Below are 144,179 nucleotides of genomic sequence, written 5' to 3'. Positions count from 1 at the left end.
CAGTATCCAACTTAGCACTTACATACATCGACCTAGGCTTATCTCTAGGACCAATTTTTATTTCTTTTAACTCGTCAGATGACATAAAGCCATGTCCTAGTTTACCATTTGTACCACCTATTAGATTATCTATTAAAACAAACTTTCAAAGCCGAATGCTTGGATTGGCTATTGGCCTTCATCATTGATCCTAATGAAGCCTCCTTTCCATTGCTTGCCAGAAAAACACTCAAAATCTTCTAGTTCCCAATACATTGGATCAGTTGTTGCTATACTCATAGAATCATCAGCATGAACTAGCTCAGCATTGTCTCCATGCCACTGAATCAAACATTGATGCATAGTCAATGGTACACAATAATTGGCATGAATCCAATCATGACCAAGGAGTAAACTGTATGAACCCTTTCCATCAATGACAAAGAATGTAGTGAGCAAAGTCTTGCTTCCAATTGATAATTCAATATTTATTGCCCCCCTAGTCTTGGACGTATTACCCTCAAAATCCTTAAGCATCATGTCAGTCTCAATTAGATCTTCTAGTCCTTTACTAAGCTTGCGAAAAGTAGTATAAGGCATTAGATTAATAGAAGCACCTTCATCAACCAACATTTTACTCATCGACTTCCCATCGACAAAACATTTCACGTATAAAGCCTTCAAATGTCGATGCTTAATTGGTTTATCAAATATAGCTTGCTATATCAATGTCAACTGGGTTGCCATCTCTTCATACTCTGATTCATCAAAAATCCAAATAAACTTCTTGATCTGCTGGAGCTTTAAATTCAGATGGTAAAAGAAAAACCATTTGAATATTAGACGATGGTTGACCCTTATCGGCTGTTTGTTTAGCCGATCATGAATGCTTCTATTTTTTAAGCATCGATCCACATCATTACATTGATATTCAATTCGATCATGGATATACTGGCGATTGACTTGAGATTGCCTAAACTCCTAATACTGTTCATTATATTCTGGATAATTATTTCTAGTAGGCAATCTCAAACCTTTGTTCCAACAATGTCTGAAGAAAGGACAATTCCAATGTGACTCAGCTTGTTCTCTTTCATATATCTCTTCTTCTTGTTGACATTGATATTCCTTCTCTTCTAACCAGCGTTGATAATCTTTCTCCTTCTGTCGTTGCCATTTATTCAATAGAATTTGAGATGTAACACGTGGCCTCATCGCACCATCTCTCAACGTTTCTCCCTGCTCATATCAGCTCTTTTGTTGGTCACAACACCTTTTGATTTCTCTATATTCATCAGCCGATATTTGCATCTTTGGATCAACTGTTCCAGTTTCTCTTGCCCTGGCTGATGTTAAAACTTTAGCCTTCCCTTTGAACAACTTAGCACCAACCATATTCTAATCCTTTGGGAAAGGATAATCATCAACTTTTATTTTCTGAGTTGTATCAAATTTAAGCTTCTCTTGTTGAATAGCCCTCTGAATATGATGCCAAAAAATTATGCAATTATTAGTAGTATGAGAAGTAGAGTTATGGTACTTGCAGAATTTCTTATTCTTCAACTAATCAGGAGGTAATATAACATGATTGGCAGGCAGTTTCATATGTCCCTTCTCAAGCAAGAAATCAAAAGGTTTGTTTGCTTTTATAATATCAAAATCATAATTCTCTTCAACTTCTTTTCCCCAAGAATTTGGAACTATTACTATCTTTTTACCCTAATTCCATTTGGATGCAACAATTTCCTCTTCTTCATCATCCTCATCGACTAAATATGGATTATAAGCTTCAGCGATTGCAGCATTATTCTGGAATCGGGTATCTCTGCGCATACTCTAGAATTGGCTATTAAGTGTTGCCACCCGTTGAGCCAATTGACCTAAATTATCAAATTCTTGCCCAAGCAACTTTTCTCTCCATGTCGGTAACATTCCTTAAACAGCCAACGCAGCTAGCTGATCATCAGTCAAATTCAACAAAAAACATAAGTTTTTTATTTCTCGGAACCTATGAAGGAACTCAGCACCTAATTCATTAGCTCTCTGCTTTATAGTTGTTAGATCTATGATCTTTATTTCCCCTGTCCCAGTGTAGAAATATGTATAAAATTTCTTTTCAAGGTCACTCCAATTGATAATAGAATTAACCGCTAGTGATAAAAACCAAGTGAAGGCTGGTCCTGACAGGGACAAAGAGAAAAAACGAACTCGATGCGCTTCCTCAATAGAGGCTTCATTCAACTGAGTAAGATATTGACTGATATGTTCTTTTGTACTTTTGCTATCTTGACCTGTGAACTTAGCAAATTCTAGAAGCCTGTAACTCGCAGGAAGGGTCACTAAATCATATCACTCTGGATATAGACGTTTCTACAAAAAGATCTGCCCTTTTGGTTTTAAACCAAACTGATTTTTTATCATTTTGGTTACTCTGAGCAACAATTCATCAGCATTTGAGTTTAAATTTCTTGGCAACTGCTGACCTAGCTGCAGATTGAAATTCAGAGTGCCCTGATATCCTAGATTTGGAATCATATTGAGAGTATTATAATCTAAACCATAATGATATCCTTGTGGGATCTCTATCTGTCGAGCCCCTTGCTAATTTACTGCTTGAAATCTCTGATTGAAAATATTATAATCTATATTTATACAAATCCTTTGAACTGATGGTGCTATTTTTTGAGCCGACGGTAGTATTTATCCTGATGTACCAAAATTAACCATCTAATTCTGAACTTGCTCTGTCGACTATTGCACATGCTGCACTGATGATCCAGGATTATATTGCATTTGATTAGTAGTAACACCCATAATTTGCTTAGACAAATTTAGAATTGCCTGGGCATCATCACTCTTAGCTAGTCCTGCTTCTTGATGGCTAGTACCGGCTTGATTAGTCCCCTGAGTCGACGGATGTGGAATATTATAATAAGCCGGTCCAACCTAATCAAGTGGAAATCCATGAAACACCTCCTTTGTAGTATTGTGGAATGTATTCAAGAAAGCTGTATTATGATTCAGCATTGCATCATGAACAGATTTGTTGACAGCTTCTATAAAGAAACGCCTATCATCAACTTCGTCTGTATCTGATTGTCCATGCATCAAAACTCTCCGAAGTGGATATTTCTAAATAACTTTATTGTTACGTATTTTGGTGTATGACAACAAACACTTGTTCTGAAATTCCTCTATAGCTTTACCAATGATATCTTTATCCTCAGCAGGCAAGTCTTCATAAGGTACCATAAGAATGTCCTTGTTGTTGTGAACCGCTATGACGATTGTTGTTCCACCGGACGTGCCAAAAAGTATGTTGACACAAAAATATGACGATGTGATCAACACACAGCAAGCCAGAAGATCTGAGTGGAATAAGACCAGAGATCTGCTTAGCTTAAACACAAAAACAGTCGATTCTGAAAATCCAACGACGTGCCAGTCAATTTGACTTGCAATTGATAAGGAGAGAAAATCTTATTAGTAATTTAAGGTGGAACATATCGGTGTTGCACCAAACAGTTCCAAATGTACGGCTAGATAGCCAATTTAATGAGGCTATTGACTAAATAGTCGATATCCGGCGTATTCATAAGAAGCGATATAAGAAAATATAATCGGCTAAATGGAGAATAATCGATATAAAGCGTTGAGCCAATACGTTTGATGAAAAGAGTATAACATGCGAACAAATCGACTGTCTAATATGAATGAATCTACAAGCAATTTTGAGTCTAATCTGTTATGATCAACAGTGAGGTTCGATCGGATCGATGCAGCTATGATAATGATGACAAACTAAAGTCAAAGAATCTATAAAACTATTTATATGTTGACAGATTCATGAAAATATGCTATATGTGTGAGGGTATAGGCAAATCGGCTAAAATAGCCGATGCAGTTATAGCAAACAAATAAAGTAATATCTTGATCATGAATAAAACCACTAATCGATAATTTCTAATCTAAAGTCTTACCAGTGAGGTTCGACCAGATCGATGCTGCTATGGTAGTGTCATTAGATTAGATCTCATTAACTAATGAGTTTATTCAAGATTGAAATATGTCTTTGGATGCATTCTATATTTCACTGGAATAGAGATAAAACAGCCGATCTAGCGGAATTAAGTCATTAATTATAAGATTTGAGGCGTGGCCAGATCAAAAGACGACCAATTGAGATGATATGATACCGACCTGTCTCTATCTCAATCGAGTGATTTTGTTATAATTAATAAAACATTAATTATAGCAAGATCGATAATTGGTGAATTAACCAAGAACAGCAACAAAAATCTTACTAATCTTAGCAGATTCGATAACCGATGATATTGTATTAAACAACAAGTTATTTAACACAAGATCGATAACTTTAATCTATATTATAATTTGTAAGAGATCAATCAGCCGATGTAGCTTTACAAACTACGATACAGATCGATAACTAACTTATATTATGGCTCATAAAAGATCAATCAGCTGATGCAGCTTTACAACCATAATACAAATCGTGACGGTACTCATAAGCAAGCTAGAGGTCGATCAGTCGATGCAGCCCTGTTTACCGAAGAATTCGTCGAGATCTACAGTACTCCTACTCCTAATGCGATGGCGAAAGCCAAAAAGATTGTATTGATCGAATGTTCGTTCCCTTTTATAATAACCAGGGTCTAATATTTATAACCAAAATCTAAACATGAATCATACTCAAACACGACCCACTACAATTCTTGAATAAAAGAAAACTTTCTAACTTAATAATAACCTAGACCTCAATTTTCCTTATTCGTAGAGTCCGACACATCTCCCTGACGTCACTCAAGTATAGCCCATTAATGTCGTCTGCTGACGTCATCCATAAAATAGCTGATTCTGACATTACATCTAAATCAGCTGATATCGATTTTCAACCAATCGATTTCTTGATGACACAATCTTAAAAGGTTCAAGTTCCCACACTCTTCTTCTTAAATGTTGGTGTAAACAATAATTAGCTAAGAATCTAGATATCTATATTAATATTTTAGCGAATACAGACATGGAATAATTCCGCTGGTCACATCCGAATCCATCCGTAGCCGCATGCCGCATCCCTCCTCAACTCTTCAACCCTCTTCTATTTCTAGCAGCCGTAGTAACCTCAAGGAACACTAGAGCTCATAGCAGGATAGCAGTGGCTTCTGTTGTCTCCGGTCTCCACTCGTTTGGTCGTACTAGCTCTGTCCAAAAAAATAACGCAACTATGAGTTACGCATCATGAAAAATAGTTCGCGTTTGATCAAACTTTTATTGAATTAATATTTATAGTTATATCTTTAAATTAATTTATTATAAAAATATATTTCATAATTAATCTATAATATTTATTTTATATCATAAATATGATACTTTTTATCTATAATTAATCAAATTTAAGGTACTAAAACATGACTGTGCTAGAATTGCATTATTTTGGAGATAGAGACAGTACTACCTATCGATCTATAGTCATCTAATGCTATTATCTCCGGTTCACAACCCTCTTGTTTTTTTCTCCCTCCGTCTCTAAATAATTGTCGTTGTTGGTGTACGTGCCATAAGTTTGACTTGATTTATAGAAAATACGTGCAATATTTATATCTTCAAATAAATTTATTTAAAACTAGATTCAAAGATCTTTCCAATGATACTAATTATATACCATAAATATTAATATTTTATATATTTAGTCAAAGTTGTTTCTCGGGAAGCAAAAATGACATATACTTAGAGACAGAGGGAGTACTCCTTTATTTACTGTCTCCAGCATGTTTTACTCGGAGTAATTTAGAATGAAGGGAGTAGTATAAGAGAGTATATGTTTTCGCAAAAAAAAAAGGTGTATGTGTGTATTTTACGTAATATAATGCACATTTTAAAAGGTTACGTTGACAATCAAAAGTGTCTCAGGATGGACCTTGGGCATCGCCAACATGTTATAAACATCATATACCCATTGAAGGTCAATTGGTGCAACAAAAATAACGAAAGAAACACGTGGAAAAGATGGCGAGCCACTCGGCTTAGCCGACTCCGGCAATCGGCTTAGCTGACTTAGCCCTTCCGGTCGGCTTAGTCAACTGCCAAAGTCGGCAAAGCCAACTCCCCCTCCTCTGCTGGTTGAGGCAACTGCCCAAGCCCGTGAAAGGCTTAGCCAACTCCCCTGGATTTCGAACCGGTTTAGTTTTCAAATCGGTTTTTGGCATGTTTCCATGTGGGAAACTTTTTTTATCGGATGTCTCCGAAGAGACTCGACGTGGGAAACTTGGAGGACGTGTTTTCTACTTGAACAAGACCACCTCATCTATATATACAAGAGGGTCACGGTCGATTGAGTATCCCAACTTTCAATCATAAAAAATCAATCTACTATACCCTTTTACACCTTTTCTTCTCTACCTTGCTGTTCGTTGCGTCTCTCGATGAGATTCAGTGGCGTTCTAGGCAGCCTTGCTGGTCCTTGAACACTCTCCACGTGCTCCTCCCCAACGGGTCTTCTTGGGAGAAGTTGAAGAGCTTATCAAGCGAAGAACGGGCTCAGCATCGACCTAACCGGCCTCTAGATCGATCAAAACCCACGAGGCGTGCTAGGCCTTGCTACTGTGTGATCCAGAACCTGTCCAGTATCAATATGTTAGAATAGAACATTCTATCTAGTTTCAAAAAATTTGACGTTTACGAGGGGATAACTAGTTTTGGAATAGGGCCTTTGAATAACTTAATTGCTTTTTCTAAACATCATTAGTTCTTGTGCAAAATAACGAGTATGGTGAGCTGGAGCCAGCAGGGAGTATCATTAGCAGTGGTCACACCTCAGGAGTAGTCAGTTGACAAGAGAACAGCGTATCCAAGAATCCGTAGTGCTAGTACCGTTGGTAACTCGGCATAATCCGTAGTGCTAGCACCGTTGGTAACTCGGCATTCCCGTTGGTTTCTGGCATTTCGGGCCGGGCTAACATCTTTTCTTCTTTTGGCGGTGCTGGATTGGTGGTACCAGCACGACTCAAGACAACACCACGTGCCGCCTGAGCTGGAGACGAGACCATCTCGGCATGCAGTGACAGACAGGGTCGCAGAGACGACGCGCAGTACCAGACGTGGCCCAAACCGCGAGACGCGCCGTGCGCCCTGCGTCCGCCACGCGTTTCAGCAATCAGCGCTCCGGTTTGGCTTGGCGGTGGCGGTACCGTGCGGCGAACACCTATGGCTCCGACGCCTGAAAAGACGAGCTGAAAGCGAGCGCACACGGACACGGGCATGGGCAAGGGTGCCGAGCCACCACGGCCGCCTGCCACGAGTACGTGCTGCGAGCTTCGGATGCTTTCGCTTCTCCTGTTAGCCCTGGTTTAGTGGCCCGATTTTAGGCAACCAAAATCACTGTGCCTGTAGCGCACGGTAGTGTTACGTTTGTATCTAGTAATAATTGTTCAATAGTTGACTAATTAAGTTTAAAATGTTCGTCTCGTAAAGTACGACCAAACTATGCAATTAGTTTTTTATTTCATCAACATTTAGTACTACATACATGTATCACAAGTTTGATGTGACGGAAAATCTTCTATTTATATAGTGTCCAAGTTTGGATTCGGTGGGAACTAAACGCCCCCTTATTATCCAGCGGGTGTCCCGGTGACGTCTGAATTCCCGGCCCGGGGGACAGCGCTGCCTGCGTCGTCCGTGATTTGCTCGAGGGATAAGAGCAACGGCAACAAAGGCCTCAGAGATACGCGTAGGGTTTTGTCTTAGCCAAACCTGGCATTTGTTTTCATATGGGCATGTCATCTTTTAAGTTTTACGGTCTGTTCGCTTGTTGGTTTCAGCCAGCCCAAATCAGCCAGCCAATAGTGTTTTTCTTTCACAATAAACCAGCACCAGCCAGCCCAAACCAGTCCCGAAACCAACCAGCGAACAAGCCGTTAACTTGTACACACTAAAATCTTCAGAAGCCTAGGCCAATTGACTGACGCCGCGGCTTAAGCGATCGATTTACGTTCATCTTTTCCTCGTGGCCTAGCACTCTGGCCAGCGAGATTGTGACGCCGAGTGCCGTATCATGGAAGAGAGTACGTTTCGAGTAAACATCAACGAGTAAATTTTTATTATTACACGTCTAGCTCGGATGGTATGCTAAAAAGACACAAGGTTTATACTGGTTCGGGTAGAATGTCCCTACGTCCAGTTCGTGGCTACTGCTCGTGTTATTAGCATTGAAAAGTTTGTAGTAGGGGTTACAAACGGACGAGAGAGGGACATGTCCTAAGTCTCTGATGGAAAGATCGAATGGGTGCCGAGAGCTTGGTCGCTGCTCAGCTACGTGTTTGAGGTTCGATGCTGGTGGTTCTGCTGTGATGCGGTGTGATGTGCGATGTGGTGAACCGATGTCTTTAGAGGGGTGCCCTGCTTTTTCTTTTATAGGCCAAGGGAGAGTACGGTTTACAGATGGGAGAAAAAATAAAAACGAGAGGCAAAGGAAGTACTTCAGGGTCGTCGGGCCTTCCTTTTCCTCCGTGCGGGCCCCGCTGACATGGCAGGCGGTGACAGGGACAACTCCACGTCGGGCGCATGTCCGCTAACCATGATAGGGCCACGTCAGGTGCCTGTCCGCTAACGATGCCATGTCCTGGCATTGTCAGCGGGTTATCATGTCTCATTCCGCCCCGACGGGTGGCGCGGCGAACCAGCGTGCTGGTCAGCGGCCGTACAGGGAGTAGTCAGCACAGTGACCACGCGTCCGTTACTGTGGGCGATGCGAGTTCCCTGGAAAGACATGTCACGGGGACGGGTCGTGTTGAGATGTGACCGCTTGAAAGCTTTAGTTTGGTTTTAGTTAATTGATGAAACCCTAAGTGCTAACCTAGTTTATCAAAGTGATTATGAGATAGGTAGCACTACTCCAAGTGATGAAGCAATGGCGAAGATCATGACGATGGTGATGGCATGGTGATGATCAAATGCTTAAACTTGGAAAATAAGAAAGAAAAAAACAAAAGGCTCAAGGCAAAGGTAAAATTGTAGGAGCCATTTTGTTTTGGTGATCAAGATACTTAGCGAGTATGATCACATTTAGGTTAGATAGCCGTACTATTAAGAGGGGTGAAACTCGTATTAAAATACGGTTATCAAAGTACCACTAAATGCTCTAACTCATTGCATATGTATTTAGGATCTAGTGGAGTGCTAACACCCTTGAAAATGTTTGTGAAAATATGCTAACACATGTGCACAAGGTGATACACTTGGTGGTTGGCACATTTGAGCAAGGGTTAGAAACTTTACCGGCAGAGTGTCCGCCCGTAGAGTGCGGACAGTCCGACGGTGCCACCGGTGCCCTAGACAGAAAAGACAAGGGGTTCACAGAGTGACCGGACACTGGTGGTGTAGTGACCGGACGCTGGGTTCAGAGTCCGGTCAGTAGCAGCAGTGAGCACGCGTCTCGGTCTTGTGACCGGACGCTGGCAAGGTGCGTCCGGTCAATGCTGACGTATGCTGACGTGTTGTGCACAGTGGAGACATTGAGTGACCGGACACTGGGTGTGTCCGGTCGAGCATGACTGGACGTGTCCGGTCGTGAAAATTCGCGTTTGGAACCTTACTGGAAATGACCGAACGCTGAGGTCCAGCGTTCGGTCACTTTCTAACTGACGCGTCCGGTCATCACTTGACCGTTGTAATCGGGCGATCGGCATTTGAAGCCGATGACACGCGGCGCACATCGCACGACCGGACGCTGAGGTCCAGCGTCCGATCAATCTGACCGGAGCATCCGGTCAGCCCGTGTTCAGTGCAGTGAGGAGCCCAACGGCTCTATTTTGTGGGGGCTTCTATTTAAGCCCCATGGCTAGCTCAAGCTCAATCTCTTGGACATTTACATTGACATAGCAACCTTGTGAGCTTAGCCAAAGCCTTCCCACATATCTTCATCATTGATTCATCATCTTTGTGATGAGATTGGGAGAGGATCCAAGTGCATTGCTTGAGTGATTGCATCTAGAGGCACTTGGTATTCATGTTTTGCTACGGATTTCACTTGTTGCTCTTGGTGGTTGCCACCACCTAGACGGCTTGGTGCAGCGGAGGAGGATTGGCATGAGTTGGTGATTATTCGTGGCCATCTCCGGTGATTGTGAGGGGATTTGTACCTTCCCCGGTGGAGTGCCGAAAGGTAACTCTAGTGGATTGCTCATGTCATTGAGTTACCACACTTGTGGGTAGGTTCTTGCGGTGTCCAATCGTGTGGACAAGGTTTGTGCAACACCACTTAGCCGTTGAACCACCAAGTATTGATCGACACAACGGGGACGTAGCGTGTTGGCAAGCACGTGAACCTCGGGAGAAAATCGGTTGTCTCTTGCCATTTGGTATTTTCCCGATGATTGATTTAATATTCACCTTGTGATTGGTTCACTCCTCTACACGGCGATATAATTATCCTACTCACTCATTTATATTCTTGCAAACTAGTTGTGGCAAGCTCTTTAGTGTAATTAGATTGAGAGCTTGCTTTATTATTTTAAGTTCATCTAGTGGAGCTCTTTAGAGTAGCAAGATTGAGAGCTCTTAGTGAGTAGTAACTTTACAAGTTGTGTGCCTAGGAATCATTGCAACTAGAATTGTTGGATAGGTGGCTTGCAACCCTTGTAGACCTAGAGCAAGTTTGCTTTTCGTTATTTGTCATACTAATCAAATTACTCTAGTTGATTTGTAGAATTTTAAATAGGCTATTCACCCCCCCCTCTAGCCATATTAGGACCTTTCACTGCTCCCTGCACGATGCCAAAAGTTTGACCTTGGATCACACCTTCTAGACCATAGTGGTTGTCGTGAGCTCCCATAAAGATCCATGCCCAAGAGATCGAGCGAGGTGGAGCTAGCCTTCAAACGTCGGGCGAGGCGGAGCCAGCCCTCGGACATCCGGCGAGGCAGAGCCAACCCTCGGGGGTCGGCCGAAGCGAAGCCTGCTCTCGAACGTCGGGCGAGGCGGAGCCAACCCTCGAGAGTCAATCGAGGCAGAGCCGACCCTCAAGGGTCAGGCGAGGCAGAGCCCGTAGTCGCAGCGTCTACTAAGGCGGAGTCAACCCTCGGGGCTCAAACGAGGCAAAGCCCCTGTCCTCGGTGGCCGAACAAGGCGGAGCCCAGCAAGAGATATAGTCGCGCTGTTGATCGCACGGATGACTCAATATTGATGGTCATTAGCTCCTCCTCTTAGGGTACCCTAGTATTGGTCCCTGAAAGTAGCCCCCGAGCCCCCAGGCGATTCGAGTAGAATCGCCTGGGGGATTTTTCAACTTGCCAGTGGGTACGCGCGAGCGTACCCGGTGGGTGTAGCCCCCGAGCCAGCAGACGAGTAGAATACTCCTTCGGAGATTTTTCCAAAAGGGAGGACTCTGAGCGCCCTACCCTTCTACTATTGCCCATGGCATGTCCTGAGGACGGTGATTCCTTCTTACCGAGGTCAGACCTTTCGCGGGTATGGTCATGAGATTTGGTGGTTCGTTAGCTGGATAGTTTGATTGGGGTCCCGGCATCCCATTCGCAGGAATTCGACCAGGGTCAGCCTGGCTGAGACTCGATCGTGGGTCAAAATGCCCATGGCGCTCGTTCGCCCGGGTACCGACTGCTTGCGGGCCCATCCCTTATCCTAAGGGTGCCGAGAGCGGTTGTCGAACCTATTGATGAGCCTGGCCTTTGAACTCCTAGGCCTAGACGGGCTATAGAGGTGTCTTTCGATCTGTATTCCCTTTACTCATGATGAGTCATGGACTGCCTGGGGAGGGGAAACATCCGCTGAGTCTTCCAAGGAAAAGGATAGGGATTGCATGCGCATATCCTGCGGCATGATGTTGTGACAGATCCTAGCAGGCACAGAGATCTAGGCAGACGGTTGGTTTTCTCGCATTCGTCGCCCCTATAAAAGCAAAGGGTTCGCCCCTAGGGTTTCATACCTCGTCTCCTTGCCTTCGCATATGCAACATCCGCCGCCAATCGCCTAGGCTCCCCGCATCCACATCTCAGTCCCCATTGAGCTCACATCCACCCACCCCCATCTTCCAATGGATCCGTGGTGCCGCTCTGACATCACCTTCTAGCGCATGGAGGGCCTTGTCCGTCGTGGTCTTCTCTACGTGCGGACCGTGGCCGAGGAGTGGCTGCTGCTCGGCGAGGAGGACATGTTGTCGCCACCCGACGGCTACATGGTGTCATTCATGCACTTCCATGAGCACGGGTTCGCCACCCCTGCCCATAGATTCCTTTGAGGGCTATTGCACTACTACAAGATAGAGCTGCAGCACCTCAATCCCAATGGAATCCAACACATGGCGATGTTTGTCGCCCTATGTGAGGGATTCCTGGGGATCAGCCCCCACTTTGATCTGTGGTGGCACTTCTTCGTCGTCACCCTCCAGAAGAAGAGGGAGAAGAAGCAGGAGCTGAATACATCGATGGGATGTGCCGGAAACCACCTCTGAAATAATCGGGTCGGCGAATACCCGTCAATGTGGCTATCGACCTCCAACAAGGGGTGGCATTCATATTGGTTTTATCTCAAGAACGACACCACCGCCCCCTTGCCGGAGTTCACCGGGCACCTAATCGAAGAGGCCCCGGATTCATGGAGGAAGTGGGGTGTCCTAGAGAAGGACAAGAAGAAAATCCGGGACCACCTCGCTGCCATCTGCATCCTGAAGGAGAAGGGGCTAAATGGGTTGGGCATCATCAGCACCTACCACATGAGGAGTGTGGCGCCACTAATGAGGCGCACGCATCCCCTATACGCGATGGCACCCAAGGCATCATTCGACGAGACGACGCTTGTCGAGGGGGGGGCTCTTCCCCTCCGATGTCATGCAGCACATCAAGGAGGCGATGGAGCCTTCTTGGGATGATGCGGGTGTCCCCTTGATTTTGTGTACCTAGTGCCGGGGCATCCCCTAATGCGGCCAGAATCAGGATACATCGTCTTTGTAAGTTTTCCCTTCCACATGCCTCCTCTTCAATTGAATGCATGACCCCTTGATACTAACATTGAGATTGGGGGACTAGCCGAGGGACATCATTCTCATGGATCACCCGGGTCCATTGCCAAGGGATTCGTCCATGAGGGCGGAAAATCGCACCGAGGGTGAGCGGCTCAGGAAGGCGAAGGAGGATAAGAGGAACAAGAGGTAGCGGAAGCTACTGGCATGGGAGTGAGGGGAGGACACTGACAGTGACGGCAACGATGATGAGGAGGACAACGATGAGGTAGTTGTCGACACCAAGTGGGATGACCTGAAGAGTGAGGATATGCTGACGGGTATCCGCTCATCCTTGTAGGGGTCGAGACCCTTCCCGTTTCATGGAGGGGAAGGCGCGTCCATGAGGCCAGCGGAGATGGGCCGAACCATCGGCCTACCCTAGGAGCCAACAGGGGCGGGTGGATCTACCGTTGTGCCCAAGGTGCCAGTAGAGGAGGGTGGCTCCGCCGTCGAGCCCCTTGATGCAAGGGGAGTGAGCCCCTCTGCCTGAGAGCAGGGGGTGGAGCATGGGTCTAGGGGTTTGCCCCTAAACGTGTTTATCGCCCAACAGCACCGATGTAAGTCACCAGCTCCTCTGTTTTTCTCTATTTTTATCATGACTTATGCTTTTCTTTCTTACAACATCTTGAGGCGGTGTAATCTTTTGGCGCTGGCACCAAAGAAGAGCGTCGCCCTCTAATTAGGGCGGCAACTGTCGGTTGGCATTGCGCCCATTTCGGGCGGCTGTGACATCGGTGTGACTACCCCGTCGGCTGGTCATGCGTCACCCATGGTGGCGCATGTGCCCTCGGCGGGACAAGCGGGTGCTGGGGATCGAGGGACGCCCTCAGAGGTCATTGAGCATCCGACGATAGAGGAGATACCATTGCCAATGATGGGGCGGATGGAGCTACCGACCGCGCTTATGGCATCGACCGTGGTGGGCGTGACGCCGCCGGTCGAGGCCCTACCGACACAGGCGGATGTAGCCATGGCGGTGCCTGAGGCAGCGGCATGACCCACGCCACTGGCTGCCCAAGTGACGACGCTCGACGTGGGCCAGACAGAGGGGGACGTAGCCGAGGGGTCCCTAGACATCTTGGTGGTGGCAGAGAGGACCGGCGAGGAATCGTCCCTGGCCCTGACGTCTAGGGGCAAGCACTCGCCCACGTAGTACAAGCCCCTACTCCGGTGGACAAATTCGTAGGACCCGATGTCAACACTCTTCGCCCTCGATGATGCCGCTGAGAGCATGGAGCGGGAGAGTCTCAACGAGGGGATTGTGGCCACGCTGGAAGCCTTGGACCATGCCAGGGGAACCCTGCACGAAGTCATCGTTCCCACTGGCTGGGTATTCACTTGATCTTGCCTCTCATCCTCTTCTTTCTTCGTGTATTTTTGTGTTCTGACCATCATCTTTTTTCAGTCCCTTATCGCTCGTAGCAGGGAGAATCCTAGTTTCTTCACAAGTAGAAGGAAAACTAGGACCGCCTCGTCGAAGAGATGTGGCTACGTGGGGATGTGACTGCCCAGCTCGTTGCCACCCAACAGAGGATGGCCGAGCTGACTCCCCTTACCGAGGAGGTGGACAATCTCTGACTGTGGGAGGCCGAGGCCCATCGACATGTGGACGAGGCCGAGAGGGAGTTCGAGGCCCTATCGGCGAGGTCACGGCAGGATGATGAGGAGGCCACCAAAGTTTGGAGGGAGCGAGACGAGCTGCTCCAGAAGGACGCCGAGACCCACCGACGGATCCTCGACCTTCTGGCCGAGGCTGAGAGGGAGCGGGAGCTGAGGCTAGGAGCCGTGGAGAAGCTTGTGGCCCTAGAGCAGAGGGTGAGTTAGAATGCCAAGGCGGTTGTCCGGCTACACAAGGAGCAGGACAAGCTACTCAAAACTATGGAGAGGCTCTGCTCGGAGCGTGGCGTGGCCCACAAGGAGCGCGACCAGGTAGTCTGAGAGCGTGACGATGTGCAGCAGAAGATCGGCACCCTCTAGGCCGAGCTTGGAACCGCGATGTCGATGAAATATGGTCGGCAGTCTACCTAGGGGTATGCCCAAGGTAGTAGATTATCGGCAGACAGATGCGCAAGCCCCAAACAAGACGGTGACGCAAGATAGACACGAGGTTTTATCCAGGTTTGGCCGCCAAGAAGGCGTAATACCTACGTCCTATGTCTGGTTTGTATTGTTGTATGTCAATGAGAGATGTTTTTTAGAGGGGTCCCCTGCCCGCCTTATATAGTCCGGGGGGCAGGGTTACAGATCTGGAAACTAATCCTAGTTAGTTACAATTGCCATATGTGGCCGGATAAGGATTCCTATTCTAACCGACCAGGATCCTGCTTGGTCGCCAAATCCGTCTTGATTCCTTGTGCGGGACTCCGATCAGGTTAATTGGGCCGCACGTCGCCTTTCGGGTGGACTGAACCCATCGATCCGGGCTAGCCCAAGCTTAGCCGTAAGGGTATAGGGGTTAATACCCCCACAGCTAGTCCCCGAGCATCATGTATTATGCTGCGACACGCCATTTTAACCTTCTCCAACAAACGAGGCTTGAATCCTTGACGCCTCCGACCACCGTCATCACCGGAGAAGTAGGTTGTCCGAAGAATGTATGATGCTCTTTAAGAAAAAAGAAAAAGATTTCTGTCCTGAGAAGTGTGCCCACTTGTATTTCTGATAAGAAATGTAAGTGGTCTTGAAGCATAACGTCCTTGAACATCAGAAGCGTAGGGGTCGAAAAACAAACACATTCACCGCAAGGTGAAGTGTGCCCACTTAGTCCCCGAGCCTGGTAGTAGGTGACTTAGGCACGTGGTGCCAGGGTCTAAAAAGAATTCCCAGTTAAATTGAGAACCCAATCGTCGTACAGGCGATACGAGATGCACCGACAGGTGCATCGTACCGATGTAGTCCCCGAGCTTGCTGGAAGGCGAGGTATGAGCCTTGTAGCAAGGTCTAAAGAAATGTCTCTTAACTATATGTGAGTATAAATCACATGTAGCCAAGGAGAACCATTATTCAAGCAGTGGTCGGGGCAGTCCCCGAGCATATTAATAATCCTTATAATAATTCAGAGCACAGGGGTCGATTTAAACAAACACATTCACCGCAAGGTGAAGTGTGCCCACTTAGTCCCCGAGCTTGCTGGAAGGCGAAATATAAGCCTTGTGGCAAGGTCTAAATAAATGTCTCTCAACTGTATGTGAGTACAAATCACATGTAGCTGAGGAGAGCAAAACTATAAGAAGTGGTCGGGAGAGTCCCCGAGCACGGCGGTGGTCATAGTAGTTCCCGGGCACGGCCGTGGTCGGAGCAGTCCCCGAGCACAAAAGTGGTCTGGGAAGTATCCAAGCACAGTAGTGGTCTGGCAAATCCACGATCACTTGCGCTGCTTGTACTATTATTTGGTGTACTTATTTTTCTATTCTTTGCCAAGTCCAGTCTGACACGTCTGGTCAAAAAAGTAAATAGGTATAGTACGTCATTCTGTCCTTTTTTTTTGCAAACAGTCGGTGGACACCTGTATTGAGGTGTGTCAGTGTGGGCCCTCTTACACCATCAACGAAGAGGCGCGTACACTGTTAACGAAGGAGCGCGTTTATTGGCGCAAATTTCGAGGTTGTGTGAACAACCGTCTGCGGCGCGTGCGCACGACTCCCAATATTCTCAGGCGGACAAAACGACGGTGCTCTTTGTTTTATATAATGTAGATCTGGTAAGTTACTCACACCGTTCCCCATTGCCATCCGCCGCCACAACCTTCTTCTTCCTCCTGCCGAAACCCTATTCCCCCAAAAATCATCGCCAATCCCCTCGGTCTCCCGCATCCACCCACCTAGTAAGGACAAACTAATGGCGAAGAGAGATGCCCAGAAGAAAGGCGGGGTCATGGCGAAGGAATGGTGGAAATCGTGGAGCAACGAGCAGACCATCGAGGACCTCGTCGCCATGGGAGTGCTCCATAACAAGGCACTTGCAGGATGGCGTGTGACGGGGTTTTGGGATTCCAGTGCACCATTTCCTTCAGGGTCTCTGCTTGTACTACGAGATTGGGATTTGCAATCTGCATCCCAACTCAATTCTTCTTGTCTCTACCTTCATCCATCTCTGCGAGGCTTATGGTGGCTTCCAGCCCCATTTCGACCTCTTTCGCCACCTGTTCTGTCTTCGGAAGAAAGGAAGCGGTGGCTCGAAGATCGCCGGAGGCGTCTACCTGAACCTGCGCGACGGCATGAAGGCTCAATACCTGCACTGCCCCTGGAACACCTCATTGGACGAGTGGTACAAGAAGTGGTTCTACATCCGTGAAGAGCCAAACACCATTACTCTGTGCGATGTGGGGCTGATTCTAGAGAAGAAAAGTAGCTGGTCGGAGAAGCCCGAAAACTTGGAGCAGATCGCCGAACTGCTCGGGATGATCCCGTGGGGAAGGCTTGATGGCCCGAGCGTGGTCGGCAACTTCATCAGCCGAAGAATTCAACCCTGCTAGAAAAGGATTCATCCTGGCTTCGAGTACCAAGGAGGCGCTGATCCAACGAGGACCAGGAAGGAGCCGCTCAACAAGATGGAGATCAAGGCCAGGATTAGAGAGCTATTCAACCTGGCCGATCCCAATTATGTTGCGCTGAACGCCATCGAGCATGCCTTCAAGCTGGCTCGTCCTCCCCCAAAGGTAAATGACGCCTCCTTTTAACTGTAGAGTCGTGTTGTATCAAGAAAATAATTGTCTTTTCCTTCATTTTGTGTCTCAGTGTAATGGCCGTGACCGAGTAGAAGTGTTCGTGTCGCCTCTCCCCGATGTAGAATGGCCGCAAGCTACCGGCCCAGCCACCCAGACCAGCGCCAGGACCGACGACGTTCACTGGGCGGTTCTCGAGACCGTAGAAGACGCCTCGACCAGAGCCGCTGGCAAGCGTCCGGCTGCCAGCAAACGACGTCAAGCCATCTTCCCCCTGTCGGATGACGAAGCAGAGGATGTGGACATCTTTCGGCTCGTCCCCCGAAAGAGGAGAAGACAGGTGGGACCATCAGAGCAGGGTGGCTCCTCTGGGCCAGTAGTGGTCACAGCACCGACCACTGCGACACAGAGGATAGATGAAGGAAACATGCCACATCATACTCCGACGCCCGTACCGGAGGTTGAACAAGTCCCGGTGGAAACTGCCGAGCAAGCGGAGCAAGGGCGGTCGAGGAGACGTTCCTTCACCACATCCTTCCACAAGTCGAAACTGTAAGTATCTATATTTTTTATGTAAGCTTTGCATTTTGCATTGGATGCTATTATCTTCTGAATTTGTCTCTGAATTCATCAGATCGGCTTCCACCGAAAGCCCTGACCAGCTAACTGGGTGCGGAACGTCCTCACCAACAACAGCGGGACGAACTGCTCAGCAACCAGCCGTGGAGGAGCCCATGGCAGGGACTCCGCCTGAGCCTCAGCAGGTGGACGACCAGACGCCAGTCCCCGAGCAGCTGGTCGGGAAGACAACCGAGCAGAATACAAGTACTCCAAGCACGAAACTTGCTGAGGCGGATACCACGGCGCCAAGGAAGCTGGATCTAGCCAAGGGGCAGCAGCCAAAAGTTGCCCAGAACATAGTTGCCGACGCGACAGCCCGTGGGAAAGCCCTGGTGGTCGTGGAGTCTGAGAACTCCAGACCAGTGCCGCCTCCCGAACAGGAGGCTGAAGAGGAAGAAGTGGAAGAAGTCCTGGGCTGTCCCCAAGATAGGCGACAACATATATATGTGTCGCGCTATCGGAACGACGAATGGGTCATGCACGAGGAAATCCCAGAGGTCGAAGAGACCTTAAGAGTCGAACGGGCGGCCAAGCGTCTGGTGACGGAAGTCCAGGTATATTTGGCTTGAGTCCTTTGACCCTGTTGTGTAGTCAAACTGTCTGACGTAGCTTGTCTGAATGCAGGACTTGATGAAAACTGCCAGATACCGAAAAAGGTGCTTCGACCAGATAGAAGGAATCACGACGACCAATAAGGAGCTGACGGCTGAAGTGGAACGCCTACGGCACCAACTTGAAGCCGCCGACCAGGAGAGGACAGTCCGAGAAGCACAGAACCAAGACCTGGTCGGCCAGCTCAAAAACAAAGAGCAGGAGAAAACAGGTAAGTGTTCACCGTATCATAACAAGTGTAGGACTTGTGTTATTTTGTTCTTGACAGTAATAGCTATAATGCAGGTTTAGAAGCTGAAGTGACCCGCCTCCAGGGGGAGAACAGCCGTGCGCTTGCGGAATGTGGTCGCCTGAAGGAGGACAATGATAAACTGGCATGCCGCCAGTCGGAACTCCAAGACCACACTAACAGAATGAAGGACGACCTGAAAAGTAAGCACTCCAGACCACCTTTCTCATTCAATTGCCCACATTGCCTTGTCATGTCATCACGTTTATTGTCTTGTACTGTTTTCAGTTTTGAAAGTCAATGCCAAGAGGCACCTTGAGGCCGTGATCAAGGAGCGTGACGACTGGAAAGCACAATGCCTTAAGGCCACCGAGGAGCGGGACACGTGGAGCAAGCGATGCCAAGAAATGGCAACTGGCATTGTGCCCGTCCTCGACCTTATCGACCCGGCGCTCACAGAGGAAGAGCTAAGGACGCCTCAGCTCGGACTGGTCGAGAGATGCAAGCAAGCATGGGGATGGTTCCAAGACTTCATGAAGGAGGCGAGTGAGTACACGGGTGCCCATGTGCTAAGCATGGTGCGTGCTCACTACCCCCTGATCGATCTCAAACGCTTGGAGGCTGGGTACCCAAAGGAGATAGACCCAGACAAGGCCAAAGAGCTTCGGACGGCCCAGCTGGACTTGTCGTCAAAGATAATTGGCGATATTAACCTGTGCGGAGGTGGGACAGCACCTGTGCAGGGTATGCCATCGACAAGCCAGCTGGAAATGCCACCAGCTGCAAGCCAACCAACGAAGCCTGTGGTCTCGACCAGCCAGGCACCGGCGGGGCCATCCCCTTCAGCTTGACTAGTTCTAGAGTCCCCGAGACTCGAGTAGGGTATCAGAGGCGGCGAGCAGTAAATGCCATGCGCCCTGACCAGCCAATGTAATAGGCTTAGAGCTGTAGAAGGAGGACATAGTTGTGTTATTGTAAACTTGAGCCTTTTTAGGCAAGCTTGTAATAACGTAACTGTATATCATTATAAGCTTGTTTGTTTTATACAAAACGCACTTTAAGCTTGAAATTTTTTGTTGGTGTAACTAAGTGGGAACGTGTTAACGTTCTGTTTAGTTGTACCGTTTTGCTCGACACATCATCCTGAAAAGTTTGTGTGGCCCTAGTCTGGCATGTGGTCGGAGTGTGAGGTACTATGACCTGTGCACACGTGGACACAAACAAGTCAAACCAGGGGGGACCTGCCGATCACCCGCAACATAGAGAGCGGATCCCGTGCACGTGTTGGGAGGAACCGGAGACAGGGCCTGCTCCGAAAACCGTAGAAGGAGTGGTGGTCGGCTTGTACTGGCTTAAGTTAGAATAACCATAAAATTCGGAGTGACACATTAGAGTGGTCGGAGAAATCATAATTCTTTAGTAAAGTAAATCGAAAATACAAGTAGAGTACATATCTCAGTAGTTAAGCATAGAAACATCTAAGCTTGTCGATGTGCCATGAGTTCGGTACGTCCGTGCCGTCCAGATGAGCTAACCTATAAGACGTTGGACGTGTGACTTCCTTGATCATGAAGGGTCCCTCCCATGGGGTTGCGAGTTTGTGGACACCAGCCTGGTTCGTCTTCCACTTTAGGACTAAGTCCCCGACCACGAAGAAACGCTCTTTAACGTTCTTGTTGTAGTACCTGCGCAAAACAGCAAGGTATTTGGCCGTGCGTACGCAAGAATCAAGCCTTTTCTCTTCTACGCTGTTAACTTCCAGCTCCCGTACTTCGTTGACCTTGCCTTCGTCAAAGTTCTCTACCCGTGCTGATCTGAAAGCTATATCTGGTGGGAGGACTGCCTCAGCGCCGTAAACCATAAAGTATGGTGAGACGCCGGTGTTACGACTGGGCTGAGTTCGGAGGCCCTAGACAACGGCTGGTAACTCCTTGAGCCATCTTCCAGGAGCTTTATCGTTTTCTCTGTACATCCTCTTCTTCAATGCATCCAAGATCATGCCATTTGCCCGCTCGACTTGTCCGTTAGCTCTAGGATGCGCCACCGAGACATATTTTACAACTATGCTCCTTTCATCGCAGAAGTCCCAAAAAGCGTTCCCGGTGAACTGAGTTCTCAGATCAGTAATGATGCTGTTGGGCACACCGAAACGGTGGATGACCTGGTCGAGGAATGTGACAGCTTTCTCTGAAGATGCCTGTACCAGAGGCATGTATTCTATCCACTTAGAAAACTTATCAATTAACACGAAGACGCATGTAAATTTCCCAAGAGCTGGTTTGAAAGGCCCGATCATGTCCAGTCCCCAGCATGCGAAGGGCCAAGAGGCTGGAATCATCTGGATCTCATGTGCTGGTACATGGATTCTCTTGGAGAAGAACTGACAACCCTCACAGCGGCGGACTAGCTTCTCTGCGTCGGCCACTGCTGACGGCCAATAGAAACCTGCTCGGAAAGCCTTACCGACCAGTGTTCTTGAGGCCGCGTGGTTGCCGCAGGAGCCAGAGTGGATTTGGTCTAGGAGATGCTCGCCCTCCTCCTGGGTTATACACTTCATCAAGATTTCCTCCTTAGCGTTTTTGCGCCATAACTTGCCATCGATGAGCAGATACTGCTTACTACGACGCATCAGGCGCTCATTTTCTGTTCGATCGACATAACCACTACCATCTGTCAAGTACTTGATGAAAGGCGTTCTCCAGTCCAGCTCGTGAGTGGTCGGAAACGGCTCGGTTGTGGTCGGCGCCGGAACCGTAGCCACTAATTGCTGGTCTGAAACTTTGTCGGTCGTTGAATCTTCGTCTTCAATGGAAGGCGTGAGCAGGTCTTGGACGAATACGCCATGTGGGATTTTGGCTCGGGATGATCCTAACTTTGACAGCGCATCCGCTGCCTGGTTCTTGTCCCGGACCACATGTATGTACTCGATGCCATAGAACCTGCCTTCCAGCTTTCTTATCGATTTGCAATATGCGTCCATCTTTTCACTGGTCGTGTCCCAGTCCTTGTTGAGTTGGTTGATTACCAGAGCCGAATCTCCGTAAACATAGAGACGTTTAACTCCAAGCCCAACCGCAATGCGCAGACCATGCATGCATGCTTCATACTCGGCGGCATTATTAGATGCTGGGAAATAAATCCTGAGGACGTACCGGAGCTGCTCCTTGGATGGTGATATGAAAAGAACTCCTGCTCCCGCACCGTCAATGTTGAGAGAACCGTCGAAGTACATCGTCCAATATTCGTCGGATCCCGGAGAGGCAGGCGTGCTTAAGTCTGTCCACTCAACGATGAAATCGACGAGTGCCTGAGACTTGATTGTAGTACGGCTTGCAAATTCCAAGGAAAAGGGGCATAGCTCCATTGCCCATTTGACGATGCGCCCGTTCGCATCCTTATTGCGAATGATGTCCCCCAAAGGATACTCGGTCATGACCACCACACGATATCCGTCGAAGTAATGTCTCAACTTTCGGGATGTTATCAGTATGGCGTAGAGCAGTTTCTGAATCTGTGGGTACCTGGTCTTGGATTCATTGAGTACCTCACTAATGAAATAAATTGGCCGCTGTACCTTGTAGGCGTGGCCCGGCTCGTCGCGCTCGACCACCATTGTAGTGGAAACCACCCGATCGGTTGCCGCAATGTAAAGTAGGAGAGTTTCGTCTTCTCTGGGAGCAGTAAGTACCGGAGGTGACGTGAGGTATTGTTTCAGCTGCGTGAAGGCAGCGTCTGCTTCCTCCGACCACTCAAACTTCTCGGACGATTTGAGCAGTTTGAAGAACGGTAGTCCTTTTTCTCCTAATCTTGATATGAAACGGCTTAGAGCAGCCATGCAGCCGGTGAGCTTCTGGACATCCTTCACCTTTTTTGGGGGTTTCATGTCTAAGACAACTTTGACTTTCTCCGGGTTAGGGCGTATGCCGTCGTAACTGACGACGTTGCCGAGCAATATGCCAGAAGGGACACCAAAGATGCACTTCTTTGGGTTTAATTTCCATTGGAACGTATTAAGAGCTGCGAAGGTGCATTCCAGATTGTCAACAAGGGTATGTGCTTCCTTGGTTTTGACAACTACATCGTCGACGTAAGCCTCGACGAGGCTGTCTTTTATCTCGTCGTTGAGGCAGGCCTGTATAGCGCGTTGGTAGGTAGCACCGGCGTTTTTGAGCCCGAACGACATAGTCGTGTAGCAGTAGGCGCCAAAAGGCGTGATGAAAGATGTCTTGATCTGGTCGTCCTTTTTGAGAGCGATCTGGTGATAACCAGAGTAGCAATCGAGAAAGGAAAGCAGCTCGCAACCAGCGGTTGAATCTACGACCTCGTCTATGCGAGGTAAGCCAAAGGGGTCCTTAGGGCAGTGTTTGTTGAGATCAGTGTAATCAACGCACATTCTCCATTCATTATTCTTTTTGCGTACAAGAACCGGGTTGGCTAACCATTCCGGATGATACACTTCTTTGATAAATCCGGCTGCCAAAAGCCGTGTAACTTCTACCCTAATCGCCTCCTTTTTATTGCGAGCGAACCGTCGTAGCTTCTGCTTGATTGGTTTGGCTTTGCTGTTGACATTTAAGGAGTGCTCAATCAAGTCCCGAGGTACACCGGGCATGTTGGAAGGTTTCCATGCAAACACATCCACGTTGCCCCTCAAGAACCTGACGAGCGCGTCTTCCTATTTGGGATCCAGGTCGGCCCTGATGAGGGCCGTTTTGCTAGGATCGCCCTCGACCAGCTGGATCGTCTTGTGCTCCTTGGATCTGATGTTCTTGCGCGGAGCCTCGAGCTCTGGGATCTCCAAGTGGTCGGCCGGGGTCTTCTTAGCATCGAGCATGGTCTCGGCCATGCGAATAGAGAGGTCGTGGGCCTCTACTATTTTGAAGCTGTCGTCCTCGCAGGTATAAGCTGCGTATACGTTGCCCCTGAGGGTTAAAACTCCTTTCTTAGTAGGCATCTTAAGCACCAGATACCTGTAATGAGGTATGGCCATGAACTTGGTGAGCGACGGTCGACCAAGAATAGCATGGTAGGTGCCATCGAAATCAGCGACCACGAAGTTGACGTAGTCGGTGCGGAAGTGGTCCGGAGTCCCAAACTGCACAGGTAGCGTGATCTGCCCGAGAGGTGTGGAGCTCTGTCCGGGGAGAATGCCCTAGAACTATGCCTCGTACGGCTTCAGATCCGCCTGGGCTATTTTCAGAGTGGGCAGGCTGTTCTTAAACAGTATATCAATGGAGCTGCCGCCATCGATCAGTACCCTATCGAATTGAACCTTATTGATACAAGGATCGAGGACTAGGGGAAAATGCCCTGGCTCGAGTATGGCGGCCCATTGGTCCTTCCTGCTGAAGCAGATTTCACGGTGAGACCACGGAGGAAGCCGCGGATCGGTGAGAAGGTTGTCGGTCTTTGCCACATTCAAGCAAGCGCGGGCGAGCAGCTTGCGTTCTCATTTGGTCTCAATGGACACCTTGCCGCCGATGATGGTGTGCACGCGATCAGTCGGCTTGACGTATTTATGACGAGGATCTGCATCGTCGTCGTCGTTGTCCTTGTTGCGCTGTTCCCCCGTGTCGTTAGGCTTATCGGACGTATCCGGAGCCTGTTGACGCGTGTAGATAGTCTTGAGGACGCGGCAATTCTCCATGGTGTGGTTCGACTTGGGATGGAGCTGGTAGGGTCCCTTCAATGCTTTGGCGTAGTCGTCCTCGTAGTTTCGACGTCTGCTGCCCTTTTTCACAGTATTGACCTCGCCGTCGTCTTCCCGAGCGCGCTTGCTTCTGTAATCGTCACGGCGGTTGCGCCGCTGATTACGTTGATCACGGTGGTCGCGGGGGTCGTTGCGCTGGTTGCGGCGGTCAAAATTATCGTTCCGACCACGATTGCCGCGGTAATCGTCGCGGTGTGGAGGGTGGTCGAAGCGTGGAACCCTTGCTGCTTCTTCAACGATTATCTTTTTAGCGTCGTCAGCGTCTGCGTATTTCTTAGCGGTGGCCAAAAGTGCTGTGACTGATTCGGGTCTCTTCCGGAGGAGCTTGTCTCTTAGGGCGTCGTGGAAGCGGAGGCCGGTGACGAAAGCCTCGATTGCTTCGTTGTCGGAGATTGATGGGACCTTGATGCGCATCTCCGAGAAACGCCGAACGTACTCGCGCAGTGGTTCATCCTTCCGATCTCGGATCCGCTGCAGATCGTACTTGTTGCCGGGTTGTTCACAAGTAGCGATGAAATTGTCGATGAAGGCCTGCCTGAGCTCCTGCCAAGAGTCAAAATAGTTCACTGGCAAGCTAACCAGCCATTGGTGACCTGCATGACCAACAGCGACTGGGAAGTAGTTAGACATGACATGCTCGTCAGCCATGGCTGAGCGGCACGCAGTTTCGTAGAGCATGACCCATAATTCGGGGTTTTCCTTGCCGTCGTACTTCTGAAGCTTCTCGAGCTTGAAATTCTTGGGCCATATGACTTGGCGCAGGTGTGGAGTGAACTGCTTCAGACCCGGCGGACCGTGGGCGGTGTCATACTCCATACGGCGATAGCTTTCATGGGATGCACGATCGTCGGCTCTCTGGTTGATGCGAGCACGCAGATCACGTCCGCCGAGGTAATGGCGGAGATCGTTATTGCCATCGCGGTGATCTCGATTGCCATCTGGATTAGCCCTGCGACCGTGGTTATCGCGGCGATTGTCGCGGTTATCTCGGCGGTTGTCGCCTCGAACGTCGTGGCGGTTATCCTCCCGGCGGCGGTTGTCGTCCCGACCACCATCATGACCACCGTTTCCGCCTTGACGGTTGTCTGATGGGTCGTTATTGCGCGAGCCACGTTGGTTGAGTGGCTGTGAGCGACTCGAGTATTGGCGGCTGTGGCTTGATTCGACAGAAATGGATGGAGCCCGGGCTTGATTCATCTCTACGGTCTGAGCCATAGCAGCTGTCAGATAAGCTTGTATGTCATCACGGACTGCTTGGGTCTCGAGAGTGTTGGGCAACCGCTGCATTGTCACCACGGCGATGGCTACGTTGGCGCTTGGGGTCCTAAAGACTTGTTTGTCTCCCACCCTGTCGAAAGCATTGTTGAGGTCACGAGGTCGGAGCCTTATGCGTCGTGCCTCCTGGTCAGCTTCAGCTTCGATTTGCCGGTGATTAAACTGGTCAATATTGCGTGCTTCGCGTGCAGTCCTTTCTTGTTCTGTTTCGCCAACTGCTGGCGGCTCGTCGTTGCTGACAACATGGATCAAATCCCCTCGTCTTAGCGGGAAAGACGGAAATTGGGGGAAACCCGGGGCGTGGTCTGGTAGATCCAGATCGTATTTGGCGCCTTCATCTTCGTGACGCTGAAGCTCGGTGTGGACAGATGCGTTGGATGCGACGCCAGATGAGGAGCTGGAGTCACCCTCTCAGACTGTGTGGATGGATCCTTCTTGATAATCTTCAATCCAGACCATGTTGACGATGTTGCATGGCTTTGGCCGAGATCGGTGGATAGGACATAGGTCCGAGCGGCGTCGTAGGTTGTACGCGTAGCTGGAAGCAGCGTTTCGCAGGCCGTAGGGCTGGACCTGGTGGTTCTCCGTCGGGACTTCGTACTCGCAGAGTCGGAGACCCATCGCGAAGGCTGGCTAGCGACGAGCGGAGCGCCCCTCAGGAGTAGATACGACCACAAGATCTGTTCCAAACCGTGCAGGACGACTGGCCTGAGCTGGTCGGATAGATCTGTTGTGGGGAGCTGTTACCTGCTCATTAGGTTGGCTTTGAATCGTACTTACCAGAGCTAGGGTTTCAGCGAGTTTGATGCCGACCCGATCGATGGAGTCGTGCAGGTTGGTGTCGTCGATCTACTTTCCTCTGTAGCGGGGAAGCGGACGATGGGTCATCGGCATGGCTGTGGGCGTGGTCGGAGCCAGATGTACCGTGGTCAGAGCCAGATCCATCGTGGTCGGAGCCGTGTTCGTCGTGGTCGGAGCCGTGTTCACCGTGGTCGGAGTCGTGTTCACCGTGGTCGGAGCCGTGTTCACCGTGGTCGGAGCTGTAGCCGATGCAGGTGAAGTAGTCGTCGGCACAGGTTGAATCCACGCCTCCTCCGCGGTCATGGCGATGGAGACGCCAGGGCCGATGGTCCAAGTGATCTGGCCAACGGTGAACGTGAGGCCGTTGGGCGTAGCCATGGAGCCGGAGATGATGACCATCTTGTTTGCTTGGAGAGCAGTACGCACACCCCCTACCTGGCGCGCCACTGTCGACGAAATATGGTCGGCAGTCTACCTAGGGGTATGCCCAAGGTAGTAGATTATCGGCAGACAGATGTGCAAGCCCCAAACAAGACGGTGACGCAAGACAGACACGAGGTTTTATCCAGGTTCGGCCGCCAAGAAGGCGTAATACCTATGTCCTGCGTCTGGTTTGTATTGCTGTATGTCAATGAGAGATGTTTTTTAGAGGGGTCCCCTGCCTGCCTTATATAGTCTGGGGGGCAGGGTTACAGATCTGGAAACTAATCCTAGTCAGTTACAATTGCCATATGTGGCCGGATAAGGATTCCTATTCTAACCGACCAGGATCCTGCTTGGTCGCCAAATCCGTCTTGATTCCTTGTGCGGGACTCCGATCAGGTTAACTGGGCCGCACGTCGCCTTTCGGGTGGACTGAACCCATCGATCCGGGCCAGCCCAAGCTTAGCCGTAAGGGTATAGGGGTTAATACCCCCACACGCGACAACCCAGAGGCTGGAGGCTAAGGGCGTCTCTGCCGGGCTGGCCGCAGAGCTCGCCGAGGTGAGGAGGAACCTTCAGGCGGAGAGCGACGAGCTCGGTATCCTGAGCACCACCCTCGGAGTGGTCTACGATGACCTGGAGGTGGTGCGGTCAGAGGGGACCAGTTCACTCGCTGAAAGGTCCTTGTTTGGTTTTGGTAATTGAGTGACAACTTAGGTGGACTAATTGTGTTTATGTGAGATACATAGGTGATTAGTCCACAGGTACATGTGTGTGAGCAACATATGCCATGAAGGTGAAAATAGCTTGGAGATGTTGCAAAGCTCACACATGTGATGATGAAGGAGCTTATTGCACATGAGACATGACATTGAGTCATGTGATCAAGGTGGAGAAGATCAAGACAAGACTTGGCTTGATGGACCGGTTGCAAGCGTGAAGGGCAAGTCGAAGGCTTTGGAGTGATGGACCGCGTGGCGGTGAAGCTTGAGCAAGACTTGGCGCCGATGGACGATGGCAACGGTGAAGAGCAAGTAGAGTCAAGATCGATGAACCAATATGATCATATGATGATATGAAGTGGATCATATCATTGTTGATCGTGTTGGTGCATGTGTTGCATCGACATTGAAGGAGATGGAATGGAATGCGCAAGGCAAAGGTATAACCTAGGGCATTTCATTTCACCGGTCATAGGTGTGTAGAGAAGTTTATGATCGGGTTTAGGATAGATGGCCGTACTATCAAGAGGGGCAAACTTGTTTGCATATCGGTCATCTAGTGCCACTCGAGTGATCTAACTTTGCATTGTCGCTAGGATCGAGTGGCGTGGCAAGTTGAGTGGCTAACATCCTTTGGGAAATGATTGTGAAAATGCTAACACACATACACATGGTGGTGTATACTTGGTGGTGTTGGCACATTTACAAAGGAGGTGGTGTTTGCATGGGTGAGATGGGTTCGGCGCTTTCGGGAAAATGGAATGCCTATTTTCTATTGCGCCGGATGCAAATTCTTGTGGTTAGCACACTTGAGCAAGGGTGAAGAGAATGGAGAAGATGCTGGCGTCGGTCAACTAACCGGACGCTGGATCTGAATGCACCGGACACTGGCAGGCTGTGTCCGGTCACGCTGACATGGAGTGTAGCGGTAGCTGGAGAGTGACCGGACGCTGGCTGCGTCCGATCGCATTCGACCGGACGCGTCCGGTCATGCTCGGGAGCTTACTGGAAACGACCGGACGCTGAGGGTCCAGCGTCCGGTCAGTTGAAGCTGGAGCGTCCGGTCAGGTCAAGTGACCGTTGGAATCGGGACACGTGGTCGTCTGCGAGCGACCGGACGCTGAGGTCCAGCGTCCGGTCAACACGACCGGAGCGTCCGGTCAGCCCGACCGTTGCCTAGTGAAGGGGTAACGGCTAGTTTAGCCCTTGGGGCTATAAATAGAAGTGGCCCTCGGCCATGGCTGGTGTGGAGCACCTCAAGGGACTTAGTGTCCATGCTTGTGAGTGCTTGGGAGCCCTCCATCACACACATACTTGATAGTGATCATTTGATTGTGTGAGTGAGTGATTCTAGTGCGATTGCATCGTGAGGTTGCATCGAGTGGCACTAGGTGATCGAGTTGCAAGCCGGTGGTGCTTGTTACTCTTGGAGGTTGCCACCTCCTAGACGGTTTGGTGGTGGTCTCCGTCGAAGCCCGCAAGAAGCTTGTGCGGTGCTCCGGAGAAGTGCTTGTGAGGGGTACTTGTGCTCGCCCCGCGGGAGTCGCGAAGAGCAACTTTAGTAAAGCGTGTCATTGAGCTACCCTCACTCAAGGGGTAGGTTCTTGCGGCGCCCAACGTGCGGGCTTAGCGGGTGATGCTAATTAGCCGCCGAACCACCAAGTGAGCGGTCGACACAACGGGGACTAGCGTGTTGGCAAACACGTGAACCTCGGGAGAAAAATCATCGTGTCAACCTTATTCTTCCTGTTGGTTTGCATCCCCGTTACACAAGCTTGCAATTACTTTTATACATATTAAGCTTGTGTAGTTGCTCTTGTAATTAGATAGCTTGTATAGCTTGCTAATTACCTTCTTGCTTGTGTAGCATAGAAGTAGCTCCCTTGCGTGGCTAATTTGGTTTTAGTAACCTTGTTAGTCACATTGCTTAGTTTGTGTAGCTAAGTATTTGAGCTCTCTAATTAGGCATTGGTTGCCTTGTTATTGAGCATTGCTAGTGAGCATCGTTAGCTTTGTGCTTTTGCTTACTAGCATGTGTAGGAGCTTCCTTGTTGCTTAAAGTACTAGTGGCATAGGTTTGTGTAACCTTGCTCCTAGAATTATTTAGGAGAGCTCTAACTAGCCCGGCACCTTTGTTGCATAATTATTATCTTTGCAAGGTGCTAGTGAATATATATAGTGGGGTATAGTCTTGGCTAGACCGATAGTTTTAATTCCGCATTTGTATCGGTTAGCCGACGCGATTAATTTTAGAAAAGACTATTCACCCCCCTCTAGTCGCCATCTCGATCCTTCACTCGCGGCCCGTGCCATCGAGATCAAGGCATGGGTGCTCCAGCTCAAAAGGAACGCCCTTCATGCTGGGGGTCAACCAAGCCTTTGCAATTGCTCGTTCTCATTACGCAGACAACATCGACATGGAGACGATGAGCCTCGACTTTGAGACTGGCTATGAAGCCCATGAGCTGGATGAGATAGAGACGACGGTGGCTCCTCTTGTGCGGGACCTGGTGGACAAAATTGAAGACATAGTTTTCCCCGGATGGGCTAGTTAGTCAAAAAGGTCGGATGATCATTATTGTAATCAGTGGACAAGTGTCGACCCTTATGTATCACAAAAAACAAACTCGTCATTTTGTTTCATTTGATTGAACTTGTTTTTCCTCCCTTTTTATGTGCGAAAAGGGGCTTACGCATTCCGAACCTTCCGTACGTTAAGAGCGTAGGGCCCAAGGTGTAGGAGGAAAACTCTGTTTAGACTGGTGAGCAAAGATACCGTAGCCGTCGAGGTGTAGGTTTCTTGCAGTCCGACTAGGCCAGTTCAGTTGTTCGTTTCCACAGTCCTTGCCACTAGGTTTAACGTGAGGAAGGGGCCGGGCGCGGCGACTGTTTCAAAAAAATGGTGTATTTATACCCTTATCAGCCCCCAAGTGAGATTCAACCCCTTGGTTGTTGCTAGGGTCGGATGCCACTGAAGATCGAGGAGAGGATAGCAAAACTAGTGGGAGAAAGCATCTCTTACACTCGCACATACCCCCTCCCTAGGATGTGAGCTATCGTTCTACGACCGCGCGTCCGGTCTCCTTGCAAGTCCAACTTTCCTCGAGCCCTCGCGCGTAGTAGGGGTTCGGTCAAGGGTTGGTTCGTCTTTGTGATTGTCGCCCCGTACGCGGTTTCCGCAACCGAAGGGGTTGAGCTAACGTCACTTGTCCCGATGGCTCGAGTGATGCGTTCGGTGAGCTCGCTAACAGGCATGTTCGAGTGGAATCTGGGTCCGTCGTTCGTGACAGGGTCGGCAAAGCCCTCATGTGGCATTCCACTGTTCCTTAACCTGCCTTCCAACAGATGCCCCCTCAATGGGGATTCTATGGGCTCGGCTGGAGGTTAGGATCGAATGAGAAGGTTGAGATGACCCTGTCCGCTTTTAGGCGGGGCAGGCGAAGGCCGCTGGGGTTCATCTGCGTTTTGTCCCCTAGCTCTTGTTCGACGCGAGGCGGCCTCGGGCCCTCCGCGGGCCAGCCTTCGAGCCCCGGTCTCCCGATTTAGGGTCGGGCGGCCCGAGCCCCATAGGTTTTGGTAGGGGTCGGTCATGTTCCATGCGTCACCCCGTCCTCGGTTTTCGCAACCGGAGGGGCTGAGCTAACGACACTTGCCTCGATGGCTCGAGTGTCGCGCTCGGTGAGCTCACTAACGGGCATATTCGAGTGGAGTCCGGGTCCGTCATCCGCAGACGGGGTCGGCAGAGCCCTCATGTGGCACTCCATCCGATACTAATTATGTACTACAAATATTAATATTTTATATATATATATATATATATATATATATATATATTTGGTCAAAGTTGAAAAAGTTTGACTCATCGGAAGCAAGAACGACATGCGTTGCCCGAGGATCCTTGGTCCATCTCAAGCAATTATGATCAACTGTGTACTCCTCTCCTCCTAAAATACAAGATATCCAAGTAATTTAGAAAGCAAATATAAAATCTTGTAAAAATTACATGAGCGATTTTGGGCAAGATGGTATTTAATTACTTGCCCTCGCTAATTAGTTCCATTGTTAAGTTATTTAATTTTCAAGTTTAGTGAAAAGGTATCTAGGCATGTTATAGATTTCAGTTACCAATTACATGAGCGGTTTTAGGTAAGATGGTATTTAAAATGCATGCATGGATATGGTTTAAAAGACAAAAAATATGAATAGAGCTAAACAATCTAGAATATCCTATAATTCTGGGTAAATTTTGAATCTTGAATAGCTTATATTTCACGACGAAGGGAGCCCATGACATGAGCCCTGCATTACAAAGTGCCAAAGCCCCATAGTAATATGCAATAATAACATGTAGGTTTCCCTATGTTAAATCATAGGGTTAATGTCCTGGAGATTATTGATCAACATCGCCCTGCTAGATTGTCTCCACCACAGAGAAATATAAACCCTTGTGTGAGTGTGACACAATCAATCACGGACACAAACCAGCTGTTACGTCCCTGTTATTCATGTGATTCTTCAACTATCTTCGCAGCTCATCCCCCCAACAATTCCCCGTATCGTCCAATCAGGAGTTAATCCAACACTTTCATGCAACTTTGATTCCGTGGCCTGTCTTCTTGCAAGGCTAGAAGGAAGCTCAAGAAGGCAGGCATTCCTCGGCAAGCAAGCACAAGCAGCAGCTCCGTCACTCAGTCTCAGCGTGTGTTTAGCTTTCACCCTAAATTCCAAAAAAGTGCTAAAGTAGCTATTATTTTGAATTTTTCGATATATGCATGGAGCATTAAATGTAGATAAAAAAAACTAATTGCACAGTTTGGTTGGAAATTACGAGACGAACGTTTTGAGCCTAATTAGTCCATGATTGAACACTATTTATTAAATAAAAACGAAAGTGCTCCGGTAGCTAAATTTCCAACTTTCACCCAACTAAACACGCGCTGAGATCGCCGTTAACAGTAGCAGAGTAATGATTTGTTTTCACGAACCCTAGAAACCGTCTCCGGTGACGAATCAATGCGATTTACCCCGTAAGCGCCATGTGCCGTTCGGATCCACCGCTTCAATGTTTTTTTTTTCTTTGCTCGAATCTAACCTTGCAGCTTGCAGGCAGGAGAAGCAGAAGAACACAGGTCCATGGCCCACTTAAAAATATCTCCATGAAGGCAAGCGTGTTTAGTTCCCACCCAAAATCCAGAAAAGTGTTACAGTATCCATCACATCAAATCTTACGATACATGCATGGAGCATTAAATGTAGATGAAAAAAAAAACTAATTACACAGTTTGGTTGGAAATTGCGAGACGAACATTTTGAGCCTAATTAGTCCATGATTAAATACTATTTGTCAAATAAAAACGAAAATATTACAGTAGTCTAAATTCCAAAATTTTAGCAACCCAACACGCTCGCTCGTAATGGCGGAATGTCATGAGCGCACCAAACAACGGCTCTCGCAATTTACAGCCCCACCGCACAACCGAGTGAATGAATTCATAAATGAGGACACCGGCAACCACCACCTTCCCGACTGGCGCCTGCAGCCTGCTCTTCACTCCCCATTCCCCTGCTTGGCTCCCCACCACACACCGGACACCGCAGCTCACTCGACTCCACTCGAGGCATGCAGTGCAAGCTAGCTAGGACACTGCTCGAGCAGCAGCAGCGTACATAAAGGCACGGCAGCTGGCTTCTCCACGTTGCTGTCCTGAAGTTTCTCACCATCCATCTCAGCTTCGACTCGTCCTCCATGGATTTCGGCGGCATCAGATGGAGGAAGGCTCTGCCGCTGTGCCTAGCTCTTGTGGCTCTGCAAGCATGCCTCCCTGCTCACGCGGCGGCTCCGAAGACTTACATCGTTCAGATGGCCGCGTCTGAGATGCCGAGCTCGTTCGATTTCCGCCACGAATGGTACGCATCCACTGTGAAAACCGTGAGCTCTGTGCAGCTGGAAGGAGACGCGGACGACCCGTACGCGAGGATCGTCTACAACTACGAGACGGCGTTCCATGGCTTCGCGGCGAAGCTGGACGAGGACGAGGCCGAGCGGATGGCCGAGGCGGACGGCGTGCTGACCGTGCTCCCGGAGACTTTCTTGCAGCTGCACACCACCAGGAGCCCGGACTTCCTGGGCATCAGCCCGGAGATCAGCAACAGCATATGGTCCGCCGGCCTGGTCGACCACGACGTCGTCGTCGGCGTGCTCGATACCGGCATCTGGCCCGAGAGCCCCAGCTTTAGCGACAAGGGCCTCGGCCCTGTGCCGGCCAAGTGGAAGGGCCTGTGCCAGACCGGCCGCGGTTTCACCGTAGCCGACTGCAACCCCAAGATCATCGGCGCGCGCATCTTCTACAACGGCTACGAGGCCTCGTCGGGCCCCATCAACGAGACGGCCGAGCTCAAGTCTCCGCGGGACCAGGACGGCCACGGCACGCACACCGCGGCCACCGCCGCGGGCGCGCCCGTGCCGGACGCCAGCCTCTTCGGCTACGCCAGCGGTGTCGCCCGGGGCATGGCGCCCCGCGCCCGCGTCGCGGCGTACAAGGTGTGCTGGGCGGGGGGCTGCTTCAGCTCCGACATCCTGGCGGCCGTCGACCGCGCCGTGGCGGACGGCGTCGACGTGCTCTCCATCTCCCTAGGCGGCGGCTCGTCCCCCTACTTCCGCGACAGCTTGGCAATCGCGTCGTTCGGTGCCATGCAGATGGGCGTGTTCGTCGCCTGCTCAGGCGGCAACGCCGGCCCGGACCCCATAAGCCTCACCAACCTGTCGCCGTGGATAACCACGGTGGGCGCGAGCACCATGGACCGGGACTTCCCGGCCACGGTGACGCTCGGCAACGGCGCAAACATCACCGGCGTTTCACTCTACAAAGGCCGGCGAAATCTTTCAACCAAGGAGCAGTATCCGTTAGTCTACATGGGCGGCAACTCGAGCATCCCTGACCCCAGGTCCCTCTGCCTGGAGGGTACACTCCAGCCCCACGAAGTCGCTGGAAAGATTGTGATTTGCGACCGCGGCATTAGTCCTCGGGTGCAGAAGGGTCAGGTTGTCAAGAACGCCGGTGGCATGGGCATGATACTCGCCAACACACCGGCAAACGGCGAGGAGCTTGTCGCCGACAGCCACCTCCTGCCTGCGGTGGCCGTTGGGCAGTCTGAAGGCATTGCCGCCAAGAAGTACAGCAAAACCGCCCCAAAACCAACCGCGACGCTCAGCTTCGACGGGACGAAGCTCGGGATCCGCCCATCGCCAGTCGTCGCCGCGTTCTCGTCCCGGGGACCGAACTTCCTGACCCTCGAGATCCTCAAGCCGGATGTCATCGCGCCCGGCGTGAACATCTTGGCAGCATGGAGCGGCGACGCCAGCCCGTCGAGCTTGTCCAGCGACCGACGGCGGGTCGGGTTCAACATCCTGTCGGGGACGTCCATGTCGTGCCCGCACGTCGCCGGCGTGGCTGCGCTGATCAAGGCCAGCCACCCGGACTGGAGCCCCGCGAAGATCAAATCCGCGCTGATGACCACCGCGTACGTCCACGACAACACGTACCGGTCGCTGAAGGACGCAGCCACCGGCAAAGCGTCCACGCCGTTCGATCACGGAGCTGGGCACATACACCCGCTGCGTGCTCTGAACCCTGGCCTGGTCTACGACATCGGCCAGGACGACTACCTGGAGTTCCTCTGCGTGGAGAACCTGACGCCGTTGCAGCTTAGGTCCTTCACCAAGAACTCGAACAAGACATGCAAGCACACCTTCAGCTCGCCGGGTGACTTGAATTATCCGGCCATCTCCGCGGTCTTCGCGGAGCAGCCATCTGCTGCGCTGACGGTGCGTCGCACCGTGACGAACGTCGGTCCGCCATCTTCGACTTACCATGTCAAGGTTACAGAGTTCAAAGGCGCAGACATTGTCGTCGAACCAAGCACCCTGCATTTCACAAGCTCGAATCAGAAGCTGACCTACAAGGTGACGATGACAACCAAGGCTGCCCAGAAGACACCGGAGTTTGGAGCGCTGTCCTGGAGCGACGGCGTCCACATCGTCCGGAGCCCCCTCGTCCTCACATGGCTGCCACCAATGTGACTTCGTTTGTGTACTGTGCGTTTAGTCAAGCAAGCAATGGAGCAGGAACCTCTGGGCCTGGGTAATCAAGCCAGAGATCTGTTGTGTCGCAGCGGCCGCAGCAGAACAGGTCCACTAACCGACGCAAAAATACTGTCAAAGCTCCACATGAGAACAGCCTTTATTCCTCAATGTATTCATGCTTATTATTCCAAATGTTCAGTTGCCAGTTTGATTGTTTCTACATTAATGTGTGTACAACATACTGAAGCAAATAGTATGGAAAGTTCGCTGGTATCAGGTTTAGCTTGATTCCCAAATGGTGACACCATCACAAGTGCAGAGCTTCTTGTAGTTCTCTCCTACGCCGGCACTTCTTGCAATCACGGCTGCAGCAATGCCAGGGTCTGATCTGTCCTCGGTTGCATACAGAGCAATAGAGCCGATCAACCTGACCGAAAATCATTTCCTAAAACATGTCATGAGCATCATATTTATGGGTTAATGCACGTAATAAAGTGTGTATATCAATTTCTATAACTCGAAACGATCGACAAAAATACGAAATAAAAGTTGATTCAATAGTCATGTTATATTACTTAGGGTTTTAAAACTAATTTTTATTGAACAAAAATACTATAGAACATGTATGTGACACCTTAATAAAGTTTGAAATGTGAGATTTGTAGATGACAATGAAATACTTGGTATTGAGAGATAACGTTGTTAAGTACTATATTCAATAGCTTAAATGTGCAAATAGAAATAGAAATTCATTTAACATTTAGAAATTTTCATGAACTTTTGAAAGGTTAGGCATTGTGATGTTAAGCAATTTTTATAGAGAAATTGGGTTAAGGAGTAGGGTAGTATTATGGCTTGTTTTAGTAGTCTAATATATCGCGTGTCCTTAAACCCGGCTTGATCCGCTTCTTTTTTCATCCGGAACAGTGTTTTACTCTCACAAATTCCTCCAGAATTCCTCCAAACCATCCAAATTCATCCAGAACCATACCATTCAAATAGGGCCTATGGTATAGCAAAAGTGGTTTGGGATTGGATCAATGGTTTAAACGTTTTGAATGCTTTAAAATTCGTGCACGACACTTGCTTCGGTTGCCTGGCCGAGTGTGCGTGGTCACCATCGCGCGGAGCCTCGGTGTCGTTGGGCTCGGATGCGCGCTCTTGCACTGTCGCGTGTGGTCGGCCGCAACTGCCCCGTCCTGGCCAGCCATAGGTGACCGTCTGGGCTTGCCGTGCGGTGCTGCTGCCACCGTCGACCCGGTGCCTTGGCCGCCTTGCCGCGCAGACATCCCGTCCCACTGTCGCGCTGTGTCGTTGTCACTCGCCGCGTTGTGCTGCGGGCCGCTAGCCACTGCTGCTCCGCTGTCCCTACCGCTCTGTTGTGATGCCGCCATTGCTGATACTGCGCCGTGATGTGCTCGTCCCCTTGCTATGCGCACGAGGGCTTGCCCCTCCTCTGCTGCCCGCACCATCGCTTTGCCATTCATGGTGCAGCAGCCCCGCAGGCAGTGCCGGTCAGTGGCGTGCGTGTGTTGTCCGTAGTGGCGACGTGCAGGTCGGCCGGATCGCGACGGATGCATCCTGCCAAGGCCGGTCACGTCGAGCTCCTGTTCTCTCTCTGCTCACCCCGCCATGGCCGACTGAGCTGCGTGAGTTAATACGGCTGGGAGGAGTCATCTCGGGTCATGGCGTCGTGTCTCTAGCGCCGCCATCAAGTCCTCTAGTCGATCGTCCCCACCCCGCCTTGAATGGCGCCTGACCGAGCTCTAATTTTGGAGTTTTGGCCCCGCCACAGCACCATTAAGACCTAGCCCGCCACCACCGTAGGCAGCCACCAGCTCATCGCCTCAAGCCAAACTAGTTGCACCACCCGACCCGCCTTGCACCCCTTCTCGCTATGCGCACCTAAGCCGTACCCCTACAGCTGCCCTCGCGGCGCTGACGCGGCCGTGCAACCGCAGCCCCCTGTCACGCTTGCCGCGCGCACACGAACAAGCTTGCTCGGGGCGTCTCCGGCCAAGCCATCACCACGGGTAGGTGCGTGGTGAGTCGCTGATTCTCACCCACTATTTCTATCACCTCTTTTATGCCAAGGCTCATCAGAACATGGTTGCCGCCGCCGCAGGGTGCCCGTCGTCATGGAAAGGCCATCCTACTGCATCTCGACTTGTCCTACCGCTGCCCGGAGTTGTGCGTCAGCCCGTAGGTAAGGGTCGACCCCCTAGCTAGGTCTACGCGGGTCCTAGTTGGCCAACGTAGCAGCTCAGTACCGGCCAGTGTCGCACCGACGAGCACGGAGGCATCGGGGACCTCTCCGATGCGAAGACGAGAGAATGCGAGGGCTTCCTTGCAAAGTCATTGTCTATAAGAATAGTACGCATAGTGCTCGCGCTAATGACTGGTAACACGAGGATGTTTTTGCAAGAGTGCCAACGCGCACGGGCTGCCCCTATCGTGGGCCGGCTCGTGTGGGCCGCGTCCGCGCGGTGGGCCGCACTGGGCTCGTCGCCTTTTCTTTATAAGCAAATTAGTTAAATGGTTTTCTAATTATATTTCTGTGCTGATTTTTAGTAAATCATATAAAATCATGTAGGTGTCCAAAAATTATGAAACCAATTTTATTAGGTTTCTAAAATCATGACCTATCTGCTAATGTATTTTGTTCACTTAGTTTCATAGAATTTTCAAGAGTAGACTAATTAATTTGAAGCACTTAAAATGGGTAAAACTTGAACTTGTAGGAATTATTGTGATGAATTGGTAGTAGTACTGGTCCTAAAATTTTTACAGTAGATTTCTAGCTTTATTAGGTGATCACTGTAATTTTTGTAGCTCCATAATAATTAGTTTGCTAAGGTAGCTAAATGAGACCTAGTTCAGAAATATATGTTTAAATCAATAAAAGGTCGAAACACCTAGGGATTTTATAACTAGAACATTGTGGGAAATTAGCGCCTAGTTCGACAACTTGGATACGTGGTCTAGTATGTTAGTCGTCAGAGCTAGCTCGTTAGCTTGCGAGACGTAATTATATTTTAGAGTTGCGGATGTCGTTGATTATTTACGTCCCTGCGTTGCATCCACGTATTTCATGATAGGAGCGATGTTGGATCGTGGATTCATCGGGAGTAGCGGAAGCAGATGGTAACTTGATGATCATGCCACCAAGATGAAAGCTAACTTGGTTATATCTTACCCAGACAAGCTCCGGTGCATAACCTCTATTATTCTATACTTTATTTTATGCTTGTGCATTAAGTTTAAGGAGTTGAATGAAACCCACTTGTATATATATATCCTTATCCTATAAGTTTTACTAGTATGACAGGTTCGTGTAGATTATTATGCTACAGCACTCCGGTAGAAGTCGAGTGATTGCCTGTCACTCACGAGAGATAGGAAATATATTATTGTTACTATTATCATGTTACTATCACATGGAATATATGTGGATAATAATTGGAGACTGGGAGGGACCATACTTTGATTTGGATTTGGACTTGGTTAGGTAACCGAGTGAGGCTCTGGTTGCATTTGTCCCGCCTGTGTCGATTAAGGATCGGTCGTTGCATTGGATTCTATCCAGGTCACAGACTTATTATCCTGAGCACATATTTGCTTATGGGAGCGGAAAGACTCATTGCTCTCTTATCGTGGGTTTCGGCTCTTTCTGGACCGACTGATTGGAGGAGGGATGGTAGAGGTCTAAGCACCGCACTGAGTCCGAGACTTAGGAGTGGGGGTTTGTAGTCTAAGTTTGGATGGGAACCTGGACTCCTTGACAGGAGAGTGGTGGGTTGGTCCTGCTTATGCCTGGGATACAAGCGGGGAGTGTGTTTCGGGGTACCCAGCTAGGATACATTGGTCCACGAATCACCGTGTAATACAGTACGACTTGTCTACGATCTAACACCATAGTAAGAACTGAAATATGAAAGATGATAAAATAGTTCTGATTGCTTACCACCTGCTTGAAAATAGCATGGGTGCTTACATAGAATGGTTAGTTAATGAACTAATGATGACTGCTAATAAAATTGAATATAAGGACACACGTTTAGTAATGCTCCTGCAGATACAATAAATCCACGAGCCAGATAGCCTTACATATCCTTGGAGTCTTTTCTTTCCTCCTGACGGGTAAGTCTTGCGGAGTATAATTGAGTACTTAGGGTTTGTTCTATCCTGATACAGGTGACAGGAACATGTGGAGCGAACACTTGTGTGTGGAAACCTCTTGATGGGCTTAGCGAGGATTTCCTTAACGTTGCGGACATAGAGTTTATTTGAAAATTCCACCCAAAATGTTTTACAATGGAAAAACTTATAACCTGTTATGATGTATATAACGGATCATCATGTTAATGTTTAACTTGTCATTAAATGATTTTGCTTCCGCTGAAACTCTAATAACATGGTTATATTCGGCGGTTATAAACAATAAATATTATACTCTGATGTTGCATGGAAAGTGATGTAAGAAATGACTTAAGAATGTTATAAGCTTTATTCTCTCATTTATGATCCTGATGGAAAAATATGGATTTTCGGGTTCTTTCTTAGGGTGTGCTCGACGGAACTGCATAATTTAGTGTCCTTCCTTGAGTACTTAGTGTCTAATGAAAGACAAGTACTCCTAGAAGGTATTAGATTAGACGGTTCTACCACATCAACTCAATGACTCTCAGTTTCTCCTTCGGTCGTGAGAAATGGGCTACCCCGTTCTCTCCAGCTTCTAGTGTTCCCAGGTCACCAAGCGGCTGTTTTAGAGAGGGTATAAATATTAGTTCCCAATTTTGATTTGAAAGGGTTATACTTTCGTTGTAAAACTTGAAACTGGTATTTTCCTTCAAAATGAAATTGATTTCTCAAAGCAGAAGTACACTTGAATACAATGTTAAGCTCATGGTTCAAAAGGTTGGGCTTTGCATGTTGAAACTATGTTCTCTCAGTTACAACACCATTTTATTTCTCAAGACTGATCACTCAGCTAAATACAACACATTCTCTGAAAACTTTTATAAAACATAAAAACCTTTATAAAACTAATCAGCCAATGCATAGGGAACTGTTCCCTTATCTTTCCCAAAGAAGTGCACTTGTAAAAAGTAGGCTAAAGAGATTCAAACGGTAAAAGATGGCCCACCCGACCAGGCCCACCGGTGAGTAAACTACAGCTGCTCAATTCCAAATCTGCTATGTTCTGACAACACATGTGATGTAGCATATGCAAAACAGAAACAGGCCAGCATGCCAGTGCCTCGCTGATATTTGCAGGAACTATTTGGTTTAGATTTGGTCACGGTATTTAAGGCACAATGAATGCTTTATAGTAAATGTAGATCGGTAGATCACGGAGCAACCGCAGAGGAAACATGAATAACAAATCTAGTAGAAACCTCTATGATTGGTTATAGGTAGGAGAATACCAGGGCGTTGCTGCGGAGCAACTCCAGAGAAAATATGAATAAAAAAATCTAGTAGAAACCTCTGTGATTGTTTACAGGTAGGAGAATATCAGGCGTTGCTGTGGGTATTTCAGATAATTTAAAAAGAAATTAGATTATTTATATTTATAGTTATATGAATAAAACTATCTTAAATTAATTTTGGTGAATGGTTTGACACATCGATGTGGACAGCTAAATGCATGTTAGTGAATGAAGAGATAACTATCATAATTACATGTGCTAGTTGGCTATAATTGCAAGTTCTATTGGATTATTGATATAGATAGCTTGCAATTTGAGAGAAAACTCTAGTGGAGTTTAGCTTTATAAGAGTATAGGATATGAAATGATGGAATAATAAGGACGTCTAATTACTAGCTAGCTAAAAATTAGCCAATATTAGCCCTAGCGCATCAAAACAGAAGGGCAAATATGTGGGCTGATTGTTTACTAAAGCCTTCAACTAGTTAATTTGCTTAAGTCTCTATATTAATTTAGTTATATGCTTGGAACATGCTTCAAAGCTCAAGCCATTCATGCTGCAACAGTGTTTTTCTCTCATAATATTCTAGCATAAACGGTGTTTTCCATCATAAACAGTAAATAATTCAGCTCAGCCAAACACTCCCATATAATTTGGCAGAACTTTGTTTTTGCATTTTTTTAGAGAGAGTTTTGCATTTATTTTTTGCTAGAATGAGCAGTCTCTCTTGGTCTCAAGGGACCGTAAATGAACCGAGTTTGTGTGAGATATAGTATAGGCATACAGTACCACGTCACTATACCAAGTTGCCAACTGTGACTTGCTATGACATGCACTGGATGCAATGCAACTCTGAAAGAGCAAGTAATATGGGTGCAAAGAAGTCTAAAGATAAACCGTCAGCTCTGAAGTTGCTTGTCTTGGAAAGTTTGAAACTGTAATTTTATATCATAATTGAAAGCAATAAGGATTGCGTGAAATAATAGATTATTTGATTAGAGAGACCTATGTACATATATACAGGGGAGAGAAGATCTCGTAGTTTATAGAAATAGGACCCAACCGAGATCTCCTCATATCTCTCTAACCAAATAGAGGACCGGCCGGCTATACCAAGGTCTAGGCCCATATACACACGCATATATACATTTACAGTCTAACACCCTACCACAATCACAGCGCCGTGTTTGCGAACGTTGAGACTGGACCGAAACTCCGTGAAGACAAAAGAAGGCAAGCCTTTGGTGAAGATGTTGGCGAACTGGGACGTCGTTGGGACGTGAAGAACGCGGACAGCACCAAGAGCCACTCGTTCTCGGACGAAGTGAAGATCGATCTCAATATGCTTGGTACGCTGATGCTGAACGGGGTTGGAAGACATGCAAATTGTACTGATGTTGTCACAATACACCAACATTGCTTGACGCAGAGGTGTATGTAGCTCAGACAATAGCTGGCGCAACCAGGAAGCTTTTGCAACCGCATTAGCTATAGCACGATACTCAGCTTCAGCACTAGAGCGGGAGACATTGTTCTGGCGCTTGGAGGACCAGGAGACCAAGTTGTCACCGAGGAACACAGCGTAGCCTGAGGTGGACTTACGAGTGTCAGGACAACCAGTCCAATCTACATCTGAGTAGACCACAAGATCAGACTGACTGGAGGCACGGATATGAAGGCCCAAGTCCAAAGTACCATGAACATAGCGAAGAATCCGCTTCAGAGCTGCAAGATGAGGTTCCCGTGGGTCGTGCATGTGTAGACACACCTACTGTACTGCATAAGCAATATCAGGCCATGTGAAGGACAAATACTGCAATGCGTCGGCAACACTGCGGTAATCTATAGCATCAGAAATAGGATCACCATGGGTAGAGAGCTTCGGGTTGATATCAACTGGAGTGGCACACGGCTTGCAATCAGCCATACCAGCATGTTCCAAGATGTCCAACATGTACTGGTGTTGTGACAAGAATAACCCAGAAGCAGTGCGCTGAACTTGCATGCCCAAAAAATGATGAAGTTCGCCTAAATCCTTCATAGAAAACTCACGCTGTAGGGCTGTAATAATGCAATGACCCAAGTCTAGAGAAGAAGTTGTCAGCACAATATCATCCACATACAGCAGAAGATAAGCAGTCTTTGAGCCACGACCGTATACAAAGAGTGATGTATCTGTCTTGGCTTCCACAAAACCCAACTGAAGAAGGAAACTGGCAAAACAACTATACCATGCACGTGGCGCCTGTTTGAGTCCATACAGAGAGCGATTCAGATGACACACATAATCTAGGTGAGAGGAGTCCTCAAAACCTGAAGGCTGAGCGCAATACACTATCTCTGAGAGATGCCCATGAAGAAAAGCATTCTTCACATTGAGCTAGTGTACCGGTCACTTGTGTGAAATAGCTAGAGACAGAACTATCCGGACGGTAGCGGGCTTCACAACAAGGCTAAGTTTCATCATAGTCAATGCTAGGGCGCTGAGTAAAGCCACGAAGAACCCAGCGCGCCTTGTAGCGCTCGAGAGAACCATCTGCCTTGAATTTGTGCTTGAAGACCCACTTGCCAGTCACCACATTGGATCTAGATGGGCATGGTACAAGATCCCAAGTGTGGTTGGAAAGCAGTGCTGAAAACTCGTCCTGCATAGCAGCACACCATTTTGGATCAGCAAGTGCGGCGCGATAAGTCCGCAGAAGAGGCGATAGGGAAACCGCCTGAAGAGTGATCGGTTGTCGGAAACCGGCCTTCCCATGTGTCCTCATGGCATGCTGGTTAACCACAGGGACAATGGGAACCACCTCGACCGGGAGGCGGACAGGAGGAACTAGTGGTGATGGTGGTGCAGCGACCGGAGATGCAGTAGCTGGAGCGACTGGCGGCGTAGAAGTAGATCACGGACATTGACTGTACGTCAGCTGAACCGGTGGGACCGACGCCAAGATAGCAAAATTGGGGGGAGGAGGCTGTGGGCGTCGGTGGTAGATGAGGCTAGCCTAGCGCTAAAAGCCAGGCGATGGTCCGACCAGGGTGGGTGCTGTCGGCCAGCCAACGGGCACCCTGGGGAGGTGCTGTCGGCCGCTGGTTGCCGCGATGGGGAGCTGCTGCCAGTCGTCGAGGGAGCAGCCAGGTCGGCTGCTAGTGACGAGAAGGCAGTTGCAGGCAAGACCTAGCCAGCTAGCAGGCCACTGTAGTCCAAGGGAGCAGCAATGACCCAAGGGGCGCTGCTCCCTGGAAGAAGGGCCACATGTGGATGTGCGGAGTCACCGAGAGTGCCTGCAGGTAAAAAAATGATGGCGCTGGGGGAGCCATCACAGGGTCAGTGGAGCTCAAAAACTCAAAATCCTAGGGTGGGTGAGGGACGACCAGGATCCTCAGAGAACGGGAAGGACGCCTCATCAAAGACCACATGCTGGGAGATGATGATCTGGTTGGATGAGCGATCGAGGCAGCAGTAGCCTTTGTGATGAGGGGAATACCTGAGAAAAACACACAAGGAAGAGCAAGGGGCGAGTTTGTGGGGAGTAGTGGTAGAGAGATTGGGGTAGCAGCGACACCTAAAGACACGGAGGTGGTCATAAGAGGGTGGAGACCCATAGAGCACCATGTGTGGGGTGGAGAAGTTGAGTGGCTTGGTGGAAAGAAAGTTAAGGAGGAGGGTTGTGGTGGAAAGAGCCTCAACCCAATAGGCTGGGGGACACTGGCCACAAACAGGAGGGAGCGAACAACATTATTGATGGTACGAATAATGCGTTCAGCTTTACCATTTTGAGGCGAGGTATAAGGACAGGACATCCAGAGCTAGACGCCGTGGGAGAGAAAGAAGGCGCAGGAAGTATGATTGTCGAACTCACGTCCATTATCGCATTGAATACCCTGAATGGGGACACCAAACTATGTAGCCACATAGGCAAAGAAATTAGACAGGGTTGGAAAAGTGTTAGACTTTAGCCGAAGCGAAAAGGTCTAGAGATAACGCGAAAAATCTTCAAGTATGACAAGATAATACTTGCAACCAGAAACATTAGGTATAGGTGACGTCCACAAATCATAATGTATTAACTAAAAATTATGAGTGGTTCTGGAAGAGGATGCATGAAAGGGTAAACGAGTATGACGACCCAACTGGCAAGCATGACACAATGTTTGGCTAGCACTATTATTACATGGAATAGCGGATGACTGTGCTAGCTTAGACAAAACTTCATGGCCAGGATGACCAAGATGCTGGTGCTAAAGTGAAGGTTTGGTAGTGGCGAGGAGAGCAGATGCAGACTCTAGGAACTACAGCGGATAGAGAGGACCGGAGCTGTCACACCTGACGATCTCTCTCCGAGAGGGAAGATCCTTCATAGAACAGCCAAAAGGGTTAAACTCCATAGAACAATTATTGTCAGCGGTAAACTGGCATACTAAAACAAGGTTCTTAATAAGGCTAGGTGAAACAAGGACATTATTAAGACGAAGATTATGTGGAAAAGATGTCACGCCAGTGGAGGTAACAGGAAGAAGGTTCCCATTACCGACAACAATATGGGATGGAGATGAAGTATATGGAGGGGAAGGCACGGTGATTATACCAGCGTCTGAAGTCATGTGGTTGGAGGCTCCAGAGTCGAAGTACTAGTTGCTCGATGTAGGCTGTTGGAGCAACATGGTCTGAAAGTTCACGGCGAGGCTAGAAGCATCCCAGCCGGGTGGAGTGATGGCTGGGTTGTATAGACCAGCCGGAGGAAGCGCCCACTGTTGGACGCTAGGATTGACACCCCAGCCTTGCTGAGCGCCAGTCAGAAGCGCCTGAGGGAGCTGCTGCAATCCACTGGGCCCCTGCTGTACACCAGCAAGAAGTGCATGTGGGTGTGGCAGCATCGAGGGTCGAGGTCTAGGCCACATGTTGATGGATCTAGTCCATGGTTGATGAAGATTGGGCCACTCCTGCTGCTGCTGGGTGCCACTGCCATTGGGGAAGGCGCTGTTGGAGTTGCTGCGCCCGCCTCACCACGCTTGCCTCACCGTGCGCACTTGCCTCCCTAGACTGCTGCTCCTGGTTCGGCAGCCGGTGCTAGGGAGTGGCTGGTGGAGTGACGGACACTAGCGTAGGCGGCCGAGCACTGCCAGAGGTGGCAGTCAGGGCCATAGCCGAAGGAGGCAGAGCAGACTCTGCCATAGTGAGTTCCTCTAGGAGCAAATCATTGCGGGCCTATAGAAAGGTAGGAAACAAACGTCTGCGGTGAAGGTGAAGCCCAATGGCTTCGAAACGGCCATTGAGACCGTGCAGGAGATTGAGGACAAGAGTCCTGTCATTGATGGGCTCGTCGAGGTCACAGAGGGCGTCTGTCATGCCCTTGACTTTCCGGTAGTACACAGTGATGTCGAGGTCGCCTTGCTTGAAGTTGCGAAAGGCGGCGTCGAGGTGGAGAGCACGAGTTTTGCAATTGCTGCAGAACTGTGACTCGATGGCGAGCCAAGAGGCGTGGGCGGTGGTGCCGAACTCGATCATGGCCTCGGCGAGGGCGTTAGTGATGGTGCCGGTGATCCAAGTTTGCACGACGCAGTCCATGCGCGCCCAATCCAGAGAGTTGGGGGCGGCAGCATCGTAGAGGACATGGCTCTCTAGGGAGTAGCAGTCGATGACGAGGAGGAACGACTGACGCCAGCGTCCATAGAAGGCAGAGGCGACGTCGAGAACAAGTAGGATGAGCAGCCGGATGTTCTGCATGGCCATCGCCTGGGCATGCAGGTTGAGGAGGGCCACGGCCTCACAGTGAAGAAGAACGGCGCGAAGATGGGGATCGCCGCCATCGGCAGAGGCAAAATCCTCAGCATCCTCGGCGTTGTCAGGGGCAGCGTCATCTTCCAAAGGTAGAGCGGCCGTGGCGTGCTCCTGACCTGTGTGGTCAAGGGCGGCCTAAAGTCACGCATCAGCCGCATCTCACTCCTACTGAGCGATGGTGGCTTTGCGCTTGGTGTCAGCCGCACGAGTAGCGACGGCATCGCGAGCGGCCTGAGCCACGCGAGCGCGCTCCTCCTTGGCGAGTCGAGCCGTAGCGGCCTGCTCGGCCGCGTGGGCGCGTGCCTCCGTGGACTAGAGGGCAGCGGCCTGCTCGGCCGCATGGACGCGTGTCTCCGTGGACTGGAGGGCAGCGGCAGCAGCGGGGTCGGCCTATTGAAAGGGTTGAGATGGTAGACTAGAGGGAGGGTGAATAGTCTTTTCTAAAATTAATTACGTCGGCTAACCGAAATAAGTGCGGAATTATAACTATCGGTCTAGCCAAGACTACACCCCTCTATCTATGTTCACCAGCACCTTCCAAAGATACTAATCAAGTAACAAAGGTGCCGGGCTAGCTAGAGCTCTCCTAACCAATTCTAGAAGCAAGGTCACACAAACCTATGCCGCTAGTACTTCAAGCAACAAGGGAGCTCCTACACATGCTAGTAAGCAAAAGCACAAAGTCAACTAAGCTCACTAGCAATGCTCAATAACAAGGCAACCAATGCCAAATTAGAGAGCGTAAATACTTAGCTACACAAACTAAGCAATGTGACTAACAAGGTTACACAAACCAAATTAGCCATGCAAGGGAGCTACTTCTATGCTACACAAGCAAGAAGGTAACTAGCAAGCTACACAAGCTAACTAATTACAAAAGCAACAGCACAAGCTCAATGCATATGAAAGTAATCGCAAGCTTGTATAACAGGGATGCAAACCAACGGGAAGAACAAGGTTGACACGATGATTTTTCTCCTGAGGTTCACGTGTTTACCAACACGCTAGTCCACGTTGTGTCGACCACTCACTTGGTGGTTCGATGGCTAATTGGCATCACCCACCAAGCCCACACGTCGGGTGCCGCAAGAACCTACCCCGAAAGTGAGGGTAGCTCAATGACACGCTTTACTAAAGTTGCTCTTCGCGGCTCCCGTGGGGCGAGCACAATGCCCCTCACAAGCTCTTCTCCAGAGCGCCATACAAGCTTCTTGCGGGCTTCCACGGAGACCACCACCAAGCCATCTAGGAGGTGGCAACCTCCAAGAGTAACAAGCACCACCGGCTTGTAACTCGATCACCTAGTGCCACTCGATGCAACCTCACGATGCAATTGCACTAGAATCGCTCACTCACATAATCGAATGATCACTATCAAGTATGTGTGAGATGGAGGGATCCCAAGCACTACTACACAAGCCACCAAGGCTCTAGTGTGCTCTTCTTCTGGCCCAAGGCCGACCATGGCTTCTATTTATAACCCCATGAACAAATAGAGCCGTTACCCCTTCACTAGGCGTTTTTCAGGCCGACCGAACGCAGCATCGGACGCTACAGCAGACGCACCGACTGTGCATACTGGACGTGTCCGATCACTATACCAGACATGTCCGATAGCTGCCTGACCGCCACATGTCCAACTGTTGCCTCCAATGGCTCTCTGACAAGATGACTGGACGCACAGTCCGAAACAACCGGACGCTCACCCACTGAGTTCGGTCGAGTCTAGTAAGCCTCTAGGGCCGACCGGACGCGTCTGTTAGAAACTGACCGGACGCTGAGCCTCAGCGTCTGGTCGAGTACAGTAAGCACCCACTGACAACCAGACATGTCCAGTCACACCGGACTGGACCCTGCCAGCGTCTGATCGACTGCTCTGCCAAACACAGCCTTTTTTGCTTCACACCGGACGCATCCGGTGTGGCGACCAGACACGTCCGATCGTTGAGTACGCCGCCAAATACCAGACATGTCCGGTCACTCTATAACCAGCGCGACTCACTCGTTTTAATCACCAACTTCTTCTCCTTTGCAAATGTGCCAACACCACCAAGTGTACACCATCATGTGTATGTGTGTTAGCATTTTCACAATCATTTTTCAAAGGATTAGCCACTCAACTTACCACGCCACTCAATCCTAGCGTCGATGCAAAGTTAGATCACTCGAGTGGCACTAGATGACTGATATACAAACAAGTTTGCCCCTCTTGATAGTATGGCCATCTATCCTAAACCCGGTCATAAACTTCTCTACACACCTATGACCGGTGAAATGAAATGCCCTAGGTTATACCTTTGCCTTGCGCATTCCATTCCATCTCCTTCAATGTCGATGCAACACATGCACCAACATGATCAACAATGATATGATCCACTTCATATCATCATGTGATCATATTGGTTCATCGATCTTGACTTTACTTGCTCTTCACTGTTGCCATCATCCATCGGTGCCAAGTCTTGCTCAAGCTTCACTGCCACGCGGTCTATCACTCCAAAGCCTTCAACTTGCCCTTCACGCTTGCAACCGGTCCATCAAGCCAAGTCTTGTTTTAATCTTCTCCACCTTGATCACATGACTCAATGTCATGTCTCATGTGCATTTAAGCTCCTTCATCATCACATGTGTGAGCTTTGCAACATCTCCAAGCCATTTTCACCTTCATGGCATATGTTGCTCACACACATGTACCTATGGACTAATCACCTGTGTATCTCATATAAACATAATTAGTCCACCTAAGTTGTCACTCAATTACCAAAACCAAACAAGGACCTTTCACCTGTGTAGCCACACGGGCGGACTCCTCCCTGGACTCGACAGCAGCGGTGTCTGGATCGACAATAGCAGCAGTGGAGGAAGCGGTGGTGGGGGTGGCACCGGCCATGGTAGGGAGGCGATGGGTGCACGCAAGGGAGGCGATATCCAGGAAAGGAAAAAAAACTAAGCTCTGATACCATGAAAGAAATAAGGATTGTGTGTAATAATAGATTGATTGATTGGAGATACCTATGTACATATATAGGGGAGAGGAGATCTCGTGGTTTATAGAAACAGGACCAAACCGAGATCTCATCATATCTCTCTAACCAAATAGAGGACCGACCGGCTATACCAAGGCCCTGGCCCATATACACACGCATATATACATTTACAGTCTAACAATAAAAGATGAAATGATTCTGAAGCTAGATTATCTCATCCTACAGAAATAAAAAACAACATAAGAGAATCCACGGGCCTCTCCAATTTCCAACATGTTGTCATTTGTATTATTTATGACCGTGTTCTGATGATTTCAAGTGTTAGAATATTACCTTATTAGATAAATGATCTGGCGGATTATATACATCACCAGTGCTTTCTGCACCTCTTGTCAAATCTCCAAACAGATTTATTGACCATCCATGTTTACCAGGTGATAGACCACTAAACGTGGCTTCAACTCTAGCCAACTCCATGTTTACTTGGGCCAAACGAACAACACCAAATACAACTGGCCCTTTAAACTCAGCTACAGCAGTGGAAACCAAGAAATCTGCAATGTTAGGGGGCATAGAATTAGTCCTAATATACAAAACTATGCAGCATCTTAGCAATATAGAACAGGCAAGCAATCGGAAGGTGGTCTTCACAGTATCTGCCAATTAAAACTAACGCTCCATCAAATAATTAAATGAGCTCAATAAGACTTGGCGCAACTTATGAGCATTTCAAAGACAAATGGAGACTAGAGTATTATTTTAAAGATCTTCACAATTTCGATGCCTCTCTCAATATGAAAAGGACTCATACACAAGAGACAATTAAAGCCCAATGCTACAAATGTCTACATGTCATAAGAAATAGCCAACATCACATTTCACTCACTAATGGTTGCTAAACCTACCATAATGAATTTTGATAACAAATGCCAGCAAATATCAAGGTATTCTGAATGAATTTTGATAACAAATGCTGAATAACATATAATTAACACAAACCATTTGGGTTCCCTTGGCCAATCAGTCGTGCATCTCGACCTGTTTGATGAAGGGCGTCTAACATTGTCTTCATTGGAAGGCACCCAAGAACCCTAACAACTTGGTTAGACAAGTCCACCTTAATGTTTTTTATTCCTGTAGTAAAAGGCAGTGTTCATAAACCAAACCGAAATAGTTGAAACAGAAAGTACCATGCTAAGAGTTTCATTAAAGTCAATAGAGAATTAAATAATATATGGACCTATACCTTCAAGAGTTTGCAGCTTGTTTTTCTCAGCTGTTACGCATCCCTCACATTTCATGTCCACCATGAATTCCGTCTTCAGATCATATCAAGCACAAGATTATTAAATAACTCTTTTCATTGAGACATAAAAAAATTCTAGAGATAATGCACAAGGAATCATGAAGTGAACCATCGGGTGATGTTTCTGCCAATAGTGTGCAATGAAACACAAGCCAAATAGTCTAGCCAGAAAGACTACAGATTGCCTAATTCATATATATATATATATATATATATATATATATATATATATATATATATATATATATATATATCCTGGGTACTGAATATTAATTAGTACCCGAGCCTCCAACCGCGCGCCTGGCTCACCGTCCTCCGCAGACCCAGGCACAACGTCAAGGGGTTTGGGGCGGCCTTCCGGCTCAGCCACCCGGCCCGGCCTTTCGATGACCCAGCCCGGCTCGCAATTAGATTTTGGAACCGCTCCCCAACCCACTGCCCACATTCTCTGTGGTTCAATACCAATCAGCTCAGCGTTTCACCAAAAAACAGCTCGCTCCGTCCGCAACCCTACCGGCGTGGCACCACCCTGCACCCATCGGCGCCACCCCTCACCCCTCCGGAGGTAGGTTGCAGGGTGTTGACAAAGCAGACTTGCAAGGTTGGGGCTAGGTCCGCGAGGCGCAGGTGCCGGGACTGACCTTGGCGATCTGGTCTAATGCCGGTGAGGCCAAGCAGCCGACATTCATGTGGCCTGCTGGGGAGCGTGGAGCCCGATGAGATCCAACCACAGCTATCACAGCCATGGCTCCTGCAGTGCTGGTGGCGCACAGGTATTCCATTCTGTCCCCCCCCCCCGTATCTTCATCTGACATCGTCACGTCCTGCAACTCTCCCATGATCCAGATCCATATGCTGAGCCACCCCTCTCCATCTAGACTCCATCTAGACTAGGCAGACATCAAGTCTTCGGAAATTATCTCTTCCCCTCATCTTTTAAATATGGTCTCGATTAGTCATTTGTGGCAATCCTATTGGTCTTACCGAATGGTAATTTCTCATAATTTTGTTCTTGTTCAGTCATAGGTGAAGGTGGTCATGGTGGCTTTGCGGAAGGGTTCGACAGACTGTCTGTTCTTACTGTAGTGCCGCCTGCACATTCAGAATTGAAGTGGGACAAACATAGAGCTTCTAACTTTCGCATTATCTGCTAATTTTCCAAAGCCACTAGGCTATAGAATAGGATTGAGAAAGTAATCACAAGACTCTTTAATTCTTATCAATGTCAGATATTGATCTTTTTATATTTTTTTCATTACATATTTACATCTATACGTAGCTAGGAGTTATAATGGTGAATTAACAGATCTAATCATTTTTATTTGTTTGTTTAATTCATATGCAGTGCCATTGTGGGATTGTAGGTGCAATCAAGTCCTATTGTGGGTTTTGGCATTGATGACCACCAAATTAGAGGACTAATGAGATTTATCGAGATGACAAGCAGGGAATCAAAAATGAGGATGATGTACAGGTTGCAGGTGTCCTAATTACAAAAGGTGGCTAGACCTAGCTCAAAGGAGGTTTAAATTCTTTTATGTTTTGAAATTGAGTTTAGGGAAAGCCGTACTATTAAGAGGGATTTTAGGACAGTTGGTCAACTGTTGAACCAGATGCTCAAATTCTCAGATTTACATCCTCTCACCTAGTCAAAACAGCCAGCCAAATTTCACCTCAACTTACCTATTTTGGCTAGGGCGGCAGTGCCGCCCTGTTAAGAGCGGCAGTGCCGCCCTTAACTGACCGTTGGACCCAAGGGGTATTTATACCCTTCAGGCCCAGCCCACAACGGTCATCCACTTCACTCAGTCATTCTGCTCGAAACAGAACAGAACCAAAGCTCACCCTCTCTCCTCCATTGTTGCTCCTTCATTCCTCAAGCAAATCCTTGATTCCAACCATCAAAACTTGAGAGAAAAGGCAGCAAAACTCGATTGGAGAGCAGATCCACTGATTCCCAAAGTCTAAGAGCATTTGGTTCACGTTTGGCCGATGGTTCTAGGGTTTGTTACTCTTGGAGCTTGCTCCTAGCCGGCTAGGCAGTCACCCTTGGTCTTGCCAACTCGTGTGGCAGCCTTGGGAGGTTTGTAACCTCATTCTCAGAGCTAAGAAATCACCTCTCACTTCAAGAGTTCATTCTCTTGATTTGAGAACGAGGGTAAGGCAAGCCTTAGTGGCAAGCCCAAGTCTTTTGTGGCTTCCTCAACAACGTGGACCTAGGCAAACCTTTGTGGTGAGCTGAACCACAGGATAAATCTTGTGTCTTGCGTGCTTCATCTTGTTTACTTGCTGGTTTAGCTCTTTGGTAGCTGGTGTTAGGGTTTGGTTGCTCGATCCACTCTTGTGTGGAGTTTCTATGGTATTCAGTCTTCGAACTGGATCTTATCTTTATATTGCAGGATTAAGCAGCTAGTGGGGTAGGTTCATCTCTGTAAAATCTCAGCTATGTTAGATTTATTTTCTAAGAGCTGTAGTGCCGCCCTTCAGGCCGGCAGTGCCGCCCTCTGTTCTGAATAGAGTTTTGAGTTGAATTTTATAGGCCTATTCACCCCCCTCTAGGCCTCCTTTATCTTCTATAGATCCTACAAGTGGTATCAGAGCGAGGTTGCTTCGTATATGCTTCACCACGTGAAGTATGGAAGAAGGAGGAGGTTCGAGGACCGTTCGCGATGCAAACGCAAGTGGTGTGCACATCGAGGATGTCGGCAGCAGCAGCGAGCTGTCCATGTCGACAGCAAGTGATGGCACCATCAAAGAAGCCAAGACCACTGATGCCGAAAGAAGAAAGGCAAGAAAAGAAAGAAAAGCCAGCCAAGATCGCAACAAGAGAAGCTAGAGAAAAGAAGAAGGAAGAGCAGCGGCTCAAGGACAAGAAGAAGAGAAAAGAAGCTAGAAGAATCACAAGAGAGGCAAGAGTCAAGAGAAGGGCAGCAAGAGCTCAAGAGCAAGAGAAGAATGAGTATGATGCATCATCTAGTGAGCTCTCTAGTAGCTCGGATGATGGAGATGATGATGTGTCATACCATGCTTCAAAAGATAGCAAGAAGGTGAAGAGCAAGGACAAGAAGAAGGATAGCGATGACAAGGGCAGCAACAACAACAAGAACAAATATGCCAGCCGTATCCTTTAATTATTCTTATTTGTCTAACCATAACAAAAGGTCCTTTATCAATGTACCCATGGGCAAGTTGCCCCATTTTGATGGGACAAACTTTGCCAAGTGGAAGCACTTGATGAGTGCCTATCTTGTAGGTCTTCACCCCGGTCTTTGGGAGATTGTGGTGAATGGATTGCAGCCATCGGAAGATCCCGAAGTGCCAACAAATGAGGAGTTAGCTGCTGTCCATCTCAATGGCCAAGCCACAAGCATTCTTCTTAGTGCCTTGGATGGAAATGAGTACAACCGAGTGATGAATGTCAATGTTGCAAAATAGATTTGGGACACTTTGCATCTAGCACATGAAGGTGTTGATAAAGTGAGGAAAGCAAAGATTGATTTGTTGATGGCTAAGCTCAATAGGTTCGTGATTGTTGATGGAGAGGGGCCACAAGAGATGTTTGATAGATTGATGACCTTGGTGGGCAAGATTAGAGGCTATGGATGTGATGAGCTTGATGATCACAAAGTGGTGAAGGTTATGTTGGAAGCCTACTCACCAAGAAATGAGACCGTAGTTACCTTGATTAGAGATAAGAAGAAGTTTGAGCACTTCACACCAAATGATGTGCTTGGAAGATTGTTGACATTTGACATGCAAAGAGAAGAAGCCAATGAGAGGAGAAGACTTGGTGAGTTGCAAGCCAAGCTAGAAGGCATGAAAATCAAGGAAGTAGCTCTCAAGGCCAATAAATCAAGCAATCAAGGCACCTCCAACAAGGCAAAGGGCAGCAAGCAAGCATCAACAAGTCAGCCCAAGGAAATCAAGTCAACTCCACAAAATGATGATCCAAGTTCATCCTCAAGTGAAGATGAAGATGATGGGGCTGATTACATGAAGATTGATGACATGGCTTTGTTCATGAAGAACTATCACAAGGGGCTAAAAGGAATGGGTATAAAATAGTGCAAAGAAGGTTCCCAAACAAGAAGAAGAGGACTTGCTACAATTGTGGCAGCACCGAGCATTTCATTGCTAAGTGTCCCTATGAGAAGAAAGACAACAAATACAAGAGGGACAACAATGAAGGCAAGCATGAACACAAAAAGAGATACAAGCAAATGGGAGAGGCACACATTGGGCATGAGTGGGACTCAACTAAAGAGTCAAGTGATGAGGATGTGAAGGTTGCAACCGTGGCCATTCTAAAGCCATCCTCTACACCAAGGCTCTTCAACAACATGTCCGATGATGATGACCACCACTCCACTCACATTTGTCTTATGGCAAAGGGTGAGAAGGTAAAACGAAGAGCCAAATCTCCTTCACCTCCTAGTGACATCTCTAGTAGTGAACTTAGTGATTCTAGTGATGATGAAACTAGTGATGTTGAGAAATATGCTAAATTGACTAAAAATTTGGATCCTAAGACCAAGCTCTTCATCACAAATCTAATGGAGGAATTAGAAAGTGTCAAAGCCGAGCTAGCCGATAGAGATGAAAATCTTGAGGAAACCGAAAAGATGTATATTGGCTGCAAGGAAGCTCTTGAGTTAGAGAGAAGTGAGGTGGACTCTTTGAACAAGGCCTTGGCCGAAGAACAAAGAGAACATGCTCTCACAAAGAAGGCAAATATTGCACTCAATGACAAGTATTGTGTCTTAGTTGAAAAGCACAACAAACTTGAGGAGCAATATAATCTTCTATGCGAGAGCACCCCACTGCCCTCCAACACAAATGACATTTCTATTCCCTCCACTAGCCAAGGGTGTGGAAAATGCTATAATCTTGACTTAAATGTTTATTCCACTAACCTTGCAAACATGGAGGTTATGAAAAAGGAGATTGCTAGGCTCAATGCTATGTTAGGCAAAAGGTGCATGGAAGGCAAGAAATCTGCTGGTGGCAAAGTTGAACAACCAAAGAGGCCGCAATACAAAGATGGAAGAAATCCACACATCAAGGATGGGCTTGGGCACACTCATGGAGGTAAAACCAATGGGAGAAAGGTAATCAATGGATATGAGTGTGTTCAGTTCATGAGCAAAGGGCAGGAAGGTATAGATAGGTCTGCACAGATGGTGGCACAAGGCCAGCCCAGAGCAGCACCAGCCTATGGGCGGCAGTGCCCTATGAAGGGCGGCAGTGCCGCCCCCCATAGAAAAGGGAAGACCACCTCCTCCTCCTCTGCTCATGTCAAGCCCAAGAAGAAGGTGTCTCATCCTGAGCAGGTTGTCCAGAAACCAAAGAAATCTATCTGGGTCACTCCAAATAGATATGCTTATCAACCAAAGGCAAAAACACCTCAACAATGTTTGAATTCTAACTTTGTTTTGCAGCACAACAGCAAGGGGGAAGTGTTTGCCAAGTTTGTTGGCAATGGTCGAAATGTTTATCTTAATACTTTCATTTGGGTTCCTAAAGTTCTTATGACTAACGTGCAAGGCCCCAAGAATATTTGGGGACCTAAAACTAGGAACTAAACTTGTATTGCAGGCATACTCCTCCGGTGGGTCAAGTTGGGTACTTGACAGCGGCTGTACAAATCATATGACCGGAGAAAGGAGTATGTTCTCATCATACTCCCCAACTACAAATTCAGATGAGAATATCATATTTGGTGACAATTCAAAAGGGGGTGTGATTGGACTTGGTAAAGTAGCTATTACACTTGATCATTCAATTACAAATGTCTTACATGTTGATTCCTTGAAGTACAATCTGATTGTCCGTCTCTCAATTGTGTGAGATGGGCTACAATTGTCTCTTCACGGATAAGGGTGTGGAAGTCTCTAAGAGGGAGGATTCCTCTATTGTCTTTACGGGTCGCCTCAAGAACAAGCTTTACCTAGTTGATTTCAGCAAAGGTAAAGCTAAGCTTGAGACCTGTTTAGTGGCAAAATCTAGCATGGGTTGGCTATGGCATCGCCGACTAGCTCATGTTGGGATGAGGAACTTGGCCAAACTCCTAAAAGACAACCACATTCCTTGGACTAACCAATATTCAATTTGAGAAAGACAGGATTTGTAGTGCTTGCCAAGCAGGAAAGCAAGTAGGTGTACCTCACCCACCAAAGAGCATCATGACCACCACACAACCGTTGGAGTTGATTCACATGGATCTCTTTGGACCGGTCGCCTACCTAAGCATCGGGGGTAACAAATATGGTCTAGTTATTGTTGATGATTATTCCCGTTTCACTTGGGTGTTCTTTGTTTATGATAAGTCCCAGGTGCAAGAGAAAGTCAAGATATTTGTGAGAAGAGCACAAAGGGAGTTCGGTCTTCCTATCAAGAAGATAAGAAGTGACAATGGGACTGAATTCAAGAACACTCTAGTTGAAGAGTTTCTTGATGATGAGGGCATCAAGCATGAGTTTTCAACCCCTTACACCCCTCAACAAAATGGTGTAGTAGAGAGGAAGAACCGTACACTTCTTGATATGGCAAGGACAATGCTAGATGAGTACAAGACGTCGGACCTCTTTTGGAGTGACGCCATCAACACCGCTTGCCATGCCATCAACCGCCTCTACTTACACAAGAAACTCAAGAAGACTTCATATGAGCTTCTAACCGGTAACAAACCAAAGGTGTCATACTTTAGAGTGTTTGGGTGCAAGTGTTTTATACTTAACAAAAGACCCAAAACCTCTAAATTCGCACCTAAAGTTGATGAAGGCATTCTTCTTGGTTATGGATCAAATGAGCATGCCTATCGTGTCTTCAACAAAACCATGGGTAGAGTTGAAGTCATGGTAGATGTGACATTTGATGAATCTAATGGCTCTCAAGTGGAGCAAGTTGATTCAAGTGTTGTAGAAAAGGAGGATCCACCATGTGAGGCAATCAAGCAAATGGCTATAGGCGACATTAGGCCACAAGAAGATCGAGCCACTGATGATGAGGATCCCTAGGCTGTTGCTGCACAAATTTCAGCTGACGCACTTCATCGACAAGGGCAGCACTCACCTACTGAAAAATCAGCAGGGGAGTGCCCCCCTGAGGGGGCAGTGCCGCCCCATCCACCTCAGCAGCAGCTCCTTCAACTCCTACTCCACCACTTCAAGGGCTTAACTTGGAGCCTATCTTTGAACAAGAAGAAGCTAAAAGTCCAGAGGAAGAACAAGGAGGTGTTGAGCATCCAAGGCTACGTCAAACTATACAACGGGATCACCCCGTTGACAACATCCTTGGGAGCATTCGAAAGGGGGTAACAACCTGTTCACATTTAGCAAATTTTTGTCAATATTACTCGTTTGTTTCCTCTTTGGAACCTCTCAAGGTAGAACAAGCACTTGGAGATCCGATTGGGTCATGGCTATGCAAGAAGAGCTCAACAACTTCGAGAGAAATCAAGTGTGGAACTTGGTGGAAAGGCCCAATACCAATGTCATTGGTACCAAGTGGGTCTTCCACAACAAGCAAGATGAAAATGGCTGTGGTGACAAGGAACAAGGCAAGATTGGTGGCCCAAGGCTTCACTCAAGTAGAGGGCTTGGACTTTGAAGAAACATATGCACCGGTGGCAAGACTTGAAGCAATTCGAATGCTTCTAGCCTTTGCTGCTCATCATGACTTCAAGCTATACCAAATGGATGTCAAGAGTGCATTTCTCAATGGCCCAATACAAGAGTTGGTGTATGTGGAGCAGCCACCGGGGTTTGAAGATTCCAAGTTCCCCAACCATGTCTATAAACTCCAAAAGGCGCTCTATGGGCTTAAGCAAGCACCAAGAGCATGGTATGAATGCCTTAAGGAATTCTTGCTCAAACAAGGCTTTGAAATAGGCAAAGCTGACCCTACACTCTTTACTCACAAAGTTGGAAATGATATATTTGTGTGCCAAATATATGTCGATGACATAATATTTGGTAGTACTAACCATGTGTATTGTGATGAGTTTAGTAGGATCATGACTAAGAGATTTGAGATGTCCATGATGGGTGAGCTAAAGTTCTTCCTTGGATTTCAAATCAAGCAAATGAAGGAAGGGACATTCATTAGCCAAACCAAGTACACCCATGATATGCTTAAAAAGTTCGACATGGTGAATGCCAAGCCTATCAAAACTCCCATGCCAACCAATGGACATCTTGATCTAAATGAAGAAGGGAAAGCCATGGACATCAAGGTATATCGCTCCATGATCGGCTCTCTACTTTACTTATGTGCATCTAGGCTGGACATAATGCTTAGTGTGTGCATGTGTGCTAGATTTCAAGCCAACCCAAAAGAGTGTCATTTAGTGGCTTGTTAAAAGAATCTTGAGATATTTAGTACACACTACTAACCTTGGCTTGTGGTATCCCAAGGGCTCCAAGTTCAATCTACTTGGCTATTCAGATTCTGATTATGCCGGTTGCAAGGTAGATAGAAAAAGCACTTCGGGGACATGTCAATTCCTTGGATGGTCTCTAGTGTCTTGGAGTTCAAAGAAGCAAAATTGTGTAGCCCTTTCCACCGCCGAGGCCGAGTATGTTGCAGCCGGTGCATGTTGTGCTCAACTACTTTGGATGAGGCAAACCCTTCATGATTTTGGATGTCAATTTACCAAAATCCCACTCTTGTGTGACAATGAAAGTGCCATAAAGCTTGCAAACAATCCCATAAGCCACTCAAGAACCAAACATATAGACATCCGACATCATTTCCTGAGAGACCACGAAACCAAAGGAGATATCGAAATTCGTCATGTGAGCACCGAAAAACAACTAGCCGATATCTTCACTAAGCCTCTCGATGAGTCAAGGTTTTGTGCTTTGCGAAGTGAGCTAAATATACTTGATTCTCGTAACATGGTTTGAAATATGGCACACCTCGGTTTGACAACCTAGCGACATAGGAAAATGATTTAAAAGGATATTATATTGTGTTTCAAAACCATTTCAAAAGGCCAACTAAGTGTCATGACCATTGTCTGTATTGTTGATTGCTTACTGGTCATGATATTTAGATAATATATATCCATATCTGAGGTAAAGGAGGTCATAAAGTTTCAGCGTAATCCCTGCAAAATTGGCAGGGCGGCAGTGCCGCCCATAATGGCCGGCAGTGCCGCCCTCTGAAAACTAGGCCATTTTCTGCCAATTTTGACTGGGTTGCGGGGCTCATTTTCTTCTATCTATTTCATTCTCTGGCCCCGACCCAACTCTTTCCTTCTCTCCCAGCCGACGCCGACGCCCGTGCTTCTCTCTCTTTCTCTCTCAAGCATGCCCCGTCGCCGTTCCTTGCGGTCTGCCACCCCGGCAGTGCCGCCCCTATAGCCGGCCAAGTCTCCTCGTCGCTGGCCCCCTACAGGAAGCTCCTGGCCGAGCCCCTTCTCCTCTTCTCCCTCCATTCCATCATTTTGGAAGCAAGGTGAAACCCTAACCCCATTCGATCTATGCAATGTGAAAGTTTTAGTCATGGATTCTTGTTTCTAGGGGGAGTATGAAGGGTTTAGAAAGGTTTTTGATGAGTAAATCGAAATGATTTGAATTTCACCGGTTGGATGATTTTGGGGAGAGCGGCAATGCCACCCATGGGACCATTAATGGCACCCCTAGCAGATTCTAACTGCTATACTCGATCTCATTAATCTGATGAAGTTCAGAATGGATTGGATTCATTTATCAAAAATTGTTTCTAAAGTTTTTCATACTCAATCTTTCAAATCCATGACTAGGGTTTCATATTTTTTTCGTTTAGACTGTGATTATGAAATTGTGATGATGGATAGACACTAGTTGGAAGTAGAATTTAACCAGAACGAGAAAGTTGAAAATGAACTAGAGAAGCAACTGAGGGCGGCAGTGCCGGCCTCAGGGGGCGGCAGTGCCGCCCTACCATGCTGATTCCAAATCTAGCAAAGCTTCCTATGTCATTTTCAAAATTCTTTTTCTTGTTAAAACCTGCTTACAACTGTTTCTAACTCATTATCTTATACAGTTTCTTATCAAGTCTCATTTAATTGCATAGATGGACCGAGGAAAAAAGGAAGGTGATGTCAACTAAGCAAAAGGTCAAGAGAGGCAGGGGACAGGCAAGCTATATTCCCTAGTGACTAGAAATCTTGATGAAGACCTTGCTGAAGAAGAAAGAATTCAGAGGATGGGAATGACCATTCGTGTGTGGCCTAATTCTCCTCTGCACATTTTAGAGTTTGATAGCAGCTACATGAGAGAAAACACTGATGGGTTCAACCTCAATCCTCCCCAAAACAGTGACAATCATATAGTTCTTGATTATTCCATGAGCTGGAAGAAGACAGGTGAAGCTAGAGAGATTGATCCTTACTCCTCTAACAGGTCCAGTGGCATTGATTATAGATTTTGGAATGCTTTCCAATCTGATTTTTATGCCACAACCATCCTGTCTAAGCCAAAGGGCAAGATCAGCAAGATGCAGTACATTGATTTTGGTGACTTGGAGAGTAGGGATGATCATGGGTTTGCTGCAGCCATCAAGACCTGTGACCGCTTTGAGATGACAGATATCATGAGTTTCAGGCATGATTGGAACAGGAGATTCTTGCACAGTTCCATGCCACTTACTATTAGGAACAGGGAAGTGGATGAGCTTCATTGGATGACTGATGGGCGACATTATCGCATTGATTTTGTCACCTTCTATCGTATTCTTGGTTTTGGACACATCCACAGGGGATATGAGAGGATTCATAATGAACGTCGTCTTGAGCCAATGGAAGTAAGCTTCATGTGGGAGAATCAAAATCTTGCAGTTCCTGATTGGTCTAGGACCAAGCTCAAGAGCTTCTATTACATCATGAACAATCTTTTCAGGATCACTCTTAACCCCAAAGACAATGCAACAGATTTGAATGGCTACATCACTAATGTATTGTCTAGGTTTCCCAGTAGTGAAAAGTTTAATGTTCCAAGGTTTATTTGGGTTGAGCTAGCATATGCCATGGATGATGGGAGGAGATCTTTGCCCTATGCTCCTTACCTCATGTTTGTGATTGAGAGAGTGACTGGCATGTGGTTCCCTAAGGATTGTGAGCACACTATTTACAAGATCAAAAAGACCCATGGTGGCTTAGGGGGACTTGGGTCAGCTGCTCAGCGCACTTGTTCTAGAGGACATGGAGATAGTGGGGCAGCAGGCTTTCACTCTTCTAGAGCTAGCACATAGAGATATTCCTGAGCCGTCTAGGGCTAGGGAACAAAAGAAGAAGTCAAAGTGGGGGAAGATGAGTGCATGGATGAAGGCAATCTTTGCTCATTGTGCATATGCTTCACAGACTGCTTATGAGGATAGAATGGAAAACAGGGAAGCAGTGAGGCATGCTAGGGAGATGGCGGGGCTGCCACCCCTTCCACCAGTGCAGTCTCCACCTCAGTTTCCTAACTTGCCTCGCCTTTCTTCCTCTGATGAGGAGCAGGATCAGCCACATGAGCACCATTATGAATAGCCAGATGATCAGCAGTATGGGCACTCATATGAGCCTTTAGTCAGTACTACGGGTACCCATAGGGGCAGCATTTTGAGTAGCCCCAAAGGCAGTAGGACCTTGGTGTAGAGATTCACTCCACAGAGGCCGATCCATAGGTTCAGGCAGCCTTGTTTCGCACATATTCTAGGAGACCGCGTCCTTCGACGGATCAGCCAGGTCCTTCTACTTCAGCTGGGGCATCTCCTCCTGACGTTCAGCATGCTTCACTTCACACACCCATGTCGCAGGACGTGCCCGCGTTGACTCCGACAGTGACGAGTGACTTTTCTTCTTTTTCTTTCTTTTTGGTACTTGATGCCAAAGGGGGAGAAAATTAGAGGGGTCAATAGATTTTCGACGCCATGAGTTCTCTAGCAGCTGCGCTTTATGTCCTAGATCCTATGAGAGTAGTTGTTAGGTTGTGAGTTTGAGAGTCGCTCAAAACTCTATTTTATGAAATAAGCTACTTTATGACTTAATTTGCTTCGGATATGGACATATATTCATGGTTACTGTTTTAGCTTGTCATATTCTGAGTTTAGATTGTTTTATATTCATATGATCTGCTGTAGGAACCTGATTGCTACCTGACCGATATAGTCAGGATGGTAGTGCCGCTCTCTGAGGCCGGCAGTGCCGCCCTATGCTGTATCAGCCAGGGTCTTGTGTGCTTGAACTGATATAACCTGTCATATGCATCACGTTTATTCCTGTGACACCTTGTTCAGCACCCCACAGTAGGCATGGATGTAGGGGGAGGTTCCCATCACACCTAAAATGTGAATCGTGGCCTTTCATGCCAAATTGAGAATTCAAATCTCTATTCACATATTTAGGGGGAGGCTCCTACACCCATGGTTCGAAAATCTCAGTTTAGATTTCATATCTTTTGAAAGCTCTAATTGGGTTGTCATCAATCACCAAAAAGGGGGAGATTGTAAGTGCAATCAAGTCCTATTGTGGGTTTTGGCATTGATGACCACCAAATTAGAGGACTAATGAGATTTATCGAGATGACAAGCAGGGAATCAAAAAATGAGGATGATGTACAGGTTGCAGGTGTCCTAATTACAAAAGGTGGCTAGACCTAGCTCAAAGGAGGTTTAAATTCTTTTATGTTTTGAAATTGAGTTTAGGGAAAGCCGTACTATTAAGAGGGATTTTAGGACAGTTGGTCAACTGTTGAACTAGATGCTCAAATTCTTAGATTTACATCCTCTCACCTAGTCAAAATAGCCAGCCAAATTTCACCTCAACTTACCTGTTTTGGCTAGGGTGGCAGTGCCGCCCTATTAAGAGCGGTAGTGACGCCCTTAACTGACCAGTTAGGACCCAAGGGGTATTTATACCCTTCAGGCCCAGCGCACAACGGTCATCCACTTTCACTCAGTCATTCTGCTTGAAACAGAATAGAACCAAAGCTCACCCTCTCTCCTCCATTGTTGCTCCTTCATTCCTCAAGCAAATTCTTGATTCCAACCATCAAAACTTGAGAGAAAAGGCAGCAAAACTCGATTGAAGAGCTAGATCCACTGATTCCCAAAGTCTAAGAGCATTTGGTTCATGTTTGGCCGGCGGTTCTAGGGTTTGTTACTCTTGGAGCTTGCTCCTAACGGCTAGGCGTCGCCCTTGATCTTGCCAACTCGTGTGGCAGTCTTGGTAGGTTTGTAACCTCATTCTTAGAGCTAAGAAATCACCTCTCACTTCAAGAGTTCATTCTCTTGATTTGAGAATGAGGGTAAGGCAAGCCTTAGTGGCAAGCCCAAGTCTTTTGTGGCTTTCTCAACAACGTGGACCTAGGCAAACCTTTGTGGTGAGCTGAACCACGGGATAAATCTTGTGTCTCGCGTACTTCATCTTGTTTACTTGCTGGTTTAACTCTTTGGTAGCTGGTGTTAGGGTTTGGTTGCTCGATCCACTCTTGTGTGGAGTTTCTGTGGTATTCAGTCTTCGAACTGGATCTTATCTTTATATTGTAGGATTAAGCAACTAGTGGGGTCAGGTTCATCTCCGTAAAATCTCAGCCGTGTTAGATTTATTTTCCAAGAGCGGCAATGCCGCCCTTCAGGCCGGCAGTGCCGCCCTTGGTTCTGACAGAGTTTTGAGTTAAATTTTTACAGGCCTATTCACCCCCCCTCTAGGCCTCCTTTATCTTCCTGTAGATCCTACAGTGATAATTATTAAATAAATTAGTCTACTTATCTATAGTACAGATGATTCAACATCTCTTTTTTATAGAGATTCATAAAAAAACATCAGAGATTATATATGGATATGCCAACATATTACTTATTTTGAATTTATTCACAGATGGAATTTTTTCACCTCCAATTCCGATGCTTAGAGCTTATTTCATAAACACCAGTTTTGTGCATCTAGTTGTTAATTAACATATGTGGGTAGAGAGAGTGATTTCTTATCCACTTAGTGTGTGACTAACTGATCCCGTTAGTTCCAAATATCTATATACATCAATTTGTATATAGGTATTTCATATTTGGTACTACCTCTGTTTGCGTTTACTTGTCACCGAATTTTTCGCTGTAGCAATTTTGACCATAAGTTTTTTCTGTAAAAGATTTTTAGATACATCAAGTTTTCACATATATGATTCTTTATTGAACATACTTTATTAGTGTTATATACATTAAAGTATCTAAGATTTTTTTAGAAGAAAAAACAGATGGTCAAATTTGCTACAGTAAAAAATTGCTGACAAGTAAACCCAAACCGAGAGAAGTACATGGTGGCATTTAACATTCATGCTGTCATGCTATAGTTTGCCTAGCGCCAGTGGCTCTTTCCTGAGATCCTTGACTTATGTTAGTAGTTATGGCATAATTATAATTTTACTAAGCTATTAAATTTATGCGTATGTAGATCATCGGTCACTGCCACCATTCCCACAGATGATGTGCATGCCGGACAAGGCCCCCGACACTCATCCAAAAGGTTCTTTCTTTCACAATCTCACCCTGTTATATTGATTTCCTTTTGGACTCTCATTTGTAGAATACATAATGAGCCAGTTGCAACTGCATTCTTGTTTTGAGTGCATTCGTAAATATACGATGTACATGACAGAAATGTGGTATTCTAAAATGATTTTGACTAAATGTGTTCAGTTATTGGATGGAGTTGGTCGATAAGATCCCTGATAACCCAAAAAGGATTGTATTTGAGAGAGCACACAACAAAAAGGGTTGTATTTGAGAGAGCACACAACAGAGGTCGGTAAATGTTAAAACTTTTTGTGCCTTTTTCATGTGTTGGACCTGCCTTGCCCTTTTGGTTTTTGTTAATCTGTTGATTCTCTTTTTAGGTTCGAGGTTCCACTACGTCAAGACAAGAGGTTGTCATTTGCATTGGGTAGAAACTTCTACACCGGATCCAAGGAAGAGAGGTGCTCAGGGGGATAGAGGAAGGCTGCACGGATAAATTCTCCAACAACACATGAGTATTTGCTGACCGGGGTAGACATAGAGGTATTCTTTCTTTAACGGACTCATCTTTCTGAATATAAAAACTATTAAATATGGAACTCTAAAATGGTGGTTTCTTGCCACAGGTGGGACAATTTGTTCCTCAGCCAGAGGTAATTGACATCATTGATTTTTTTTTCTTGCTTATTATTTTGTTTATGTTAACTAGCTACCTTTTTTTATCTCAGGTATTTTATTACTTCCAAACCTCAAATGATTTGGTTATATGCGCAGCATGTGATGTCTTACGAATCTCAGTAGTCTTTTTTATGTCATTTTTAAACTACGTTTAGGGACACTTGCTGTTAATTGGTTTGATTGGTCTCATGTTTTATGCTTTAGAATGTACTTTGTCATAGATTCGAAGAAATCACTTTAAGAAGCTTGTCTTTAATATCTACTAATATAGAAAACATCTGCCTCAACTTTTATCATGGAAGTTCATATGTTTACCTGAATAATATTCAGTACCCAAGCCACCCAACCCAAGCGTGACCTCCCCCGCCTTCCTTTTGCCGCGATCCCGGCGCCCCACGTCCCCTCCCCCGTTGGTTTTTTCCTATTTTTTTCATTTCACCCTTTTATTTTTCGGTCGTGGAGTGTTCTTTTTTTTCCAATCGTGGGCAGCGCCAGTTCCTTCTCTGCTCAGCGGATGTGGCTTCGGTACCATACAACTCCACCCACTCCGACCTCGATCCTCCTCCTTGTCCTCCTCCCTCCATCCATCTCCTCCACTGGAGGCGGCAGCGGCGCTTTATCCGCAGGGCCCCTCCGCAGCGCTCCTCCGCCCCGTCCTGCTTCCCGATGTTTGACGACTTCAGCCTTTGTCCCCACGATAGCGACGGATCAGGCGCAGTAGGCCTGCGGAGCAGCTGATTCCCATCGTCTGGCTGTATCACTGGCTTCTCCCACCACCACAATGGCATCCAGTCCCCAGGTTGTCTTCCCTTTTGTTTTATTTGCTTTGCTCGTTTGGACATGCTGTTGATTCATATTTCAGTTTCGTTAGAGATTGCAGTATCAAATTAATTTCCTTCTTGTGTACACATCTATAAATTCTACTTGCCTATGATCTATGTCAGATCCCAGAGATCTCCATCCTGTGTTCAAAATCCGATTTATTCTGAATATTTATTAATTATGTTTACTGGTTAGAGCTAATAGTTTCATCAGTGTTATTTATCATATTTTTATCAGTGCAGATCACGGGCGCTTGCCATCAAAGCAGCCTCCTCCATCTACTCCCCATCAAAACATGCACCTACAGTACTCATTAAAACCCACTTTACAAATTAAGTAACTAATATATTGAACAACGAATTAATATTTCATATATCAAAACACAGTTGCATTTCATAACAACTTAAGCTCACTATTGTTGGAAATGTATCAGATCAGTGCGCTTGTCTGCTGCTCTTGTTGCACTATTCTCGGACATCAAATAGTTAATGCTTCTGTTGCTTTTGTTAGTGTACTGCTATTCAGTTCAGTATACTGCTACTCATATTCATGTTCGATTCAGTTGGTAGTTTAAGATCAGTTTAGTCTATGAATTTTCAGGGGGATCAGTTCAGTCTATTGTCGAACTGGCTTCAGTTCAGTCTATTGTTCAGGTTCCAGAGGGATCAGTTCAGATGGCGTGCTAGTTTTGTCTATGTTTATGCTTCTTTGTTGCACTATTAAGTTTAGGTTTCAGTTAAGGAGAATCTAGTTAGAGGAATTTCAAGTGACTGAGTCTATGGTCAATGTTTGTGAACATAAATATGTTAAAGAAAACTTGGCAATGTCGTCTCTGCTACTTATTTGCATTTTATGTACCCTGTTTTGAGTGTAGGTACTCAAATATATCTAGTAGATTTTTCTAATTTTTTTTCTTAGTTTTCTGCATTCTGATGAGTGACAAGAGTAAAAATTAAGTTTTGTGCTCTGAGAATCATTTGTTCGCACCAAAGCTCTTTGTACTGTTGGAACCATATAAACCAATTTGCAGCACCAATATTTGTAGTCATGATGAATTTTAACCATCACATCTCATTGTTGAAATCACTGTTCATATTTCCTATGTCCCTTCCCCAAATCATTATGAATAATTTGTCCTTAACTATAATCGTTCGTTTTCCCGAGCACTAATTGTTTTCTGCATCTATTATAAATTTCTTTGTTCCAAAAATAATTTTCCTCCAAAAATATTTTTCCTCGTTTCAATTGTTGTGAGGTGACCATGAGCATTATCTGCTATGCCTTCTCCTGTCCTATTGCTGATGTGGTCCTGCACGAGCTATATTCTTTGGTTGCGGACAATTTTGGACGTTGAGCCGGATCTTGACTACTTGTTGTGGAGAACTTGTTATTTGCTATCGATTCATGAAAAAAGGTGTGATTTCAGGTGCTCTCATTGTTGGATCATGTTAGTTTGGTCCTAAAATATTCCCTTAATTTGGATGATGTTGATGTTTAGTTTTTTTGTACCATCTGCAAATTGCTCTGCTTCCCTCGGTTCTTCTGTTCTCTGTCTTTTTCCTTGTTGCATGAAATGAGCCTGCAGATTGTTTAGCTTACTTAGAGATACCTTATTTATATTTATAGTTCACAGATTACTACAGGTTGTATAGTGAGGATTGACAAGGAGCCGGACCTTTCTTCTGCATTTTTCTTTTCAGTTTAGCTGTGCTTATTATTACCCCTTTTTTTTTTACTTTCAGTCAATATTTGTGAGACCTGATCTCCTGTCCTGTTTCACTAATTTTTTTTTGCTTGTTTAATCTAATAAACTGCTACTCATATTGTTGTTTTTATCTTCTACCTATTGCCCACTTGAGAATGCTTTAGTACAAATATGAAATGTGTTTCAGTAGGAACACTTAGTCCTAATATCCTGATCTCTATTTTTTTGTGCGTTCAGAATAAAGAGCTGTAGATACTCACAACAGTGATTTGCTTCTTATTTGATGATCCAGTTTACTAATCTTTCTTAGTTAAGTAAACATCTCCAAGTATTTCCTCTTCATGAAATAGAAAATTTTTACTCCTTTCCTGTTCACTTCGTTCAATATTATGGCTCTATATTTTGATTTCTACCTAGGTAACAATTTCCCTTTTGAATTGAACAACTAAACTAGCTGCATTAGTAATGAAACAAAATCATACAGTGCACTCAAAAAAAGTAAAGACCGCACCTGTATTCTACCTCTGAGAACAGCTCCACTTTTCATAGCAGATTATGGCTCTTCCTCCTTATGAAAAATGAGTCATTTCATTTCTACCTAGGTAACAATTTTCCTTTTGAATTGAATTTGCACTATTTGTCTTATTTACCTTGAAGTACAATGCAATAATTTGCAACTAAAGTAGCTGCATTAATTAGTAATGAAACAAAGTCAACAGGCAGAAAAAGTTAGTACTGTTAATGTTAGATCCCTTCATACATGGTCAATATGATTTCGTATATGGAATGGCATCGGCTAGATTGACATGGCTTATGGAATCTTAGAATAAATTAAAATGTTAAATACAGAGTGATAATTTGCTTCATTGGAGAAATCAGGAGAGATGTTTTAGTGCATGGGCCTGAAACTTTCTGCACCTAGCACCAATAAAAATTGAATCATATACCTTATTTTGTCCGTATATTAGGACTCCTTATACTGAGCATTGGAATTTTTTTATCACCCTGCTGAATATTTGGCATGGAAAGCATGCTTTGGTTTGAGCTGTAGTCATCTACCTGCAACTCCAAGATCCTGTCATTGCAGCCAGGTGAGAATCAACAAGCTTGGCTGCCCTCTGCATCATAGTCATGGTTGTTCTTGCTTTCCCTCCCCTCACTCCTTTCATCTGGAAGATAGCGATATTTTTCACACATACTGTAAATATACATTAAAATGTATGATACATGTTTTTTTTTCTTACCAGTACTCACTATATCCATTGCAGAATTATCTCATGGACTCAACAAAACATTTCATTCATTCAAGCACTGCGTGGACCATTATTGTTGGAATCAGTGTCATTTTTTCCATTTTCTTTTTGGAACCAGCCATTCTGTTATGAATTATCTCATGACTCCTAACCAAACTGCAAGGATAAGGTAATAATGAGCTTGCTGAAGTGGTCGCTAATAATGAATTACACCTAATAAGGTAATAATGACCTTGCTGAAGTGGTCTCTAATAATGAATTACACCTAAGGAGACTATTTTGATCTTGTCACTGTATTTGCGGTCTTATGTACTTATGAGCTTGCTGAAGTGGTCGTAATAATGAATCACACCTAAGGAGATATTCACCTAAGAAATTATCGTGCATTTGATTCCTACTAGTAATTGTTTTTGGTAGAACACATATTTTCACATTTGAAAAATTACCTAATCAATTAGCGTGGTGTGTCATTATGCGCTATAGCCGATAGGTATTGCCTCTTCTTGTGTTAGTTAGATCAAGTTTCTGGTGAACAAGCATAAATTATTTTTCTTAACCACAGTCCCTGCAACTGAACTGAATCTTCTTAGCTTAAGGAATATATCAGTATTTTTTTCATCTCAGAAGAACTAAATGTTTGTTGCTAAGACCTAATCAGCTACACAATGCAATATTCAAATGTCATATCATGAAAATTTTATATGATCATTTGCTTTATACGTGAACTCTCAGCTTATATAAATAATGTTTGTCTGGATGTAATCTCATATGGGAAGCTATATTGCAATATATATTATTCTTATTGCAATGAATTTCTTTTGATTCTTGTCAGAGTCAGGAGTCTAGGAGTAGTTTCCTAATGGTAAACTTCCTCTGCTTACCATTTCCTTTTCAGCATGATATTTTGTTTGCTCGATGGGTGGCAAAGCATTTCATGTTGCTTTGGAGTGCACACTTCAGAGTTCTGTCATACCCTAAAGTTGGATCAAGTGAAACTATTCCATTTTATGCTTGCACTCTCTTTGCATCTTTACTAATTTTCTCCATTCATCATACTCACAGATTCATAAACCTTTCTGACATACTCTTTAATTTTTCTATGACAAATTATGTAGGTTAGCAGATGTTTACATGCACGATGATCCAAATCCTCTTATGGCACTTTTCACTGAAAACTTGCGAATGTGGGAATTAGAGCACTTTCTCCCGCTTGTCTGCATCACTATATTCACCATTAAGAAAATGTAACAACCTTAACTTGCTATTTTGCGTTCTCTGCATGACAATGACCTAAGAAGTACCATGGTGCCAGCAGCACTTGGAAGTGATTCCCTAATGCAATTTATATGGGTCGTGTGAATCAGAGAGCCATTTGTTCATCTTTTGCATACCAAAACTGAAAGGTAAGAAGCTATAACCATTAGTAACACTAGGAGTGGTACTACTTGATATGTCACGGCAGTATAAGCCTTATAATATCTGGAACTATGATCCAACATAGGTGCCTTCTTTCCAACAATTCAGCATGGTACATAGTGCATGTATGGATTCTTTTTGCTAATAAATCTAGGCAGCTTACTTGAACTAGTACTCACTTGGGTAGCCAATGAAATGATAATAATAATCGGTGGTGAGCTGTTTAGTGTGGCATCAATGTCACAAAGGATATACAAAACAGAGTAAGAACCAAGATGATCCACCTAAGACACCATGATATCACACATGCCATTTTCAGCATCATGTTTTACATATAACATGGATGCCTCCTAAGTTTCCTGCTACTAATTAGTACTTCCTCCATTCCAAATTATAAGACGTTTTGGCTTTTCTAGATTCATAAATTTTGCTACGCACCTAGATATATATTATGTGTAGATACATAGCAAAAGCTATGAATCTAGAAATGCCAAAATGTCATATAATTTGGGATGAAGTACTAGTTAGATTTCATGAGCTCTGTTTCCCTTGTTCTGCTAGAGGTTCAGTGTAACGCTAAGGCTGGTGTCGTACTAGAATATGTGCATGTTCTATTACAAGAAAAATGCCTTGCTTTAGATCAAGTTCTGTGAAGTGCAAATGTTTGATCATAATTGCAAACAATTGAGGCTTTTATGGTTCACTCACTTCATTATGTAAGATAGAGAGGTTTTTGCATGTACATATTCATTATCAATAATTAATCTAATTCTATGCTAGATTAAATATAATGGAAGTCTTATCTGGCCACACATAATATCTGTGACTAGGCTAGTTTGGCCGCAAATATTTGAGGTTTCTATGGCTCCCTAGCTTTTTCAGCACAAGCAGATAAAATTAGCAATGGAAAAAAATTAAAGAAATACAAGCTAATATTTTCTTAGCTTTTATTGACTATTGAATTTGTCTCTGAGATAGGCAATCAATTACTTCATGAATTTTATACATGTATCTTATATTGCAGGTGTTTTAAGAAGCGACTGTCATAGTGCTTGTGTACTTAATTGATGTATTAACAAGTCGGGTCTGGGTGCTATGCAAATGAAGGTCAATGTTAGCAGCATCCCAAGTGTTTGCTGAATGGGGACATATAATATAATCAGATAGGAAAATATACATGATAACAGGCCATCATCCAGAAAAGCTGTGTTGCATTGCTGCATTCTACAAATGACATCCAAAGCTCTCAATGATGCAGATTTCAGTTCATCAGAATGAAAAACTTGGATGTCTGTGCGTCATCATTGCAGTTCTACAAAAACAAATGGATGTTTGTGCATCATCTTTGTAACTATGATAACGAATGAAATGGTACTATTTGTGATTAGCATCATGTACTATTGTAAAATATTACGAGAACATTGTCTCCTGGGACCGATTCACAATTCTTAGAAAAATTAAAATAATATTTAGAGAAAATGGTGTTCTTACCCCTGTCCAGTAAGCTAATTGTGATTTTGCCCTTCTTTTTTCAACTTTGTGTTTTTACCCCTGTTATTTTGAACTGAAAGGTCCGTTTGCCCCTGCTTCTGACGTCCGTCTGATGGACATGGATTAAACGAATTAAAAAAATTCTAAATCTGAAAAACAAAGGCTAAATGACCATAGTGCCCCTCATCCTTATCTCCTCATCCCAAACAAAGGCCTGCCTCCCGGTCGCGGCTCCAAGGTGCGAGCGCGGGGAGGCCGCAGCGCCCGCCCACGGGTCGGCGTGCGCGCGCCGGGCGGCGGCGGCGGCGCCCTGCCGTGGCTCACCGGCGGCGTCCGCCTGCAGGTCCCGGCGTCCGCCCGCAGGTCCCGACGGCGCCCGGCCGCGGATCGTCTTCTTCCTCTGGGCGCCCGGCTTTGTGGCTGCAGGGGCGAGCGGAGCGGCATCAGGGGCGGGCGGCCGGCCGGCTTCATGGCTGCAGGGGCGGGCAGGCGGCTCCGGTGCCTTGCCGCGGCTCCCAGCGACGCCTGGCCGTGGCTCCCGGTGACGCCTAGCAGCGTGTCTCCGCGCCGCCTCCTCCCCTCCTTCCTCCGCTCCTCCTCCCCACGCAGGCTCCCGTCCCGGTGGCCGCACTGCTGCCGAGCTCGTCGTCCCGGAGTCTTCCACGGGCCGCGCTCGTGCCGCAGGGCAGGGGCGCCGCCGCGAGGTGCGCGGTAGGGGTAAGATGGGAGGCCGCGAGGCGGAGGATGGTCGGGGTGAGGTGCGACGCCGCCGTCGCCGAGAAGCCTGCCGACGAGGAGGAGACGGTCGGCGAGAAGTTCGAGTACCAGGCTGAGGTGAGCTATCGAATTCGGGAATTTGGGATTGGGGTACATGAATTGTCACTTGTGTGCTGCATTCACTCATTCAGTATGCTGTTGCACTTTGCTGTTGGGCTGTGGCCAAATTCGTGTTTCGCGATTAACAGAATTCTGCTTGTCTTCATGGAATCTGCAATTGAACGCTTCTGTGTTTATGTAGCGGTTCTCTATGCCCTGCAGGTTAGCCGCTTGCTGGACTTAATTGTACACAGCTTGTACAGCCACAAGGAAGTATTTCTCTGTGAACTTGTAAGGCCAGTCATCTTCTCGGCGTGCACAATTGAATTGACTTGTTCTTATGACCAAGGATGAATTGCTGCTATTCACAAACTGCATTTCTACACCTCCTGAACAACTGAACTCTGACACAATTTATGTTGCCATCCAGTAACGCGAGTGATGCACTGGATAAGCTGAGATTCCTCAGTGTAATGGATCCTTCTGTGTTGGTTGATGGTGGTGACTTGGTGATAAGGATTAAACCTGACTCAGAGGCTGGGACAGTCACCATTTTAATTTATCAGATGTGATTAAAATCATTATTCAGACTCATTTTGTGAATGCTACAGAGATACTGGCATTGGAATGACTAAAGATGAACTCTACACTCTAGCAGTATGTGTGGGAAGCAGAGGCTGACAGCAGCTGTTACGTAATCAAGGAAGAAACTGATCCTGAGAAAATGCTGACACGTGGAACACAGATTACTCTTTATTTGAGAGTAAGAAACTTTAAAACTCTTTCTATATGATCTCTACACTCTAGCCGAATTCTTATTGCCTTCTTGTTTCAGGATGATGACAAATACGAGTTTGCTGACCCTGCAAGGATTCAAGGCTTAGTTAAGAACTATTCGCAGTTTGTCTCATTCCCCATATATACATGGCAGGAGAAATCAAGAACAGTTGAGGTAGGATCGTGATATGGTTTATTGTAATTCTGCTTCCTTCTGCTACAATTATTGTATTTGCATCTATACCTATATTCCTTATCTGAACAGGTTGAAGAGGAGGAAGAATCAAAAGAAGGTGAAGAGGCTACTGAGGTTAGTTCTGCGTGAGTTATTTGAGTTCGAGTTCGGTCTCTCTGTTACTGCTATATCACCCTGCATGTATCCTCTTCTGTTATAGGGTGAAAAGCAGAAAAAGAAGAAAACTATAACCGAGAAATACTGGGACTGGGAATTGGCTAATGAAACGAAGCCCATATGGGTAAGCTGACCCCAATTTATGTGCTACCATGATCTAAATATTCCTAGCTAAGTCATGTCAAGTATGTCAGATAAGTACATTTACAGACTTAGGTTTCCATTTGCTGTTGGAGATATTGAAGTTGGTTATTTTGTTCCATGCAGATGAGGAATCCAAAGGAAGTTGCGAAAACTGAGTACAATGAATTCTACAAGAAGACATTTAATGAGTTTCTGGATCCGCTGCAGTGGGTTCCTAGGGCGAACATTGTCACCTGGAATGCGGTTGCGGCAGGAAATTTGAAGGCGACGGCGAGGTGATGAGGTTGGTGTCGCAGATGAGGAGTTGCCATGGTCCGGGGCTGGATTCTGTGACTGTTGTGATTGGCCTCAGGGCATGTGCTAGGAGTGGGTATCTGAGGATTGGCAAGGAGTTGCATGCTGTGTCTCTTCGTTTATGCTTTGATAGGCTTGAGCGCGTGGAGAGTTCATTGATCATAATGTACTCCAGATGTCAGATGATGAGCTCTGCATAAATAGTTTTGAATATTTATCAATATTAAATCTGAGTTCAAATAATTACAAGTTGTGCCACTATGTTTGACCAGATTTAATCAATTGTCAGCATGCAATAAAAAAGTCTAATTCCAAATCAGGGTAAAATCACAATTAGGCATAACAAACAGGGGCAAAATCGCATGGGCATTCATGTCCTTTTGTATAAAGTTTAACACCGTTAGGGGCGGATGACGGAACATGGGCAAACTGATGCTTCGTGGATGGCACAGTAGGGGTAAATTCACAAAGTCAAAAAAATAGGGGCAAAATCACAATTTCAATACAAAACAAGGGTACAAACGTAAGAGCCCCTAATATTTATAGTTTAGATAATGAATTATCATTGTTGAGAAGTAATTCATCACAAGGAACCTAGTGTAGAAAGAAGGAACCCAGTGTAGAAAGAAATTAACGGCCAAATATATGCATCCATGGAGGCCTAGCAGAAAAAAATGACCCCATAACCGAATTCTGTCCATGTACACGAAAAGAACAAAAAAAATCAGCTAGAAACGCACAACGGACCCAAAAAAAACAGGTCAGAAACACACAAAGGACAAAAAAACAAACAAAAAAAGGCCAGAAACACAGGCGTAAGTAGGCAACAGCCATGAAAAAAAATCAACGAGCATCGCTTAGGCGGGCCGCGGGCGATCGTGCGTCATCTGCGGGCGTGGGGATGACCTCGGGTACTGAATAATAATCAGTACCCTCGATACTAACTAGCGCTATATATATATATAAAGGTGAAAGACTACAGATTGCCTAATTCATTTAAATATGTTTTTTTAAAAGACAAGATGAATATATTGCCTTGCCTCTAGAACTTATTTCAAGTTAATTCTACGGTACATTACAACTCAATATTACTTATGGAGTTCACCAAGCACCCACATGCCAGGAAATTCCCCACCTACCTTGAACATATACCCCATTCGCTTTGAGGAATTCTGGGGGAATCTGGAGGAATCTAGATGAATCTGGAGGAATTTGTGAGAGGAAAACTGTTCCGGATGAAAAAAAAAAGCGGAACAAGCTGGATTTAAGGGCACGCGAACGGGGCCATAAAATACTTTTCAGAATGGATCAATGGAACAATCACCAATATGTCTTTTAGTGATTGGTGCTAAGTAACGGCCCTTTATCAATATATGACAGCAAGCCAGGCAGTTTGGAACTGATACCTCATACCATTCGAATTTTGCCTTATATCACCAAGAAAGTCATAAGTGTTTGGATGACTGGTGCTACCTACCATCCGACTTCCATACTCCAATTTTGCCGCCTCCCTTCTATGCAAATCATATACAACTACTTGTACATTTTAACTGTTCTAATTAATATAGTCCGTACATAAAACTGATTGCCCCTCTCAAAGGAACAATCTGAAGATCAGATAGTGGCCCCTCACAGACCTCGCATATCCACAATTTACTTAATCCCTTATAGCTATCTTCTGGCAACAGGGAGGAATCAAATCAAAGGATAGATTCATTACTGCTGCTCTTGATAAATCAAATATCTTGATGCGGCATGAAGACAAACATGACCTTTAGCACAACATCTGCAGGTGCAACCAAAATTCACCGATGCAACTCCTCGTTCTTCTAAATAGCTAAATGAGATGATAGGATAGCACTAAGCCGCTAACGCCCACTAGTGGATTACCAGCTTTACAAATTGGAAAACATCCACTAACTGCAGAAAAGAATAAACAATCTAGCCAGTCAATTAGACCAGCTACAGAAACCAACCAATTGAACATATCACCACACTCGGACCAAGATCTCAAGCTATTTAAAACTAGATATAGAATTGATGTATTCGATTTTCCACCTCTCAACCACCAATTCAATCCAGTATCTAGTCCTTCAACTAATTCAGGTTACCACAATCACCTCCCAGCGCAAGTAGCATCTCATCCACGGGCGGATCCATGTTGTCGCGACTGGGTGCGGCCGCACCCACATCGAAATACGATTTTCTTTGTAGTATACAAATTTTTACTGTATTCGCACCCACTTGGTCCAAATACTTGCACCCACAGCCTAGGTTATGAGAGCCCACAATCGAAATAGGCAGCCCAACATCAGTTCCAGACTTCCTGGCCGGCCGTCCACAGCACGCAGGAAGCCAGTAACGCTTCGTTCGCGCCGCGAGTCTTCGACTGCACGCCTCCTCTCCTGCGGCCTTCTCTCCCGTTCCCCTCCGCTTTCTCAGCTTCTCTGATGGAGTGATGGCGTCGTGGCGGGTGGCCGGCTAGCCGAATAGCTGACGACCGCGGCAGTCTGCAACAGCCACCAGGAGCGCCGCACTCGAGCGCCGAGCGCACCGCACAACAGGCAGGACCGGGACCGCAGGAGGCAGCAGCAACACACTCCACCCACCTCTCTCCACTCTCCTCTTCTATGTTCATCTTTTACAAAGTAAGCAAGTTCAAATATTCTCCATTCTTTTATAGTTTCAGTTTCCATCAATCTCGTCATCGAGTGATTTCAATTTTGTGGAAATTTGTCTAGATTCTAGGGTTAGGATTTTTGTTCTTTTTGTGATATTTGGTATTTGTGAAAACAATCAAAGTAACTAAAATTTAAGTATTCTTATGGATGCTAGGAAAAAATGGAAAGGTTTTTCAAAAGAAAAGCACCAGACAATCGTCCAGATGATATTAACTGGGAAGAGGAAATCAAATATGACCTAGGCTTAAGAAAGAAAATTAATTCTTACAATCCTAATCTTAGAGAGAGGGTGAGAAGAAAATATTTGGAGAATGGGCCATGCCAACCACGCATGTGCAATTTTCCCTCTACACAAATGGGGGAAAAAGACAATCCAAGAAGGTTTCAGCCAGAATTGTTTGATGAGTTTAGAAGTTGGCTTGAATATAGTGAATCAAAAAATAGAGCATATTGTTTTTGTTGTTTCTTGTTCAGAGAAAAGAAGAATGCAGGATATAAAGCATTTGTTGTTGAGAGTTGGAATGGTTATCACAGAAAAGAGAGGCTAAAGATACATGTTGGCAATGTTGATGGATCACACTTTATTGCTATGAAGAAGTGTGATGATTTGTTACAGAGAAATCAGCACATAGATGTTGTTTTGCATCAGCAGAGTGAAGCATCTAAGAGGGCTTATTTTACTAGATTGAATGGATCCATTGATACCGCTAGGCTACTATTGAAGCAAGGCTTGCCTTTTCGTGGCCATGATGAGTCGAAGGAGTCTTTGAACAAAGGGAATTTTTTGAGGTTTTTGATTGCTTAGCAGAGCATGATCCTAATTTGGGGAAGGCAGTGGGTCTTGCAGGTAATAGTTGTATGGTGGCTCATGAAATCCAGATGGACATTGTAGAGTGCTTTGCAAAAGAAATCCTACAATCTATTCTTGAAGAACTTGGGGATGATGTGTTTTGCTTGCTAGTTGATGAGTCAAGGGATGTTTCCTGTAAAGAACAGATGGCAGTGGTCTTGAGGTATGTTGACAAATGCAGAATTATGAAAGAGAGGTTTGTTGGCCTTGTGCATGTGACTAAAACTTCTTCTTCATGTCTCAAGTCATCTATTGATTCTTTACTTGCTAAATTTAAGCTGAGCTTAAAACAAATTAGAGGCCAAGAATATGATGGTGCTAGCAACATGCGAGGTGAGTTCAATGGGCTACAATCGTTAATTATGAAAGAAAGTAGATCAACATATTATGTTCATTGTTTTGCTCACCAACTTCAGTTAGTTATTGTGGCTGTTGTGAGAAAGCATAAGGGTATTAGTAATTTCTTAACCATGATTCATAGCTTATTGAATGTGGTGGGTGGATCAGCCAAGAGAAGGGACATGATTAGGGATATAAATCATGAACAAGTGACAAAGGCTTTAGGGTGTGGTCAGCTAGAAACTGGGAGAGGGTTAAATCAAGAACAATGTCTTCAAAGACCTAGAGATACTCATTGGAGTTCCCATTATAAAACTCTAAAAAGTCTAGTCAACATGTTTTCTACTATTGTTTAGGTGCTACAATTTGTGGAAAAGGATGATAGAGATTGAAAAAATAGAGACCAAGCATCAAACCTTCTAGTCTACTTCCAATCTTTTGACTTTGTGTTTTACCTGCATCTCTTATTGACCACATCAACTATCGACAGAATATCGTCGGCAGTCCACCGAGGGGTATCCCGCGATGGTAGATTTATCGGTGGGGGTGCGTGTAATCAGGAACCGAATGGTGACACAAGGCGCAGAGACAGCGATTTAGACAGGTTCGGGCCGTCTGATCGACGTAATACCCTACGTCCTGTGTCTTTGGTGTATTGTATTGATCTATATGTAGATAGATCGAGATGGATTATGTCCGCTAGGGGACCCCTACCTCTCCTTATATAGTCTAGAGGGACAGGGTTATAAGTAAAGTATCCTATTTGGTACTATACAATGTCTTACGGTGCACGCCGAGCAGCGCCGTGCACGCCTTGATTTTGTGGGCTGGGCCACCTCTGATGGTGCGGCCCATGTCTTGTCTTGAGGATACTGGAGGGCCATACCTCCATATTAACCATCACAAACACTTTGTCATTAGCATTGCAACGCAAGGATCAAGACATTGTGAATGTTATGAAGTGTTTGAAATCAACTAGATTGCATTTGTGTAACCTTAGAAGAGATGGTTGGGGCAACTTATTAGATGAAGTAAACGAGTTTTGTGAGATGCATGATATTGCAAGGTTAGAAATGGAAGATGCATATATTGATCCCAAAAAAATCTAGGAAGGCATCTAGAATTACAAACAAGCATCACTATGAAGTGGATTGTTTTAATGAGGTTATAGATTGGCTTGTTCAAAAGCTTGATAGCCACTTTAATGAGACAAGCTCTCAATTGCTTGTTTGTTCAGCTGTTTTCAATCCAAGAGATTCATTTCATGATTTTAATGTAGAGAGTCTGATAAACGTAGCAAAATTATATCCTGATGATTTTAGCTCTACATATTTGAGGAATCTTAGCCACTATCTTGGCCTCTACATTGCTGATGTGAGAGAAGACAATCGGTTCTCCAACATAAATACTATCAGTGAGCTTTCACAAAAAATGGTGGAGACAAGAAAAGATCGCTGCTATCCATTAGTTTATCGACTTTTGAAACTTGTGCTGGTATTGCCAATTGCTACTGCAATAGTGGAGAGGATATTTTTAGGGATGAAGATTGTTAAAACATCTCTTAGTAACCGCATCGGTGATACACACTTGAGTAATAGACTTATTTGCTATGTGGAGAAAGAAGAATTAAAGAAAGTTACAAATGATGTCGTGGTTCATCGTTTCATGAACATGGAAGGAAAAGGGCGTAGATTTGATCGATGAGAGGTAATTCATCTCTTTTCAATTTTTCAACGATACAATCTGTAGATTCCTTGTTTACAAATGAATGGTTTATTTCTTTTTCTTTAGGTCAATGAGGATTTTGTGGTTGGGGATTCTATTTTGCTAACACCAACAATCTTTTGTTGTTATAATTATGGGGTTCCATAACTATATTTTGATAAATGGTAAGCACAAATGCACTATTACTGCTACTTCATTGTTGACGTACATCATTATTGTTTGTTTTAAATTATTCATGCTACAATCATGGCTATGGTACTAGTAAATTACATTATTGATTTATCGTTAGCCTGTAAGCCGCACTCCCCTCCAAAATTCTCTAGCTCCGCCCCTGAATTGAAAGATCACTAATGGTAGTATTGTAGGTAGAGGCTCGAACTTTGTTCCGTTATCTACAAAAACTAATGGTAGTATTGTAGCAATGAATAGTATTTTTATGAGTTAGCACTCTAAACTTTGTTGGAGCTGCCCTTGCATAGAATGGCACTCCCTCCGTTCACAAAATAATGCAATTATCATATTTCGAGAAGTCAAACAATTTCAACTTTAACTAAAATTATATAAAAATGTACTAACATTCATTAGACAAAATAAATATCATTAGATTAGTTATAGAATGTATTTTGATAATAAATTTATTTTGAGACATACAGCGGCGGATCTAGGAAATATTTCAGGGGGGCTGAACAACACTGCTGCTCGATCTTAAGTCTCAGTCCCCCCTACACTATAGAACTTTGCCTAAAAATTTATAGGTGCTCCATAGGGGGTTCCACTACTCCGGTATGGGTAGGGGGGCTCGAGCCCCCCCCCCCCCCCCCCCCCCCCGCCCCACCGTTGGATCCGCCTCTGGAGACATAAATGCTAATACTATTTACTATATACTTGGTCAAAGTTGGGCTAGTTTGACTGACACGTTTTCCATAATTGTATTCTTTTCTGGACGAAGGGAGTATACAAAACCAGAGTTGTTCTTGTCTAGAACTTGTTGAATGCAGGTCGAGAGAGATAGGGTAGATCTGACCACCGGGGCAGGTTGGCCTCTGGAGTCTGTTAGAATTGATATCGACCTTAATAGCCTTGACACAGACCCCCCTCCCCCTTTGCAAAAAAGAAAAAAATCAGAAACGCATTTACGCGACCCATCGCGGGACGCGTCGCCGGCCCATGCGCACACGCCCAACGGCGCCCACGCCGGAGAGGAAGAAGAAGAAGGCTAGGGTTTTGGCGAGGAGGTCGCTAGCAATAGGGTTCAGGCTTTAGGGGATCAGTTCACTGGCGGACTTAGAAGAAAGGTTTTGGGGGGGGGGTGGGGGGGACACAGTGGTGGAGGCAGGCGAGATAGCAATGGGGGGCCCGCCGGGGCGACAGGAGACGACGGTTGGGCAGGGTTGCCGGCGGGGACGTCGCGGCGGAGCTCGTCGGCGCGCCGCCATGGGATTATTACGGGAGGGCGGGGTTGAGGGACGGGGGCGAGAGGTGGGTGGCACGATGAGGTGGCAGGATCCATCGGCCGCCAGTGGTGGAAGCCGGGGGCAGGGTCGAGGACGAGGGGCGGGGGCAGGGGCGAGGACGGGAGGAAGACAGGCGGGGCGCATGGGAAAGGCCGCAGTCGAGGAGGAAGACAGGTCGTGCGTTGTGTGCCTGAAAAACAGTCTTGACAGAGAAAACGTGGGTCCAACTCCATCTAGGCTCGTGCACGATCGAAAGCACTCCAAGAGACTGATTCCTTGGCTTGGTCATCTACACCACTGACAGAGGCATCAACCAACAGGTCAGTCATTATTAGTTAATTAATTCTCTAGTATATCAATATATTTGCCTGGCATAATCCTGCCAGCAGTTTTTTATTATTAGTTAATTAATCACTCAATTAGTGTGTTCATGTTGATTAGGTTAGTAAGATCCTGTGGTTGTAATCATGCTAGAGGACTAACAGAGTCGGCCTTGGATTTGCCTTCAAAATTGCAGTGTTAAAATTATTGGCAAGGTGCTAACAAGAAGGCTGCAGTTGCATATAAGTGAACTTGTGGACCTCAACCAGACCGGATTTATAAAAGGTAGATCAATCTCTAAAGAATTTGTTTATGCAGCAGAATTGGTTCAAGTTTGTCACAAGAGGAGGCTCCCCACATTGGTACTGAAGCTGGACTTCGCAAAGGCTCGTGATACTGTGAATTGGAATGGGTTGCAAGCAATCCTACATGCCAGAGGCTTCAGTCAGCGCCGGATCTCATGGGTGATGGCGATGCTCTCCTCCTCCCAGTCCGCAGTAATTGTTAATGGATGTCCCGGACCATGGATCAACTGCCGCCGAGGACTCAGGCAAGGGGACCCGTTGTCTCCGTATCTCTTCTTACTAGTCGCTGAAACTCTGCAAAAACTGATTCGCTCAGCGAGAGACGTCGTTGTTCACCCAGTAGACCAAGTGGAACCCTGTGCAGTGTTGCAGTACGCCGATGACACGCTAATGCTGCTCTGCTCAGAGGGGATATCAATGGTGTCACAATGCTCAAATCCATCCTGGATCCGTTTGCTGCCTTCACTGGACTATGTATCAATTGTTAGTCCACAGGATTATCGGCTCAGGCGAGTGAATCACTTATCAGTCTTGTCGAGCATCCACTAGTGTTGCTGAGCACCTACTAGCTAAGCCGACCACGAACAAGTGTTGTGCATCCCCACACACTATGGCTCGAGGTTAAAGAAGAGGGAGAACAGAGCATACATACACAGTACAAGACACCAGCGTTGGTCGAAGCTCTGTATGAGAGATAGCAAATCTGAACTCTTTTTACTGAGTTGTCGTGGCAGTCTATTTATACAACTCTAGTCATCTAGTCTTAATACAGCGCACATGCTGCAACAGTAACTAGATAACACAGCAGGACTGACTTCTGCACCTGTCCCTGCACGTGGCTACAGTGCGGCAGGTGAGCCGTTCGGCGTCTACCTCTGCAGCGGCTACAGTACCACAGCAGGAGATCTTTTCGACGCCATCTTCCTTTGCTGCGTGTTCATACAGAGAAACCGTAGATTATTCTAACATCAATCACAACAAGAGCACTGCAGTCCCAATCCATATGGAGGAGGCCGTGGTTCAACAATGTGTGGACATCCTGGGATACAAGCGAGAGTGTTTCCCTCAAACCTATCTAGGTCTGCCCCTCTCGGTTGCAAAGCTTCCAGCCTCAGCCTATCACCCTTACATCGCCAAAGCAGACCGGTATCTCGCTACTTGGCAAGCAAGTTTGCTAAACACAATGGGGCGTGTCGTCCTTGTCAATTCGGTCTTGGACTCTCAATTGGTCTACCTCATGAGTTCGCTGCCAATTCCTCCAGGAGTTATCAAGCAAGTTGATGCACGTCGGCGTCTGTTCATGTGGGGTGGCAAACAGGGTTCTACTCATGCAGTGTCTGGTTGCCTGGACAAATGTGTGCACAACAAAAGATCTCGGTGGCTTGGGGACCAAAGATCTAGGCGCTCAAAATATTTGCCTCCTTCTCGAGCTCATCCATCACCTCCACTCAGCCTGGGCTCGTTGGGTTCGTCAGCGTGCTTCTCTGTCTAACCTGCAGGGGGATCTTCATGGTCACCATTGGGAACTTCGGCGATCCCTTCTCCCGCTGTACCAAGCCATCACATCGGTTGCTATTGGAAACGGGAACAACACCTCATTCTGGTATGATGTTTGGTCTGGAGACGACTCCATGGCTGATCGTTTCCCTATCCTGTTCAGTCATTGCATCAAGAAGGATATCTCTGTGAGAGCAGTTGTTTCATCACAGCTTCATGAGTCCTTTGTCGCTCGCCTGTCCCCGCAGGCCATCTGCGAGTTGGAAACTATCACAGCTATTATTCAGTCCACGATTTTGGATGAAACTGAAGACCAACGTCTCTCCCCTTTTAGTCTTGGTAATGGGAAGCTTGATACCTCTGGGGTCTACAGACTAATCAAATCCCAAGGATGCTCCAGTAATCCAGCTTCAGATTTCATTTGGAAAAGCTCGGCGCCTCCGAGAGTGAAGTTCTTTGTTTGGTTGCTCCTGCAGGGCAGGATTCAATGCCGCCATAACTTGTGCAAGAAGACCATTGTTGACTCGTCAATTTGTGAAGTGTGCAACTCTGAAGATGAAACCTCCGAGCACATCATCCTCCGATGTGGCTTCGCAGTGGCCTTCTGGGAAGCGATTGGGTTCTCATGGCCCTCTGATCAATCAATTGGCGAACTATACCGGACCACTAGACCGAACAACATACCTGAAGATCAGTTCGGAACCTTCATTGCCTTGTGTTGCTGGCAGCTCTGGAAGCCAAGAAATGGAATTGTGTTCAGGAATGAAGCTCTAAACCTGCAACAATTCTTAGCAGCTTGTAAAGTTGAGGCTCAACTTTGGCGCCTAAGAATGCCGGTACCTTCGAGAGCCGTAGCTGATCTCTGGTGTCATGTGTTTAACAATGTAATGTAGAGCTGCAACATCATCACCCACCCCCACCCCCCAAACCCACCCTGCCACAACGTTTTTGTGGCAGAACAAATGTAACCTGTACCTCCAAATTTTGAAATAAAATTCAGGTGGGGGAACAATCCCCCCCCCCCCCCCCCCCCCCTCCCCCCCGTTGACATTTAAAAAAAAACTTAGCGCTTGTGCCGGAAGTATAACAGTTCTCAGAGGTGCTTTCTTTGTTAAAAAAAAGTATAAGATGTTGCAGTAGTCTGATATGGCTACACTTGGGGTCTGTGTGCCTAAACCCTATGTTAACTTGGGGCCTGTGTGCCAAAACCTGTTGAGAGCAATGCTTGCTCTGCCGGAACCGGAATGTATCTGAACTACATCTGATGATCCTTATGGTAATGCATTCGGAGTGGGGATTGCTCCCCCAACCTCTACAAAAAGTGGAGGTGGGCGTTGTTGGTTATGCCGTTATGGTACTCGAGGAATAGCGAAGCTACATAGAATTGAGTTTAACTGGCCTCAAATGAAAATGAGACTTATTCAGAATTGGCATATTCTCCTTCAGCACAAGTTCAGGTAATTGACATGCCCCAATTGCCAAATTAGTGACCATGATTGATGGGTAACTATTAGGTAACCATGTTAAATCTTGACACTGAATCATTATATTACTGAACCATGTACCTGATTGAGCAGACCGATTTTATACCAACAAAAACCCAGAGGATAGCCAGAATAGATGACACTGGGCCTGAGCTGGTGGTGACCATTCTTCATCCGCACAATCAGATTCTTCTTAACTTTCCAAAAAAAATCAGATTCTTCTTACAAAAGTGGCAGTAAACCTTTTTTTCTTAAAAAAAAAGGAAACCAGAAGGATCCAGTGCTCAGACATTCAGGAAATAGCAAACCACAAAGGAAGGCATAGAAACCAACCTATTTCCTTCGGCTGCTTGAAGCCTTGAACAAACATGTAAAGCCAGTAAAAATATGAAGCATTCAAACCTTGCACCACCATAGGCCGGTACAACACTAAGCTGCAGTGTAAGCTTGAAACTGTCCTTACGATCGTGAACCATAAGCTGAGTCCTGTTACAGGGCAACTCTCCTTTGGCAGAGAGCTGAACAGAACAGAGCTATGGCTTCTCTCATGCTTCCCTGCCAAGAAAGAGAAGCCCTGAAACTGGACAGCTTAGGCATTCCATTTCCTGACCATCTAAACAATGAGTTCTTTCCTCTTTCTTATCTTGACCGCATTGTTTTATGCTCACTGTGGGGCTGCGGCATTGCAATATTTATAGTGAACATATCCTTGACAAGACATGTACTTCATGATCTTTTCAAAGGGTTTTAAACCATGGATATCCTCTTGGCATCCAACATCTACCTTTCCCTTTTGCCCTCATGGTTTTGTCCCTCTGAAGTTCTCACCCCCACTATCGGATTCCCTTTCTCGTTCGAGATCGAGACCCTTCTTTGGCAATTGACACTAGCCACAAAACACTAGCTGCTGGTGATTTTCATTTTACTAAGAGAAACTGACTGTTCAGTATAATATTTGACTATACAGTAAAATTAGTGATGCTGCCACACTTACTGCTGGTGATTTCCATTTTCCTAAGAGAAAACGATTGTCCAGTATAATATTTCACCATACAGTAAAATTAGTGATGCTGCCTCACTAAAGTTCCTGTTCTGATCAAGAATACATAATCTGAAGCTTAAATGCAGATTTCACTCACTTTAGTACATATAGTAACAAACAATATGATACAGTCCCGACAATATGTGCAAGCTATTAGTATCAGAATCACACCAACAATATTGAATCCAGCATTACATACTTCAATTGAGATACTTAACACGCCTACTATCTTGGATTATAGGATCATTACAGTTCTGTTCCCTCTACTCCTTCAGCTTTCAACCTTTCATTTTGGATTCTGACTCCCATATACCTGCCAAGTTAGAGACACAGTCATTCATTGGAAGATTGGTAGGATTCGACCTAAAAAAGGCAACCTTGGCGACAGGAATCAGTACCACTAGGGCCTGCCTGGAGAAGTGCTCAAAGTGCGCTGATAAAAATATCACAGGTGTAAGCACACTAGGGATTACCTGCCGAGCATCATGACGGTGGCCTGCGGGTTGGTTCCTGGTGAGGCGTTGAAAGTGGAGCCGTCGATGACGCGCAGCGCGTCGACGCCGAGCACTCGGTACTCAGCGTCGACGACCCTGCCGACCTGGCAGCCGCCGTGGTAGTGCCAGATGGTCATGACGGTGTCCTTGCAGAACATCTCAAGCGACGTGGAGTCGCTGTCGTGCCGGGGCAGCAGGTTGACCGGGAACCCGGTCGACATGTTGAGCAGCGTCTCCATGGAGAAGTAGGAGTACGTGAAGTTCTCGAAGGCCTTGGAGTGGATGACGCTCTCGATGACCGACAAGCCGGCCACGCAGCGGCGGAGGTCCTCGGGGTGCGAGAAGTAGTTGAACGTCACCGACGGGTTGTCGTCGGGGTCGCGGTTGCGCAGCTCGAGGTGGCCCGTGGACAGCGGGCCGAGGACCTTCTCCAGGATGAAGCCACCGCGGAAGGCCGAATCGTCGAGCTGCCTCATCGACTCCGCTGCGCGCGCGATGGCCTCCGGCGTGCGCTGCTTCGGGGGCACCGTGGCCAGCTGCCCCGTCTGCAAGAACAGCAGTACTGACAAAACTGCAACTGCAACTGCGTAGGGACTTCAGATTCGCAGAGCATCGCTGTACGTGGCAAGAACCCCACCTGTGGAGAGAACATGCCGAAGTTGCGCGGCCGGTGGACACCGCCGGAGGCTAAGGGCCGGACGCCCCAGTTGGACCCGCTGGCGCCCTCGATGTAGCTCCCGACCTGGGTGATGCCGACGACCTGTATGAGCGAGATCTCGACCGGGGAAGGCGATGGCACGTAGATGGCGTTCATGGGGTTGTCGGACATCCCCTGGCCGACCGCGGGCTGGTCGTGCACGATCCTGATGCCGAAGGAGCTGAGGTGGTCGGCTGAGCCGACGCCGCTGAGCATCAGCAGCTGTGGGCTGCCCATGGCCCCCGCCGATAGGATGATCTCGTTCCGGCGGCCGGCGTTGAGGTACGCCTTGTGCATCCGCCCCTCGGAGTCGTGGAACACCACACCGCGTGCCACTGGCCGTCTCCCTGGCGCCGAGGTGAAGTAACCGCCAGTCAGTTCGGATGGTACACGTCACGTACGTACACTACTGTGGCCAGGTAGATTTGTGGCCAAGCGGTGAAAACATTTTACTCGAGTACGTTCTGACCTCTGACATTAATGAACAAGATCTTGGCCACTCTGGCTCGTAGCAGCACGTCGAGCCCCTCGGCGCGCGCGTACCTCAGCAGGTCCGCGGCCGTGTGCCGCCGTCCGTCGGCGTCGAAAATGGACCCGCCGACCTTGGTCCCGTCGAGGTGGTCGAACGTAAATCCGTTGTCCGGCGTGACCCCAGCCTCGATCAGCCCGCTCTGCAGCGCGGCCTGCCAGGGGCCCAGCTCCGGCTGGAACGCCACCACGTCCTCCACCCACCGGTACGCCGCCCCGGTGGCCTCCAGGTCCCACCCGGCGTCCCGTACGTAGTCGTCGCTGGCCCGCGTGTAGAAGCCGGCGTTGATGCAGCTGCCGCCGCCCAGCACCCGCGGGCGCGAGTTGATGACGCCGTCCTCCGACACGAACCGCTGCGCGGGCGAGCCCGGGGAGGTGTCGGACAGCGTGTCCGCGAAGCGGGCCATGTCCCCGATGCGCTCGTCGTCGTAGGGCGAGCCACCGCGCTCCAGCAGGAGCACGCGGAAGCGCTCCGACAGCGTGGCCGCCAGCGGGCACCCGGCCGTGCCGCCGCCCACAATGATGTAGTCGTAGTACGACACGCTGGGCGCCAGCGCCGCGTCCTTCATGAACGTGTAGTTCACGCCACGTACTATGTTTGATTTGTTCACGCATGCATCATATATACGGTGAGTGAGCGATTAGCTATTTGATATGAAACGGGGAAGGAACTAACGGAGAAGAAACTATCACCGTACCTTGTAGCGAGCTGCATAGGAGTACAAAGAAGAAGCTCGTAGCGAGAACGGTGGACAGTGTTCGTGTGAAATGCAGATCGTCGGCAGCCATTGTGGGCGCAAGCTCCAAGCTGTGATCAGGCAACTTTGTGTGGACAACTGAGACGTGTTGCGTGTCTTTATATATCGAGAAGAGGAGAGAGTACTAGTGCATGGCTGACAGGCTGAGCCCTGAGTTAGTGGGGGCGGGGAGGGGTTGGCGACGCAGCATTGAAGATTTGCAGTAGTGGACGTTAAACTTCTAAGCTAAAAAGTTGGTGCGGGACATTGGACGATTGATCTCTTCCGTGAACAACTTAATTGTAACTCACCTAACATATTACCTGCACACACCAAGGTTGTCCCTGAGAGCCTTTCGCATTTGTTAAACATGGGAGCAAATACACTGTACGTACGCTCCTCTTCGTATTCAAACTAGGTTAAAAGATCGCCGGGCAGTGGCCACCAGTGCAGCAACAGACGAGGTCAAACGTCCACCGCTGTGCGTGGTCGTACCGCACGTTACAGCGTCATCATTTTCTTTCTGCAGCAGGTCCATCGCCGAAGTCGTGTTCAGCTAGCTCCGCCTCGCTCCCATGTTTGACCACGCCCAAGATGGCCACCGCGGCCATGCACGCGCACGCCATGAGCGTGAGGAAAGAAAAAGGGTAGGTCCAACTCCAAGGACCGAACCGCCGAAACAGCTGGTGACTTCACCTCGGCTCGGATCGTACGTACGGCCACTGTGGAGCCCGACCGTTGCTGTTGCTGTGCCGGAGCGGAAGATTTGCTTCAGACAAAATCTACCGCCATTTTATTTCTGGTTCTGTTGCCACCTACTGCCGCCGAGCGCCGAGTCCTGGGCGGGCCAGGGCCAGCAGCGAGGCCCATCATCTTTGAAGCATGCAGATCTCGCGTGCTCTGAATGGTTCGGTTCGATTCCGTGTATCGAATTCAACTCGTGCGTGTGTGAGAGTGGCTCGTTGTTGTGTTCGGGCTTTGCCCATCACTGTATATAAAACTCCGTCCTCTTAATTAATAGGCAAAGCTCCTACCATTTGCTTAAAAAAACATAACTGTGTCATAAAAATTTTCAGTCATAGGTTGTCTTTAGCATCTCACGTCCAAAAAAGGTCTATTCAGTAATGTCACTGACGTGCTTGTATTGGAAGATGGCCTTGCGTTAACACAAAAATATAACGATGTGAACACATATCAAGCCAAAAGATATGAGTGAAAACGAGACCAGAGATCTACTTGGTTTCAACACAGAACCAGTCAATTCTGAAAACTCAACGACGTGCCAGTCAATTTAACCTGCAATTGACAAGAAGAGAAAATCTTATCAGTAATTTAAGGTGGAATATGTCGGTGTTGCACCAAACAATTCCAAATGTACGGCTAGATAGCCGATTCAATGAGGCTATCGACTAAATAGTCGATATCCAGCGGATTCATGAAATGAAGATCTTTAAATCAAGAATTATCGGCTAATATTAGACGATAATGATACAAATAAAAATAACCGATGCTCATGGAACCTCAGAAAGCATCATCGGCTAAATGGAACATGATCGATATAAAGCATCGAGCCGATAAGTATGATGAAAAGAGTATAACATGCGAACAAATCGACTGTTTAATATAAATGAATCTACAAACAATTTTGAGTCTAATTTATTATCATCAACAGTGAGGCTCGATTGGATCGATGTAGCTATGATCATGATAATAGACTAAAGCCAAAGAATCTATAAAACCATCTATATGTTGACAGATTCATGAAAACATGCTATATGCGTGAGAGTATAGACAAATTGGCTAAAATAGTCGATGTGGTCATAGCAAACAAACAAAGTACATATCTTGATCATAACAAGACCACTAATCAATAATTTCTAATCTAAAGTCTTACCAGTGAGGTTCGACCGGATCGATGCAGCTATGGTAGTGTTATTAGGTTAGATCTCATTAACTAGTGAGTTTATTCAAGATTGAAACATGTCTTTGGATACATACTATGTTTGACTGGAATAGAGATAAAACAACTGATCTAGCGGAATTAAGCCATCGATTATAAGATTTGAAGCATGACCAAATCAAAGGATGACCAATTAAGATGATATGATACCAATCTATCTCTATCTCAATCGGATGATTTTGTTATAATTAATAAAACATTAATTATAGCAAAATAGATAACCGGTGAATCAACCAAAAACAATAAGGAAAATCTTACTAATCTTTACAGATTCGATAACTAGTGATATTGTATTAAATAACAAGTTATTTAACACAAGATCGATAACTTTGATCTATATTATGATTCGTAAGAGAATCAATCAGCTGATGTAGCCTTACAAACTACGATACAGATCGATAACTAACTTATATTATGGCTTATAAAGGATCAATCAGCTGATGCAGCTTTATAAGCACAATACAAGTTATGACGGTACTCACAAGCAAGCTGGAGGTCGATCAATCGATGTAGCCCTATTTGCTGAAGAACTCGTCGAGATCTACATACTCCTACTCCTAATGCGACGGCGAAAGCCGAAAAGATTGTATTGATTGAGTGTTCGTCCTTTTTTACGGTCTAATATTTATACCCGGAACCTAAACATGAATCCTACTCAAATACGACTCATTACAATTCTTGGAATAAAAGAAAACTTTCTAACTTAATAATAACGTGTACCCCAATTTTCCTTATTGGTAGAGTTCGACACTATCTTCCTGGCGCCACTCAAGTATAGCCTATTAACGCCGTCTACTGACGTCATCCATAAAATAATCGATTCTGACATCACATCTAAATCAGCTGATACCGATTCACATCTAATCGATTCATTGATGACACAAACCTGAAAGCTTCAAGTTCCGGCGTTCTTCTTCCCAAATTTTGATATAAACACCTTGATTAGACAAATTCAAATAACATAATGCTAAAAGACAAACATAAATGCGGCATGTTCGCTGGTTGGTTTGTGGGCTGATTTGGACTGGCTGGTGCTGGTTTGTTGTGAGAGAAAAACACTATTGGCTGGCTTGGTTTGGGCTGGCTGAAACCAAACGAACAGGGTGATGGACTATAATACATAAGCCAGCAATGGGGGCTCATAGTTCATAATTCTTTACAAGATGAATATTTACATAAATGCACTAAATACAAGAAATTTTGCATACAAACTTGATCCAAATGTTTACAAACCATGCTTGAACAGATGTGCAAACCCATTGTGGGCAGGAACTGTTTTAGCTTAGGAACATTGCTGTACACTTGTACAGCTACAAGAGCTTCAATAGAGATTGTTGTAAGTGTAGAGTGTTGCTGCGATGGAGATTATGCAGATCACAAGAGATGGGAGAAGGGTGACATTGAGAAGGAGGTCCTGTGCCAAGATAACCAGCTGCAGTAATCGTGGCATCTGCAACTACACGGGCCAACGTCCCAGCCTCTGTCGAAAGGAGTCCACCGTTGTAGGTCCCTCGGGAAAGCCTCGATGACATTACTCGTGAGAGCAAGGACAGATTCACTCCTGCATGACTCGACATTAGAATTTGCGTGACTGATAAATCAGCAGCGTATGATTGATTTAGGTTTTGCTGTCTCGTACTCCGAATGTATATAAACATACATACCTTCAAGCACCTCAGCAAATACAAATGTGATGAGAGCTGAACTGACATATTGTGGAATGGAGTAGCGAGGTGTGAAACGAAAGCTCATGATTATACCGATGAGAACCATGACTTCAGATGCCAACAAAATTTGCCTGCAAATGAGAAGGGCCACATTAGCAGCTGTTCATTATGCTTTAGAGTACGTTTTAATTTCTAAACAATTGGCAATATATCTGCAGAGCATTTCTCAGTTTAAGAGAAAAACAATGTCTAGAGAAGATAAAAGTTTCCTATGTTTTGTAAGAGTACAAAGCTTACCTATCCTCAAACAAATTTGTAATGTAGCTTCCAACAATGGCATTTACTGGAAGAACCGTTAATCCAAGAATCGCTAGGAAGATAGCCACAACACTAGTAGACCAGCTAAAATAGTATGTGGTGACAACGCTCGATTCCGAGAGTAGTATTTCCATTGCGTACTTGAGCATGAAGTATATCAATAGCTGGGCCTGATAAACAACCAGTTTATAAAGATATGAATACATAAGAAGGTAGCTCCAACAAAGATCCAAAGATGACAAGGGTAGCTGAGCATGTACTGGTCCAAAGAAAAGGGTACATGTGCATGCAACTTTTTATCTGGCTCAGTTTATTTGACATGGTTTAAGGAAGCTGAGCTGGCTCACTTGGTCAAGGGTGTGGATGTAAGCCCAGACCACCTAGGTTCAAATCCTTGTCAAGGCGAATTGGGGTACCTATTTTCTTTTAAATAAAATGCGCCCTAGTTCCTCCTAGGTTGGTCTAGTTTTTCTACATGGTGTGTCAACAGTAATACAGTTATGTTTGCTTGTATGACATGCAGACATACCTACTAGTAACTGGAATGTATTTATCCATTACTATTTAAAGATACAATTTTATTACATTATATATAGTTAATTTATCTAACTTTATTTATAAAAGAATCCTATGTAGACTGTGAGAGTCTTTCTTTCAAATGTTTGAACCAAGAACAAAATAGAAAAATCGATAATTGGGAAGGGAGGGGGAAGGAAACCTTCACAGATGGAGTTAGCAATCTGTATGCTGAAGCAATTGATGTTGCTGGTTCATGAGAGCTTTCTGAGGCTACTTCAGTATCATCATTATCTTCTGAGTTCTCCCCCTGCCTTTGTTCTATACCTAGAAGCAATGGTTGAGCTAGACCTTCCTCCAAGTTAGAATTTCCTTGGCGACCTATTTTCATAAGGAAATAAACATCTCAGAAAAGTTCCTGACAATGGTAAACATACACATCCTTATTGTACAATAAGGTTTGATTCAAGTATATTCATGAATTCAAACAAAACATGTTGCCATTTCAGTGTATTGTTAGCTTACCAGATTCCGATGGCTGTTCGTTGACCAGGGTTTTAGTGAAGTGTTCCGGCTCCTTGAATGTAAGCCACAGCCACAACAAGTAAATAAACCAAGCAATGCACATGACCCATCCAGGCAATGTGCTCTGATTAAAAGTGAGCGAGTATATCTTGAATTTAATCTGGAGAAAACCAGCAAGAGCAGGGCCACATGCCATGCCAAGAGCGCTAGCACTAACGAACCCGGCAGAGGCTTGTAGCCTCATCTTGAGAGGCACACAGTCACTGATATAGCGACGGTTCACTGCTCTTGCAGAGCCTAACCTGCACATCACATGTTGGCAGCTCGATCACAGATGCACCTTCAGAAAATCAAGAACCTTAAACAATATAGGCAAATTACTAGCCCAAAGGGAGGTAGGGATAACTAGTTAAGTTCTACAAGGAAATGGAAAAGCAGATATTCTAATGCCAGTCTTGAGCTTTAAAATCCTTCATCTCCGTGTAAGCTAGACAGTTTCCATTTTGTTTTGTATTCAACAATATAAATATTCTAGAATATGCCCTCAGCTTAAGGATCCTCAACCTGCATTTGCCATCGTAGTAATTTTCACCCAGATCAATTCTAGCTTACAAAAGTGAAACATAAATGAAGTGAGATAGAGTGAATTGAGAAAATTGCATACCCACATAGCAATCGTCCAATCAGGAGAACTATTAGTGAATTCAGATCATATGCCAATGCATACAACATGTTTCCAAGAAACAGCATAATGCTACTGAATACAAGAGGTTTGAAGTAGGACTTATTTGACCAGGCACTGAAGTAGACTGAGGAGAACACTTGAGCGACTGCCATCGATCCAATAATTACACCACAGACAGTTGCAGCAGCCCCTAAGGCTTACAGCATAGTCATCTGCAGTCGGCACAATGATATATGTATTCACCATGTAAAGGAATGTGTTCACTAGATTAAGCATCAGGGACATGAAATGGTAGTTCTGATCATCAACAAGATCCCCAGACCCACTTTGTGCATCTTCCTGGACAATAAGCGAGTGTTGTCCCAAGAACTGCATAAAATTTGTGGCATGCATGAGCTTCTGTACTGCATGGTTTACTTGGTCTATAATAGGGTCCTGAATATATAACCAAAAAAAAGTGTCACATCACACCCTAGTTCATGTGGAAATATAATTGATGCAGTTGTTTCCTTAAAAAAAATGCAGTTCTGAGGTCAGAAAGAACACCTTTCAAGGTTTTAATTTATAAATTCGTCAGCAAAAATTTTGAACTGAGAATGGAATGGTGAAAATAGAATACCTTCAGGGTAACTGCTGGACGATCATAGATGGATACAAAGCTTCCTTCATGATGTTGCAGATATTCAAGGTTGCGCGATAATGCACCTACAACAGCTACAATTCCCTGCATCCGTAGGAGTGCATGGTATTGGTGAATTACTTTATACATCAAGAAATGAAAAGGCAATGGTCCCTAAAAATGCAATATGCATGAAAATTACCACTTGCTTAAAGACTTGCTGAAGCTGAGAATAAGGATGATTTGCACGAGTGGTGACATAATAATCAGTGAACTTGTAGCCAAAGCGTTTATCAAATTTCTTTAGTATCTTGCGTATACCAGTAGCATTCACATCAACAAAGTGGAGAAGCTTTATGAGATCAAGCCCGACTTCTCTGTATGCATCATGTAGCTGATAAACTTGCGATATGTCATACTCTTCTAGAAGAACAGTGCGTTTTTCTCCCAATTCCTCAATCCTACTGGCAAGATGGCCTTGTTGTTGTAGCAGAAAAAGCACGATCCTTTCAATCTGGAACAAAGAAATAAATATGTGTTTTAGCTCACAACTAAGGAAAATGATCCCAATTCACTAAGACTAAGTTTGCCGTATGACATTGTTCCAGTCCCTACAAGGCTACAAGTGACTACTGACAGAATAGACATGATGCTCAAAATCTTATATTATGATAATTTCAAGGGAAAGCATTCTTTGTATACCTGGTCATCAAGAATCCTTGAAAAGTCTTTAAGAACTTGTTCACGATCTTTCCCACCATGCTGGGTCTGTTGGACATACTGCTTTAACATTTTCTTCATCAGCTTGTAATTGATGTAGTATCTAGCAATGGAAAGACCAAAAGGCTGATAAGATTTTTGATAAACTGTTAAACAAAGTGACACTAGCTTGCATAAGCGGGAATTGACTTCATAGTCGTTGCGCAACCCATCAATTCGATAACTGCTAGTTTTTTTTAATTTAATTATAAAATTAATCAGATGACAATACTAAGGACTGTGATATGGTGATAACTTGGTGTATTAATGTATCCTAGTGGAGTGGGCATATATGAAAATAAAGAACCTTTGCCCTGAAAAGATAAAGGAATAGATCATTTCATAAGTACCAAAAGAAAAGTCATACCCTTTCCATTCTTCCACTTGATCAGCCATCAATTTCTTTCCGAAATTAACCATCTTGACGTTTCAAATAATAGATCCTGAAACTGAAGATAAAGAATTAGATGTCCTGCTACAGAAAAAAAGATAGTACAGCCATACGATGACACTATAATTAATGCTATAGTGTCATCGTAATGCTATATGAAAAAAGATAGTATGGTCGCTGGAAATGTGTTTGGTAACTGTTCATTCTACAATATATCATGTGCTTCGAGCAAGCCCCCTCAGCATGATTTATGACTAGTGTAGGAATATACTAATATTGTTGCTCGGGAAATTTTCCATCCTGACTTTATAAGTTAATTTTGTATTTTTTTATCTTAACTCACAAAATCAGTATTCAATTGGACCTGTACGAAGTATTTCTGTGGTATATGTAAACCTGAATATGTTCCTAACCATTACCAAGGGTCTTGACCATCCATACACGTTATCCTGCATAGTCTCTCACTCTCCTATGGGATAAGCTATGTGTACCTTGAATTCATTATTAAACATTATGTTATCCATATCTAGGTATAGATTTACTGACCACTGAAATGGCCAGGTGGCTGCTACCGCACCACTTCTCTCCAGATTGGCTGCCTTTCAACCTTGTGAAGTAAATAAGCTGAAAGCAAAAACATATTGTTTTGCTGTATATGGTAATACCATTTCCTGTTGCACCATATATAGGCATGTGTAACTATATCACAGATTACTGAAACTCAATCATTTTCAGGTGTCAATTTCTTCAAAGGTGTGAGCTATGTTATTATTGAGGTTGTATGTGCTGACCCCTTCTCTGCTTAAAAAAAGAAGCCACGAAGCGTAGAGGCAAACATGACTGCAAATCGATCCGAACTGTCTAAATTTGAGTCTGAGTATCGGGAGGTATGCAGTTCCCTTTAATATATTTTATTCATGCAGGTTATCCATTTATAATAAAGCCATAATTCACTCTGTTATTTCATAAAAATTTCTCTGCACATGCATATGTATAATCATATTTACTGCATGTTCTTCATGTGCATGTACGAAGGAAGAGAGTTTCATGACCTTCAAAACTGCATGTATCTAATGGCTAGAACAACTCTTTAAATATCTTATGCTTCGTTTCGAGTTTGGTTCATCTATACGTTACACACAAATTCCTGTCAATTTTATAGATTTGGTATTTATTGTGCTGCCCTCAGCTTTATTTAGAATTGATAGTTTTTTTGTGATGGATGGTCCAACGGCCTAATTCGGATTTGCTCTGCAGAAAGTGCCGCATGCTCCATTTTATATGAGACTTGATCCAGAATGTTGATAATTGTGGACCAATGGCAGACTCATTGTTCGGAGAGATGGCTACAGAGCTTACTATGCTTGTCGTCAAGCAGGTGGGCACAAAAAAATAAGCAATAATTCTTTGCATACTCTGTTGTTAAGGAAGTCTAATTGAACACTAAAAATATTCAGTGTAAGTCAGATTAGACAGTGCACATGCATGTCTCTGTTAGGTATTTTCTTAGTTGGTAACTTGGTATTCAAGGGAAATAAAGCTTGGTTATAGGTGCAGTGTGTGTTATGTTCTAAGCCATAGCAACCTTTCAAAGTTCAGACAATTATATGGTTACTTGAATCATTTAAAAATACTTTTGCCTGCGGCAGTTGGTCGAGTAGAGAACACCATATAATTAGCAAGCTATTTTTTAATGTTCCATTTGTACATAGTTGTTTGGTAACAGAAATGTTTTACATGAGTTGCTTATGCAGCGAAAAACTTCCTTGGGTGGTACTAAGGATTGTTTACTTCTTACCTGATGTGGTGCGCTGGAATGGGCTACTTTCGCAACTCCTGTACGTACCGTACCTCCAATCTTAAGTTTCCATAATACACCTTTTCATATTGCTGTTAAAATCCGTGACATTTTTACGCAGTGGATATATCATGCAGCAATAACTTCTACTAGTCTTTGCCAATATAGAATGTGGTCTCCCAGATGTTTACAATGCATATCTAACTCAATTCTTATCCTATACAACTACATATAGGTTTTTCTGAAAAAATCGGTTCGGTTTCCCTGTATCGGGTTGATTTGTCTAAAGATGTAGCCGTTTCTCTCTTTACAGATGGCCCAACATGTGATGCTGAATGCTTTGACAAAGAATGAGGCTTCAAATTCCACCTTTGCTTTCTCAATCATGGGAAACACCTGATTTTGCAAATTGCTAACTGATCACTTGCAAGCTGCTGCTGATTCATCGGCGAAGGGATACAAAAATCGAAGCTCATTTTACTAATACTCATTGCTGCCTTATCATGATCATGATAGCAATCTGTCTTTAGGGTACTCCGTTACGTTGACTTATCTTTAATATTGATGCTTTTGTCGTCTAATGAACTATAGCATTAGTCTCTCTGGCGACCATTCCTTGATAAACATATTCATTTAAGTCTAATTTAAAGATATCAACCTAACATATGCTTTCTTCTATACCTGCCACGCTCTCTGCTTCGCCCACTCGCGCGAGGGCGTGCGCTTTCAACTAGTCTTCTTCCATTTTCATGGTTATCATTAGCGCCCAGTATCACTCGAGGTTTGGTGTTGATAGTGACCGAAGACGAATTGCACATTGAGAGCTCCAAGTCGATGGTTCGTACGTAGGTGCAGAAGAGGGAGACATGAAACAGACCTAGAAGGCTGGAAGGGAGAACGGATGGCCATACGCCCATACGGATTTCTAAACGTGTTTCTAGGAAATGAACGTCAGTTTTGAATATCCAAATGGCTCTAAAAGCGACCCATATATCAACGGTTGTGGAGAAAATGGCATGGTGTTATATCTTCCGCGTGTCCCTAAAAAAAGACAGAGGGCAAAGGGAATAATAAACTACTCGTAATACAGCGACTTTGTTCTTTTCCATTACAAAATTTCACGATGTTTGTTTTTACAGCAGGATGCATATCCAACTGTGGTCAAAATGTACGGCTAGTTAGTCATCATGAGCAAAAGAAATATGGAACTTGATTGGTTAGCTTCTAAAATTTGTTAAACTAAAGATTTGGCGAGTCATGATTTTGGATATTAGTTGTTTGGCTGCCGGTGGAGAATCCAGAACAAAATCTTAGGTATGGCGGTCCGAATTATTGTCTGACTACGTATCACACTTTCGATGTCATCTTGCTAATTCAGCGCATCATTTATTCACTAATCTAATTACTTCACATCACAGTTGACATAGCAATTAGAATTAGTTAATTTTCACCCTATTTGGTACAACTTACATGGGAAGCGCTTCCTAGATAAGCTGCACAAATAGAGTAAAAGCAGCGGTCAAAATAAGCTGGTCTGATCCAGCTTCTGCTTTTTAATATAAATGGGAGCTGTGGAAATAAACGTGGCCAGAATAAGCTACTGAAAAACGTAACATTTAGCTGTTGATTTCAACTTATTTTGATCATAAATAACTTATAAGTTGTACAGGCCCATTATCTTCCCATAGGAGGCGGCACAGCTTGGCACACTGCTTCACTGCTGCATGCTTCTCCGCTAGGCTGCTGCGGCTGCACAGTCCACTCACGCAGGGTTCAGACGTGCAGTCGGCCGACTAGGCTAAATAATAGGCCACGAACATTGTGATGTCTGCTCAGCAATGAGAGTTTATCAAGCAAGTACAACCCGCCCTGTTCGCTTGTTGGTTTCAGCCAGCCCAAACCAGCCAGCCAACAGTATTTTTCTCTCACAATAAATCAGCACCAGCCAGCCCAAACCAGCCCAGAAACCAACCAGCGAACAGGCCTATACGTGCATGAAGGGGCGGCTGGCAGGTGTGGCGGCCGCCATAGCTTGCCAGATAGGTGGATCCGCCCTGGCTACTAAAACTTGTCAACTTTTCATATTTGTCTTGTCAAATTCATAACAATTTTTTTACCAAGCTTTGGCTTGTCAAATCTTTGGCAAAACAAATTTTTATCGGAAACCAATCAGGTCTATGGAGTCTGTACTAATAAACTCATGGGTGGACCCAGCACTAGGGCAGCCTAGGCTATGGGCCTAGTTGTGGCCCATGTAACAAGAGAGCATGTCTTCAGTTTTTGGCCCATCAAGCAGCCCAACACAAGTAGGCCAGACAACAGAGTAGGACAACAGAGCACTAGAGCCGCTCGGGGCTTGCCTTCTTGCTCCGTAGCTCGCTCGCTTCGCGAGACTCGTGACTGCCACCGCCGCCCGTCGCACACGCTGCATCGCCCGCTGCCGTCACCCGTCGCCCGTCACCCCCTCCAGCCCTCCGCTCCGCGCTCCGGTTCCATGGCCTCGCCCCCTCCGCTCTGTGCTCTGCGGCGGCGCTGCCCGCCCGCCCGCTGCGACGCTGCTGGCTTCCCAGCTCCTTCCTTGCATGCGAGCAGAGCAACTGAGCGAGCTTCCCTTGTTAGATTTAGACCTAAAACTTATTTTGATTCCAAATTTCTAGTTTTCAATTTCGCTGCGCCGTCGCTCGCCTGCCCGGAGCCCCACGCTCGCAGAGCAAGAACTCTGGAATAGGAAGAGTGAAGGGATTTCTTCTCTTTATTTCAATTATCTACTGATTTTTATTCTAACTTCTAGGTTTACAATTTCAATTTTGTCATTTCTATGTAAACTTTTGATCCCAATTATTAGAATATAATTTTATAGATTTGTTAATTTGTTTAGAATATTAAGAGGACTAGAACTTTAGCATCATGTTGCTCTGGACCAGTACAACACACATATGGTGTAGCGATTGATATTTCGCCTTTAAAATTTGGCCCTGGTCGTGACTGAATCCTGGATCCACCACTGAATAAACTCCATCTATAAGATATAAGAGTGGCGGCGAATCAATTGGAGATACGGATTAGTAAGTAATACTAACAGTTCTCGCAAAGATATTTTATGAGGATGGATCAACATCAACAATGATTGACTGGACACCGGTCCCAGGTGTGAGCAATAAGCTCCAAGTTGATAAGCCAGCTGGCAGCAAATAAGACGGAGCCGCATCTGACGTGGCAACAAAATTATGGTCTTTTGCTAGAGAAGCTCATCTAGAACACGGAAGTGGTACGGAGGCTTAGAGAACTTGAGCCACTTGTCTGTTTTGTAACGGTGTTATCTCGCTCGCAAACTCTTTTTTGTCTTGAGCGAACGTTTTGAGTTGACGAAAAGAAAGGGCAAGATGTGTTATCTTCCTCCCTATATTAGGACCTTTACATGTTTGTTGGGAGTTAGGACAACGAAAGCTCAATGATGGAAAGAATTAAGGGAGTGAGCCATGATGATTAAGCGCTCGAAACAAAAGAAGAGATGAAGAATGCAGTGAAGGCATGCATAGCAGGTAGCAAGCAGCACACGCATTGTGCTCCTTCAAATTGAATCTTTGGACCATGTTGCTTTTTGCTTCTTAGTTTTCAGAACCAACCGCCAGATAACAGGCATGCACGAAGCTGCCGCAGCTATAACTGATCAACAAACAACCTGAGGCTGCCCTCGGAACGGGCGCTGGTTCAGACTTCAGAGTTCAGACAGAGGTCAGCATAATGCTCTCGTCCAGCGTTTCTCTGTAAATCTCGTCACCGGCCGAGAAGAAGAGCACGCAGGCAGGCACAAACAGGGAGCGCCATCCATGATCCATGAACAGCCAACAGATAGGGAAATCCAAGCAAGGAATTGGGCCGAGCAACTCACCTTGAGTAATGAGTAGTAATCTCTCCCTTTGGCTCCCTCCACGGACAACAATTGCTCTTTCGGCCGGGGATATATAATTAGATGAACATCAGCAAACGCGAGCACACGTGTGTACGGTACGGTGGCGCCAAACCTGCAACGAAGCTCCCTTCTGGCTTCTGCACTGCACCATAGAGATTGACAATTTAGGACGCAGCCACGCAGGGACACACCATCCAATCCAGCAAGAAGCTGGGAAAGAAACGCATCCACATGATCCATGATGATCCATGTCACCATGTGCACAACCATGTCTTGTGCTTGTGCGTGAGTGGCCAGGTGGCACGTGCGGAGGGCCAGAGAGCAGAGGTTACTCACGATTTGGAGGACGAGGCACAGGCAGTGCGGGGACGGATCAAGGATATGCGGCAGCAGCACAGCAGCCGCCGGCCGGAGGCGTGCAATGGCGCAGCTACTGCCGTGCTGCTGGCCAAGACAGATGGCGGGCGGTACTCCGGAGGAAGGCCCGCCGGGAGAGTCGTGGGTATTTATAGCACGCAGGCGGCAGGCCGCAGGGGCAGAGGGTCTCAGGGTGGCGAGGCGAGGCGAGGGAGGAAGAAGAGACAGATGGCTGGAGCATTTGCTCTGAGCTAGATGTGGCGGAGACGGCACTCGCGGTCGCGGCGATGTGCTCGCGTGGCGGGCGTGGAAGATTCGGCCTGGACTAGTACGTCGTCTTTGCTGATTGCCTAGTGGCTAGTGGCCAGGGTTTTACCGGGTCTGGCTTCGCGCTCGCTTCCTCCCTCGAATTTCATTCTTTTTTCGCGTCAGGAGTCTTCTCTATCCCGGCCCGGGGTGATCGTTGTAAAAGGAGAACAGGCACGTGCACAGATCGATCGATGGAAGCCGGAGGTCCGTTCGAGCCAGGTCACATTCTGTGTCAGCCGTACCAACCAGCCAAGTGCCACGCATCGTCGGTTCTCAGAGCGCCGCAACGAGTCAGGCAGGACTCAGGGTACAGACGCAGCGACAAGTCGTGATTTCGTGAAACACGGCACGCCGTCCGTCCTTGTTGCTGGACCCAAATCTGTTCCATGCATTTATTGTGTAGATGTATGTATATGTCCAACCCCCCCCCCCCCCCCCCCCCCCCCCCCCCCCCCCACTCAAAATCCTAGTAGTAAACATAGGAGTACACCTTTTCACAAACGGTGATGAGGCTGGAACGAAGAGAAGAGACGAGCCACCAAACCTAGTCAGCATTGATAGGGTTCCACCGTGCCAGAGAGAAGGGTCGCTACCATTTCGATGGAGATTATTCCAACCAACGCACGTACGTATCATCGTGGCCGGAATCTAAAAACCGAGAGGAAAACGGCTTGCGGCTGTGGCACAGATCAATGTCCCGGAACCGGGAACCCGCATGTTACCCACACGATCACGTGCCGCCCCAACAACGAACTGCCAGGCGTCCGCAACAGTGCCGCATTGAAACCCGATGTACGACAAGACAAGTGTCATGTCCGCTGGTTGGTTTCTGGGCTGGTTTAAGCTGGCTGATGCTGGTTTATTATGAGAGAAAAATACTGTTGGCTGGCTGATTTGGGCTGACTGAAACCAACGGTGAAGAATTATTGGTGATGTGATGTCTACGGGTACAGCAGGCGTATACAGCCATGGCGCTGCCTCCAATCATGCCTCTGAGGCTTTGTTGGGCTGGGCCACCAACTCCGCCCTGCCCGTCCGAACACGCGGTTGACATGGCGAATTGGACGTGGAGAGCGATCGGCCTCGGCGTCGGATGCGATCGGTGAATCGGAGAGTACCGCGCACTTCCCTTTCTTCGGTTCCATCCGATTAAAGATGGCAACGGGCTCCGATACCCGATAGTCGATGGGTATTTGATCCATTAGGAGACGGGGATGGAATTATATCTTTAACCGTGGGCATCTAAATGGGCAATAATCTATCCCCGACGGGTATAGCGGATACGGGAACGTTCCCTGTTTACCCGTCCCCGTTACCCGTTGGGAAACCCGACTATTTGAGCTGTCATGCGAGTATTAGGTCCAAACAAGCTCAACATAGGTATTTTGGTCCAAATCTGAACAATCATATATATAGTTTATGTATTCTAGGAACCCTAGTTCAATTTTTCCTTACCATCTCCGCCAGCAGCACAAGCGTGCCTGCCTCACGAGCGCTCGTGCCCCTCGCTTTCTCAGTTCGGTCTCTCTGCCACCTTTGCTCGTCCTCCTCGCAACCTCGTTCGGGTATGCAGTATCCGTCGGGTATCTGTTACCTGACCGATACCCAACGGGTACGGGGATGGGCAAGAATCTATACCCGAGACAGTTAACGGGGATGGGGACGGGATGAATTCTCCGTAGCGGGGAAGAGAAATACGGGGATGGGCAAGAATCTATACCTGAGACAGTTAACGGGGATGGAGACGAAATGAATTTTCCATAGCGAGAAAAAAAACGTTCTGGCGATACTCGACGGGTACGTCCCGTTGCCATCCTTACATCCGATCCTACAGCTGGACTGCAGGAGCCATCCGCTACGGTTCTGTCTCTTTCCTACAGCTTGTACACATGCAACAGGCCATCAATGGATCGGAGCTTGGACCCTGGAGCACGATAACCGGTGGTGCCCGCGGCCCGCGCCGTGGTCATGCGTCTCTGGCAGACATGCTTTGCCTGGCACTGCGGCATTGCGCCATCCGCCACATGGAAGTGCTGAGGCCTGAGGACCACGCGGCCCACGCTAAGGTTCTGCTGCTGCAGCTGCCGAAGGTTGGACCGTTGGAACCCTGGCTGATCCTGCACATTTAACGGGCGCCTGGGCCGCCATCGCAGCTGCATCCAGCTTTAAAAAGAGCATGCGGCCCGAGTCGTTCTCTGGCCAACCTTGCATTTCAACAGGCCTCTTGCGATCGGACAATATTGGGCCGGGTGCATGGGCTGTAAACGGCCGGTCTCTCAAGGATACACGGCAACCATTCTTTTTTTTCCGTAAAAAACAACTGTTCCTTTTCTTTTGTATATGGTACAAAAAACCCCAAAAAAAAACTTCGACAGTTATCAGTCACCTAGAGCAATAAGCATATTATGCACTATTACTTGGTATATATACATCTTTTTTTGGCTTAAAACTATATATATATATATATATATATATATATATATATATATATATATATATATATAGGGAGAGGCTATTCAGCAGCCGGCTACAAAATAAGTTATTCTGTAGCCACCTCTATTTACCATAATTTTATATACTAATTTACCATAATGTCAATATATATTTACGATAGTTGGGTTACTATAACACATGGGAATATTTACCATAACGTTATAGTAAACCACTTAGTAAGGAGTTACTGTAAATCTCGTAAATTAACACAATAATTATCGTAACTCAAAGTGGCTACAGAATAAGTTATTCTGCAGCCAGCTATAGGATAGTAGTTATATATATATATATATATATATATATATATATATAGGGAGAGGCTATTCAGTAGCCAGCTACAGAATAAGTTATTCTGTAGCCACCTCCATTTACCATAATTTTATATACTAATTTACGATAATGTCAATATATATTTACTATAGTTGGGTTACTATAATACACGGGGATATTTACCATAACGTTGTAGTAAACCACCTAGTAAGGAGTTACTATAATCTCATAAATTAACATAGTAATTATCGTAACTCAAAGTGGCTACAGAATAAGTTATTTTGTGGCCAGCTATAGGATAGTAGTTCTATATATATATATATATATATATATATATATATATATATATATATATATATATATATATATATATATAGAACAACTACTCTATAGCTGGCTACAAAATAACCTATTCTGTAGCCACCTTGAGTTACTATAATTACTATGTTAATTTATGAGATTATAGTAACTCCTTACTAAGTGGTTTACTATAACGTTATGGTAAATATCCCTATGTGTTATAGTAACCCAACTATAGTAAATATATATTGACATTATCGTAAATTAGTATATAAAATTATGGTAAATGGAGGTGGCTACAGAATAACTTATTCTGTAGCTGGCTACTGAATAGCCTCTCCCTATATATATATATATATATATATATATATATATATATATATATATAGTTTTATTACTTGCTTGTCTAAAACGTCAATTACAACTGATTGAGGGAGTACCCACATATGCAACGTGCACTCCAAGTGCCACTTGCTTTGGGGTTAGGCTCTCTTGTTGTGAGTCAGTAGCCTAACAAAGTACCAAGCTACTCTTGGTCACATGAAAAGCACTTGTACTCCAGCCAGAATTAAAAGGTATAGATGTACTCTGTCTCCGTCTATCTCTTTTTCTTCACCTTGATGATAAGGTGCACATACGATTTTCCCAAGTTTGAAACTAACTAGGCAGTAGGACTACCTTATTGACCATTGCGTCAATATCTAAATTCTAAAGCACGAACAAAAACTTCGTACATAAAGAGAATGCGTAAACTGCACAGCAAGGAAGAATTGCTTTCTTAATAAGCTATTATACACAACTTATCTTTTCCTCTCTCCAAGAAGGTTGTCAAGATCACAAGGATCAGTTCGGAGCAAACTAAACAGAAGGACCAATAAGAAGGCACCAAAGAACGCAGAACTCTTTTTAGTTCCTGTTCATCTCTAACGTGTGCACGCAAACCGCGTGCAGGCGCAGTAATAGAATTGAAAGAGCAGAGCTAGGTGTTCTTGGTGGGGCAGAGCGCGATGACGAGACCCGGGAAGACGTCGTCGGGGTCGTGTATGTGCGGGTTCCGCTCCACGATGAAGGGGTCCCCGCACTTCTCGCTGATGCTGTGCAGCGTCTCGCCTTCCCCGACCACGTACACCTCCTCGCACGGCCGCGCCGCGGGGCCGCCCAGCCGCGGGCCCCGGAACTGACGACGGTGCGCGCCGTCGCCGTCGACGTCGGCCGCGGTCGTCGTCTCCGCGCGGAGCGCGCCCAGCAGCACGAGCGCCACCAGCGCCACGGCGCACCACCACGAGGCCGCGTCCGCGACCGACACGGCCGCCGCGCACAGCTCCTCCGCGCGGCGCCGCCGCCGCCGCCGGCTGCTCGCCTCTGCCTCGGCGGCGGCCATACGCAACTCAAGAACCGCCTGGGCGGCCTTGTCTGCGGTTTGGACTCTGGAGTGCAATTTGCTTGGCTTTGGGGGCGACGGATTTATCGAGCACAGACAGACAGCAGAACGGTGTGGCTTTTGGTTTTGGGCACGGACGTGGCGGTTTGGATTGGCGGACTTTTGGTGACGGTTTGTTGAACGTGGGGAGCCCACACGAGCGCAGAATGGTGTAGGACGGTTAGGTCCTGAGTACGGCGTGCTAATTGCGGTGGCAGAGACGGAATAGTCATGTCCATTCCAAGTACGAGATTCAATGGTTACACATGTTCTATTCTATGCCTAATTGCCTATGCGATGGTAGACAAAATAGTTGTAAAACACAGCAACAGTTGATTTGTTGCAAGTGATCTACTATGCTAGAGCATGTGATTCAGACATTCGCCACTGGAATGATAGGCAACATCATGAAAAGTCCATGCATGATTAGTGCTGATTTTTTTCCTTTGCTTGATACCAAAGTAAGTATAGTTGAACAGTATTAAGTGGACGCCGCGGTGTCCGCTGGCCGTGCAACGTTGGAGTACTTAGATTTGGAGCAAGGGCCAAGGGGGGTAGGGGACCCAAACAAAACACTGACCGTACCACCATTCGGTAGGTTCTGTACGTGTCCTCTCAGTCTCTCCCTAAGAGCACCCGTAGTGTATCGCACCGGCCTCGGTCCTACGAAATGACGTGATTTCATCTGGTAATTGGGCCACAGTGTGTAGAACCCAACCCGGATCAATAGATGGGACCCGCGGTGGGGAAAAGTCATCATCTCTCAACCGTTCGCTTCTTTCGTTGCATTTCTTTTTTCGCTGGGAGCGGGTTCGATACAAAGAACTCGGGTCTCTATCGACTCATCCTCGCAGTGTATCGACCCAGGTACGAGGCGCGCATTCATTGCATCGAACCAGCCTCGACCCCCACACTGCTGATGCTCTAACGTGTGGCAGTTGCAAACAGTGCATGACTGCCTTTACACGCGAGCCTGCCGTCCTCCTTCGAGTGCCGAGTGCCCAGCAAGAAATCTACCCAAATCACGGCCTGAATTGGCAAGACATCCCGGGCAGCCGTCGGGTGATGGGGGCCGGCCAGCCGGGCACGTTTTTTTTCTGATGCGCCTCGCGCACACAGCAACAGTTCACCTTAAGGCCCCGTTCGTTTTATCAGGAACGACCGGCAGGGAGAGTTCTTGGTCAGAATCGCTATTTAATTTGTATAAGCTTTCAGTAGATAGAATGATTCCTGGCGTGGTTTTGCCTGAACCGAACGGGCCCTAAGGGCTACTTGGCAGCTCGGGAGACTATTCTAGGAAGCAAATCGAGGGGGAGGGATTTTTCTGAACAAGTTAATCCCCTCTCTTCATGGAGGGGAGATTTCACATGCGATGTTATTTCCATGTGGAGGTTTGGAAGCCACGGAGTTACAGAGAAATAGATTATGTGATGTATTGCATAAATAAAGTTGTCAAATAAAGCATGTATTACATATTTTAGTCCTTCCTGATGGCTCTCAGCTTCTCTGGTGTGCATCTACCATGTCCAGGATTATAGGAAAATCTTGACTGATATAGTATAGAAACATCTTTAAAAAATACAAAAAAATCAAGAAGATTCAGAAAAGAAAATGATATAACAAGGTCACTGCATATCGATGCTCGTATCGTATAAATAAATAAAAAATCTCAGGAATAAGTTTTTTTACATAAAAATACATAGTATCCAACTGAAATCAAGTCTTTGCATAGCTACATATAACATAGAAGCCAGAAATGTTCAACAATAATTACAAAACTTGACCACACTTCACTTGTCTCAAGTCATGCATTTCTTCCACCAAAACCTCTGCAAATAACATAAAACGAAAATGGTGAACTCTTGTGACAAATTTAGCTTTTCCCCAACAAATTTGTACATAAATGTATCATATAAGAAAGTAGAAGTTTAAAGAATGAAGCTGCAGCAAGCTAACACATGTAGAAGTAGTTCAGTTCAGACCAACTAGTGGAGGCTTTTCTTTTCTTTTATCATACACAAACATGGAATGGAGTGGGTAGTTAGTTACAGGCTACACCTGTCAGCTTTCTTCCAGTGTAATACATGGAGAAAGTGAAACATCTCAACAACACCTTACTACTAACGGCCATGTTCGGCTTACCCTATATTCGGCTTCTTTTTTCAGTCGGAATAGTATTTTTCTCTCACAACAATTCAGTCGGAACATTGTTTTTCAGCCAGTTTCAGCCAAGTTTCAGACCAGCGAACGGGGCCAACATCTCAACACCTTACTACCAGTATAATAGACCCCAACCATTGCAGCTATCATACTTAGCAAATGTAATTAGTAAAAGTTGTAACATACCTTGTTTCTGAATAGCACGAATGAAACCCAACCATCAGAGTGCAGTGATACCAACAAGTACCCTGCAAGTAACAAAACCAAAAAAAATGTAAATAACTAGGTGCATGACAAGAAGATTGAGTAAAAATAGCTACTACAGCCACCAAAAGGACGAGTAATCATGTAAATAACTCATGCCAACAAGATCGAATACCACTGCTTTGATGAGCAGCTAGCAGATAAAAAACTGGCTGCATGGTCAAAGCTACCTGTCTTCATCCAAATACATAACTAGCTACATGCTCAATGCTAAGATAAATGAAATACATAACTAGTTGCATGCTCAATGCTATTTGTCTTCATCCAAATACATAACTAGCTTCATGCTCACATACATCAGCCAAAATAATTATCGATGAGTACTGGAGTAGCAAACTAATCTAGTGCTGATTGACATAGGAAAGAGACATACCTAACCTATAGTAATTTAGTAGTTAGCATAAAAAACAGGTCAGTAATGAAATCACCATGGCAAACACCAAGGCCATAATGCTTAAAAAATATAGTTTTCCACTTAATTAATAGTCAGATGGCACTGATAATAGAAACTGCTAATACACAGACAGATGAGTAGGTCTAGTTTTGTTCCAAAAGAAAATACTTCAATTTATGATAGTTCAATCCATGCATCATAGTGATTACACTAGTGCTTGTGATTTTCTACTGCAATTTGTCAAACAGTGCAAAGCCCGTACAGTTCCTAGATCAGGTTAGACACAAAGTTCATGTAGGGAAGACAGAGAACACCTAGATCTTGCAGTAAGCACTAGTTCCTTTCAGATCGATCAAGAAATCGAGTATAGTAGTATCTGGCGAGAGCTGGGAGGGGAATGAGTACCTTCTCGGGTCTAGTCAGGGCAGACGGGCGATCGACGGCGGGGGCAATCGAGGCAAACCGGCGGCGGAGGCGTCAAGGCGACCGAGGCAAGGACGGAGGACGCGACGGAGGCGAGGACAGAGGACGCGACCGAGGCTAGGACGAAGGAGGCGACCGAGGCTAGGAGGAGATGGGGGTCGCTATCGCGTCGGTAGGAGGGGCGGCAGAAGAATCGGAGCCAGGATCGCGTGTCGGAAATCGAGGTGGCGGCGACGGCGCATGCCAGGTCGAGGTGGCGGTGACTTGCGAGGCGCGGAACAGGGAAGCAGCGCCCGAGCGAGGGATGCGAGACGGGAATCGACGCCCGGTGTCATCAGTCCGAGCTCCTTACCCTGTAAAAATCGGGTGGAAACAGGCCTCGAATCCACACACCCATTGTGCTGTCAAATAGCACCGTAAAATGGCCCGGGCCACGGTTTTCTGGCCCGTGGAAAACGCACGGATTCCATCCGTGTGGAATCATGCCGCCAAAGTAGGCCTAAATTTTCCATCGTTTCCCCGCGTCAGCTTTCAGTTGTTTTCGCCCCTTGGCGTGGCGTGGGCGCGTGGCCTCGGTCGTGTTGTGTGTGTCCAAGCCGAAGCCGTGCGTCAATTCAGCGGTGGAGAACAGATCGCTGTTGGCTTTGGCCCAAAGCCCTCCGAGACGGCATGGCAGAGAGCCAGAGAGACACTGGATACGATGCGACATGGTATGGACGACAGGGATCGGTGGTGGAAACGGCCGTGCCCGCCGTCGGCACTCCCGGCGTCCGTTTCGCTCGGTGAGGTCTGCGCTCCGGTCAGCGTCGAGAGTACTGATGCCGAGGCTTCGTTGACAGGAACGTGTGAGGTCAAGTGATGCGCTCACTGGACAGCGTATTCGTCACGGGTAGAGATGCATGTCAATTAATGTGTAAGCCAATTGTTAGTTTCATCTATGTGGCTCGCTCTGAACCTAAACCTGAACAAATTGCAACCTTTTCTTCTCAGCGATTCAGAATTTCAGATGCCGGTAGCCTGTATGGCTGTATCCGGGCTGCCTCTGACCTAACTCTCAACAAGAAACAGGTGGATTTGGAAGTTCAGTAGCTGTAGTGCCCGTTACATGGGCCGAAGACCGAAAGAAGTCCCACAAACAAAGAGGATGGTAAGCTGCAACAGAGACTCTGAATTGAATTGGCCGCAAGGTCACGACTGATCACCGCTCCAAAAACTAGGCTCGGTTCTTTCCTTGAATATGAGAGCTACGGCACGCTTTCGACTGAACTGAGAATGTCCGGTTCGCGAGACAACGATGCGCCACCAACTTGACCGAGCTCTACGGAAAACGACCGTGATTTTGTTTGAGCTTGCTTGGACCAGCGATTAGCACAAGATTTGCGGCGAAATCTAGGCGCCGGCAGAAATATTCTCTCTTCTCTGGTTCAGGCTGGCAAGGAGAACAGCATTGTCGCAGCTCACAAACTGCTTTCTTACAAATGGTAAATTACAGTCACCAAACTGAACTGCAGTGAACTTGCATGGGCAGATCAAGGACCTGCAATGCTGCTGATGGTGATGGCAACGCAATTGCACCAGAATCGTAGCAGAAATGGATCCAAGAAATTCTGAAAGGGTAAACGGCGGTCCAATTTCTGCTTCCTTGCTGCTGCTGCTGCTCTACTTGTTCCTCCGCGCTCAAGTTCTCAAAGCCTATCTAATTCCTCCTTTCCAGTTCTCCCTCCAGAGATAAAATTACGTTGTGAAACGTTGCACCACGACGTGGCAATCCATCTCCATTTTTTTTACGTGAATGGAAGGGATTGCCTCCTACTGGTTATGCATTAAAAGATATAAAGCACAGTTTTACAAAAAAAAAGACACAAAAAATGGTTAACAAAAGCTGCTGCTAGCTACTGATACTGTCTTTGCTCGAAGAATTAGAACAAATTTCTTCTTGAAAAACTCTTGTGCTGCTAACTGACGCTGGAGCCCTCTAAAGCTGGAGTTGTTACTAACAAGATGACCAGCACATGATGAGCACCAAAATTTCCATGAAGAAAGGTACATCAAGCTAATTTCTGAAACTTGAAAGGATCTCGAAAGGACCTGCCTGGAGGGGATGTGCAAATTCAAAAGTGCCCAACTCGAGACAGCAAAGGGGCAGCCCATGAAGACGTGAAAGATCAGTACAAAACAGCGGTATATTATCCATGACGATATTTAACTTTCTGTCATCCTTACGAATGGCAATTCTCTGATAGGGGATAGGCCTGTGGAGCTAGACTGGGAGAAAGCCCTACGGATGGTTCCACAGCTCATCTTATTCTCTTTTTTTTTCTCGAGTCCAAAGTCACACACACCGGATAATTATGTTTTCATCCCAACCATGTTTCATTATTTTTTTTTTGTTGAATTTGAAATCGGTGTAGATAGAGACACAAGGTTTGATTGGTCAGACGGATGGAAATTATTCACTCTATTTGCATTGGCCACAATATTGTGGTGCAATTAGAGTGAGCACAACGAAAGTGATCGCAGAGATGTGAAGAATAACAGCAAGCTATATTTTTTCTACTATTCATATGCGATCATATGTAGTAGTATATTTATTGTCTTATCATTGTCACTTAAGTGAAATCAATAATATATTGCCTCATAACATGTAACATTCAGATACTTTAGTCCGATATACTGCTCATCTCATATTTGCTCCGTACTATAGTCCGTATTATATTGACGCAGGTTTCCGTTCGGCTTACCCCATATTCGGTTTGTTCGGCTTGTTTTTTTAATCGGAACAATATTTTTCTCTCATAACAATTCAGCCAAAACAGTGTTTTTCAGCCAGTTTCAGCCAAGATTCAGCAAGCCGAACGGAACCATGTAGTGTCAATTCGGTTTGTTCGGCTTGTTTTTTTAATCGGAACAATATTTTTCTCTCATAACAATTCAGCCAAAACAGTGTTTTTCAGCCAGTTTCAGCCAAGATTCAGCAAGCCGAACGGAACCATGTAGTGTCAAATAGTCATTGCCCCATCCTCTCCATTAGCAGTATATCGATCGGAAAATATTGGTACCATCTGCACCCAAATAACACTGGCTTGTTCAGCGAACTGATCCAATAAAATGCATCTGTCACCAGACATCAGCAAAGTTGCGCGATGGTTAAGGCCATGTTTAGTTCCCCCAGATTTCAGAATTTGTCACTATACAAAAAGAACATTCTCCGTCACATCAAATTTATGGTACATGCATAGAGTATTAAATATAGACGAAATCAAAAACTAATTACACAGTTTGATTGTACTTTGCAAGACGAACGTTTTGAGCCTAATTAGTCAATGTTTGAACAATTATTACCAAATACAAACGAATTACTACAGTGTTCAACGTCACATCGAACACCGTACAAACGCCGATTTGGCAGCGAACTAAACGCAGCCTAAGTAATAGAGATGGATAGAGTTGGCGATTGCGCCTGACTGCACGTGTCTGGATTTGCGATTCCAGGTCACGCTTTTTACCTTGTCATAGACCTCAAATTGCATCAACATGAAGTATTCAATGGCCATTGGTTCATTTGCAGTAGCATGCCTGAGGGGCAAATATACAACGATGATGGTAGCACCTACTGCATTTCGTGCCACCAACAGTAGGAAACAAATGAATGATTATTTCACGCCATCATATTCTGGTGTAAGAATATCTTCACAATAGAAAACATGCAGAAAAAGAAAACACGCAGCCTAGTATACTACAGACTACAGAGATGGAGGCATGAAACCAGAGTCATGACTCTTTCAGGCCCGCCTTCCATAGTCCCATTGAGTTGAGTTGAGTTGACATACACCCTAATCCCAAAGACCTTTTGAGCATAAGATCCTTTCAGTTTCAATACACACTCGGGGGAGATAGGATCTTAGGCTGATTCATTCTCTGAGAGCAAGGCTAATAATACAGCCGCCTGTTGGCTGTAAGGATCTTTGCAGCTTATCTCTCAGTCCATCCATATAGTAGTTAGCTCTTCACTATTAATACATGTCCCACTTATCCCTCTCACAAAGTTTCTGGTTTTTATAAGCCGGCTGTAAGCTTACAGCCCGCTTCTCCTCTCTGTTATTATACTTGCTCTCAGCGATTTGAGCATCCTTAAAATGTGACAGCTAGTTCCTTCTAAGAAGTTGGTAATATGGTCTGATCAGGACAAGGTATTGCCAGGAGCAATGCGAAGTGCAACTAGTGTTGTATCTTATGCTCTATGATATAGTTTCTTCAAATAACTTCCGAGTTGAGGTGAGATAGAATTTGCGGCACCATGAACACACTTGTGGTAAGAAAAGTCTTCAGTGGTATCATCGTTCCTCAGCAAAATGAAGCACCTTGTCTCCGGGTGAATAGGATTCAACCCGATCTGCATGTAAGACAAATGGTCACACCATAAAAAAAAATGACAGCAAATACCAGCCTCAATGCACTGCCTAATACTTTTCACATCAAATTTACAGCATGCAATTTTGTAATAAACAGGGATATGCCAGAGTGTAATCAGGAGCGGAGCCAGGATTTACATATGGGGCCGTTCAAACTGAAAAGTCATGCATGATGAAATACATATACGGTAATAGTATACTCCCTCCATTGTAGAAAAATGTCGTTCTCCCTTTATAAGGAGCCAATCCATCTCAACTTAGACCAAATTATATAAAAAAGTATTAATAACTATGATGCGTAATAAGTATTTGACGATTTGACAATGCTATTCTTCCTGTGATAGGCAATTGTGTTGTGTCTACCCATACCAAGGCACATGTGGTGATTCACGAATCTCAAAATTTTCGAAGGTGCTCATAGTGGGGTAGGACATGTTTGTTTATAGGGATGAGTGTGCATGCATGTATGTGAGTGTCTATGTCTATAGTGAGGTTCACACTAAAAAAATAATCTACATATAATATTGTGCCGCTCAATAAGCTTGATGATAATAAAGTATTGATGACCAATGAATTGTTATTACTAGTTAAGTACGGGTTCATTAAAATATAAAATATAATGAAATGTAATTACACATTTAGTAAAATGTAAACGTTCATTAAAATGTGTCCTAATATGATAGGCAAACAAATTTAGATGAATCAAAATATTTTATTCTAATTGGGTTTTGTATGGTTTTGTTGTCTAGAAGACATCAATAAATATATATGACAACAATATTTATCTATCTTTTTTATATTATTAATATAGACTATTTAACAATATATTAACTAAAAAATATTGTTGTGATGTTAGGCAGGCTCCGCGCCTGGTTGTAATCCACCTTTTAGTGCGTACATGCAAATTCTACAATGGGCCATCTTGTTCTGGTTTGTGGGGAAGGATTATCGTTTGCTCAACCTTGGGAAGCTTACAGTGCTTAGAAGGCGGACGATGATATTGTATAAAGATCGATTTTAATGCACATAATGTTTTTCCAGTTAATTGGACAGCTTGTCAATGGAATTTTCTAACACTAACTGATAGAGGAATGCCAATAGGCTTAGATTACTTGATGATGAGATTACAAGAGGGTTACATATATATAGAGAGAGGCTAAGCTAGAGAGTTAAGAGGGGGGGAGTCCCAGGCAACATGCCGGGAGTCCCTAGGCAGCACACTGGGTAGAAACCCAAGAGGCAGCCGATACAAAGTAATTGATAGAGGATATAGGTAGGAAATAAATACTCTAACACCCCCCCGCAGTCAGAACGTCGTTAGAACGAACGTTCAGACTGGAGCGAAAATCCATAAAAACAGAAGAAGGAAGGCCCTTGGTGAAGACATCGGCGAACTGCGACGTGGTGGGGACGTGAAGCACACGGACAGCCCCAAGGGCGACCCGTTCCCGGACGAAGTGAAGGTCGATTTCCACGTGCTTGGTACGCTGATGCTGAACGGGGTTGGTGGAGAGGTAGACGGCACTGACGTCGTCGCAGTAGACGAGGCAGGCAGAATCCAGAGGGTGATGTAGCTCCTGCAGAAGTTGCCGCAGCCAGGAGGCTTCGGCGACGCCGTTGGCAACTGCACGGTATTCGGCCTCGGCGCTCGACCGTGAAACAGTGGGCTGGTGCTTGGACGACCAGGAGATGAGGCTGCCACCGAGGAAGACAGCATAGCCGGCGGTGGAACGACGGGTGTCAGGGCAGCCAGCCCAGTCAGCGTCGGTGTAGACGATGAGCTGAGTCGGGGCAGAGCGGGGAATGACAAGACCAAAGCCGATAGTGCCCTGAAGGTAGCGAAGAATCCGCTTGACAGCAACAAGATGAACTTCCTGGGGATCATGCATGTGCAGGCAGACTTGTTGAACGGCGTAGGCGATGTCGGGCCGGGTGAAAGTTAGGTACTGGAGAGCACCCACAAGGCTACGATATGCTGTAGAATCACCAACAGAGGAGCCGGCATCAGCAGAGACTTTGGCACAAGTGTCAACAGGGGTGAACAAGGCTTGCAGTCGCTCATGCCATGGCGAGCAAGAATGTCCAGAGTGTACTGACGCTGTGAGAGAAACAGAGTGTCCTTCTGTGGCTGAACTGCCACGCCAAGAAAATGCTGCAGAGAACCAAGATCCTTCATGACAAATTCCTTCTTCAGTGCATCAATCACCCGGTATAAGAGCGGCTGAGAGGAGGCTGTAACAACAATATCATCCACATAGAGGAGCAAGTAGACTGTCTCGGTGCCGCGGTGATAGATGAAAAGGGAGGTGTCGGACTTGGCTTCAGTGAAACCCAGAGAGAACAGATAAGAAGCAAACCGGCTGTACCATGCTCGCGGTGCCTGCTTCAAACCGTAGAGAGACCTGTTGAGCCTGCAGACGTGTTCGGGGAGAGCAGGATCGGCAAAACCAGTGGGCTGAGAGCAGTACACCGTTTCTGACAATGTCCCATGAAGGAAAGCGTTCTTCACATCAAGTTGATGGATCGGCCAGTCCTGAGAGTGAGCCAGAGTGAGGACGGTGCGGACAGTAGCTGGCTTGACGACAGGGCTGAAGGTTTCATCGTAATCAACACCGGGGCACTGTGTAAACCCGCGAAGCACCCATCGAGCCTTGTATCTGTCCAGAGAGCCATCAACATGAAACTTGTGTTTGAAAATCCATTTGCCGGTGACCACATTCGCCTTGGCGGGGCGAGGGACGAGATCCCAAGTGTGGTTGTCCAAGAGAGCAGCATATTCTTCTTCCATAGCCCGACGCCAATGGTGATTGGTAAGGGCGTCACGACAGGACCGCGGTAGCGGGGACAGGGCCTTGGTGTGCAGAGCGAGATGAGGCTGCTGGTGCCCAGATTTCCCACGGGTCGCCATGCCATGAGAATTAGCGACGGGCGGGATGGGAACAGCGCCTGCCGGAAGCGGAGGACCACTCTTAACATAGCGCGGTGGAGAGGGAATGATGCCGGAGCGTCGAGGAGGAGCCTCAACGAGGGGCTCAGGCGGAGGCGGCGAGCTGGGTGCCGGGGCACGGCGGGTGTAGACATGGACAACGAGCGGTTTGTCGAAGGAGGAGGCCGGGGGCGCCTGCACAGGTGGCGTCGTGGACGCCGGTGCAGGGGCGGACGACGGGGGCGCCTGCACAGGGGGCGCAGTGGTCATCTGCAGAGGGGGCGCCGGCCGAAGCGTGGTGAAGCCGAGAGGGGGAGACCGGGACGCCGGTGTGCCTGGGGCAGGCACCGAGACGACCGACGGCTGGGGCACGGTGAAACCCGGTGGAGGTGGCCTGGACGCCTGCGTGCCCAGTCCCGACACCGGAGTGACCGATGGCACAGGCTGGGAGGGGGCGCGCAGAGGCGCAGGCGCTGGCAGGGAACCTGTGCCCCCAGGTATACCTGCAGGCAGAAAAGAGACTGGCGGGGGGTCGTCATCAGTTAGAAAATCAAGCTCGTGTGTAGGTGGTGAAGGCCGACGAAAGGAGAAAGGAAACGTTGTTTCGTCGAAAACAACGTGACGAGAGATGATGACGCGGTTGGTGGCGAGGTCGAGGCACCTGTAGCCCTTGTGATCAGGAGAATAGCCAATGAAAACGCACAGAGAAGAACGCGGGGCGAGTTTGTGAGGAGTGGTGGCGGTGAGGTTGGGGTAACAAGTGCACCCAAAGGTCCGGAGGTCACGATAGGAAGGATGAGTGCCATAGATCGCGAAGAAAGGGGTGCTCATGTTTAGAGTCTTGGTGGGGAGCCGATTGATGATGTGGGTGGCAAGGGCAAGGGCATCAGCCCAATAGGAGGGGGGCATGGAAGCTTGGAAGAACAAGGTGCGGGTGACATTGTTGGTGGTACGAAGCATGCGCTCGGCTTTGCCATTTTGCTGCGAGGTATAGGGGCAAGACATGCGGAGAGAAACACCTTTAGCAAGAAAGAAAGCACGAGACGTAGAGTTGTCAAACTCACGGCCGTTGTCACATTGCACGGATTTGATGGTGCAACCAAACTGAGTGAGCACATAGGCGAAAAAATTAGAGAGGACAGAGAAAGTGTCAGACTTTAAGCGAAGAGGAAAAGTCCAAAGAAAATGAGAGCAATCATCAATAATAACTAGATAATATTTAAATCCGGATACACTGATAATTGGGGATGTCCACAGATCACAATGGAGCAAATCGAAATTATGAGGTGCTGTCGACAAGGAACCAGTAAAGGGAAAGCGGACATGGCGCCCAAGCTGACAAGCATGGCAGAGGGAATCATCATCAGGCTTGCTGCAGATAATCGAAGAAGACTGGGCGAGGCTCTGAAGAGTTGCCTTGCCGGGGTGGCCGAGGCGACGATGCCAAGTAGCCGGGGAGGGAGTGGCCACAAGAGCACAGGAACCGGAGGGCGATGACGGGAGCTGCAGGGTGTAGAGGGGCCCTGAGCTGTTACACCGAAGGAGGACGTTCCTGGTACGGAGATCCTTCACAGAAACACCAAGAGGGTCAAACTCAACAGAGACGGGATTATCAGAGGTGAACTGTCTAACAGAAAGAAGGTTTTTAATGATGTCAGGGGCTATAAGAACGTTGTTGAGATGGAAGGGACCAGGAAGAGTAGAGTAGCCGGTGCCAACGACCGGTAAGGTGGCACCATTGCCCACCACAATGGAGGAAGGAAAAGAGGAGGATGGCGACATGGTGACCATACCAGGGTTGGAAGCAATGTGAGAAGTGGCGCCCGAGTCGACAACCTAGTCCGAGGAACTTGGTGGCGGGGTGACGGTGACGGTGCTGAAGGCGTTGGCGAGGGACTGGGGATCCCATGGTGACCATGCAGAAGGGGACGTCTGGGTGGGCTCCTGGTAGTATGCTGCAGGAGCCGGAGGACAGTATGCTCCAGGAAGAGGCATGCCCGTCATCAGAGCTTGCTGCGGAGACGAAGGCGGGCCGACATGAGGCGGTGGACCGCGAGGACCACTGGGGGCGGACCCAGGCCACATATGGATGGACCCGGTCCATGGGTTGAGGAGGGAGGGCCACTGCGATCCGCCTGGCGAGCCACTGTGCGAACCGCCTTGGCCACGGCCGCCGCGACGACGCCGGCCACGGCTGCTGCCAGAAGACACCCCCCGGCGGCCTGTGGAGGGCGCGGGGATGCAGGCCGAGGTGTCGACGAGGAGGCAGGCGGCTTGCTGGACGAAGAGGCGATGAGAGCCGAGGGAGGCGCTGAGGGAGGCGCCATGTTGAGCTCGGCCAGGCGTAGGTCGGCGCGGACATCAGCAAACGAAGGGAACGGCCACTGACGGGTGACAAGCTGCGACATGAACTGGAAGCGCTCGTTGAGGCCACGCAGAACATTCAGCACAAGAGTACGGTCGTTGATGGGCTCGCTAAGATCGGCAAGTGCATCAGCCATACTCTTCATCTTGCAGCAGTAATCGTCGATGGAGAGGGTGCCCTGGGAGAGGATGCGAAACTCGGCGTCGAGAAGCATGGCGCGGGACTCACGATTGTTCAGGAACTGTTGTTCGATCCCGAGCCAGGCCGCCCGAGCAGTGATGCCGTCACGCTCGTGGATAACGTCCAGGAGGCCGGAGGAGATGGTGTTGAAGAGCCAGGAGACGACCACACAGTCCATGCGCGACCATGTCGGGTTGGCGAAGCGGGAATCGTCACTGAGGACATAGTCCTTCAGAGCGAATCAGCCGAGGATGAGAAGGATGTAGCCGCGCCACTTGGAGTAGTTGGACAGCGGCGGCCTGGCTGTGCAGATGAGCAATGGCCGCAGCTTCGGAGCGGTCATCGTCGCCGTCCAGGGTTGCGTCGTCCCGGAGGGATTCCGTGCGAAGACGCTCACGGAGGGCAGCGGACTCGCTGTTCCAGGACGTCAGCCTGCGCGCACTCTTGTTCAAGAGCAGCGGCGGCGGCACGGACGCGCTCCTGGGCAGCGGCGGCCGACTTGAGGAGGTCAGCCTCCTCCTGGAGTTGCTGACTGCGCTCGGAGTTGGTGATGCACAGGGAGACAACCTCCTCTTCTAGCGTCTTGGCGGCGGCGAGGGCTTTGTCGCGAAGCAGAGTCGCGGTGGAAGCTGCCGAGGCGCCGGAGGTGGAGCCGCCGGAGCCGGAGGTTAAGCCGCCGAAGTGGGGCGCGACAGAGCGGGGCGCGGCAGCCGAAGGGGCCACGGGGGCCATCGGCGCTGCAGCCGTCAAGGCGAGGCGCGGCGGCCGAGGAGACGGGGGGAGGGGTGGAAGCAGAGGAGGGCGGAAGCAGAGTGGGCGGGAGATGAAAGGCCCAAGACGTGATTAGTCTGATACCATGATAGAGGAATGCCAATAGCCTTAGATTACTTGATGATGAGATTACAAGAGGGTTACATATATAGAGAGAGGCTAAGCTAGAGAGTTAAGAGGGGGGAAGTCCCAGGCAACATGCCGGGAGTCTCTAGGCAGCACACTGGGTAGAAACCCAAGAGGCAGCCGATACAAAGTAATTGATAGAGGATACAGGTAGGAAATAAATACTCTAACACTAACGATATTGGCAATAAGCTTGGCCAGATGGCAAACACATATATACAAAAATGTAATCAAAATAGGATGTCTTCTAATTATCAAAGTCAACATATACACTTATTCTCTTTGGTGTGAGTGGGTTTGTTGCTGTTATAGGGTTTCTAAACCCTTTTTTTCTTCTTCTTAATATAATGATATGTGTGTGGGTTCGAGGAAAAAAAGTTATTTAAAAAAACAGGCATCATTGATAATCACCTTAATTTCTCTTACTCCAACACCGATCTTTTCAGCCCCTCTGGGATGAAATTTCAGGGCCTCAATTAATTGTGATTTATCTGGCTCCATCACATATCCATTTAACGGGTACCTTCATCATGCAAGTAAAAGAAATTACATAAATGATAATCAACATATAACTAGAAAAACAAAGCATATGCATAAGTCATGCAAAAATAAACTAGTAAAATAGCTCCATCGAGGGTGATATTGTCTTCTTACTCTCTTAGCATGTTCTGTAAGGAAGTGTGCATATCAATAATGTTATCCCATATACTGACTTTAGCATGAAGAAAGTCCTGGTCGATAGTTATGGCAACACCATTGACAGTCGCACTGCCTTTAGACTTGCATGCTAACCTACATATGGAAGCATTTTCAGTACTTTGTCTACGGGTATCCAAATGATTCTTTTCAACATTCTGAACTTTAGGGCTGCGTAGGAAATCATAGATGCTCTCGTTTTGTTCTGGTTCATGTGGCTGCAAAATACGGTAACTGTTAGCATCAAATTGAATAACTGAATATCCTGCAGGTATATTTAAGATGGTGGTTTATTTTCTTCATCGACTACATAACAAAATACAGCAGCCTAATTGATGGTCAAATTCAATGTAGAAAACTACATCAGTCAAGAGATCAGCTTAATTGATCGAAACATCAAGCAGAGCTAACACTGGTACTCTAAAAAACAGAAATCAAACACTCTTTTTGTTGAATTTTATCCATAATCTGACAATTATCAAGCATGGGCACGGAATTGAGAAGAAATTTATTAAATACAGTGCATCAATCTTTCTGCAAAAACTAAACTCCACACATTATAAAGCAGTATGGTAAATACTGGTATGGATGGATGTGCATCAAGGCCCTCAAAATTGTCATTATCAATTTCTGGGAGTGCCATGAAGTGTATCTTGGAAAATATTGTGCATCTGTCACTATGGCAGCATGTTTTGAATGCATACACACCTTTCCCGAATGCATAATTTCAAAAGGCCCTGACGTCCCATTGAAAGGCTCTTTGCCCCAAGCAATTGCATCTAGACTTCCACACAGATTGTCCACTGAACATTGCTTTGCAGCATTTATAAAACTTTGTGCAGGCCTCTGAAAAAAGCACAGTAAAATCACAATGGGCCTGGAGGCCTTAAACAGGAAATTAATGTAAACATATCAGTACAAAAATCGCATGGTACTTACAGAAAAACATGCTTCAGAAAATGGAGACGAGATTGATAAACGAGTGCGCTGCTGCTTTAAACCTTGACTGCTTATTGCATGGAACTGCCCAGTTACAGACATGCTATCTGCAATAACCAGTAAGTGCTCCCGACGAATATTCCTCCCAATATCAGTAGTTGCTGATTTCAAAGACTGCAAATATAACAATTAAAATCAATTCTAAAGATGAAACGATAACAGGCAACCGGGCTTGTAAACGAAAACCAATGGCAACAAATACGGGGGCACATACTTCAACAAAGTATTTCCATGCTGAGTCTATGCCATATGAACAGAAAATATCAGCTACGTGGCTTGGTCGACTCAGCTCCCAGTCAATCAACTCCATTACTGAAATGCAAGCATTTTGTAGAGTAGCCCAGAACCTCCCACCTTTGCAATGGTCAGACATACAAACTTTCACAAGAAGTTCACCATCATGTTGACACTGGATCTCAACATCCTTAAATTCCAAAAAACCTGCACAGAAAGAGAGGATAAGCAGCCAAACATCAAGTACTATCAGATTTTTCCCCAAAAAGGACAGCAAAGCTTTGCCGATGTTTTATTAGAAGAGATTGGCCCAGTTTTTAAGGGGAATCCGGGCCAGATTAATAGATGTCGAAACCAGTGCAAATCTTTAAAAACGATGCTTTCTAGGGAAAAACTTTAATACGATAGCATGATCTGACTGGTGACAGCTTCAGTCCAGAGTGTGAACTTCCAGATCATCCAAATGAGAGCATCTGATGAGATTCCTTCTTCCCCAAGTCTGTAAAGCATCACCCGATGATCTGCCGCACTATAGTTACAAGAATAATCTTTTGAAGGAAGCTAATACTTCTCAAAACTATGCATAGAATCAGTATAGCTTACTGTATGTCAGGTGCTTAACACATTTTATTCCTTGCCAAGTCAGTTTCTTTATTGGTGACTGACTTATTTAAGTCTGTCATGGGTGATAACAGAACAACTTTTGAACCTTTGGCATGGGCATTATTTGTAACTTCATATATAACACTCTCGTAAAGAACTTAAGAATAATGCTCCCTCTGTCCCTTTTTAAGTGTCGCTATGGTATTCGTGCTAGTCAAACTTTTTTAAATTTGACTAGGTTTATAGAAAATAGTAGCAACATTTGTATCTCCAAAGAAGTTTATTACGAAAATAGATTCAACGGTCTATCTAATGATACTAATTATGTACAATAAATATTAATATTTTCTTGTATATTTGGTCAAAGTTGAGTACGTTTGACTTCTCGGGAAGTGAGAACAACAGTTAAAAAGGGATGGAGGGAGTACCCAGTTATCTAGTGCAAACAACATATTAGGTTTTATAACCTACCAGTTTTATTCATTTGGACATCAGTCAACATGAGAAGTTCCTAAAAGATATAGATCTGTAATGTCATCAACCACCAACAGATATTTCCATCATGGACTCAACTGGATAAAAAATGGAAGTTACTAGTTGAAGTAACATTGCTTTATGTCCTTCTATTAAAACAAAATCCTACCTTATTTTCCCAATCCGAAAGTAAGCCTGAATCTATAGAACAGGGTGGAATACAACTCCAAGGATTTGTTAAGTTACTTTCATTCCTAAATCTAGTGACTTAGCATTGTAGTAGCAAACAGCTGGTTTGCACTTGATGCATTCTTAAGATCTCTATATGGGCATGTGTTGTGTGCTGTGCGTTGTTTGGATTCTCTCTTCTTTAATGCAATTACACGCAACCCTCCTGTGTATTTGAGAGAAAAAAACAAAAATATATTATGGACTCCTATGACAGCTAAATTTTGTGGTTAATGTCTTCTTAAGAGAATACAATTTTTTTCTACAAAATCATGTGTGATATTAGAATGATAAAAAGCCATACAAGCTACACCTTGAAATATTTTACCTCTATGTACTACAGCTTAGAAAGGAATCCTATAGGCTATAGCTCAGATCATAATTCCAAAGTGGCTAAGTTCTACAGGAAATTCACAGTAAATATATGGGGTATATTATGTAAACTGTATCAAAACGTAACAACCTTTCAGCAGTGTATCCAGTATGATTGGAATCACCCTTTTCTTGATAGTGTCCAACTGAGACATGGAGTTAGGTTCAGCTAGTGCTACGACAGTGATGCAGCATGCTGAAGTTTTAACACCCTCATCACCTACCACACATTTTCTGCAGAGTAGAAGTTTTACATGTGAAAAGATAGTGTAGGAGATGCAAACAAAGAAGTAGAATGTGAATAGCAATGACTTTAGAATTATAAATTTATAATAAGTAGAGATGTGCCATATATGACATCTATTGCCAAATCATAATTTAAGCATGTTACCAATTTTGATGCAATAATTCAGTGAGCAACTATTTTAATATAAGACATTTTCCGGAACAAAGATGCAATAATTCAGTGAGCAACTATTTTAATATAAGACATTTTCCGGAACAAATTCTCAAAAAAACTATAAAGTATTTATATATAATGAGAACCACATTGAATTCTAATAATTCAACAAGCCAGGTTCAGATGGATATATTGTATAAAATATGAGCAAAAAGAACCTACAACACCAGTTTTTTTTTCAATCTTCTGGGCCTATGATTACTATTAGAAACTAATAATGTTCCTTAAATATAATCATTTTGTAATCTGCAGTTAGCAAATGCCAAACATTTCCCGTCTTCTTGGTACACATCAATAAATATAACATATAAGGGCGTACCCAGTGCAGAGAGCTCCCGATCTGTGCGGGGTCTGGGGAAGGGTGTTATTGGCAAGCCTTACCCTCGCATGTGCAATGCGAGGAGACCGCGACTCGAACCCGGGACCTTCCGGTCACAGGCGGTAAGACTCTACCGCTTGCACCAGGCCCGCCCTTCATCAATAAATATAACATATATGTCCAGTACACAATGAGCAATTATATGTGGGTCTTGCCATTTTTTATGGGCATATATGTTATATTTATTGATAATATAAATATAACATATATGCCCATAAAAAATGGCAAGACCCACATATAATTGCTCATTGTGTACTGGACAGTGGAACATTTGTTCTTGAACAGCCCTTTTGCCACTGACTGCTAGCTTTCAAAGATGGCCTTGCAGTCCCTTACTTTATGGAATTTTAATTATCCTCCCAGCCCAGACCATCTGGATGGTGACAAATGATTGGATATTCAAACAACCCACCCTGTGTAGAAGCTTGTAAAGCTAAGTTTAAACATGAATTCACAATGCTTTTGCAACATGCGAGAAAAAGTTACTTTCCTAGCATCAGTCGCTGGCTAGACAGCTTCTTGTAAATTTCGTTTTCCTCTTCTTGGGACAGGCTGTTTTTTTGTAATTGTTTAATATATTTCCAGTAGGGGCAAGCCCCTCCTATTTTGTCCAAAAAAGAAGTGGATGTGAAATAAGCTACATGTGTATCAACATGCAGTGAAAAGCAAAGGACACCGCTAAAAAGAGACAAATAAATAGATATAGACACTCACTGAAACACAAATCGGTTTGGTGCTCTTTTTTAACAAACAAATAGGTTTGGTGCTTACCTCCTTGAGATACGAATTGATGGGATTGCATTGTTTAGCTGATCTCTGGTGGCGTTATACTCTTTTGTAAGTTCTTCTATAACAAATCTCAATCCTAATCTTTTTTTCTTCATCATTTCCTGTAAAACAGATAGTTATAAAACAATTTCAAAACCCAAATAAAAGAAAGAAATCATTGTTTATAAAAAGAAAAAAAAAAGAATAACACCTTGCTTATATGAAAATGGGTGGTCCAAGTTCCTTCTTTTCTTTTTTTGTCGTGTCCATCATATCTAATAACAAAATGCAACATTAAATGATCAAATGCATAGTATTAAAAGATTAAATGACAGGAAAAACAATGTTTAAGTGAACTAACATAATCATGATTGTTTCAACCAAATCAGAGAAGTTCACTCGCTCAAGATGGTTTTTAACTTCTAGGGATGCATATTCCAGACCATATCTATACTTCTTTAAATGCCTCGACAGGAAAAGCAAACCAATATGGTCCCCTGAATTTGTAGCCTTGTGACACTTGAATACTTCCTGCACGGCAAATTTAAACATGTCATGACATGGGCAAAAAATAGACAGCGGTGTCCACATAATAAGTATAGACATTAATAGAAACAGAAATAGAATATTACTTGTAGATTCATGAGAGGGGAGTCCTCTAAACCATTAACTGGGTGTTCCAAAGCTCCATATGCAGCTTCTGAAATGGAACAAGCTGCCCAACAACCTACTGGGGCGCCGAGCTTATCTACCGGATCATCAGCACTATCATAAGAGAATTGCACTATTTGCTGCCCATAAGAACTTCTAACAGTTCCATCATAAGCAACGTGTATATCTCTCAAGTGATACATTAATTTTCTTGTCAATGTCCCTGGAACATCAGCATTTTCGCTAAAGAAGTTTGCCCTGCCAGATATAGCATGCAGAAGACATTCCAATGGATTTAAACCCTCAATGAAGGAATTCCTGATCACAGCATAAAGGTTTTGACCTCCCACAGGTTCATTAGTACCCTCAGCTTCATAGTTCAATGATTTCTGTCTATTCCAGCTAATACATGAGAATTGGGAAGGAATTCTGAAGGGAAATTTGCTTGCTGGAAGTTGAAGACCAACACATGCAGTTTGTTGAGCATATTTCAACATGCTACCCTTGCTTCCTGCATTAATCATCACCATCATTGAATTATCATTACTAACATGTTGTTGCACCATTTTTAATAGATCACTGAAGACATCTTTAAATGCCATGATTGAAGATCTGATAACTGATGGATTGCTCTGGATACAATCAGATTGTCTGTAAGTTACATCTTCAGTTTCATCGTGACACTTTAGAACTGATATGTTAATTGGATCTAGCAATATTTGCTTGATTCGGAAAGCTTCTTCAGCTTCATCCAATGCCAGCTTAACTCCCTCGGTTAGTTTTCTCCTTGAGTAATGGTCTGAGAACATGTAGAGATCTGAAAGAGAGACACTTAAGCCCCTCATGGTTAAGAACTCACATAATACTTCTTGTGCAGAAGAAAGGAAGTCAAGTGCCTTGCAACCATACTGTTTGAACATGACAGAGAAAAGACCAGATGTGTTATTTTGCAGCCAAGAAGAGCCCAGTGAGCAGGTAAGCACTTCACCGTTTAAGATGTGTAACTTCCTATCACAACTGAACTTCATGCCTGAAGGAAGAAGCATGCTGAAAAGTTGTTGACCAGTCCACCGAGAACCTTGAAAATTCATAGATTTAATAACTGCTGGAACTGGTGTTAATACTGAAAGGCATAGCATTTGAAGCTGCTGAAATTCAGATTTCTTCAGAAAAACATCAGTACTTGTTAACAAATGTGCAGCAGCTAGAGAGTCATGTGTTAGTGACACCAAACTTCGACCATCTTGCATATTCAACAGCTGGTGGTGTAAGCTTACCAGCTCTCCAAGCTCAATTCTTGATCGTACAGATTGTGGGATATATCCATGCAAACAATCACCATCAAAATCTCCCAGAAAAGGTGTACAACATAGTGGATTGATTGATACCACAGAGTGAATTGGTAGAATTTTTGCAGAGAATGCAATCAGTGAATGTTGATGGACTGAAGGAGGCCTGTTGATGAGAATAAGATCACCATCCTGCAATGGTCTATAGGCAATGTCACCAATTTCTAGCTGATCTGCCTTCCGAACAAACATTAACTTTCCATTTCGCCGAATAAATAGTTCTTCCTTGGCTAGAAGGTGCAGGTTGCACTTCAAATTTATATTTTCAAAATTATACGAACTAACGTGCTCAGAAACAACCAAGCTTGAGGCTAAATCTTCAGGAATGCCAATTTCCCATAACTTAATTTTTGGGTCCCCGACCATAGTACTCCTAAAAGCATTATCTGATCTTTTGCTGAGAACAGCATCCTTTAGCCATTTCATTCCAGATGTATCTGTGGATGTCTCCCCATCTGTCTTTTTAGAGTACAACTGAAAGAGATAAAAATGTCAATGAATAATGTTAAAGAATTACTAGCACCACAATTGTAATATTAGAATCTTATAACACTAGCGCTTAACAAAGTTTTTTCTTCCTTATTCCAAAGTAACTTCCATAGATAATTACTCCATCCGTTCAAACAATGCTTGTTGTTTAAGCCTCTTCTACTACAGTCAAAATACTTGTTCTACAATGTTGAAGTAACTTGACCTACCTTTCCCAATCCTACCCCTCAATTCCTTCATTAACTAGTATGGAAGAGAGTAAGTGTGTGCTTTTGACATCATAAATCCAAGTAATGCACGCTTTATGGAGGATTAACCACGGGTTGGATAGTCATTTTATCTACCCCAATTCTTCTGGCCAGGCTAAAATAACAACTAACAGGTATTGTGAAACAGAGGGAGTAGGTGGCTAAAGCTCTGAAGACAATTAAGACTTTCAACAAATTGAAGGTTTAAGTTCCTTCAGTGCAATTGAATTGGATTTGAGTGGAAACTTATGAACGCTCACATGTCAGATACAGATATTCTTTTGATACTAATCGACACAAATACTCCTCAAATACTCATCGGACAAGTATTGAATGTTTTCATGGTTCCATGGTAACAGTTCCGAAACATGCATTTGATCACTTTCAAGAAGGCTACCGTTCTCTTTTGCACTCAGGTTAAGTTCTAGGGGAAAGGCTTAGCTGCATAAGTCATATTAGAGTGTAGAACACGATAAACCAGATATTCTCAAATAAGAGCAACATAGTTTTGTCTGATGAGTGATAACCCAACCAATTAGAAGTGTTAAACATAATGGTTCATCAACAACATCTAGGTTAGAGTGATATAATTGGGTATGGACAAAATAGAAACTTTGATTGAATCATTTGCATTCAAACACTTGATTTTAACTAAGAACCCAGATCCGACAGATCAGAATGACTTAATCATCCTATATAAATATTGCAATATAGAAAAGAAGATAGTAGCTTTCTTGCCTTGGATGACTTCAGGCATTCTGACACTCTGCTGGAGACAAGTGCACTTGCAAGAACACTGAACTGTGGATGCTGGCGGTAGTCATCAATTCTCCTACTGACATCAACCGTCCTCTTGTAAGCCTTTGTTCTGTCATCCTACTTCAAGCATGCAATGAACAAAATCATGTGTTTACATTTGAGATGCCACGTGGTTCAAATATGTACTGTAGCATGTGAATGAGTGGATGAGACCGCCACAACATGTCGCTTTGATGAACAAAACTACAAAGAAAATAGACCAGTACCAGCTCCATTTGAAAATTGAAATGACACAAAAAGATTGCGCATCTGGCAGTGCGATGAAGAAATTGTTTCACACCATATCGAGTACCCCCTAAGTTTGCTAATAATTTTTTTTTCTCAAACATGCACAAGAACTGCATGCTGTTTCAGTATAGGAGGGGAAATAGGGTTATAAGGATGGATCATCCTCCTTGGAAACAAAAAACAAAAGAGATGAAGAAAGAAAACCAAACACGCCATGCAACTAAGGTCATACTGCAGGCTAGGTTGGGGCCAATGTTGTGTTAACCCCTAGCTCAAGCTCGCGCTCCACAGATCAATGTCTACAAAAAATGCACTCTCCAGAAACACTCCCTCAAAGATGCATGAATCATTATCCTTTCAGATAGTCCAAGCACTCAAGAATCCAAGATGATCAAGGAAGTTCTCCCATTAATTAAAGAGGTAATGGATTATTTGACATCAGAGAACTTCTGGTTTTATGATTTGCCATCGATTAAATCGGATTTCACTCCAAGCCATTCAGATTTCAGATTTCTCACTATTTTTTTTTCAAATGCGCAGGAAAACTACATGTCATTTCATTAAAGAAGGAATAAAAAGGTAACAAAGATAAACATTCAAAGACAATGAACACACATCACGCACCCACACATGCAAGAAAATTAGAACAGTGATACCATGGACAGTACAGTATGTTGACACAACTATAACCGGGAAGCGAGACTTACACTAGCCCCATGAGATCCCTGGCATTGGTGACACACCAGACAGCTCCTTCGGACACAATCCTAACCACTATTTCTTCAGTAATGGAGTGAAAAAAGAAGAACTTAATCCTAATTTCAAACTTTTTCACTCCATGCAATCTGGCAATGGCATGGAATGAAGAAATTTGAAATCTTGATAGCATGGAGTGAAGCAGACTTAATTGATGGCAAATCAGGTGAGGAAGTTCTCCAAAGATATACAGTGGATTTGCTCTTAATTAAATGACTTCCCAAAAAATTATTGAAAGATTTACTCTAAACTATACAGAAAGCTAGCATTCAATAGGGTTAACTAAACGAAAAGAAGGTTACTAATCATGAATGGCTGGAAAAAACGATGAATGGATAAAAGATTTAACAAAAAAAAATAGTACTTACAAATGTTAGACGTCCATCTGAAAGCCCATATCCGATTTCTACAACACGATGGCAATTAGGAGTTACTGGTAAACATGATAGAAACAATAGCTCCCGCCTTGAAACAAATTGTTTGATAAGTTCAGGGTCACTTTTCTTCAACATGTGGAAGACCTGCAAATATGGAAAATGAAACAAGGACAGGTCTTATTGTTTAAAACATGATATATATGTGAATACAAGGAGCTGAGGAGTGCTATTGCCCCCGTTTCGTAATCACAATTATATTTTCTGTATGTTGTGAATAATAATAATAAATCAATAACAAATACTCCAAACAGTATGAGTAACTCCATATCCCCTTTTTTTGTATCCTACATTGTACATTTTAAACCACCTGTTTCTGCTACTATTATTCGAGCCAAAGTAGCAGTGACCCAATTAAAAATAATAGAAAAAGGTCTTTTCTCAGGAGGGAAACAGTGAATAAGTATATCTATACTGGAAGCCAACATGGAACAGCCTTTACTAAAGATGAATGGCTGAAAAAAAATTACTTGGTAGGGCGACAATATTATCTTGGTCATATTTGACTGGACTTGCTTATTCTCAGAAGGTACAAAATCCCAATAATCCTGGGGCAGGCCTTCAAGCAAACCTTTACCCTTTGATCTATTAGACATTCTTTCAGCAGCTTCTGCAGCAATTGAAATTCTTTCCATCACGCTAGGGCTTCTGAGAAGTTTATTCTTGGATAATAATACTCTTGGACTTGACAGCGTCTTAAAGATTATGCTAGGGTAAAGTTTAGAGCCATCCTTCTGCCAAGCAAAAACACAAGATTTAATACAAGGTGGAAGAAATATGCACCGATAGAACTAAAGATGCACTTACCGAGCAATACTTGCATGTTGATGTTGCTTGAACCATTTCTCTCCCCAATCTCTTCAATAAAGCAAAGAGTGATTTATAAGAGAAAGGCGTAGTTTTTACTTAACAGTGGGTCATTGCCTAACTGGGTCATTATGGATGTGTAAAGATTAGTGCCATAACAAGAGCACCTCTAATAGTTTTAGGAATTGATAAAACCATGATAAGAAAATGCAATAGGCATAATACCATATATAAACACTAGTCTGTCCCTACTTTCCCTGAAAGGAGCAACCCTTGGGATACCAGAAGCAGGGTTACACACGAGGAAACATAAACAATGAAGAAACATAGGTACCCTACTATGCCACATACAAAGATGGCCTATTTCTGAAGCTCATTTAACACAATCATATCCTGCCCAAACATGAAGAGCAACCTGTGGAACTAAACATACTATTACCTACCAAAACATAAGTAAACTGAGCCAGGACGTTACTTTTAGCCATGTGCTTCCATGTTAAAAACTAAATAGAACATTTTGGGTAAAATCACTTATAAGCAGTTGAACAACATCAATTAGTCCATAAGTGGAACTAGGCAATTATACAAATATAAATTTATCATGCCTAAGAGTTCTATTTAAAAAAATTCACCTAAGTTAGTTCAACTGGAGGGAAGGGATTTCCTTCTTGATTCTTGCTTGATTAGATCGATACATCTCCTCTCCTTATATAGAGAGGTTTACCTGACTCCCAAGTAAGGCTTACTTGACCCTTAAGTAAGCGGCCCTTATCTCTAATTAACCCTAACACTAATGGGCTATACAGCCCAATAGGCCCCTGACGTACTCTAACAGATTAACTATTAGTACAATTCTCAAAGTAATCAAATGTATTGCGAATTAAACTTTGATGTAAACAATAAATTATTATATTATATTTATTTTCAGGAAAAGGTGACTAACATAAGAAACAATACAGAGAATAATAACTCACTGAGCTCGTAAGCATCAAACTGATATACAGAATTTTTTTGAAAAGCATTATACTGTTTTCGTGTGTATCAATACCTACTGAAATAAATAGGTAAAGGATTACATGAGAGGTAACATGAACAAACTCATCAATGAATAGCATAATTGCATGTAGTAATACTGATATTTGTTTTACAGTCTTTTATTCTGTGTCTAGGACTCTCTAGCCCTACTTTAGTTCATCAGATGAACAAGGAGAGCTCTTGACAAAATGGCCAGATAATCTGAAAGTGATTTTATGACTAAATTATGGTATAAATGAACTTTGGCAAAGAGAAAAAACATGTAGTGCTTAACGAGGATAAAAATAGGTCAGTCAGGAAGGTACAAACCTTCATATTTATGCCTTCCCTTGGACTGAGACAGCCAGGACATATTTGGTTTAGAAAGTGAACAACGTCATCGATAAAATATGGATTGTGCACTGTTGCCGCCAGTTTAGTCACACCGAAATGCCCTAAAAATTTTGACAAGTTGATTCTCTTTGCACAAAAAATGCACACAAAGTACATGCTTCAACGTGGCATGCTTAATATCACTTTTTTAGGCAAGTGTGCTTAATAGTACTCACCATCACAGTCGCGTGTACTTTTCGATCCACAGGTCTCACACTGCGGCGAACTATTTGGTAGCCCTAACTTGGGACTTGTGACATCACTCACTTCGATTACACTCATGCTGCTCAATTTTTCCTGAAATGGTAAAATAATTACATAAAATTATCTCTGACAACACAATGCAATGAATAGAATAATCAAATTACTCTATGTGCTGACTTGATAAGAAAATAAGCATTTGCATAGATGACCAGAAGCATATAGAGTATAAGTTGTAGAAACTTGCTCTTCACAAAAAAGAGAAAGTAAAGTATAAAAGTGTAATGATGCCCAACACTTTAATTTAGGGGGAAAAATTAAAAGTTATGCAAAATTAACAAAACATACCATATCCGTACTGGTCATGAGATCAAATTTTATGGCATTCAGAGTAGCTTCAGGAAGTTCATCATGTAGCTCCATCCTGCACAGGAGTCGCATGGAAAATAATTGATGCTGAGAGAAGTAGAAACCAAACAGAAGGAGTAACAGACCACAAATATTAGTGTAAATAGCAAGAAGTACAACATAGTTCTGAATATGACATTGAAGTACAGTTATTTTAGTCCATAGTAATTAGTCTTAATGAAAAAGTAAACACAAAAGAAGACTCCATAATGATGATAGGACAGGACCTTAAATGAGAAATCTCACTCTAACAATGCAAGCATGTAGAGTATCCTAGTTTGTTTTACTGTTTGCTGGCTATACTACACAGCATTTCAAATACTTCTTTTTCTTGAACACACAAGAGAGCTGCATATCTTTTATATTAAGAAGGAAAAAGGGGTTACGAGAAACCCCAAAACAACAAAGATAACACCTCAACACACCCCGACACACACGGCCACAACAAGCCCACACAAACTTACAAACAAACACTCCCAGACACAGACACAACAAATCCACACACTCACAAACAAGGGATGAATGACCAAGGAGCCAAGCAATTAGGCAACACCAAGTATCCGTTCAGTCAACAAGGCTATGCCCCTGGCACCCGCTAGACCCCATAACTTTGCTTCTTCGTGAGCTGAAGCATTTCAAATATTTAAAGCATCACAAGATCCCTCCATGAAATAATTTGGAGGGAAATTACTGAAGAGCACCACTTTAAAATGGAAATTTGATAACATCAAATGCCCTTTGGTTTGGCAGTTTCATTTCTTCGCAGTGTGTTTTAGTTGGGTCAGCTTATGTCTTGTAACTGACACCCGCCCCTGTTTTTTCTTCTTGTCGGCGCTTTAAGCAATGGAGTGTATCTTAAGTGTAATGTACTGTATTCTTCTCAGGTCACTTCCTCTCCTCTTGATGAAACAGACATTTTTGAAAAAAAAAATATATTAAATGCCCTTCTTAGATCGCAGGACCTAAAAATAACATAATACATGTTGTATGCAAGAAATAATATCAGGGATACACCCCAATATCACAAGCATCCATATATTCCATTTAAAACATCACCGTACTCGTTGTTTAAAAGACATCGCCATGACTCACGGGAAAAGAAAATCACCATGACAAACTGCGGCAGTAATAAAACAACTAGTTTTACCAATCATAAAGAAAGTCTGGTGGACCCAGCACCCGGCAACCCTGGGCCTCAGCCTTGGTTCCTCGCCGTTCACGGCCATTAGGCCTAATGATTAAGTAGCCCACATATAAAGGAGACAAAGTCTAATTCGTTGATTAGCCAATTAAATCGTCTGGGCTTCTAAAAATTCTTGGGTTCACCATTCTATGAACTGATCCATCAACTAATCCACATATGAAAACCTCCAATTAAAATAGCAAAGTTAACCAATTAGCAAAGAAAAATACAATAGCAAGCATTTCAAATCACTCGCCCTGAGAGGCTGCTACATGTGACAAGTTCTGACAGCACTGTGCTCCTATCACCTATGGTACGCTCACTTTCTTACAACCACAGAAGGGTTATTCCTTTCCCACAACATCAAACAAGGCTTCTGAACTCTGAAGACAATGAAGGTTTAGGGCTACATTCTGACCTTGAAGCACTTCTCCACGAATGTACTAACTTCGAATGAGCATTTCAATTTCAAGTAACGACCAGAAATCAGTTTTAAGAGATGGATCGCCAGATTAGAGAATCGCTGACTCTGCCACGGCAAAGAGCTTGTCAGGCCACCAGCTCAGGCCTCAGAGGCAGTGCATGCCCGCGCAGCAGGCCACAGGCCTTTTCAAGTGCCATTCTCTAACAACGGGGGCCACGGAGATGACTAGGACTATTGCATCACGGTAAAATTGGTGATGCCTGGGGATTTGAGGAAGCGCTTCAGAAATATATATATATAGAACTACTACCATGTAGCTGGCTACAAAATAACTTATTCTGTAGCCACTTTGAGTTACGATAATTATTATGTTAATTTACGAGATTATAGTAACTCCTTACTAAGTGGTTTACTATAACGTTATGGTAAATATCCCCATGTGTTATAGTAAGTTAGTAACCCAACTATCGTAAATATGTATTGACATTATCGTAAATTAGTATATAAAATTATCGTAAATGGAGGTGGCTATAGAATAACTTATTTTGTAGCTAGCTACCAAATATACTCTCCCTATATATATATATAGAGTGCATTTTATATACTCCCGGGAGTAGTTACTCCCATAATCAATAAATCACATTGCGTATATGTACATACTCATTTATCATTTTGAGTAAAAATTTTCAAAACAACACATATTTTTTAATATATTATATAATACTATGATAGTAGCAGATAAAATAAGTATAACCATATACTCTAAGTATACCTACGTACTTGTCATACATAGTACCCTAGACGGTCTAGTACGATGATATACTCCATCTACCTACACTTCGTCGGGCCATATACGCCCTAGATTCACGCCCTAAATCTAGAGATATACACACGGGGAGTAACTATTCCATGGGAGTAGGAAATAATTTCCCTATATATATATATATATTCGACTGTTGAAGCATGGAAGCCTCGATCATCCTCTGCGATGGACATGGGCTTGGCGATTAGTGGAAACAGCACCAAAAATCTTACCCTCGGGATCCAAAGCCACCAGCCGACCCCATTCGCGAACTCACGCAAGTCATTACTCGGTCCCCGATCACGGGCGACATAAAGCTTTCAATTCATCACGTACGCTAAACCTGCAACCTCGTAGAGAGCACGTGCTAAAACCCTGCTTTGGGGGAACTTCAGTTCACCAACCAAAACCTCGCACGGCCGCAAACGCCGGCGCCCGGCAACACAGGGAAATCAGCACGGCGAGATGGAGCAAAAGCCAAAAGGAAAAAATCCCACCCCGCGATCAGAGCAAAAAAACAGGAATCAAGCGAATAAACGCCGCGACCAGAGAAAAAAAAACGAAATCAAGCGAATAAGCGATGCGCACAAGCATTGCACCACGCGGGGATCAGGAACCGAGTGAATGCGAGGAACTACTCACCTCGATCACGCCGGCGGTCGGCGGAGGGGCGGCGGGCGCGAGTCCTCCGAGCCGCCTTCCGACAGCACAGTGGCGGCTGGCGCAGCCACCGGAGCCGCTCGTGCGAGGCTGTGGTGCAGGACCAGCAGGAGGCGGCGGCTGCTCCGGCGGTGGTCAGTCGCCGACGAGCTCGCCGCCTCGGGCCGTCGGCTGCTCTAGTGGAAGGGGCGAGGAGAATCTCCTTTTGGGGTTTTCTCGCCCCCCGGCTCGGGGTTCGTGTATTTGCAGGCCGTGCGCACTACTGTGCGCAGCCTGGAATTTCTCCCTCCTCTGTCGCGTCTGACCCGAGTACCCGACTCGACCAGCATGACCCGAATACCCAACTCGACGACCCCCGCTCCCGCAGGCCGCCGCCGCTCGGTTTGCCTACCGTAACCCCTGGATCGCTGGCTCGCCGCTCGCCGCTCGCCGCACGCCAGTGCGGGACCGCGGGACAGGAGCGTTGGGCTGGCCTAAGCTGTTTACTGAATTGAATAGATTGATGGTGCCCGGGGCTCATAGTTGTACTGGTTTATTACTTCCCAAAAATGTTTCTATTTTAGAAAAATCTCTCTATATGTTAAGTCCATCATAGATAATGTACTCCTACCGTGTATCTTACATGTGGCGTACATGTGTATGTATAAGGGTTTCGACGGTATTTTGCCACTTTATTTATTGGTTGAGACGAGACTTCATAGCCCAGTTTAGCTATGAACCAAATAGTTGCCATATAATAGAACTGGTATAAGCAGCCATATTGTTTTGACATTTATGGGGAAAACAAAAAAAAATCAAAACAGGATATTCAGAAAAGGTATTTGATATCTGTGGGAAAAGGTATAAGAACAAAAGGAGGTGACGGGCGGGCGGAATGGAAAAACAATTTTTTTAAAATTAAACAGTACAACGTAGATGTCCACAACACGCACGCACATTCACCCCTATAAATACACGTACGTAAACCCTACCTTTATGAGCACGTCCGAATGACTGAGTTGATAGATCTTAAAACAGTTTTGGAACGGAGGCGACGGACGAATCAGAGAAAAATCAATTCAATAAAAAAATCTCGGGAAAGAAAATGATTTTGAAACGGAGGTAACGGGCAGAAAAGAAAAAAGATAAAATAAAAGAGGGAATGCTTACTTCCGCACGCGCAGGATCTGGTCGCTCGGCGCGCACATCGTCTTCGTCATCTGATTGTTAGGGTTCTGGCAGCGGGGGAGGCGGCCGAGCTAGGAGGGGCGGGGGCGTCCATGGACATGGCAGCGTGGGAGGGAGGGAGGAGGAGAAGAAGGATGCCACTGCAGGTGTAGTAGGGTTTAGGGTTTAGGTTTAGGGGCGAGGGCGCCCATGGGTATGGCGGCGGCGGGAGGGCAGGGGAGGGAAAGAAGGAGGCCGCCGCGGGCGTGGTAAGTTCACGCTGGAGCTCTGCGGCCGATTTCGATGTTTCGAACAAGCACCGGCTAGTAAATTTATAATTGTTGCGCGTTAGGCTCGGATGGTGTACTAAAGGACACAAGATTTATACTGGTTCTGGCAAAACGTCCCTATGTCCAGTCTGCGGCTGTTCGTGTTACTAGTACCGAAAAAGGTTTGTAGTAGTGGGTACAAACGGTCGAGAGAGGGACAGGTCCCAAGTCTCTGATGGAAAGGTCAAAAGGATGCCAAGAGCTCGGTTGTTGCTTGGCTGTGTGTTGTGTGTCGAAAATGATCGATCAAAAGTCGGTCCCTTTAGTGGGGTGCCCTGTCCTCCCTTTTATAGACCAAGAGGGAGCAGGGGTTACAGATGGAAAAAAGAGCAAAAAACCAAAGATAGAGAAGGTCCTTCGGGGGAGCCGGGTCTTCCTTTTCACGTGTGCCTGCCCTACTAACATGGCAGACCGTGTCAGGGATGACGTGCTCGCTGATCCTTATAGGGTCGTGCCCTGGCCTCTGTCAGCAAGTGGGTGCGTCCCATCCTACGCCAGCGGATGGTGCGGCGTGTCAGAGGGCCAAGCTACGACCCTTCGGGGAGTAGACGGGGAAGTGACCCTACGTCCGTCACTGTAGGTGATGTGAATTCTGTCTTGGATCATAGTGGTTATCGCATGCCTGTGTTAGTATCCGCGTCCGAGGGCTGATGGCGGCGCCTACAACACTGCGGGACAAAAGTCGGCGCCTACAATACTATTCGGACACTGTTAGGTCGGAAATGGCTTAAAGCGCCTGTCCCATCGTATCCTGACGGTGCCTTCCTGCAGGCGTATAGGGCATGGCCCTCAATACTGCGGTTGACTCGAATGTCATGTCGTATCCTGTGCTCGTCTTTATGAAGGATCAAGGTGCAGTCGTTGGGCGAGGCAGAGCTAGCCCTCAGTCGTCGGGCGAGGCGGAGCCTGCCCTCGTACGTCGGGCGAGGTGGGGCTACCCCTCGGGCATCAGGCGAGGCAGAGTCTAGCCCTTAGCCGTCGGGCAAGGCAGAGCCCGCCCTCAGACATCGGGCGAGGCGAAGCCTACCCTTAGCCATCGAGCGAGGCGGAGCCCGTCCTTGGACATCGGGCGAGGTGGAGCCAGCCCTCAGCCATCGGACGAGGCAAAGTCTAGCCCTCGAGGGTCGAACGAGGCGGGACCAATCTTCCGTCGTTCGGGCAAGAAGCATAGTAGCGTTCTTGCCTGACCAAAAGTATCAACGTTCGATGGTTATTAGTTCCACCACACTGAGTACCTCGGTATTAGGTCTCCGACAGTAGCCCTCGAGCCCCTGGGCGATTCGGGTAGAATCGCCCGGGGGTGTTTCGATTGCGCGAGCGCACTCGACAGGTGTAGCCCCCGAGCCCTCAGGTGATTCAAGCAGAATCGGCGGGGGGTATTTCGATTCGTCATAAGGTGCGCGCGAGCACACCCGTCGGGTGTAGCCCTCGAGGCCCTGGGTGATTTGGGCAGAATCGACCAGGGGGTAATTTTGGACCCTTCATGGGTAAGGCTGTGGGATTTGGTTTTTGTCAACTGGATAGTTTTAAGGAAACCCTGGTATCCCATTCGTGGGGATTTCATCCAGGGTCAGCCTGGTTGGGGCTCGACTACAGATCGAGGCTCCACTAATGCTCGTGTACCTAAGCCATGGTCGCTCATGGGCCTATCCCTCGTTGGGACCCCCGTCGAGGCTATTGGGCTAGCCCTTGGACTCCTAGGCCTAGGCGGGTCGGAGAAGAAGCTTTTTGACCCGTGTCTCCTCTATGGGAAAAGAGTCCGGTCCACTTAGGAAGGTGAACCATCCAACATGATTTTGATGGAAAGGATAGGGATCGCGGACGTGTATCCCGCGACGTGACGTGGCGGTGTGTCGCGACAGGCTCAGAGATCGAGACAGATGGTTGCTATTCTCGCATCCATCACCCGTATAAAACAACGGGGTTCGCCCCTAGGGTTTTGTACTTCGCCTCCTCACCTTTGTATCTACAACCTTTGCCGCTAATCGCCTGAGCCTCTTGCACTCGTATTGCTGCCGCCATCAAGCTCGCATCCGCATCACAGCCACCGTCGAGCTCACATCCACCCCCTTTCCTGTTGTTTTAATAGAGCCGTGGTGCAGATCCAACATTACCCCTTAGCGTCTGGAGGGCCTCATCTGCCGTTGCCTCCTTCGCCCATTGTCCACCGTCGAGGAGTGGTGGTTGCCTGGTGATGAGGATGAGCTATCACCGCCCGAAGGATACATCGTGTCCTTTGCTCTCTTCCATGAGCGGGGATTCACCGTACCTGCTCATAAGTTCCTTTGGGGGCTGTTGGATTACTGCTAGGTGGAGTTGTAGCACCTTAATCCTAATGGGGTCTAGCATATTGCGGCGTTCGTCACCCTATGTGAGGGGTTCCTAGGGATTAGTCCCTACTTCGATCTGTGGCGATATTTCTTTGCCGTCAACCTATCGAAGAAGCGGGTTGGGAAGCAAGAGCTGAGCATGCCGATGGGATATGCCAGCATTCATCTGCGCAACAACTAGGCAAACGACTACCCATTAATGCGTCTGTCGACCTCCAACAAGGGGTGGCATTCATAGTGGTTTTATGTTAAGGACGACGTGGCCGCCCCCTTGCCGGTGTTCTCCGGACGCCTCATTGAAGAGGTCCTAGAGTTGTGGAAGTGGGGTGTCTCGGACAAAGATAAGAAGAGGATCAAGGACCATCTCGCTACCCTCCAAATTTTGAAGGAGAGGGGTGTGAGGGGGTCGAGGATCATTGATGCCTACCATATGTGGAGGATGGCGCCGCTGATGAGCCACGCGCTCCCCTATACCTGATGGCGCCCGCGGCGTCGCCAGAAGGGACGACGCTCACAGACGAAGCGCTCCCTCCCACCGAAGTGGCATAGCGGATCAAGGAGGCGATGGAGCCTTCGAAGGACACCACTAGCGTTGTCCTTAACTTCATATATTCGATGCTAGGACATCCTCCAATGCGACTGGAACTAGGGTTCATCGATTTCGTAAGTTCCCCTTTCCTATGCCTTCTCTTCACTTGAATTTCTGACCCCTTGATGCTGACCTCAAGATAGCGGGACCAGCCAAAGAGACTTGTCCTCGGGGATCGCCCGGCTTCGCTACCAAAGGAATGAATCTTGGCAGCAGCGAATCGCACCATGGCCAAGTGGGATAAGAGGATAAGGGAGCTCAAGAAGAAGAAGATGCTACAGAAGCAGCAATCACAGGATCGAGGAGAGGAGACAGGCAGTGACGATGACGACGAGTTTGACAAGGTAGTTGCCGACGTGGATAGGGATGTCCTAGAGGGCAAAGATTCGCTGACAGGCACCCAATTGTCCCTGTAGGGACCCTTCCTATTCCACATGGGGGGAAGTGAGTCCGTGAGGCCGGCGGAGGCGGACCAAACCATCGGCCCGTCCTCAGGGCCGATGGGAGCCGGTGGATCTGCCGCTACACCTAGGGTGCCAGTGGAGGATTGGTGGATGGGGGAGGTGGATCTGCCGCCCCCAAGGTGCTGATATAGGGGGTGGCTCCGCTGCCACGCCCCACGAGCCGATAGGGGCGGGTGGATCTACCGCCACGCTCAAGGTATCGGCAGGGAGGGGTGGCTCCACCGCCATGCCCTTAGAGACAAGAGAGGCGAGCCCCTCTGCCCGGGAGCAGGGGTAGACTTGAAGTGGTCCCGCCTAGACGAGTTGGTGTAGGAAACTGGGGTTCATCCCCAAAACATCCCTATTACCCAACAGCGCAGGAGTAAGTCAACGATTCCTCTGTTTTTCCTATTTTTTGGTTTTTCGGTGTGACCTTATGCCTTTTGACTCTTTGTAGACTCTTGCGACGGGTCATTCCTTGGCACTGGCACCCAAGAAGAGTGTCGCTCTTCAGGTGAAATAGGTGTCATCGCTTGACGTCGCTCCTGTTTCGAGAAGGAGCAGAGCCGATGTTGCGGCCTTGTCGGTCGGTTAGGCGTCGCCAGCGGTGGTGCTCGTGCCCTCGGTGGGTTAGGCGGGCGTCGAGACTGAGGAAGCACCCTCAAGGGTCGCCGAGCAGACGATGGCGGAGGTGACTCCGCCATCTATGTTGGTGGGGATGGAGTCATCGCCCACGCTTGTGGTGCCTCCTATGGTAGGCACGACGTCGCTAGTCGAGCCCCCAGCGTTGCAAGCGGAGGTGGTCATGACCACGCCAAGTCAGGAATAGAGGAGGGCATGGTCGAAGGGTCCTTAGGTGTAGTGGCAGTGGTGGAGAGGATTAGCGGCGGGTCGCCTGTGTGGGG

At 45.8% G+C, this 144,179-nt stretch overlaps 5 protein-coding genes, 2 long non-coding RNA genes and 3 pseudogenes across 14 annotated transcripts; 4 read left to right on the top strand and 6 right to left on the bottom strand.

The window, feature by feature from the left end:
* Positions 1-33,592: 33,592 nt before the first annotated feature.
* Positions 33,593-36,361, top strand: LOC136497767 (subtilisin-like protease SBT1.3). Its single transcript, XM_066493624.1, has one exon. The coding sequence runs from the start codon at positions 33,819-33,821 to the stop codon at positions 36,150-36,152; it is 2,334 nt and encodes a 777-aa protein (XP_066349721.1). The 5' UTR covers positions 33,593-33,818; the 3' UTR covers positions 36,153-36,361.
* A 60-nt stretch (positions 36,362-36,421) lies between these two features.
* Positions 36,422-51,673, bottom strand: LOC136497768 (copper chaperone for superoxide dismutase, chloroplastic). Its single transcript, XM_066493625.1, has 5 exons — positions 51,598-51,673; positions 51,351-51,485; positions 50,685-50,905; positions 40,830-40,915; positions 36,422-36,582 (listed from the first exon to the last, which is right to left on the bottom strand). The coding sequence occupies exons 1-5, from the start codon at positions 51,659-51,661 to the stop codon at positions 36,435-36,437; spliced, it is 654 nt and encodes a 217-aa protein (XP_066349722.1). The 5' UTR covers positions 51,662-51,673; the 3' UTR covers positions 36,422-36,434.
* Positions 51,674-67,277: 15,604 nt separating this feature from the next.
* Positions 67,278-73,462, top strand: LOC136497094 (uncharacterized). 6 transcript variants are annotated; one of them, XR_010769201.1, is made up of 3 exons: positions 67,278-67,612; positions 67,878-71,996; positions 73,034-73,462. It is a non-coding gene; the product is annotated as an uncharacterized lncRNA (long non-coding RNA). The 6 variants fall into 6 exon arrangements; XR_010769202.1 differs by having other exon boundaries at positions 67,873-71,996; XR_010769203.1 differs by having other exon boundaries at positions 67,278-70,431; positions 70,609-71,996.
* A 1,074-nt stretch (positions 73,463-74,536) lies between these two features.
* LOC136498331 (heat shock protein 90-5, chloroplastic-like) lies at positions 74,537-76,126 on the top strand (annotated as a pseudogene).
* Positions 76,127-78,724: 2,598 nt separating this feature from the next.
* LOC136496030 (uncharacterized) lies at positions 78,725-81,457 on the top strand (annotated as a pseudogene).
* A 6,103-nt stretch (positions 81,458-87,560) lies between these two features.
* Positions 87,561-90,114, bottom strand: LOC136497663 (protein HOTHEAD-like). Its single transcript, XM_066493508.1, has 5 exons — positions 89,999-90,114; positions 89,242-89,892; positions 88,713-89,119; positions 88,055-88,620; positions 87,561-87,894 (listed from the first exon to the last, which is right to left on the bottom strand). The coding sequence occupies exons 1-5, from the start codon at positions 90,087-90,089 to the stop codon at positions 87,828-87,830; spliced, it is 1,782 nt and encodes a 593-aa protein (XP_066349605.1). The 5' UTR covers positions 90,090-90,114; the 3' UTR covers positions 87,561-87,827.
* A 2,948-nt stretch (positions 90,115-93,062) lies between these two features.
* LOC136497092 (SPX domain-containing membrane protein OsI_17046-like) lies at positions 93,063-103,881 on the bottom strand (annotated as a pseudogene).
* Positions 103,882-107,661: 3,780 nt separating this feature from the next.
* Positions 107,662-108,434, bottom strand: LOC136498347 (uncharacterized). Its single transcript, XM_066494291.1, has one exon. The coding sequence runs from the start codon at positions 108,296-108,298 to the stop codon at positions 107,897-107,899; it is 402 nt and encodes a 133-aa protein (XP_066350388.1). The 5' UTR covers positions 108,299-108,434; the 3' UTR covers positions 107,662-107,896.
* Positions 108,435-109,947: 1,513 nt separating this feature from the next.
* LOC136495396 (uncharacterized) lies at positions 109,948-111,719 on the bottom strand. The gene is made up of 3 exons (XR_010768988.1): positions 111,561-111,719; positions 110,684-110,745; positions 109,948-110,166 (listed from the first exon to the last, which is right to left on the bottom strand). It is a non-coding gene; the product is annotated as an uncharacterized lncRNA (long non-coding RNA).
* Positions 111,720-115,118: 3,399 nt separating this feature from the next.
* LOC136497089 (DNA-directed RNA polymerase IV subunit 1-like) lies at positions 115,119-138,793 on the bottom strand. Of its 3 annotated transcripts, XM_066492876.1 has the most exons (19): positions 138,420-138,793; positions 135,309-135,384; positions 134,936-135,056; positions 134,697-134,821; positions 133,353-133,403; positions 133,016-133,279; positions 132,480-132,632; positions 131,047-131,184; positions 128,204-130,045; positions 127,933-128,102; positions 127,783-127,846; positions 127,575-127,693; positions 126,056-126,198; positions 124,268-124,494; positions 123,994-124,167; positions 123,763-123,900; positions 123,013-123,272; positions 122,770-122,881; positions 115,119-115,971 (listed from the first exon to the last, which is right to left on the bottom strand). In XM_066492876.1, exons 2-19 carry the CDS (start codon positions 135,381-135,383, stop codon positions 115,810-115,812), a joined length of 4,338 nt encoding a protein of 1,445 aa, XP_066348973.1. In that variant the 5' UTR covers position 135,384; positions 138,420-138,793; the 3' UTR covers positions 115,119-115,809. The 3 variants fall into 3 exon arrangements, with proteins under 3 accessions (XP_066348973.1, XP_066348972.1, XP_066348974.1); XM_066492875.1 differs by lacking the exon at positions 138,420-138,793 and having other exon boundaries at positions 135,309-135,401; XM_066492877.1 differs by lacking the exons at positions 134,936-135,056; positions 135,309-135,384; positions 138,420-138,793 and having other exon boundaries at positions 133,353-133,469; positions 134,697-134,805.
* Between the last annotated feature and the right edge of the window lie 5,386 nt (positions 138,794-144,179).

The sequence above is a fragment of the Miscanthus floridulus genome, chromosome 12 (assembly GCF_019320115.1).
Source record: "Miscanthus floridulus cultivar M001 chromosome 12, ASM1932011v1, whole genome shotgun sequence".
Classification (NCBI taxonomy): Eukaryota; Viridiplantae; Streptophyta; class Magnoliopsida; order Poales; family Poaceae; genus Miscanthus; species Miscanthus floridulus.
The sequence above is the reverse complement of the archived record's forward strand: the minus strand, read 5'-3'. Positions and strand labels throughout refer to the sequence as shown.

Bases quoted from the DNA above. Each gene is read 5' to 3' on its own strand.
- LOC136497767 (XM_066493624.1), top strand. From the start codon at position 33,819: ATGGATTTCGGCGGCATCAGATGGAGGAAGGCTCTGCCGCTGTGCCTA.
- LOC136497768 (XM_066493625.1), bottom strand. From the start codon at position 51,661: ATGGTGGACATGAAATGTGAGGGATGCGTAACAGCTGAGAAAAACAAG. The intron at 51,486-51,597 runs GTATAGGTCCAT...CTTTTACTACAG, and splicing joins CAAGCTGCAAACTCTTGAAG to GAATAAAAAACATTAAGGTG. The intron at 36,583-40,829 runs GTTGATGTGGTA...ATTTTCGGTCAG, and splicing joins GAGAAACTGAGAGTCATTGA to GTTGATCGGCTCTATTGCTC.
- LOC136497663 (XM_066493508.1), bottom strand. From the start codon at position 90,089: ATGGCTGCCGACGATCTGCATTTCACACGAACACTGTCCACCGTTCTC. The intron at 89,893-89,998 runs GTACGGTGATAG...AATCAAACATAG, and splicing joins CCTATGCAGCTCGCTACAAG to TACGTGGCGTGAACTACACG. The intron at 88,621-88,712 runs GTGGGGTTCTTG...CTGTTCTTGCAG, and splicing joins TCGGCATGTTCTCTCCACAG to ACGGGGCAGCTGGCCACGGT.
- LOC136498347 (XM_066494291.1), bottom strand. From the start codon at position 108,298: ATGGCCGCCGCCGAGGCAGAGGCGAGCAGCCGGCGGCGGCGGCGGCGC.
- LOC136497089 (XM_066492875.1), bottom strand. From the start codon at position 135,401: ATGCGACTCCTGTGCAGGATGGAGCTACATGATGAACTTCCTGAAGCT. The intron at 127,847-127,932 runs GTTAGTTCACTT...TTTTGTTATTAG, and splicing joins GTTGAAACAATCATGATTAT to ATATGATGGACACGACAAAA. The intron at 126,199-127,574 runs GTAAGCACCAAA...TCTACTCTGCAG, and splicing joins TCAATTCGTATCTCAAGGAG to AAAATGTGTGGTAGGTGATG.